The 101,495-nt window shown below is 44.2% G+C and overlaps 4 protein-coding genes and 1 long non-coding RNA gene across 8 annotated transcripts; 4 read left to right on the top strand and 1 right to left on the bottom strand.

The window, feature by feature from the left end:
• Window positions 1-12,910: 12,910 nt before the first annotated feature.
• Window positions 12,911-14,908, bottom strand: LOC134495774 (uncharacterized). The gene is made up of 3 exons (XR_010067842.1): window positions 14,830-14,908; window positions 13,204-13,307; window positions 12,911-13,005 (listed from the first exon to the last, which is right to left on the bottom strand). It is a non-coding gene; the product is annotated as an uncharacterized LOC134495774 (long non-coding RNA).
• Window positions 14,909-23,110: 8,202 nt separating this feature from the next.
• VKORC1 (vitamin K epoxide reductase complex subunit 1) lies at window positions 23,111-30,100 on the top strand. The gene is made up of 3 exons (XM_063301422.1): window positions 23,111-23,316; window positions 27,891-28,000; window positions 28,698-30,100. Exons 1-3 carry the CDS (start codon window positions 23,147-23,149, stop codon window positions 28,922-28,924), a joined length of 507 nt encoding a protein of 168 aa, XP_063157492.1. The 5' UTR covers window positions 23,111-23,146; the 3' UTR covers window positions 28,925-30,100.
• An 856-nt stretch (window positions 30,101-30,956) lies between these two features.
• BCKDK (branched chain keto acid dehydrogenase kinase) lies at window positions 30,957-58,484 on the top strand. 2 transcript variants are annotated; one of them, XM_063301413.1, is made up of 13 exons: window positions 30,957-31,087; window positions 38,114-38,208; window positions 39,873-40,088; window positions 41,844-41,912; window positions 44,726-44,836; window positions 46,135-46,182; window positions 47,150-47,269; window positions 48,149-48,247; window positions 51,354-51,427; window positions 53,396-53,524; window positions 54,846-54,935; window positions 56,036-56,226; window positions 57,359-57,471. In XM_063301413.1, the coding sequence occupies exons 3-12, from the start codon at window positions 39,879-39,881 to the stop codon at window positions 56,199-56,201; spliced, it is 1,116 nt and encodes a 371-aa protein (XP_063157483.1). In that variant the 5' UTR covers window positions 30,957-31,087; window positions 38,114-38,208; window positions 39,873-39,878; the 3' UTR covers window positions 56,202-56,226; window positions 57,359-57,471. The 2 variants fall into 2 exon arrangements, with proteins under 2 accessions (XP_063157483.1, XP_063157482.1); XM_063301412.1 differs by having other exon boundaries at window positions 30,958-31,087; window positions 56,036-56,197; window positions 57,359-58,484.
• A 5,717-nt stretch (window positions 58,485-64,201) lies between these two features.
• LOC134495766 (sulfotransferase 1C2-like) lies at window positions 64,202-74,129 on the top strand. 2 transcript variants are annotated; one of them, XM_063301415.1, is made up of 8 exons: window positions 64,203-64,305; window positions 68,421-68,586; window positions 69,160-69,285; window positions 69,483-69,580; window positions 70,304-70,430; window positions 71,229-71,323; window positions 72,084-72,264; window positions 73,823-74,129. In XM_063301415.1, exons 2-8 carry the CDS (start codon window positions 68,430-68,432, stop codon window positions 73,933-73,935), a joined length of 897 nt encoding a protein of 298 aa, XP_063157485.1. In that variant the 5' UTR covers window positions 64,203-64,305; window positions 68,421-68,429; the 3' UTR covers window positions 73,936-74,129. The 2 variants fall into 2 exon arrangements, with proteins under 2 accessions (XP_063157486.1, XP_063157485.1); XM_063301416.1 differs by lacking the exon at window positions 69,160-69,285 and having other exon boundaries at window positions 64,202-64,305.
• Window positions 74,130-82,635: 8,506 nt separating this feature from the next.
• FUS (FUS RNA binding protein) lies at window positions 82,636-94,013 on the top strand. 2 transcript variants are annotated; one of them, XM_063301406.1, is made up of 15 exons: window positions 82,636-82,751; window positions 85,296-85,320; window positions 86,110-86,264; window positions 86,958-87,099; window positions 87,272-87,465; window positions 87,674-87,884; window positions 89,488-89,525; window positions 90,962-90,994; window positions 91,414-91,523; window positions 92,061-92,190; window positions 92,360-92,470; window positions 92,819-92,954; window positions 93,065-93,153; window positions 93,393-93,537; window positions 93,734-94,013. In XM_063301406.1, exons 1-15 carry the CDS (start codon window positions 82,739-82,741, stop codon window positions 93,771-93,773), a joined length of 1,572 nt encoding a protein of 523 aa, XP_063157476.1. In that variant the 5' UTR covers window positions 82,636-82,738; the 3' UTR covers window positions 93,774-94,013. The 2 variants fall into 2 exon arrangements, with proteins under 2 accessions (XP_063157476.1, XP_063157475.1); XM_063301405.1 differs by having other exon boundaries at window positions 87,272-87,468.
• The last annotated feature ends 7,482 nt before the right edge of the window (window positions 94,014-101,495 follow it).

Here is a 101,495-nt window from a genome sequence, read left to right as displayed (position 1 = left end):
AATCACCTTTTTAATAAGCAAACTGTAGATTGAATAATCATCTATGTAATACAGTATAAAACAAACTAGCATCTAATCATCTATATCCCATTCACAGACCCAGTCTCACTATCCCCTTATCCAAGCTTAGCAACTCACCCATAAAGACAAAGACCAGAATCAGCCCAAGGTTGGCAGATCTTATCAGTCCTGTCATCTTTGCCCGATTGCCTCTTTGCATCTGCTTGTTCTCTGCAGGTCTCCAGGTTTATATATATTCCAGGCCTGTTGCAGAAGAAGGCTCTGGGTTGCTCCACCCCACCACACCTCTTCAGTCTTGCACAATGTGGCATTTTTCGGCATGTATAAAGCAGAAGCCAAATTAGTCATCTCCCCCACCACCACCGCCCCCTGGACTTAATATGCTTTGGCAGAATATTGACAACAGGGGTCCTGATGACTTAGCAGGAGTGGAAAAAATGAATTTATGGCAGTTCTGTGGCTCCTCCCTTGCCTCTTGCATGGTGGATTCAGACAGCCTTTTCTGCCAGGTTTTCTTGCTTGCATCTCTTCTGGCCTTACACATGCAGGAGTTCTTTTTCAAGCAAACACAAATAGAAGCAAGCCAGGCCTCTCCACAAAGCTTTCAATGCCCATAATTCCCAGCTCCCCTGGAAAGCAGATCTGCTGTACGGCTCCAGGCTGCCCATTTTCCCTGAGTGGGGAGGAATTCCAGATCAATGCTAGGGAAAATCTAGGGCTCTTTCTGTAGTATTTGCTCAGTGGCGTTCATGGGAAGAGGTCAAAATGGGCAAGATGGTGGCCCCGGGGTCGTAATGCAAACCCCTGCCCTTTAGATACTGCATCATGATTCTTCATCTGCTGTCTTGCTCACATTGACCCCCTGTGGAAACCGCTATATTTATAAATATACAAATAAAACATAAATATTCAGATAGGCAACTTGCTACATACTGGCTAGGGAATTCTGGGAGTTGAAGTCCACCCATCTTAAAGTTGCTAAGGTTGAGAAAGCCTGCTCTAGATGCTTAGGTGATGACCCACCCACCAGATCCCAGCATCTTTCAGCCCCTCCTCCCCACAAGGGGCCTGGCTCCAAGCAGCACAGTGCTGGAAAAGCTGGGAAGCCAAGGAGGAGCTGAAAATCCAGGTGGACTGGCAAAAAAGCAGAATCCTGAGTTGGCTGGGCTGTTCTTTGGCCTCTTCCTAGCATCTCCCTCTTCCCTCCTGACTGAGAGTGAAGGGGCTGATGCTCTGGAATGTCTGGAAGGCTCCTGATGTCTTTGCCCACAACCTTGTCCTTGCCTGGCATTCCTTTGATCCCAATCACCTTAATTAAGGAGTTCTTGTTCCCCCTTCTCTTTCTTTCTCTATTACTAAGCATGCCTTGGTTGGAGATTCATACCATCAAGGCCTGAAGAACAAAGCCGTATTCCCAGATTCAATGCTCCCCTTCTTCCTTTGGCTACCTGAATCCTTTTGATCCTGGCATTTTCTCTTTCTGAGCCAATGGCCACTGCCTGGGGTGGCAATCCAACCCAATTCTACTTGATGCAGAGCCCTGAGCTCAGCCACAAAGACAAGGAGATGGGAGGGAAACACTTAAAGGGAGGAGAAAAGCTGGGATGGGGTGGGGGGAACTCTCTCCATATGAAGCTGCTTCTTCCCAGCACAGGAGAACCAACTGCTCCCTTGAAGGTAACCCATGTTATTTTCCATTCTCATCCCATAATAAAAGATACTGTAGGTGTGGAGCTTTGCTATCTGAAGTGACATCTTTCCCCTTCTATCTCAGGGACAGGAGGAAACATCTCAGCATGGATGTGTGGATGTGCCTGCAGGCAAGCACATGTGCTCTCTCCCCCTTCAGCTGGAAATGTGTGTGTCTTCCTGTTCTCCAAACTTCTCCCAGGGAGAGGGGTAAGTTAAGAAACTGTGTTTTAATGTCTACCTCCATAAAGCAGCATCCATGAGTCATTCTGGGTTCCTTAGCCAGGAATGATAAAGTTAGGCTGGCATTGAAGGCAAGACATTTTACAAGTGATTGTCTGTTTTCCTTATTAGTACAACAACAGCAACAACAAGTAAGATTCATTAAATAAATGTCAATTTGCCATCTTTTAATGAGAACCATATTCTGCTGGCTGAGACAACCAGGTCACTTCTTCTAAGTCATCAAGCCAGCATTCCCCCTGCCACCCACCTAATCTTTCTTCATAGTTGCTGTAGCCCCCTTCCAGGCTGGCTCACCAATCAATACATATATTTTGCTTTTGAAAAACTCTCCAAGGCACACCTCCAGAGAAAAATAAACTTCTAAGGGCATCATCTAATCAGTGCCTCATTCCAAGAGCCTCACCCTTGGAGGCTCTTCCTCTTCCTCTCCTCCCTTCCCCTCACCCTCTTCTTTCTTCTCTTCCTCCTCCTCCTCGGTCAAGGATAGTAGAAAAAGGCAAAGATGGACAGGTTAAGCAATAAGTGTTCAGATGCTATGTCAGGTGCTCAGACCTTTGTCAAGGAAGACAAGGAAGAGGGAGAATCAAAGAGATTAGCTTTGTGAGATGGAATTGTCCACCTGAATTAGGAGAGGAAAAGAACAGATGGAGGAGTCTGAGAATTGACCAAAACTGAATGAAAAGGAGTGGGCCAAGAGAGCATAATAAAAGATCCCAGGTGCAAAGATCAAAGACGTGACAGAGAGGCCTACCCAACTAATCAAGTCCACTGATTACTATCCCTTCCTCCTCTTTCATGTTGGGATGAACGCTACAACAAAGGAGAGCCTGAAAGAAGTATCAAGGGACTATGAGGAGCTAGGCAGGAAGGCAAAAGAGTTAGGAGCACAGGTGGGTGTTTTCATCCGTACAGCCAGTGGATGGTCAACATCCAATGAGGGAAAGGAGGATTTCAGAGGTAAACCACTGGCTCAAGAGATGGTGCCATCCAGAAAACCTTGGATTTCTGGACCATGGTCTACACTGCCTACCTGATGGGCTTCTGGCAAGAGACAGGCTGCACCTCACAAGAACTGGGAAGGAAGTGTTTGGAAGACATCTCACTCGGGTCATTCGAAGGGCTTTAAACTAAACCTGGAGGGGGAAGGAGGCCAATTTCTAGGACCAAACTCAAGGCCCCAAGACAACAAATTTAACAACGAATTTGACAACAAGGAAGGAAGTGTTGAGAAGGAAGGGGCACTCACGTTTAAAACAGGAGACGCAGCAAGCAGATGCAAGGTCAGCCATAAAGGGCTCAGATGCCTGTACACTAATGCTCAAAGTATGGGGAACAAACAAGAAGAACTTGAAGTCCTAGTATGTGAGGGCAGGTATGATATTGTTGGTATAACTGAAACTTGGTGGGATGGAACCCATGATTGGAATGTACTAGTAGAAGGATATAATTTGTTGAAAAGAAACAGACCCAACAAAAGAGGAGGAGGAAATGCTGTGGATATAGTATACTTAAAATTTCAGTAAGGCATTTGATAAAGTAGACCACAGCCTACTTCTTAGTAAGATAGAACAATGTAGGATAGACAGTACCACTTCCAGATGGATTCACAGTTGGCTGACCAACCGCACTCAGCATGTGGTCCTTAATGGAACTACATCTACGTGAAGGGAAGCATGCAGTGGGGTACCTAAGGGTTCTGTCTTGGGTCCAGTGCTCTTCAAAATCTTCATAAATACCCTAGAGGAGGGGATTGAAGGGGCACTCTTCAAATTTGTGGATGACACAAAGCTGGGGGGAATTGCTAACTCTTCAGAAGATAGACTCAAGATTCAGAAGGATCTTGACAGACTTGAGCATTGGACCCTATCCAACGGGGTGAAGTTCAGTGGTGAGAAATGTAAGGTCCTGCACTTAGGCAGGAAAAACCAGATGCACAAGATAGGCAGTACCTGGCTCAACAGTAGTGCCTATGAGAGGGATCTAGGTGTCCTGGTGGACCAGCGCTTAAGTATGAGTCAGCAGTGTGTGGCAGCTGCCAAAAAAAGCCAATGCAGTCCTGGGCTGCATCAACAGAGGGATAGTATCAAGATCACGGGAAGTGATAGTACTGCTCTATACTGCACTGGTGAGGCCACAATTGGAATACTGCACCCAGCTCTGGTCACCACAATACAAAAAAGATGCAGGGACCCTAGAAAGAGTGCAGAGAAGAGCAACAAAGATGATAAGGGGTCTGGAGGCTAAATCCTATGAAGAACGGCTAAAGGAACTAGATATGTGTGGTTAACAAAGAGAAGACCAAGGGGAGACATGATAGCAGTCTTCTAATGCTTGAACAGCTGCCACAGGGAAGAGGTGTCAGTTTATTCTCCATAGCGCTTGAGGGTAGGGCAAGAAGCAATGGGTGGAAGCTCATCAGAGGGAGATCCAGCCTGGAAATAAGGAGGAATTTCCTGACAGTGAAAACTATTAAGCAGTGGAACAGCTCGCCTCCTGGAGTTGTGGGTGCTCCATCGCTGGAGGTTTTCAAGACAAGACAAAATTGAACAACCATTTGTCTGAGACCGTATGAGGATTCCTGCCTTGAGCTTGGGCAGGGGGTTGGACTAGGAGACCTCCAAGGTCCCTTCCAGCCCTATGATTCTGTGAAAAGTGATGGCTGAAGGACCACAATGTGATTTCAAAAAATTAGCCATTTTTTTAGCACCCTAACTGATCTTGGATGATCTCAAACAGTGAAGCAGAATTGGGCTTGGCAAGCACATGGGTGGGCAACCTTTAGAAACAGCAGAGATGTACTAAGAAAAAAAGATCACAGCAAGCCACTTTCATAATGTATCATGAAACCACAGAGATGGGTCCATGAAATTACCAGATATTGAGTTGAACTCTCTTTTTCTTTCACTGTCAACTTTTGATCCTAGGAAAATAAGCACATACTAACCCACAGTTTGCTTTACATCATGGCTAGGTTTACAACATTGTGTAAGGTTTGGATTCAAGCAACAGTCAAAAGTAGGCAAAAGCCACAAGGGCTTAGGAAGGCCATGGAGGTCCTGAACGCCCGCAAGGAGTTTTCTGCAACCTAATGCCAATCACATGAGCTGACTACAACTCCCATTATGCCCAACGGCATAGTCAATTATTAGTCTGACTGGTTATGATGGGAGCTGTATGCCAAGGTGCTGCGGGGTGGGGGAAATGGCTCACTGGGATTTGGGAGACCCTGAGGAGGGCATCCCAGGTGTCCCAGAAGGTGAGTTTTGTTGCACATCCACTCCCATCAACCATGCCAAGGTTCAAATCAGGCCTCGGTGGATATTCGTCAGCTCTGAACGTGTAAGGCATGTAGCCACCGATCCCACGAGCGCAACCCTGACATCAAGGCTCGCTCCCTTGTGAGAGATCATGGATCTTTCTTGTTTTCTTCGTCATACATGCCAATTACATGCACGTTCAGGCTCCCCCTTCCCCTTGGGGCTCACAGGGAGGCTTGGCTCCTGCTCAATGTGTTTCTTGGTTGCCAGCTCTGATGGTATTGCCCAAGTATGGTTTGCCGGATAAGGAAGGAGAGTAGGTGTGGACAGGAAGGGAGAAGCCACATGTCAGGTGGGACAGGAGGGGAGGGGTTGTGTGAATCCTTCCTTAGGTGCAAAAGATCAAGAAATAGCGAGGTGCCTTGTCTTGCTAAATGGCTGGGAATTCCTCAGGCCTTCGTATGGCCTTGATAAGGTGGTGCAGTCAAATTCCTAAGGCCAAAATCACAGAGTGAGAAATGCTGGAGCAAGCATTTAGCATCCATGGAGTCACTCCGGATGATTACAAATCTTGTCTATTCCCAGTAGTACTGTTGGGGCAATCCTGGCATCAAAGAGAAAATGAGCAGATCATAGCCCAGGGTTCACATCTGGTGCGCAGCGAGGCCTAGTTTAACATGAAGCCGTAAATCATGATTCACAATGCCCCACAGCTGGCTTCAGTGTGGGTTCCAACGTGTCACAAGTGCCTCACGAGGACTAGATCATTACCCAAGAGCCACAACCCTGAAGCCTGTTCGCCCATTGATACAGAGTCTGAAGGGAGTAAAAATGAAGAAGTTTCACAGTATAATCTTTTAAACAGGGGCATCGGCACAGGGGTGTCCAAAAAGCCAAGGGGGTGGCTATGACTGAGGGATCAAAACCCAGCCTTTGTTTAATGTGCACTGCATATGCCACATCCCTCAACATGGGAGAAGCTTCTGTCACATGCTTGTGGCCACCATCTTGTCTTTTTTGACACCCCCCTTCCACCCCCCCCACAAAAGCTGCTCTTATCTCCATGTCCCCAACAGGATACCGGAGGCTGAGAAATGGTTGTTTAAGCAGACCAAGTTCAGAGACTTAGTATTAACCGGGTCTCAGCCCCCAAATCTCTCCAGGAAAAAAGTCCTAATTTGGGAGAAGTGAGTGAGAAGGAAGAGAATGAGTGAATATTGGGTAAATGCCAACCAGGAACTGCCAGAAGGGTTTATTGGAAGGAACTTCTGGGTCAGAGATAGGGTATGAGCCCCAGGGCCTGGCATCATTATGCCAGCCTTTTGGCCAGGAACAACAAATCCTAGTTGGGTAGATCAGTGGTCATTCTATCTGTAAAATGGGAATAAGGGTAGAAAGAGCACTCACAGGGAAAATCTACTCTCTCTCCCTTCCCCCCCCCACCAATGCTCCTGCATGGTGGTGTGAGGAATGGATGGATGGATGAGAGAGAGAGAGGTCAGTTCAGTTTTTGTTATGGTGGGAAAAAGGGTCTTTCACTGGATTTTTGGGGTGTTCTAAGAATTGGAAGCAGCCCCCCTAAATTTCACCCCCACCCTTTGAGCTAGCCAGGGGTAACTCCATGGGGTCTTTGAGTTTATGTTTCCTTCCGCTGGTTTAATTTCTAATTATCATGATTCAGCTCATCACCCAACTATGCACACAGAGAATTTCCTCATTTTTGCCCAGTAGAAAGGCCCCACTTCCTTCCTTTCTCATGGTTTAGCAACAACTTTTATTTCCCATTGCCATCACTTCCTGAACAATGATACAAAATTCACAGCGGGTTCATCTTCAAGCTTTCCTTCAAGCGAGATGAGTGGATGTTGCTGTAATAATTTCGACTCTTTGCACATCGTAAACGGAGGGACTGCCCCATCCCCCTTTCCCAGATGATGCAAACATTTTGGTCTGTTGTGCAGCTGCTCTGTATTGTTAATGGAACCAGAGTGTGGAGCTTCAGAAACTCAGAGATCCCCGCAGCACCTTTTCCAACTAATACATCTTATTAAAAGGCATAAGATTTCGTGAATTTGTTAGTTGGAAAAGGTGCAACCTTGGCAACTTTAAGATGGGTGGACTTCAACTCCCAGAATCCCCCAGCCTGGCTGGGGGATTCTGGGAGTTGAAGTCCACCCATCTTAAAGTTGCCAAGGTTGAAAAACACTGTCCTGTGATGTCAAAGAGCCTTGGTCTCCTTGGTAGATGATCTTCCAAACTTCCTTACTTAGAAAACCTGTCATGGCATCTTTAGACACCACCCATGTGCTCCCAAACATCTTCTTTACTGCCTACCAGACTCTCCGCTCCCCCTTGTTCAAGGTTCTTTTTTTTTTTTGCCCTGAATAAAATTAAATGCCACAAAAAGAAACAAAGCGAAGCGCAAAGCAAAACACCAGCTTTATTTATAGCAAATACACTCTTAGAAGATTTAAATGATTGTTACGTGCAAGACAGAGGCAGAGGGCTGGAGGGTGAGAAGCATCACACCCATTTGCCTCCCTGTGAATTGGAGTGTTGTGAAAAGGCTTCACCTTCCTTGCCAGCCATTTTGTAAATGCATAGATCACTAAAAAGGTATCCATCAATGCAGAATGTTTCCTTAACCTCTCACCTTGACCAAGAGAAGGCAATTAGCTTATGAAAAGACAATCAAATGAGCTGTTTGTACACATCATTACGGTTTGTCCCAGAAACTGGAATTTGATTTGGGAGTGGTGAAATATTCAAACAGCTTGACAAATGTAATGGACATTAATCAGAACAGTTTGCAGTCAGGGTAAATGGTGTGGGGCCACCATTTCTGTTTCATTAGATGTAAATAATTTTGCAACCTTTACGTTCACTGCAATTTGGCAGAATTCGGATTTCTTGAAGGTGGTGCATTCAGTTTTAGGTACAGCTTGTACGTTTATTAATTTCTGTCTTTTGGACCGTATGTGTCAGATTCCCTGATTAAAGGTTTCACAGAAACCCTTATCAGGACATCTCCCATGGTGTTCTTCTCACAGGTTGCTGGATGGGAAGGAGGTGGAAGGGGGTTTGCGAAGCTGGAATGTAAGATTGTTTTGGCTATCAGCACATCAAGGACGGGAGGTTGAGATACGGTAGAAATGCCATCTGGTTGGGAGGGGGAGTGACACGTTTCATGGGAAAGGGGACTAGCTAAGGGAATGTCGTTTAAAGTAGGCTTTGGCAGGAAGTCTTTATTCGCAGCTTGCCTTCTGTACCATTCATTACGCTTCAATAAACCAGTTCAGAGAACTCCGGTTTCTTGACTGTGTGTGTGAATGCCTGAATGAGCAGGTGCTGACAGTATGATTATTAATTTATTCACATAATCCGAGCAGGAGGCAGTTTCAGGAGATCCAATTATGCTGGGGGATGAGAAGAACACGGAAGCCATGTTTTGCCAGCTATGACCTTGTTTCTTTCATTCTAAAAAGCAGCACCGAAATGAAATGAAATGAGTATACATCAGATCAGAAAGGAGATATTATGTACATGTGTACATAGCAAATTCCATGTCAAAAGTCAAACTAGATTTGAATAGTATTTAGTAGAATAATAAACACTGAATCCCACCCTACAGCCAACGTAGAGTGATGATTGGAGTGTGAAGAAGTAAATGAATCACAACTACCAGATCTGCAAAGAAATATTAAAAAAAACCTCCCCAATCTTTGTGGCCATCATTATCTGGAATTTTGCAGATCTGCTGGCCTTAAAACAAATTATATTCTTAAATATGGTTGCTTTTTAAAATGTCTTTATATTGTAGAAATGAGAAGATGGAACAGTATGTTGTTATATGGTCTAGAACAGTGTTTTTCACTGGGAGTTGAAAAACATTTTGCCAAATCTTAAAAACACTGGTCTAGACTGAATAATTTAGATTTAACCTACATTTAATCTAGATTTCATAACATCTTAAAGGCTTGCACTAGTTTATGTTCATATTATTTTGAACTTTTTATTCTTCCTTTTTTTAAAGTTTCAGTTCAGTTTTATATTAATATGCCATATATATATTCTTTTTATTGTATCATCACTATTGTATTGTTTTATGAAAATCATTTCGTAAACAACACTCATAAAATCATTTTAAAACAACAGAATCAAATCTGTTGTACATGATGCTATATTCTCTGTTATAAACATGCCAGCAATCGTAAAAAGCTCAAACTGAAACACTGGCATAGAGAAAACAGAAAGTGGAGAATAAATGTAGGGAAGTATTAGCCAACTCGATTTCATAATTTAGTTAATCCTGAAGGGTATTTTTTGAATTTCTAGAAGTTAAGAGGATTTGACTTTTTCCGGATATACTGAGGAACCAACTCTTCCTTGTAAATTTGAGAGCTCTACTTCTATTTCTGGCTCCCTCTGAGGTGGAACTGGGGTCAAGGAAACAACAAGAATCGAAGCCCTTTCATCAGGCAATTATCTGTTGCAAGTAAACTATCTGTTGCAAGTGTGGTATGTGGGAAGAGGCCGGACAGGCAGATAAGAAACAGGAATGTATGTGTATTCTGTAGCAGCTAAATGAACCAAGATAAGGAACGGGAAGCCCACCAGACTCCCACCAGGCTTGTTTTTAAGCATGTATCATATATCTCTGGGATGACACCTATTCTATGCTGAATAATCACCCAGCGGGGGGGTTATAAAAGAGGTAGGACCCCAAACCTTCGGGGTTCAGAATTTGAAGCTTGAGCTTGTCTGAACCTGTGCGCACATTAAACTCTTTTCCTGGATGAAGACCCGAGTGTCCTAGTCTTCATTTCTACAACACCTCTGCTGAAATTTCAGGAGAAAAGCATCAGTGTTTCATAATTATGAACTATGGCCCCATTTTGTCACTCCTTTGCATAATGTTAGGCTGTTATCTAACATTTTCATTCTTTTCCTTTAATTTTCCACTTTACCACTTCTTGAACTTGGCCCGAAGTCAAACAACAAAACATGGAGCTTCCTCTATTGCAATTTTTTTTGCTGGTGTTCAGGTCAGTGATGGGACACCATGCCTGGCTGACTGAACCATAGGATCAATTCAAGAGTCTCCCTGACCAATTTCCTTTTAGGATAATTTCATTTATATCTCCCTGCTGTTCCCCCTTGTTTCACAAGCCCATCTTTCCATGGAATACTTCAGGGAGCTTCAGGGCCTCTTCAGAGACCCATCTGGGATTTCCAGCAGATCCGGAGATGAACATAACGTGGATGCCCAGAAGGAACCACAGTCTGCTTGGTTTGGAACAGTGTTCGACTTAAATGTCCCACTGGTGGAAATCGTAGCCTGACTTCTGGAGGGAGCCTATATGACAGTCACAATTGCTGGTCGATTCATTTGAGTGCCAAGTGTATGTTGAACCCTCCTGTCTTCTCTGCACTGAACTTGTATCTATCAGGTATTGGCAGGTGCTGAGACCTCTGAAAAACTTGGGGTGCAATCTCCTAACCCTCTCTCAAAGGCATTGACGAAATGTAATGTTTAATGTGGCAGAAAAAGAATGTGATTATATACATGGGAAGTAATCATATTCCATTTAATGCAGTGTTTCTCAAACTTGGTCACTAAGACGTGTGGCCTTCAACTCTCAGAATTCCCCACCCAGCAAGGCTGGCTGAGGAATTCTGGGAGTTGAAGTCCACACATCTTAAGATGGCCAAGTTTGAAAAACACTGATCTAATGAAATTAAAAGTAAATTAAATCTATTTTAGTTTTTATCCTGGTCGCAGCTACTTTTTTACCTGGCCCTGCCACCTTTTTGCAGTGCTACCTGCAACATCCTATACAAAGACCTAGTGCATCTCTCCAACTTCCTCCCACCCCAAATATGCATCCCTTCCTTGCCATACTTAAAAGATTACTTCTTTAATATTAGCCTCTGCAGTACTTCAAACCTTTCCAGTGAAGCAGAAAGAGCATTTGCTGCTGGGGGCCAGCACGCAGCTGGCTTGTGTTTTGAATGGCCAGCACAGTTTTTCTTGAGATTATTACAGGATGTAGAAGTTGTAGAGCTTATCCTTAATTTAGAGCATTGTTTCTCACCCTCAGCAACTTTAAGAAGCATGGACTTCAACTCCCAGAATTAATGCTGGCTGAGGAATTCTGGGAGTTGAAGTCCACACCTCTTAAAGTTGCTGAGGTTGAGAAACACCAATTTAGAGTATTGTTTTTAGTACACACATGACTAATTCTCTTGAGGCTTTGAGTAAAGACAGGATGTTTTCCCTTCATGGCGGAATAATTTCAATCCCCACCGTAGATTTGATATGCCAGAGAAGGAGCCCCAGTTGACAAGGCTTTGAGCTCTGCCAAGCCTCAGGCTCCTCTTCTCTTTCCATCCCATCAGTTCCATCTCATCAAGAACAAGATAAAGCTTTCTTCCTTGCAAGCTCTTTACAGTGGTTCACTGTGGAGAGGGACAAAATTAAGTTATTTTTTTAAAGGAAATCTAGGGGGTCGTTCCCATCAACCTCATTCCTGAGGTTTCCATGGTGTCTTCCTGTCATACTTTCACACCAGATTGTAGATATTGGAAAGAGAATCCAGTTGCACACTGTCCTTTCAAATGCAGAGTGACACAGCACTGTGGAGGTTTTGGCAAGTTCTCAATGACTCATCCAGGGATGTCACCATCCTTCTTGGTCACTGTATGTTTGCTCGTGAGAAGAAGAATCAGATGACCATATCAGGCCAGTAGAACTTTTTATCCTAAGTGAAGCCCAACATAATACAGAGAAATTTTGATTGAGAAAATAATGCAAGGAGGAATGGGTAGCCATCCACCCATCCATCCAATTTTAAGTCAGACATTCCTGTTAAAGCAAATGACTCATTGGTTAAATTATATTGCCCAAGGAATTGAACAGAGAGAGCACAGTCTTACTTCCACATGGCTAAGAGTGCTGGTGGGAGACTATCAGGAGGAGGACCTTCAGTCCTTTGAAAGTTTTCCTACCAGCATAAGTAGTTCACTCCTACGGCAAAAAGTCATGGCTATACTTGGTGAGAGATCCATGCAGGTCAACACTGTCTTTTAGTTCTGATAGTAACTGGTTTGACACATTATCCTAAGCCATGGTTTGTCTTATTTCTTGTTTGTTTGTTTGTTTGCAACATTTCTAACCTGCTCCAATCCCAACTCTGGGCAGTGAACAGCAAAAATAAAATGATGATAAAATGTAACCCACTATCCTTTCATGTCTCCCTCAATTAGCTTGGGCCAAGAGCATAATGAAATAGAATTCCTTTTGCCTGCTTTTGAAATGCCAAGAGAGTTGGGGGATGCACATATCTCCTGGGGAGAGAGTTGCATAAAGTGGGGCTACTATTGAGACCCCACCCCCAGCCTTGCCCACCACTCAAAACCTCACAAGGTGGACTGCAGTGATGTGAAACATAAGCAGTATAGCACAATATTGGAAAAATTCAAAGGCTCCACCATTAGATCTCTGGTATGAGAAATTATGGAAAATTGTTGTTATGGAAAAATGGACATATGAAAGATGGAAGGTCTTGGGATATACCAGAAAACTTAGCTTAGATCAGTTTTTCTCAACCTTGGCAGCTTGAAGATGCGTGAACTTCAACTCCCGGAATTCCCCTGCCAGCATGCTGGCTGGGGACTTCTGGGAGTTAAAGTCCACACATCTTCAAGCTGCCAAAGTTGAGAAACACTGCCTTAGGTTCAGTTGGGGAAAAGTTATCCTTGTTGCAAAACATAATAGGCCAAGTTCTTCTTTCTATTTACCCCAGTATATACAAAAGTTGTTGGAATCTTGATTTATTCTTAAATCATTTTAATATGTTTGCTTTTAAATAAATAAAGTAAAACAAATATGCAGTAAAGGTAAGATTGGCAAGGAGGAGAGTGTATCTCACGCCTGCGTATTTTTCTGCCAACTCAAGGATGGTAGAGTTTGGGTAAGTTTTATAGGTACCTTATGAGGAAATAGCCAGTTAATTCTTTATCTGCTTTCCAACAGAACAACCAACAGGCGTTTCGCCACAGTTTGCTTTTGTTTTCAGACCCGCATCCAAGTATCTGATCAGGTAGCAGAAAATGTTGGGTAATAAATATTTAAAGGATTAAATATTTAAAGGATTTTGAGAAAAACCTTGCAGCGCTGTTGATATTTAAACACATTTTTTTAAATGGATACTTTAAGGAAATCAACCAAAGTGCTTGAGGAGTAGGGTCAGTTCTAGACAATTAGGAAATAATTTCCTCGTGTTTGTATGTATTCAATAACTTATTTCCTATGCAGTTAGGAAATAAGTTATTGAATATATACAAACACAAGGAAAGTATTATTAGAATAATAATAATATCCTAATAATGGAGAAAAGTGGAGAATAACTTACTTCCTGCAAAGAAAATAGCGTCAAATTAATATTAGTGATCCCTTATTGAAAAGAAATATGGCTTCTGCTAGATTTCCTGTCCTGGAAATTCTGAGATCTGTAATAAGCAGAAGCTGAAAAGAAAGTGGCCCTCTGCATACACTCAGAAGTAACCAAATGATAGTATATGTTCCCAGACTGGTATTTTAAACACTAATCTATGGACAGGAAGTTGTATGGTGAATCACTACAGAGCAATGTCATTATTTAACACAACTTTATTGTATTAAAAAAAAAAACAGCATTTAAAAATAATTGGTCCCTTTCCCCTCCCTGGCCACAATCATGAAGAGCAGTGGTAAATTTTTTACTTAAGGAGTTATATCAGGCGAAGAAACTCTGCTCTTTCCTATCAGACAGGAGTGTCTTCAAGTTATGGTCAAAAAAGTCAAGCTGTCAGCCAGGACAGTGCAAGTGAAGCTCCACCCATTTGTTATGTGCATCACAATGGACATAAAAAACAGGCAGAGCTCCAACTGCATTGTTGGGGCCACCATTTTTATTTTTTTGTCCATATCCTGTAGGCATTCTGGTATCAGAATTCTCCACCCTGATGTGCTGGACTCTGGATTCCCATCATCCTCCATCAACCTAGTATACTGTCATGACCTCATTGCAAGGCACAAAGAACCTCATGACGTAGATCATGATCATCAAGGAATAGAGGAAGAAGATAATTAAACCAGGGATTAAAACAAGCACCCAAAGCACCCACGCCCATGGACCCATAGACAGCTGAAAAGAAGGACATCGGATGAGCAGAGATAAGCCGCACCTGGTGCCCTGGAGGACACACCCGAACCGAGGGGACAGACACCGGGAAAACGCCCATGCAACCATCAAGGATCCCATCAAGAGGGATTGGGGGCAATAAAGGGTGGAGGAGCCCGGGGCCCTACTAGAGGGTATAAAAGGGGCACCTCCACACCACACCCCCGTTCCCGTTTTTCGTTCTGTCAGCCACCATTCCAATAAACCAGAAATCCTTAATACCCATTAAGTGAGTCTGTGTCTTATTGCGAAATGAGACTGACCCTGACATATACTCTGCGTCTCTTTGGGTTGGGACAAAATCTCCCTTCTGTAAAAGTTACAGGTGGAAGCTGGTTATGTTCCCAACCAGTTGGCCTTCAAGGATCCGAACTGGTAAAACAAGTGCCTACATTCCTTCTTAGCTTCTGACATTATTTGGGGTGAATGTTTTATTAAGGTGGACACAGGTGAAGAATGGCATTTGGGCAAAATCTTCTAAGTGCAGAAACCAGCAAGAAAAGAAGAACAAAGAACCAAATGGAGTTGACTTCCATCTTAAAGGAACAGATGTATTGTAGCATAAGCTTCCATTGCCCACAACCCTTATTCTCCTAGAGGCAGAATATGATTTTTATTTATTTCTGTGGTTTTTATGCTGCTCAGTTCCAAAATTGGAATCTATTTTGACTAATAGGTTCAATCTGATCTCATCTTCACCATCTCCATGACAGACTTGACTTTACCATCTCAATTACAGACTTTACTTCCATCATCAACAATAACAACAAAATCTCCAATTTCCAGTTAATGGATGTTCACAGGATCCACCAGTTCTTTACTCCTGAGATGGGCAAACCATTGGTTCACGCCCTAATCATGTTGAATCTGGCTGACAGTAGCAGCCTGTTATTTGGATTACCCAAACCCTCATTCTGCCCCTGGACTTGTGTCCAGAATGTTGCTTTTCATATCATTACTGACCCATTGATTGACTGATTTGGTTTATATGGCCTCCCTTCTCACACAAGCAACTCTGGGCAGCAAACAGAGTTCGAAACATCATTACATCAATGCAGAACAATAAAGAAAATGAAAATAGGTACACAACAGGAATAAACTAACACAATGGCAGCTGAGGATAACCATCAGTAGTCAACCAATGGTATCTCACAGGCTCATCTAATCTCCCAACTGCATGCCTGGGAGAACAGCAAGGTCTTACAAGCCCTCCAAACAGGGTCAGGGCCAACCTAAACATGGGTGAGATGGACAGTCAGCCTCAGCAAAAACAAATGCTCACCTCCTGGGTCCTAATAGATGACACCCTTTAAGAGATGGAGCATGGCTCTCCTGCTGGACCCGCTGGGGCCTCTCAGAGAAATGGGGACCCTCAAATTTCCCAGCTCCATACCTTGAAGGCTTCTATAGCTGACAACCAGCACCTTAAATTGCACCTGGATGTTGCTTATTTTTGCCTCCTTTTTATTACCACTCATCACACTGGTTGGGAATGCCAGCATAAAGTCCAGTAAATACTGTAAACTGCAGTGCAGATGATTGCAATTGAATGGACACACCCAGCTATTGAAAAGACTGGCTGACCGTTTGCGTACCTGCACATCTGATCTGCTGGTCGGCCCGAGGTCAATAGTTTCTCCCATGTACCAGTAAAGCCACATCATGGTTGAGAGTTTTCCTCACTGTCTTGTCATGTTCACCATTTCAATGTTCTGTTAACATCGTAACGTTTCACATGTCAAACCTTTCATCCGTGTATACTAGGCTTGCACGTTTGCTGGTATTTTCCATTCTTGCTCTGTTCTTTGTTTTGTTCCTTTGGAATGTAGGTTTGGGTTTGCAATCCTGTTCAAGGTTGCTTTCCCAGGCACATGTAACGGTTGCTAGCACCTGGGAGGGGGTGGTTGCTAATGAGCGCTCGGGGCGGGACTGGGCTGGTAGCAAGGCTTTTAAGTTTGTATTTGGCGCGCTTTTGCTCATTCTCAGCTTTCTCTGTATTTGCATACTATTCCTTTAATAAATCAGTTATCTTTAAGCTCGGGCTTGTGAGACTGAGTATGTGGGATTAGGCAACCATTACATAAAGCTGAGAATCATTTATATCATCTTCCGCTAGCCCCCTCCAAGTTTTGGGAAAAGGGGAGCGCTAGCGATGACAGAACCTCAACTACGCGAGAGTGAGGGGAGCGAAGAAGAGCCGGACTCGACAAAGACCCTGGTAGCTCCGAGTTCGCGAGCCCAAAGGGCAGCACGTCAAGACAAGCGGGATGCTCAATTGGATGATCTATTGTTGGCGGTGCAGGGTGCTACAAGGGGTGAACTCCAACCCGAGGTGGAAGCAAGACCGGGGAAGGAATCACCACAGCCATCCTGGGAACATGAAATCCCCTTATCACCGAGGGTGGTGGTGACCACTAGACCCTTGGAAGAGCCTGTCACCCCTGCCCGCATGAAAGCAATAGAGGATAAAATGGACATGATAGTAGCCCTCCTGAAGGATATCCCCAGAGGGTTGGGGTCCCTACAGGAAGATTGGGAAGAAGACCCCACCCAGCTGGCTTACCCGAGAGAGAGGCCCCCGTCACTCAGGGGAAGAAGTAGGACTCGGGCTTCCCGACAATTGAGGGGAAGGGAGTCGAGAGTAACCAGGGATCGGCCACCACTGGGGGCTCAATGTGCGTTGGCGTTTGCGGAGCCACCACAGCCGGCAGAGCCGATAAGAATCTTTCCACCGTTTGGGGTAAAGTTTGATGGCGACCCTACCACGCTCTCTTTTTTCATTACCAATGCTAGACATTATATGGATGATTGGGGGCAAAGTTTTCGTTCGGAACAAGGCAAAATTAACTTTATTGCCAACAAGCTGAAGGGGAGGGCAGCGGATTGGTATGTGCAGTTATGCCAAACAGAAGCCACGGAGTTAGAGGACTTTGATGAGTTTCTGTGGTCACTAAAACAGCACTTTGAAGACCCCTTGGCTCAAGAGAGAGCGAAAAGCGCCCTGAGAAAACTTCATCAAGGAACCCTCTCCGTCGCAGACTACGCTTTGGAATTTAAAGCCCTGGCGGGAAAGGTGGAGGATTGGTCCCAGTCAACTTTAGTAGAAATGTTTAAACAAGGGCTGGAGACGGAAGTCCTCCGGTGGGCTTTGTGTCGCGACGATCCCAAAACGTTGTATGGGTGGATTCAGTTGGCGGGCAGCGCGGAAAACGCTCTACAAACGTTCGCCCATAGCAAGGAACTGAGGCAAACCAGAGTTAGTAAGGGGGCTTGTGCCATTGGATTTCCAAGCCGCCCTAAAACGAAAAGTTGGGAGGAAGAAAAGGAACGACGATTTGCAAAAGGTCAGTGCCTGAGATGCGGGAAGGAAGGGCATCGTGCCACTTCGTGCCCGAGACGCAGACCGGAGGAAAGGCCAGGGAAAGCGTCACCCCAACCCTTGAAAAAACTTGGTCCTAAGTTTGTGGGTCCTTTCCCCATTATTGCACAAATTAACCCTGTTACTTTTAAACTTGAGTTACCCCATAATCTTAAACGTTTGCATCCTGTTTTCCATTGCAGCCTACTCAAACCGTACCTGCAGTCGGACCGCTGGCTTCCCCAGCCGACCCCACCACCTCCCATCATGATCGATAATCAACAACACTTTGAGGTTAAGGAAATCCTTGACTCACGCCGCCAGCGCTCCACTTTACAGTATCTCATCCGTTGGAAACATTTTCCTCATCCTGAATGGGTTTCTGCTCACGATGTTCGCTCTCCCCACCTTGTTGCTCGTTTTCACTCTGCCTGCCCGGACAAGCCGGCTCCTTAGCATTTTTTGGGGGGGGGCGATATGTCATGTTCACCATTTCAATGTTCTGTTAACATCGTAACATTTCACATGTCAAACCTTTCATCCGTGTATACTAGGCTTGCACGTTTGCTGGTATTTTCCATTCTTGCTCTGTTCTTTGTTTTGTTCCTTTGGAATGTAGGTTTGGGTTTGCAATCCTGTTCAAGGTTGCTTTCCCAGGCACATGTAACGGTTGCTAGCACCTGGGAGGGGGTGGTTGCTAACGAGCGCTCGGGGCGGGACTGGGCTGGTAGCAAGGCTTTTAAGTTTGTATTTGGCGTGCTTTTGCTCATTCTCAGCTTTCTCTGTATTTGCATACTATTCCTTTAATAAATCAGTTATCTTTAAGCTCGAGCTTGTGAGACTGAGTATTTGGGATTAGGCAACCATTACATGTCTGCCTTTGGAACTGCCCCGCACCAGAATGACATTTGCAATGGGACTGCTTACAGCTTCAAAAAGCACTAAAGCGTCTTTTTTTTCCATGGGACCTGTGAAGCTGCTCTGAAAAAAACCTTAACCTATTAATTTGAATGGATAGGTATTATTGTTGTACGTCCTGGGCTTTTCAGTTTAGAGGGTCCTTATTTTATATTATACAGTAATGTTATAATTGATTATAGTATGTTAACTTTGTTTTATTCTGTGTCTCTATTGTGCATAACTGTGCATGATAAATAACATTACTATTAGTAGTATTTATTTATTTTATTTATTTTCTATCCTGCCTTTATTAATTTTATAACTAACTCAAGGCGGGGAACATACCTAATGCTCCTTCCTCCTTCTATTTTCCCCACAACCACCACCTTGTGAGGCAAGTTGGGCTGAGAGGGAGTGACTGGCCCAAGGTCACCTAGCAGGCTTTCAGGCCTAAGGCAGGACTAGAACTCACAGCCTCCTGGTTTCTAGCCCGTTGCCTTAACCACTAGACCAGTTTTTGTTCAGGAGCTCAAGGTGTCATAGCGTTCCCTCCTGCCATTTTTTCGTACTCCAACAACCCTGCAAGGTAGGTTGTGGCACAAAGTTGTCCCATGAGTTTTGTGGGGGGGGGGGCTGTCATAGAGAGGATGACTGTTGATCCACTGTTGAATTCTGCATCATGGATATTGTATATAGCAGTCTATATCCTTGTTCCTTTTATGAACAGGCAGAGCTATTAAATGCTCCCATACAACTAATGTGTCAATTTACTCAGAATCTGGGTACAGTATATAGTACCAATGCTACAGTACAGGGAGTCCTCGCTTAATAACCATTATTTTCATGATGGTTCAGATTTACGACGGTGTTGAAAAAACAACTTACGATCGGTCCTCACACTTACAACCGTCACAGCATCCCCGCAGTCATGTGATTGCAATTTGGGTGCTTGGCAACTGTTTCACATTTATGACCATCGCAGTGTCCTGTGGTCACATAATCGCCATTTTCGAACTTCCTGCCTAGCTGGCTTCTGGCAAGCAAAATCAATGGGGAACCCCATGATTTGCTTAACGACCACATGATTCACTTAATGGCCATGGTGATTCGCTTAACGGCTGCTGCAAAAAAGGTTGTAAAATCAGGTTGGATTCACTTAATGACCACTTCGCTTAGCAATCAAAATTCCGGTTCCACTTGTGGCAGTTAAACAAGGACTTACCTGTAATCATTTTTGCACGTTCTGCCTTTGGAAACTTCAGAAACAGTATTTTCTGACGGGATCTGGTAGATTGGGCATGCTACGGATCCCGTGAGCCAAAGAATGTCAGTTGGCGGGGACTAGAAGGTGCACCTTTTCAGCCATAGCGCCTGCCCTCTGGAATATTCTCCCCTCAGAGATCAGGATGTCCCCGACCCTGTTGGCCTTTCGTAAGGCCATGAAGACCTGGTTATGTGCCCAGGCCTGGGGCTCCGAGCGCAGTAACGGTCCCATTTCTTGGCTATATTAACATCTTACATTGCTTACTTGGCAGCCATGTATATTTAGTTTGTCCTTTAACTGTTTTAATTATAATTGTTTAATTGTTTTATAGTTTTTTTATTGTTGCAAGCTGCCCAGAGTCACTTGTTGAGATGGGCAGCTATAGAAATTGAATAAATAAATAAATAAATAAATAAATAAAACATTTTTATTTTTATTTTTAACTGTACATACAGTAGACTTTAAATCTGTCTGAAGGTGCCATTCCTCCTTTTACCTTTCCATTTGCAGCGGCAAAATTTGAACACTAGATAAATAAATAAATATAAGAGTTAGTAGCATGCTTTGGTAGAAAAAGAAGTTATCTATTCATGGTGGTACTATGGGTATATTTAAAACAAGCAGTTAGCTAAGAATTGTTGAAAAAGGATCTAAGGATTCAGAGAGGGAGAGATGCAAAAGTGCAACGAAAGAACAAGAGAACCTAGGCAGTATGGTGTTTAAAGTTAAATATTAATAAAATACAATGTAATCTTCTAATTAATAAAACACAATGTAATCTTCTAACATTTGGCTATAAAGATCAAATGTTATTTTGCTGATGGAGCATTCGAACACCCATTTCAGCTTACACTTACAAAATGGGATCTGGGGCAAAAAAATGGCAGAGTTAAATGCCCTTTTTAAGGGTGCCAACCAACCAGATATCCCGGTTCTCTTAAAATAAGCTCATACCTGGAGTGTCCCATAACCATCAACAAAGCCCATTCCTTTTAGGATAGCTTTCGATTGCTTTAAGCTCTATTCCACCCTATCCTCCTACCCCATCCCATGCCATTTAACGTTTTTTCCTCCCTTCTTTTAAAATAACAAGTGATTGGCTGGGGATCTTAGCTAGCAGGGAGGTAATTGGGACAAAATCTCCCAAGTCTGGATCCTAGTCAGACACAGATTTATTGTCCTGTTGATTTAAAAATAAAGGAATGCAATGCATTAAATGAAATGTGTGTGTACACACACACACAGAGTATATTTAATCATCAAGGCCTTGGGAATTTCCCAGCTGCATTACTTTGGTGCGTGTTCCATGGGAGTTATCGTCGTAGATTTTTTTGGACATTCCTGTTTATTTAAATCAAAGCTGCAAGGTTAAGCTTTGAGGCTCAGCAAATACCAGCATGTCACTTTGAAATGGCCAGAAACAGACTAGAATTTAGCTGGTCAGGATCACCTTTTCAACCCAGGCTCAATCTGAAGTTCTGCTATGGAGCCTTAAAATCTTTCCCAACTTGCTGTCCAATGCCTCTAAATCAGTGTTTCTCAACCCTGGCAACTTTAAGACGTGTGGACTTCAACTGGGAGTTGAAGTCTACACATCTTAAAATTGCCAAGGTTGAGAATCACTGCTCTAAATAATTTGGCCCAGATTTTAAGATCTTCAGAAGTCCATTTCTGGGTTCCTCCACTGGGCAAAAAGCTGTGAATACCCTCCCTGAGAACTATGCCTGAAATTACTTTCATGCCATTTTGCAGCAAGGCAGAAATCAGTTTATTCTCAGAGGCCTTTAATTTGGCCTAAATTCAGTTTATCTAGGCTATTTTTAATGCTGTTTTTACCAATTTAACCAATTATGTTAGTTTTGATTTGCATTTATCTTTGCTGTCAGTTGCCCTGAGAACAGATAAATGTTTTAAATCAATAAACATTTGAGTGGCCATCAGTTCTAAGACAATTTATAACAGGGTTTCTCAACCAGGGTTCAGAAAGGGTTCCCTGGGAGACCACAATTTATTTTAAACATGATTTCAAATTTGGGCAACTTCACATTAAAGAGGTAAGTTTCATTCTTTATTTTAGTTTAAGAACACTGTTAGTGCATATATACAGGCCTACACATGAAATGAATAATTTTGTAACTTCTGGCCTATATTTGAGCCTGAAGGTGCAGGGGTTCCCCAAGGCCTGAAAAATATTTCAAGGGTTCCTCCAGGGTCAAAAAGTTGAGAAAGGTGGATTTATAAGCTTCAGAGTAAACAACAGAGCTGCTAATAGTCTGCCTCTCCTTCCTCTCTTCCCCGCCCCCACCGTCAGTGTACCTAAGTTTTGCCATGGGGGGTAGGGGGGTTGATGGGTTTTTTTATATTGTGGATTTTAATTTTGTAAGCTGTCCAGAGTCACTGTGTGTGAGTTGGGCAGCCATATAAATTTATTAAATAACTAATCTGTTTGGGCACCTAACTGCTAGTCCCTCTTTCTGGTAGCCAAAATGCAGCAACATTCACACAAAGTTAAACAGCTAATAACCATTAGTTTTTTTCTTTCTGGCCATACCACTCTGCAGCCCAACGGCAGCACCAGGCAGGGTTAGGGCTCTCTGATCTGGGCTACAAAAAATCTGGGTGACCACCAGCCAGCAGCAGAGAGAGAGAGAAACATTTTTGCAGCCATCTGCAAATCTGTGGGAAGAGTTACCCTAATCCTCTTAGAAATGCTATGCAAGGTGGCACCTGGTTAATAACAGGAGTTGGATGGAAATCCCAGTCCAGCACTGTAGTCTAATCTGGGGGGAAAAATTCCCAGAAGGGCAATTTCAACCCATTTCTGTACTGTTGCCATAGGCAAGGCACGTCTACGGGATTACCGAGTTCCACTGGACTCGAGGGAGCTCATACCTTTTAAGAGCTCAGGTAGCAGATTTTCTTCCAACCTCGTTAGTCTATTATGATCTCCCTGTTTCTCAGCCAGCCTGAGACGCACAGGGGGAAGGCGCCCGATGGGGAAGGCTACACTACAACCCCCAGCGTGCCTTGTTCCTTCCCCCCTTCCCTCCTTTGCTCTCTGACTGGCTGGGATGCCTGGTCGAACGCGCGCAGGCGGCCAATGGGAAATGGCCTAGTGTCCCTGGGCCAGGCTGGCAGAGGCGGCATTGGCTTAAGCAGCCAGTCTCTCCCCGCGGCGGGCGGCAGGATGACGGTGCCCAGGTGGGAGCGCGCGGCCCGGCTGCTGCTCTGCGCGGCGGGGCTGGCGCTCTCTGTTTACGCCTTGCACGTGGAGACTTCCAAGGAGCGGGACGCCTCCTACCGGGCCATGTGCGACATCAGCGCCGAGATCAGCTGCTCCCGCGTCTTCACCTCCAGGTCGGTGGTGCCCCGGCTCCGATCTGGCAGTTTCCGGAGCCTCGCCCACCCTCTAGGTTTGCCTAGGAGAGCCGGGTTTCCTTAGGGAGGGGAGTCTGGCTCCGCGGGGTTTTCTCTTGAGGAAGCGCGGAGAATCGCAGCTCAGGCAGGGAGAGGGCCTGGAAAGGCAAACCCGACCGACTTCCACGAGGCTCCCCACGTTCCGGCTTTAAACGTGTAATCCTTTCAGGAATTAAGAGTTGGAAGCTGCAGTGTTCCCCACTCTGGCCTTGCGCGCCTCGGCGGAGTTTTAGGGCAAGGACGCCTTCAAGTCGAGTTCGGTTTATGGACGCTCTGTCAATTTTCTGGCTAGAATCCGGAAGTGGCTCGTCTTTTGCCTTCCTGGCCTCCCAATCGAGCCTGAAGCCCTGGGATTTCCTGGTGGTCTTTAACCTGTCCTATTAACCTGTCCTCACCTTGCGTAGCTTCCAAGCCCAGGAGAAGCCACTTGGGTTCTCCCATTGATGAGATCTTGGCAGCTTTTCCTTTTTGTTAACACAGACTTGCCAAACCTCGTGTGTTGGGGAGGGCTGAGGCCAGGGGTGACCCTTTCATCAAAATAACCAAAGCACGGTTGGCACTGTTGCAATTCATGCTGGATGTGTGCGCAGCACCATGGTGCATGTTCAAAAGGGGTAGGGTTGGCCTCCCCTAAGAGCAATGCTGGTTTTGTCATTTGCTACCCCTGCCTGCTGTGGCTTGCTCTGGCTGAGGCATTTGAGGAATGGGTCTCCCATTGCATGGGGGGGGCGTGTTGAGGCACCAATCCCCCTATTGTCTATAGTATTTTGCATGGGAAACTGAATTGAGAAAGGTGATAGCAGCTAAATTGCAAAAGGCTGAACCGAACTGAAGGGTGAGAACAGCTGGGGGGGCTCTTAACTGTGATTGTTGAGGGGGACCACCCTTTGGAGAAGCCATGGTTGGGGAAGGAGATGAAATTGTCTTTTCAGACACCCGCCACCCCCACCCCCCATTCTACATTTCCCAGGAAAATCTGTCAGTTTCCAGTGTGGAAGAGAGACCTAGAAGGCCAGGCCTTAGCCTGATCTACCTAGAAGCCCTCTGTGGCTATATAGAATGCATTTCAACTCACCCCTACGTGACCACACTGCCACCCAGCACACCTGATATTAGGGAGCTCAGTACTGTGTCTTGTGATCTGGCCTTTCAATCTTCTGGATCTGTTCTCTCACTACAGAGAAAAGGTTCAGAATTACACAGAGTTTAGGCTTAATTCACCCTGTTCCCCACAGTACTGGGTTCAGTTGCCCAGGAGAGTTTGCATGTTTTAACCATTCTCCATGCAGATGAAAAGGACGGCCTCTTTGCATAGAGAAAGTTAGTTTGTTAGGGAGAAAGCTAGCTTCATCTCAGGCTGGAGCAGAGCCAAACTCTTGCAGGATTTGATAATGGGGTTCCCATCTCCCCTGCTCTGTCCATTCATCCCCGTGGTGTTTCCAAATGAATCCTTGGCTCCTGGCCCAGAACTCTCCACTCTTCAATTTAGTTGAAGGCATTTCCCATTGGGGTCTCCCAAGAATCTGGTTCAGCTACAATATAATTCCCAGTGAACTGGGGGGCGGGGGAGGGAGTCTTCCCATCACAGCCAGCATTTTTTCCATGGTGCAAACTCCTGGCCGACCTCCAAAGAGATGGGAAGATCCAATAGTCAAGGACTTTGGCCGAACCTGGAGAAGAAAAGCCAGGATTTGAGACATATGGAAAGCGAGTTGCGACCAGCAGGACTCTGTCCAGTGACAGTCTGGTCAATCGAGGTGATCAAGGTGAGCTCCCTCTCCCTTCTAGCCCCACTGAAAAAGCCTGGATTGACTTTCCGATGGTTTTGCCTCTCAGCCCCAGTGTGAAACGAGTGTCTTACGAAGGGCAATAGAGAAAAGAGCAGAAAAGGATTTCAGCGTTTCCCATGATCCGCAAACATTGTGTTAGTGCTTTGTGAGCTGCACTGGTTGCCAGTTGGTTAAAGCGCTGCATGGCATGGGGCCTGGTTCTTTAAGGGACTGCTTCTATTTCGTTGCCCGTGCCCATCTGGTTGAGTCCAGCAGGGTGGGTGAACTCTGGGCCCTGCCAGTTAAAGAATGTCATCTTGGGGGACCCAGGAAGTCCACCTACTCTGTTGCAGTTCTTGCCCTCTGGAATGATCTCTCCGCCCCGAGATTCACGTGGCTCCCACCCTGATGGCATTCCGGGAATTGTAGAAGACCTGGTTGTTCTCCCAGGCCTTGGGGTCGGGGGGAGGGTGCTGTGAAGCCACCTTTTTACTTTTCCTGTGTTTTTGGTTTTTGTACTTTGCTCTCCTGGTCTGCTGTATTTTTCCTTTAATAAGTTAGCTTTTAGTTGTAAGCTGCCCAGAATCATGTGGGGGTTGGGTGACCTGTAAATTAAAATAAAATATGAGGAAAGGGCAGAGCTGGAGTGATGCCTTCTCTCCAGCCCCATTCTTTGGACAAGGAAAGCCGGGGGGGAAGGATCCTTTGAACTTCCTTAACACTTGAAGTGGCATGAAATATGGAATAATCCTTTCCCACCTGTCAAAAGATTCAGAACTGATATTACGGTGTCCTATACACAATTTGAACTAAGCGATGGTTTATTGAATAAACCATAGTATTGACCCAGCACGCGCAGCTCAAAACAGGCAGCCACATTTAATACAGTGCATGAGGCCAGGTGATGTTTTTTGGTCTGATCTTTAAGTGAGACTGTTGCTTTATTGCTGAGCAGGAATCCCTGTGTGGGGCTCATGGAAGCAAAGAGAACAAACTGATTGAAATCTGATCTTAGGTGAATCTGGTCTATTTAACCAGAATTAGAATGCTTAGCCTATGGCCACTGTCTGCTAGGCTCTCTCTGACCTTTCTAACCTCCCTGGCTGCAGGGAAAAAAAGTTTTTAACAAAGTTAATGAAAATCAAATTTTCAGTCTTCAGCAATGGATTTATTTATTACATTTATATCCCACCTTTTATATACAGGTAGTCCTTGATTTACAACCACAATTGGGACCAGAACTTACATCACTAAGCAAAGCGGTTGTTAAGAGAATCATGTGGTCGTTAAGCGAATCTGGCTTCCCCCATTGGCTTTGCTTCTTGGACGCTGGCTGGGAAGGTCACAAATGGTGATCATGTGACCCTCGGACACTGCAACCATTGTAAATACATGCCGGTTGCCAAGTGCCTGAATTTTGATCATGTGACTGCAGGGATGCTGTGACAGTCATAAGTTCGAGGACTGGTTGCAAGTCACTTTTCCAGCACCGTCATAACTTCAAACAGTCACTAAACAAATGATCATAAGTCAAGGACTACCTGTAGGAACATACATAGCACTCCCGCCTCTTGTTTTTCCCCACAACAACCCTGTGAGGTAGGTTGAGCTGAAAGAGAAGGATTGCTCAGGAGTCACCCACTCAGCTGTCAAGTCGAAGAGCAGATTAGAGGAGCAGGTCTCCTGCTCCTAGTCCACCACCTTCACCCCTACCAGCCTTTATTTCCAGCAATGCTCCTGGTCCTGGGCATTGTTGGAAAATATGTCTTTTCTGGGTGCCTGGGAAAAGAGGAGCAAAGGTTAATTGGAGGGTCAGACAGCAGTCCGAAGGACTAGACAAGGTGACTCCTCACTACTGCCCCCCATAATAACAGCCATTTGGTGAGTCCGCCAGGGCAAAGTTTCAACATTTGAAATGTGCCCACGGACCCACAAGGCTTGGCTATCTCTGACTCAGCTGCTTTGCTAATGTCAAGATTGTCATCCCTGTGAACTCCTTGGAGCATTTTGCAGAAGAGTCCTACAGAATAAGAAAGTAAAGGTAAAATTTCTTTTGAGTCAAACTCTGCTCTTGCTGACTTCACAGAAACATCCCTTGGTTTCTTGGCAGCAGCATGGGAATGTTTGCTGTTGCCATCTTCCAGGATGATTGATCGATTGATTATGCACCTTAAAGTCACTGTTGACTCTTAACAACCATATAGATGATCATCATCATGATCTGTCTCCAACCCGGTCCTTCAGGTCTTCCAGCTGTGCACGCATTGCCACTATAACTGAGTCCATCCCCCTTGCTGCTGGTTGTCCTCTTCTTCACTTTCCTTCCAGTTGTCCCAGCAGCAGAGCCTTCTCCAGATAACTGTATATTTGTATAATGTGTCCAAAGTAGGCTAGTTTGAGCCTGGACATTTGTGCCCTGAGCGAGAACTCTGCGTTGGCTTGTTCAAGGCTCGCTCGGTTTGTTTTCTTGGCTGTCCACGGTATTCTCAGGAGTCTTCTCCAACACCAAAGCTGAAAAGCATCAATACTCTTTTTATCCTGCTTCTTCGAAGTCCAACTTTTACTTTTATGAAGTGTCACAGGGAAAACCATTGCCTGCATATCTTCCAGAATAGTGTGTTGTTTTTCAATTTCCCCATCTAGCTTCAAGGCCTGAGATTCCCTGGTGGACTCCCATCCAAGTCCCAACCAGTTTTGATTCTGCTTATTGTCACTGTAGTCATTACCCAGCGTTGCTTCTTCCAGGTGGGGTCGTGGTTTTGGCTTGGTGGCAGATCTTCTGGGACCTCACAGCCTCTTCAACCAACCGAACAGTGTTTTTGGGATCACTTTCTACATCCTGCAGGTGCTTCTGGGTGAGTAAAAGGCACAATACTGAACACCAGTAGAAAGGGTTTTGAAGCAGGAGTGCTGAGAAACAAATGGGAGATGGTAAATGCTGGGTGAAGTTCAAAGTCTGCAGAAATGCAAAAAGGAAAATCTTAGAAAGTTTTTTGCAGGACAGAAAGTGCTCAGTAGCTAAGGGATGCGATTCCACAGTTGCACAAGAGATGCAGAATGGGGACACCAAAGGGAAAGAACAGGAAGTGGTCTTTGGAGGGAGTGACTTTATGGGGATACTCCCTCAGACAGTTTATAGGTGGGGATTGGCAACCTGTCGTTTACATAGGAAATGACAAGTGAGAAATAGAAGTAAGCTGGGTTCACACATTATGATAAACCATGGCTTGCACACATTATGATAAACCATGGCTTGCTTTGATTAAACCACCATAAAATAAGTTCACACAACCATGCTAAGCCCTGAACCATGATTCATGCAGACCTCTGAGCCAAACCACCTTTAAGTCTGCCTCTAGTGCAGTGTTTCTCAACCTCAGCAACTGGGGAATTCTGGGAGTAAAGTCCACACATCTTAAAGTTGCTGAGATTGAGAAACTCTGCTCTAGTGTGAGTCCAGTGATTAATCCTGCTTTTGCCTTCAACTCCTGGTTGACAGAATCATTTCTGTCAAGTTGCTGAAAAGAAGTTAACTCTGGTCCTTCCCTGTAGGTTTCTCTAACCACAGCCTGGCAGCCATCGCTCTGTTGGGCTCTTCGTTTGTCTCCATTGCTGGGTCTCTCTACTTGGCCTACATCCTCTTTTATGTGCTCCACGACTTCTGTGTGATTTGCATCAGCACCTACATCCTCAACTTTGCTCTCCTGTTTATCAACTACAAGCGCCTCGGCTACCTCAACCGTCCACAGCAGCCGAAGATGAAGGCCAAGAGGCACTGAATACCATGTCGTCTTGGCCTGGACAGTCCATGGACCTTGTTTTTCAAGGTGACCAAGTAGGCTTACACGGTTTGGAAACCATCTCCATCTTCTTTAATCAGATAGTCACATTCTTCAGCATGGCTCCCACCATCCTTCGGACTCAAAACACTCAAGTACCTGATCTCCACCTCCAGGATGGCCTTGCTTAATACAACTTTTGAAGATTTTGGACCATGATATAAATGTGTCTTCCGAAGGAACAGGGGCTGCTTAAACAACCACCATTTCACACTGATAATCAGGCCTGGTTTACTCTTCCCATAATTAATTTCTTTTCCCTGGTTCCTACCCTGACCCTATTATTTGGCAGACAGAAACAGGGTACTCCCAAGTAGCAGATAGCGTTAGTGCATCATTACAGAAACATAGCAAGTTGCAATAATTATTTTCATTACAATTAAAGCAGTACACATTGTAGATAAATTAAAACTGACACTGGTCTAGGTTCATAGTCCAAATTACTATGTTTAATTGCATTGTAAAATGAAGATTATAAATAGGGATACAAACCCACCTATAAAGTATCTATTTCCCCTGGAAAGAAGCAAACTCCAAAACATTTCTTTCACTCTGTATACAGATGTTCTTGCAAATCAAAAATCCAGAGTTCTCAAAGATAAGTCCAAGGGCATTTTTCTTCAGTTGTGAATTTGCAGAAATTGAACGGTGACATATTCAACCATTTAAAACATAAAGCTAACATGTTAGACTTAAATTTGACAAAGATTGTTTAGATTACTATTATTTTAAACACTAGGACTGATTTTGATTTTCTCTGTTGGGCACCCAAAGTTTCATCTCTGTGGATAACAAAACATATTTGGCAGCCACTGGACTCATTTTTCATTTTGTTTTATTAGAACCACTTTCTAGCTGACTATTCCTGTTGCAGAGAAAATTAGGCAGAAAGCAGATCTGGGATCTCTTTTGTAGATTGTAATTATAACAAGCAACATCTATCCCCATTCATTTTTAGGTGGAATAATGAGTAGAGAGATTTGAAAAAATGGAGAACAATTCCTGTTCTCTCAGCCAGCAGCAGGGGACACTGTCTGTCCATTAATGCAATCAGCTCTGAAAGCTGTAGAAGTAATGTTTTATCCAGCCAAGAAATAAAGGCATCAAAGGCAAAAATCCAGACTGGTTTTCCATCTAATTGACTCAGTTAAGACTTGTATGATCACAACATTGTTATGCTTATGTAAAACCAAACCCCATTTTCGAGTTGCATCAGTGTCCTTTTGAACATTTCCTCCCATGTAAAGAAGGAAAAAGAATACCTTCTAAAATTGTGCTTTTCATCTTTTTTTTGTAAATATTTTTTGCCTTTCATCTGTTTTTGTAAATACTGATCATTTTTTTTAAAATTTCCCCCAGGATCTTCTTGATTTATAAATAGTGCTTTTTGAGAATGAAGAATAGTTGCATAAACTGATCGATTATCTTAAAAATAGCCGTTCAAGCAAAAAAAGATGCTGGAAGACAATGAAAGGGGCAGGGTGGGAAACATCAAAGCTGGGGGAAAAGAAAGGAAAAAGCACTCGGTGATGTTCCTAATTTCAGTGGTGGAGTACACATTCAGAAACATGAAAGAGAATTGCACCCTCAGCGCCTTGTTTGTGCCAGCGTTGCATTATAAAATAAATGTGTAGATTAGTTATGTGCTTCCTTGTCTGCAATGCACTTTTTCAGGGAGCTAGATACCCTTGTGTCACCCCGCTTTCGAGATTTTGTTTTTCCCGCTTTTGAAGGTTGATGCATTTCAGGACTCTTCGGAGTCACTGAAACGCTTGCTTCAGTATTCCCACGATCGTCGTTTACGCTGCCATCTTTACAAAGAGTTCTCTGAATCTCTTGCTTCCAATACTAGGTTTCCCGTGAAGCACGCCAGGCTCCTCCCATGTCGCGCGGGGCTTTCTGGGACTCGTATTTCTAGGAGCGGCTTCCCAGCTTCACGGAAGAGCACTTGCCAGACTGCATTTCCCATGCGGCATTGCTTCGTTTCTGTATCTCGGTCAAAAACCGCCTGCCATCAGTTTCCTCTTTTTCTGCTAAGAAAAAGGCAACTTGGTTTAGTCCGGTCCTAAAGTGTTGAAACTGCGGCGGCATTTGGACTTGGCGGTAAGATGCCTTTTAAGGGACATACCATTGTGTGCTTGCGCCGGGGGGGGGTGCTCTAGATCCTGCCTTCTTGTTTCCCCGGCGCGGAAGGTAGGATGCAGCTTCCTGTTTTTTATTAGGAGGGATGCAAGCGCTGGAACACAACCAGGGGTTCGCTTTTCGGCCCAGGGAGCCGCCTGATGGATTTGGCAGGGTGGGTGGGGGACGGGCTCCAAGGCTCCAGGTGCCCCTGGGAGGATAGGCTGAGTGGGTGCGTTGCAGCATTAGAGAAAAGAGAGGAGGGTCTCCTTTAAGAATAATCGTGGGTTATGAAAAGTAGGGGGTGGGAAAGGAATTGGGGCACAATTTTTGTGACTGGGGGGTTGGTAACAGCAAAAAACTGCTAGGAACCACTGCAGGGCCCAAAGTGAAACATCTGGAGCAGAGGAGAGAAGGGCGGATCTCCTTGGCTTGATTTTCTTTCCACTTCCTTAGTTACTGCCTTATCAATAGCATTCAAACGGTGGGCTCCTTGGGGCAGAGACTGGGGGGTGGGGGAGAAGGCAAGGAAGCCTGGGCCTCACTCACATTGATGCCACCAGATCAGCAGCAGTTTTCCAGTATCTAGGAGTCCGGAGGTGTGTTAGGACAACTCTGGAATTAAAGTGTTTGGCTCCCAGACAAAATCCAGTTGGTTAAACCGGGACCAGAACAGGGCTGGTGACTTGCAGAAGTTACCTGGTCCCCCCTGGTGTTAGATCTGTTTGGGCTGCCCTCCAAGGCATCCTACTTTGTTCTTTGTCCCTTAACTTGCCTTAACCTGGAAATGTAAACAGCTAGACTTGGCAAGGAATGGGTGATTGTTCCCAAATTCCTGGTATGTGGCAGCTGTTCCTATAAATGCAAACATATAATGTTGAACAGAGTCACGACTGGAACAAAAATGTTAGCTCTATTTGTTTTTCCTCCATGCTAATGCTGTTCATAATAATTATATGTAATACAGTATAATACGTTATATTACATACCGAATAATTACATATTCTTTCTTACATATAGAAAGACAGGCTGAAAAGCAAAACTAAACATGATTAACGTCAACTATTGGAAGACCCATTGCATTTGAGATCTGTGGGCTGGCGCTGGCAACTCGAAATTGTGTTTTCAAAACAAAATGTGTTGCTTGCTGCCTTAAATCTCTTCCTAAAGGCAAGATATAAATATTTGAATATGTGAGCCACATTTTCAAGTTAGTCGGCTTGGCATTCAAACTAGCTGAAGAGCCAAATGAGATGACATTGCAATAGGTTTCAGACTAAAAGCAAGCCCTGGAGCTTGATTAGCAGGTATTCCTGTGATGAGTAATGGCAGCTAAATTATTCTGAAAAACACGTTGCCCAGCGCTGCCAAATCTTTTATGTAATGTGCGCCATAAGATGCTCTCAGCTCAAGGAGACAGTGAGGCCTAAAAGATTTGATCCTTGCATTTTATAATGTGCTTCTGGAAATGGTTTGTTAATGCTAAGGTTTAGCAAGTTGTGCTGAAATCCTGTGATCAATTGATGTGGAAAGGCGCCTTTGATTGCTGTCATATTAGCACATGGTTTTGGCCAGGGGAAGGACAGTGCTGGGTCTAAGCTCTTAGCACTAACATCTTGTCCTTGCTTCAGTCAATTTTAAAATGAAAAAATCAACAAAAGAAATAATAGTTTAATATCGTAGACTAAGGGACGCGGTGGCGCTGCGGGTTAAACCGCTGAGCTGCCGATCGGAAGGTCGGCGGTTCGAAACCGCGCGGCGGGGTGAGCTCCCGTTGCTCGTCCCAGCTCCTGCACACCAAGCAGTTCGAAAACATGCAAATGTGAGTAGATTAATTGGTACCGCTTCGGCGGGCAGGTAACAGCGTTCCGTGAGTCATGCCGGCCACATGACCACGGACGGGTCCTTAGGGACAACGCCGGCTCCAAGGCTTAGAAACGGAGATGAGCACCGCCCCCTAGAGTCGGACACGACTGGACTTTACATCAAGGGAAACCTTTACCTTTACCTATCGTAGACTAAAACTTTCTGCTGGTCTCAAAGTAATTTCTAGTTAGATATTAACTATCATGGAAACAGATGACGTCTTGAACTGTTCTTGCAAGCAGGGGCCTTTTAACCTTTTTGCTACAGCAAAAATCTCAACTCCTGAATTCTTTGGAATTTTGCACACTTCCTCCAGAGGTTGTTTCAAGGAAACTTGGCCAAGTTTGAGGACACAGGGTGGGGAGGAAAAGCACCTTCTTTTTCTGATAACCAGAAACCTCTTGTTGCCCTTTATTGGAACCAGGAAGCTGGACCAGGGAAATGCTTGGACGGATCTTACAGAAACCTAAAAAAGTAAATTATAAATGTAAGACAGAAGACTGTCTTGAGAAGTTTGGGGCAAATATAAGGAGAAGGAGCACCATGTTATTTAGGAAAGCTACTGTAAATGACTTTTTCTCAGTAAAGCAAAGAATGAGTTCAGATATCATGCTACATCATGGCTTGTTTTTCCCCCGGTTTGTTGAAGAAGCTGTAATTGCTGGATTTACACATAATCTTCTTCCTAGAATTTTCCCGCTATCACAGGGTCTGCTATTCAGATCCTGAAATGCCACTTTGCCCAATCATCTGCATCCTCAGGGCACAGCTCCTCAATTTGCATGTCCTTATTGATGGTGTCTTGCCATCTCTGTTTTGGTTGCCCACCTGGCTGCCGGCCATCAATTTTAAGATGGTAAACTATTTTGGTGACAGTGGAAGGTTCCACTCTAAGGACATGTCCATATCAACGAAGCCAGCTTTCTCTCATCTTCTCTGTAATTAATGACACGCCTAGTTGTCGGATGGCATCATTTGTGACATGATCGAGCAGGGAGATGCCCAATACCCAACGGAGCATACACATTCTCATAACATGGAGGCGGCTCTCTATACCCTTTGTTGCTGCCCAACGCTCGGTTCCATACAGTGCCACAGGGCAAACAATCGTCTTACAGATCTTAGATTTGAGACGGGTTGGTATTTGTCACAAAGCACACCGGTGAGTTCTCGCCAGCGCAACCAGGCCGCGTTCACCCTCGCTCGCACATCACCGCTGATGCCACCGTCACCTTGGAGATGGGAGCCAAGGTATCGAAATATATCCACCTTCTTTAAGTTTTCTCCATTTATTTGGAGCGTCCCATGGGTGGTTACAGTCTCTAGGTACTCAGTTTTCTTTATGTTCAGGTGGAGTCCAAAATGGCTGAGGCGGTCATTCCATTCCTGTACTTGCCACTGCAGGTACTTGCCCTTGTCCACTTCTGGCATTGGTTGGGTGGGGCCAGCGCACGTCGCCTGCGGGGAACGCCCTAGTAGTTGTTTCGGTCTGTTTGTTGCGACTAAAATACCGACCGATGTCGGGATCCATGTTTAGCTCGGCCCCACCCCAAATGGGGGGCAGTTTCCAGTGGCACCATGTGGAGGAATGGACCATCACTGCCTGTTGGATTTACACGTAATGCTAAATCCAAACCCAATAAATCACATTCTGGCTTAGTCAGCACTGCTGTGTGAATCCAGCCAGTACGAGAGGAAGAGAAATGATGACAGAGTGAAAAAAGAGATCCAGAGTGGTTAACAGCCTGGCTTTATGCCAGGTTTACCCAGAAACAAGTCCTACTGATTTCCCTGGAATTTATTTGTAAGAAACCATGCTTAGGGTCATAGGCCTCCTTGTAAGAGCCCTTGCTGTGCTTAAATTTGCCATTGAAAAGGAGCTGACAGACTCCTGAGTAATACCTTCTGTGTTGTTTTGCCCGGTTTTGCTGCCCGGACCACATTTTAACTGCTTGCTGCTGATTGGCGGCAGTCCCTAACAAGCTTGCAACCGGCTTGGGATTCTGGGTGCATCAGCCAACGGGACAGCTGCCGCCATAATCTTTTCCAAATTCCAAAAGCTTTCACGGCGCTCCGGGGTTTCACAAGCCTGTTCTCCAGGCGCCTTTCTGGTCCTGTTGCCTTGCCCCTCCCTGCGGGTTTTTCAGCTGCTTGGGGTGAAACGAGGCCACAGTCACAGGCAGAGCTCAGCCGCCTTGTGCACACAGGCCTTGCCGAGAGCGAGAAGATTGTGGATGGGCCAGGCAGGGTGGGTGCACGTTTGCTTTTCAGCGTCTCCTGGGGGGACTTAGGGGATCTGTGTGGAAAGAGCTCTGCCAGATCTGCAGAGGAGGTGGATTCCTTGCCACCCCAGAGAGCTTTCCCTTTGAGTTGTGGCTCTCAGCTGTCACCAAGACACAAGACCTTCTTCTGCAGCCCAAACTGGAAGATGAACCCAGGTGCCCTGGCTTCACTTCTCTCTTGCTTTAAGTTCTCAGCCCTTTGGCCTGTTTGGGATAGAGCTGTGGATCACTGCTTAATTGCCTGTCATTAACCGTGGGTGTCCTGTACTTTGTCCTGTGAGTGTTCTTTGTATTTCCTGCCCTCAAGCCTGTAAGGTTGGAGAGAACCTAAAGTCCTGATTCTCTTTCCACCCCTTTGCTTGCCCTCTTCTAAGGCCCAGTTGGGCCCTGTGGCCTTCCAAGCCTCTTTAGGCACCAGCTCCCATTCTCCCTGTTTGATTACTGAGCGTGAGGGGTGCTGTAGTCCAAGAACATCTGATATGCCACCAGTTCTCCATCCCTGGTTGTCAGACCTTCAAAGTAGACCAGACTAGGAAACCAAAGTTATGAATGCTTATATTGTACTACTACTATTACAAGGTTACAGTAACAGAATCTTGCAAGTCTGAATACGCCTCCCCCCTCCCTCCCTTTATCTTGATGAGAACTAGGGGAGGTCTTGCCTGAGATGCTTTCTCATGTTACAGTTCTGGCCCGGACTCAAATTTCTCTTATCTGGCTGTTGTCTTGGTTGTGGCTCTTCTTCCTGCTCCTTAAGGTTATTTCTTCTGCCCATTACCCTGGTCCAGATTCTCACCAGGGGATTGTACCACTCTGGACACTCAAATGGGGACTTCTGTGGTGGAAACATCCCCAAATTGCAAGAGGAGAATATTTTGGGGTCAATCTCTCTCTCTCAGCCCATCCCACCTTGCAGGTTTATTGGAAGGGTGGAAGAAAGTTATTAGTATGCTCTGGATAGGGAGAATGACACCAGGGCTATCAGTGATATTACTATCGCAATATTATTATTTCGTTATATAATGGTACTAAGAAGTCATTTTGAGTGTAGGAGTGTAGAAGTCACAGCGAAGAATGAATATGTGTGGGCATGCATGCGCAACCTTTTTTGCTCTGGAGGAAAGGCAAGATATAGATCAAATAAAATAAGTACTAAACAAAGGGCATGTGAGTAATTAAAGGTTTACTCTGCAATATTTCACAGTGTTAAGATGGAAGCCCATGGGGACATGGTAGAGTTGATTAATTTGTTCTTTGCCGGGTACAAAACATTTCAGTCTGTACCAGTACAAAATAGCCATAACTTTTGCTCAGGTTTTGAAGAGTAGCTGCTGAAACTCTAGCACTGATCAGAGCACAAAGATCTGCTTTGGAGAACGAAAGAAAAGAGAATATATACTTGTTTTAGGTGGCTGATTAGTGAACGAACAAGTAGTTGAAGTCCATGAAGTAATGTGCCCAACTGAAAAAGGAATACAAATGCCTTTTCTTCCCAGCAGGCACTGAATCCTGTGATCGGGATTCAATAAATCTAGGAAACCAGGAAAAGGTTTCCAGAATTTCTCCTGGTGCTGAGAAGAGAGTGGAACAGAGGGTAGGAAATTGTGGAAATATTTGGAATTTCCTATTTGTGAATACAAATTGAGTAGAAAATGGGTACTAATGTTCCATAGCCCATCCTATACTTTATGATGGGGAGGGGGGAGAGAATGTGATTTAGTAATTAGAAAGAGGGAGGATTCTTGGGTTTTGTCCCTAGATCAGTGTTTCTCAACCTTGAAGATGTGTGGACTTCAACTCCCAGAATTCCCTAGCCAGCAAGCAAGCTGGCTGCAGAATTCTGGGAGTTGAAGTCCACACATCTTAAAGTTGCCAAGCTTGAGAAACACTGCTGTAGATTGAAGAAGGGAGGGTCCAGAAAGAGAGAGATGAGAGGAGATAGACCCAAGTACAGAAAAAAGAAAGGGGTGTGCATCTTTCTAGAACAGATGTTACAAACAATGCCAGCTGTAGTAATAGCAGTTTTTCTCAAGTGAATTTATTTCTACAGGCCTCTTAAATATTTCTTGGTTATTGATGCTATATTTAAGACTGGCTTATTGTACAAACAAATCTAGAAGAACATATAAAATTTGAATCAGTAACTGGATTTTCCTTTTCTTTCTATCCCTTCCTGATAGAAACAGAGCCAAGTTGGCAGGCAATAATTAAGGTTATTTGAGGGATTTATCTTCAGTTTCTGTTGGATTTGGATAGGGAATTGCTTTCATTTTCCTTCCATGTTCTGTTAAGTAAATTCAGTCTTCAACTCCGAGTTGGTAAAATTATCCATTTACCTGGATTGCAGGACTGCATCGTTTGAAGGGAGGGAGATTGTGCTGAGAAATCTATGTATGTTTTGGGGGGAAATTTGCAAATTTAGCCTTTGAATGTCAGGCTGGTTTTGGCCAATGTAAGAGCTGTGCCAGGTCCCTACTCATAATGCCTTGGAGAATTCTGGTTTTCTACGTGGCTTTTGCTATGAGGCAATTGGACAAGATCCAGTGCACTGAGAAGATGTAATGTCTTTTTTTTTAAATTAGAGGAAGGAAAAAAGGTAAAGAGATTCTAGACACAGGAAGAGGTTTTTACTTCTTTTTCTTGCTTTTTTTTTAAGATGTTACATCTTTTCAGTGTGCTGGATCTCCTCTTGAATGCTCACAGTTTGTACGTATACATTGGCCACCCCACAAAGGAACGTTATGTAGAGTGTTTTTCAGTGGCATTAATCCACACTTCGCTGATTGCTGATTCAGCTCTCGAGGAATAAAGCAGTCATACTTTAGATGAGTGAATCGGATCCATTTCTTGTCACTTTTAGGGAATGCACAAAGGTCCTGCCAAAGGGGACAGTGACCAGACGTGGGGAAAGCGGAATCATCCACGGAAACGTCCGTGTGACTTGTCAGCTTAAGAGTAAGTATGGCAGATGCCAAGGAAGGTTTGGGTGGGTTTTTACACTGTTGGGAAGACAAGCTAGCAATTAAGGCAGGATTTCCTGAACATGGCATTTTCCAGGCCTGTGGACTTCAACTTCCAGAATTCCACAGCCAGCACAGTCACTGTTAAGAATTCTGGGAGTTGAAGTCCACACACCTAGAAGTTGCCACGGTTGGCAAGTACTTGGTTAAGGCCTAGTGCTGGTGAATTCCAGCTTTGAGTCCCACCCTCAACTGTGGAAGATCCCTGGGTGATTTTGGGCCAGTCCCTCTCTCAGCCCAGGAGCCTGAGTGGTGGAGTGGTGAAAGGGCTGCCTAGGAGTGGGGAGATCCAGGTTGTAGCGTCCCCTCGGCCACACACGCTCCCTGGGTGACCTTGGGCCGGTCCCTTTCCTTCAGCCAACCAACCTCACGGGGTTGTGGGGATGAAATGAAAATTCCCATAGAAGTAGCCCTGAGCTCCTGGAGGAATGATGGAATATAAACTTAATAAATAAAGGTATGAATCCAGACATTCTGCCTGAATCCATCCTCTGACCCAATTCAGCATCTGTCTGAGTTTCCTTCCCTGTTTAAGGAGGCTACCTAATTTTTATTGAACTACTCACGAGATGTGTACCACACGGTTATTATCCAGCTACTCAGAAGCTGTTCCTAACTTAAGGCTCTGAACGGGAAATTTATGCTTACATTTCAAGGGAACCACTGTTTCAAAAAAATGGACGACAAGCTGCTCTCTCTTTTTCCCACAACCATGGATGCTCTTTGGTACTTCATTAAGTTTGATGGTTGTTTATTAAGCTGTGTTTGCTTATGCTGCCCTATATAGATTTTTCTGTTTGTGCTGCACTTAACCATGCCTTAAATTTGCCCTCTGCGACCCCTTGTGTTCAGATGACAATTTTTTGGTCAGGCGAAAGATTCAATAAGGGAAGGCAAATGATATGAACGGCATAGAAATAGACAATTGGCCATGGCCGCCTCTCCTTTTCGATTTTGTCTTCTGATCTTATTTGTTATTTTTCACCATTCCCGTGCCACATCAGTTAAAAAATTCTGGGCAGCTTGCATATGTAAAACAATCCTAAAACCATTAAAACAATAAGCATAATCACAACAAAACCAGCCAGTAACGCAGGGCAATGCAATTCCCAATAAATGGAGATCTGAAACCCAGGTGAAAGAGGATTGTTTTTATTTCTCTCCTTAGTGTTAAGAAGGAGGGAGCCATCTTTATATTGGGGGGCAACGTATTCCATAAGGCTGGGCAGTAACATGGGGGGGGAGGGTCAAAACAGGCAAGTCAGCAGTCCTGGCATAATGATACAAGCCCTCTCATTTTTCCATGTGCACCATCACATGTACAAAGGGGCGGGGCTTCAGTCATGATGCCGTGGCTGCCATGTTGCCTGCTTTGACCTCCTGTGTGAAAAAGGCTGAGAAAGCTGCAAAGATGGTGAGTTTCATGGTCCTGCCCCCTTAGCTTTGCAGGGGAGAAGGGGGGACGTGCAGCATGGCTTCATAGCTCAAACCGGTAGGATAGGCAGATTGTCCTGGAGCAGGTGATCCTGAAGATAGCCAGGACTCAGGATCTTGGTTAAGAACTTCCTAAGTGAGGTAGCACAATTTTTCTCTCTTCAGGTGTCTATGGTAAAGAGAATTATGTGGAAAACACTGCTGAGGGTAGAGCTGGGGGCAGCAGGGAACCAGGTCCCTTGTATGTTTCCCTTCCTGCTCCCTGGACTCCGATACGGGTCCTCTTCGGCCATTGATCAGCACCATGAGCTGGCCAGGGAGCGATCCAAGACGGTTACCTCCTTCTACAACCAATCTACCATTGATGCCGCTGCTGAAAAGGTGAGTGAGAACAGTTCCCCATTCGTAGCTCAGATATAACCCACGGAAGCATAGGCAGCGGGGCGGCTATTCCCGTTTTTCCACCAGCCTCTAAGCAGGCTTTCGTCCCTCTAATGAACCATCGGCCTTGAGGCGGGACCAGATCTGGCTCTGGCTCCCTGAAAGGAAGAGCATGTTTCTCCCAGGACTGAAAGAAGGACAGGTTTGAGCACGCATGTTGCATTCTTGGAGGGCGGCTGGCCTAGTGGGCCAACAGATCTGTTGGTTTTGGCATGACTAATGCCCTTCGGTGTCCATAGGAAGGACATTGGGTGGAGTTAGACTTAGCAGAGGCTCCTCCGTGATTTGATTTCCTTGGAAGACATCCCGTATTGTTTGGAATGCCGCAATGCAAAGTCCTTGGGTCCTGTTTTGCTCGTTCCCAGTTTAAATGAGTCCACCTAGCAACTTGGTGCTGGCTCTGGGGAGGCTGTCTGTGGCATCAGCTAAGGCGACTACAGAGGCTTAATGTTGTTCCGCCAATCTGGGGCCTGGTCTGGGGACAGTGCTGGTTAATTAAAAAAAACTGTCCAGCTATCTGTATGCAGAGACCTTATAAGAAAGAGCTGCTGTTGTCCTTTAGCCTATTAAAATGTTGTATGCTCACTTTTGGATAGAAATACCAAAATAGATCACATTTAAACTGTGGTGCGGACACAGGGTGGCAGTGTCCTTGTGGCAGCCATGGAGTGGACAACTTGTGGACCATGTTAGAGAAAGCCCTCGTTGCAAGCAAATTTGTCCTGTTTTCTCCCTCATGGGCTCCTGTGCGTTTCTGTCTGGCTGGAAGTTAACTGATGCTGTTTTTTCTATCTTCGCATTGCTCTGCTGGACTAAAAGGAACAGCCATTGCATTCCACTCTGGCATTGGCTTTGAAGACACGTGTGTCAAGTCAAGGAAAGGGAAAATGGCAGCCTTATTTTGCTGGAGAGCAAATGGCTTTTTTAACAAAGAAATTTACACATTTCGTGTTGTTCTTTTTAGTTTACTTCTGGCTAAAATCTGTAGGTATCAGCCCTTTGAGGTAGGCCAGGTCAGGAAACAGATTCCACCAGTTTGACTGGAATTCTACCATATTGATATTGGCCACAGTAACAGAATATGGAAAGCCTGGCTGAGTTTCCCCCTTCCTCCCTCTTATACTCTAGTGCACTTTTTTCCAACCTTGGTAACTTTAAGATGTATGGACTTCAACTCCCAGAATTCCCCAGCCAGCTTTGCTGGCTGGGCAATTCTGGGAGTTGAAGTCCACACATCTTAAAGTTGCCCAGGTTGAGAAACATGGATCTAGTTAATTAGAATTGAGTTTCTCACATTTTCCCTGTTTCCTGGGCTTAAAGCATGTTTTTGGAACCATCATCTCTGCCTAGTTTCTCCAAAGTCATCTCCATGGCTCTCTACACCAGGTGCTGGGGCAATTTATGGATGGGTGGTGAAAATGGCTTGTAGAAGACAGGAGAGGGGAGCTGCTGGCCATTATAACCAGCATCTGGTTTAGTTTTTGGCTGGAAATGGAATGAACTTGATTTCTAATCCTGCATGTTCAGAAGAGGGTCACTATCGGGCCTTTTGAGGGCATCATGAATTTGAGAAAAAGCTTTGTACTACACGGCAGTGAATAATGAATTACGTTGTGGGACGCTTGATGCTGTGCTTATTGCCTTCCCAGGGGCCCTCTGGAGGTTTTGTGAACAAGCCTTCTGTTCTTTTTGCAGCCCTCTGTGAGGTTGACACCCACCACCATGTTGTATTCTGGACGTTCTCAGGATGGGAGCCACCTCTTGGTAGGTGTGAGATTGCCTCCATGTTGTTATTTCCCAAGTCTCTAGGTCTTCTTCTCATCCTTTCCCTTCCCTGCTTGGAATTATGGAGTTTACTGCTGCTTCAAGTGCTGTTCTGCATGTTGAAAAGTCTTGGTTTGTTTTGGTTTTGTATGTGCAGGAAGTGTATTTCAGGAGGCTGCATCCAAGAGTGTAACTCAAGAGTGTAACTCAAATCGGTGTGACCTAGAAAGGTTGCACCACACGATTCTGGAATGTATCTGGAATACAGATGTACTTTTTTCAGGTGGCACATTCCTCTTTCAGCACATGGAGAACCTGCTGATGAAGAAGTACCTCCTGCTTCAAAATCCCCTGCCAATGGCAAGCTTAATCTGTCATTCTATTTCTTAGCTTTCAGCTTAACACGTAGAGGTATTTTGCCCATCAAGCATAAATAACTCCCCCCCCACACACAAGTAACCTGAGATGGTTTAAACCAATGGAAGGATAATACTGCATGTCCAGCTGAATGTCCCTTCTTTCTTCTTAAATACGCATTTCACTTTGTTAATGTGAGAACTTCTCTCTCTCTCTCTCTCTCCTATTGTGTGTCTTCTGTGGCATTAAGCGAAAGAAAAGCCCCCCAAAACTCCACTGCCCCCCCAAATCTCTAGAATCTGGGCTCCATCAGGGAACGTGCAAACCGATCTTTGGTTTAAGGCAGAGGCTGCTTGGAATTAAAACATGTAGCTACACAGGGAGCCAGGCACTGTGCTGGTGCGAAGGCCCTTAGGGGAAAAGCGGAATTAAGCCTGTGCTTGTAAGCGTCGCCGCCTTCTGCTCTTTAAGGAGGGAGCGAATCTCTTTCTGGATGACTCTATGGTGTCTCTGGCGTGAATGAAGGAAGAGCTGTATGACTTTACCCAGTGCTATCTGAATTAAAAATCAGACACAAACATTTGGAGGATCACTTCTCTGCACACAAGTACCCGTGGCTGCCAGATTTAAAAAAAAAAATCTAAAAATGTTGTTCTTCAAGGAGCTTTGGATTACCTATGTGGTTCTTCACCCGACTGAGAGAGCCACTTCTCAGACTGATAAGTCTGGTAGGTACACAAAGAGTCAACAGTGCATATAACCTTGCAGGAATTAAGGTGCTTGCTGGAATTCCTGTGTTATAACCCTAACTTTCCTTCTACTGAATATTACTAATTGTGGCTCTTTAAAATTTCTTCCTTGGGTTTCTAGTCTAGATTAATAAGAGAGAATTCTAACACCCATTTTATCCTCACAACAACTGTTGAATGCTCTTCTCCTATCGTTTTCCTCTGTTGTCCCCCTCACCTTTTAATGGATATGTTTGACTGATTATTGTTTTATAGTGTTTTATTATGTAATTTGTTTCTCCCTCCTGTGAAAACCGCTTCAAGATGCTCTGGCATAGGTTGCTGTATACGTTAAGTAAATAAATTATAAATAAGTTCCGATACCTCTGTTGAAGCTATACTGGACTCCCTTCCAACTTATAAATGCTGGCGATCTAGAGGCTGATTCTTATGTAGCATGTAGGCTGTCATGTGAATGGTGTTATATGACACACACACACAGTACCACCTCCGTTGTGGCATAGTGGTCACAAAGTATAAATCATGAGCAGAGACCCTGGTCTATTCCAGATGTGTTCTCCTCTAAGCAAGCCTCTGTCATAAGATGTGGTTTGGTAGATTGAGTTGCCAGGCAAACCTCCATCCAGTCTGTAGTTCTGGCTTAGCTCTGTCCAGGTTCAACAAGATTGTTGTGCTTTAGATCAGTCTTTATGACACTCTGGGGTGTTCCAGCTGAGTTGGGTTACACCTTTGGCCAAGCTGACTGGGAATAATAAGCGATGTAGTCCAGCTTGTGTGAAAGTGTCCTGCACTGGAGAACATTGCCATCAAGCCCCTTAAGTGGAGGGCATAATCTAGGATGAAAGAATCAGGGGCTAGAGTACAAAATCGTGAGAACTGAGATAGGAACTTTCTGGCCGTCCTTTATTAGTGAGTTCATTAAGGTGGGGTCTCTGAAGCTTCTGAATCTCGTTTTTCCAGGTTTGTATGATGGACTCTGTCCATTTATTTGATAACTCTCTGATGGGATCCCCTGTCTGCAGATTGTTTGTGTCAGAGATACTATTTCTTTTTCTCTCAGCCTTAGCACAATCTCTTACATCTGCTTTAAACTTGCAGGGAATGTTGTAGAGTCATAGGATTGGAGAGGGGCTGAGGGCATCTTTCACAGAGGACCATCCAGCCTCTGCTGGAAGTCCTCCAGTGAAGGAGAACTCATCACTTGATGAGGCAGCCTGTTCCAGTAGCTGTCAGGAGATTTCTCCCGATGTATAGCCTGAACCTCCTTCCTTTTAGTTTTAACCCACTGATTCTGCCCTTTGGGGCCAGAGAGAGAAGTCCACTCCCTCTTAAGGTATGCCATCATACCTTGTAGGCTGATTGTGAGGGAAGAAGCTCCAGGTAAAAGATGGAGAGTCAGAAGGAAGTGGAGGAAATACTTCAAGCAGTTCATTGGCTGTGCCGATCTTGGGGTGGAGAAAAGGCATGCCTTCTTGAATCCAAAGATGGCCATCGGTCTAGCCTCCCTTGTCTCCTGTGCAAGATACTTAATGTGACCCCGTTTCTCTCTATAGACTTGGGTACAGGTCTGAGCAGGGCCATCTCCGCTACAGTCAAGATCTCTGCATGCCCTGTCAGACTGGGTGGGGGAAGCCACTTTTCCCTCTGCCAACGCATACATATAGAGGCTGTAGAATCAAATGGCCCCCCCTTTGTGTTTTGCTGCAGAAGAGTGCCCGTTACCTGCACCATGAGCTGCCCGTCCGCATCGCTCATCGCATCAAAGGCTTTCGAAGCCTCCCCTTCATCATTGGCTGCAACCCCACCATCCTCCATGTGGTAGGCGCACCAAGGTCTGATGGGAAGCATAATAAAGAGATGACCGATAACTGGAGTTGGACCTAAAGCAGGGAACCGGGCGAGGCCCTTAAGGCGGTTGATGTTCTGATAAGCCGACCATAAAGCGGCATCATAATTGCTTCCTTCGTGTCGTACCAAGGATCTCATTGCCTGCTTTTCAAGCCGTTATTTCTCAAGGCAGCAGTAATGCAGAACCACAGAGAATTTGTCTTTTGCGCATGCAAAATTACAAGGGCAAGTCAGCGGGTCTTTGACCTCTCCCTGAGTGATGGGGCCTCGATCTGCTTGTCTTTCATTCACAGGTCTCAGCTGAGATGAGAGTTGGGACTGAGGTTTATGTCAGACAGGGAAGATGTTCCCTGGGCGTTGCTTTTCTGGCAAGGGCTGATGTTTGGGGAAGCAGAATGTATGTTCTCATTGCCTTTGCAGCGAAGACAGACTGGACTTCTAGCTAAAAGGGAGAATGGGTCCTAGTCATCTACCAGGTTACCAGGGACCTTAAGAAATCAATGGTTCACAGTCTTCAGTGTTTCTCAACCTTGACGACTTTAAGGTGTGTGGACTTCAACTCCCAGAATTCCCCAGCTAGCTTTGCTGGCTGGGGAATTCTGGGAGTTGAAGTCCACACACCTTAAAGTCATCAAGGTTGAGAAACACTGGTCTAATCTATCTTGGAGGGTTGTTACGAAGATGAAAATGAGGGAGAAGAGTCATTGGTATCATTCTGAGGGTTTTGGAGAAATAGAAACATATAATAAGTGGTAGTAATAATAGTAAAAATGATGGGAATGCTGATCAAATAACTGGTTCTACTGCTTCCCTCCAAAGGGAATTAGATTGCAAGAGTCTTGACTTGAGTTCCATTTTCCTTTAATATACTGGATTCTGCTTCCATTAAACGGGGGCTAAAAAAGTAAACTGTTCACATGGCCACTTGTGCGTTTTTAACTAACTTGCTGGTTGAAATCTTGACTTGGCCTCAAGATTTCATTTTCTCTATGGGGCAGCTTTAAAATGGCGGGACTACTGTTTTACAGCAGTCCTGCAGTGTAGCCAAGAGATGTCCTTGACCATCATTTTGTGAGCTACTCTGAGCTCTCAGGAAAAAAAAGAACCCATATGTCCCATTATGACCCCTTCCCCTTGTGTTTAGCTGGCTTCAATTATACTTTTCTCTAAATCGAGTGGGAGGCTCCAGGAATTTGGTGAGTCCGTACTGCATGGTTTTGTTAGTGGTCCTTCTGCTTTATTCATTCTTGCCCTCTTTGCTTTTTCAGCATGAGCTTTACATTCGAGCGTTCCAGAAACTGAGTGAATTTCCCCCAGTAAGTATCGTTGGAAACAAAACTGTCTGTTTTTGCCATTGTGAGGCCCGTACTGAGGAATAAACTGCTCTGAGCTCCAATCGGTTGATTTTATTTCAACCAGTGCTGAGCAGATTACATAAAAACATAATTAAAAAGGGAAAACAAGGGTGTTCAGACCTGCAACCGCTGTTGTCTCTTTCTCGTTGCCCACACAAAAGTTAATCTAGCATACAGGTGGTGGTTTCATAGAGTTCCATCCCTGAGAGAAGAAAGTTCACATAATCATAGTCTCTTCTTCCTGGGAATTAATGGAGCTCTGGTGAGATGGAAGTATTCCGAATATTCCTATAGAAGTCACAATACAGTAGCACTTGGTAGATTGTTTTTGTCTCCCTGGATCCACACTGGCTGGTGCGCTCATTTGCTGTTAGAGTTCAGGCAGGCTGCCTCATTATTAACCCAGTCACTGCAGAGTTTTAGTGTTTCTTAGCTTTTAGTTTTAATGTTAGTCTGATTATTTTTAAAGGGGTTTAGAACGTTACATTGTATATATTATATACATATCTTTACCTACATAACCCCCTAGGGCAGGGGTCCCCAAACTCTTCAGCTCATTGAGCTCTTCATGATGTTTTAAGATCATTCATCCACCCCCAAACATTTATTATATGAAAATAATTTAATAAGTACCACTTCAATTAATAGTACTACGAATAACAACATCAATCCCTTGGATAGTCCCATCAACCCTTGGGGGTCAATATTGTCCACTTTGGAGAGCCTTGCCCTAGAGCCATGAGAAGAGATGGCATATACATTTCAAAATAGATAAAAATGACACTGGTTAAAATGAATTGTACTGTCGGGTTAAGACCTTGACAGGTTAAAAAAGGGGCCACTGTTTTAGACTGCCTCGTTCAGCAGCCCCTCTTCCAGTTCAATCTCTTTTAATACCCTCCCTCCATCTCTTCTCCTGCATTTAAAGATCAAAGACCAAGAATCAGAGGCCCAGTACTGCAAACTGGTCCGACAGCTCCTAGATGACCACAAGGACATTGTCACACTGCTGGCCGAGGGCTTGCGGGAATGTCGCAAACACATCCAGGTAACTGGGAGGCTGGCTTTCCAAGGCTGTTGTGTGACAGCCAAGGAAGTCGGTGGCTGAAGGCCTGTGGCGTATTTTGAGAGGGACAGGGATAAAGTGGATGTAATCGCTGTCACGGTTTCAGGAGACAGGCAGCTTCTCCATTATCAGTGAAAAGACCTACCTCCTTCTCAGATCACAGGAAGGCTGTTTGAAAGAAAATCTAAAATCTTCTCCCTTGTGCACCCTTGTGGGGTGTATTGGTCCCAAATGGGAAATAGTTTGGTTGCTGCAATTCTTGGAACCCCATCCCTTTCTTCTCAATGAAACTTCAAAAGAGATTCCATGAGAATTGGGCTTGGAAACACTTTCAGATTTAGAAGATGCCAAGGTGGTCAGAGAAGTTGGAGATTGACAGTAGATTGGAGGAGCTGGGGCAGTGTTTCTCCACCTCAGCAGCTTTAAGATGCATGGACTTCAGCTCCCAGAATTCCCCAGCTAGCATGGCTGGCTGGGGAATTCTGGGAGTTGCAGTCCACCCATCTTAAAATTGCTGAGATTGAGAAACACTGAGTTAGAGAGTAAGTTCAGGTGGAGAGACTATCCAGGCCTGCTCCATGCTCTGAGTTCTTCCTTTATTTTTTTTTTCCCCTCTCACTCCTGTCAGTACAATCATCTGCACCCCGCAGTTAATTTGGGGGAAATGGATAATATGGTGAAGGCAGCTCCTTCTCCGATCTGGCTTGGCGGGATAACCTTTCAATCCTATCTACGCCTGTTTAAAAGCAAATATCCCTCAGATTCCAGGGAGAAGGACATTTGAGGAAGGTCAGCTCTGGGTGGGAAGACGGGTTTTTCAGTTGCTCTGAAGTCTCAGTAGCTTTCCTGTTTCCTTCCCAGGACGAGAAGCTGATCCGTTCTTTTCTGGATAAGACCCTCACTTCGCGCCTAGGGATCCGGATGTTGGCTACGCACCACCTTGCCCTGCATGAGGACAAAGTACAGTCTTTCTTGAACTGAGCTGAGATTTCTTGATCAGAAAAATTAGGTCTGAGTTGCAGGAGTCAGAACATCTCTGATAGTAAGCTAGGCTCAGATTTGATTCACATTTTTGAGGGGTCTGAAAAAATGAAACACGGAGGCAGGCCGTTGCCTCATCCAAGCAAGCATTGTGGCTCTGCCCCACAATGGGTTTTCGAAAGGTCTTTCTCAGCCCCGGATCAGAAAAACCTTTCGTCTAGGACTGCCTGCAGACTTCGGGCTTTCCTATTGAACCAGAGTCCCTCCAAGGTAAAAAAAAAATGAAGGCTTGTGACTGCTGATATCGTGGCAGCTTGGACTATGTTGATAGTGCAGTGTGTGTGTGTGTGTGTGTGTGTCTGTTGGCCTTTGGTAGCAAAGAAACCTACCAATCCCAAGCCAGCCCAAAGTCAGTGAGACAAAAAATGCAGGGATTTCAAAAACAGAAAGCAAAGCAAAAAGTAACATTTAAAATACCCAAGCTGTCCTTGTACAAGTTTTGCAAAAGCTACATACAGAAGTAAAACATTCATATCATCAGAGAACGCTGGAGGAAGTCGCTGAGTCTAAACCCCAATCCATGCAGCAATTGGGATTAAAACATTCCTGAAAGATGGCTGTCCCACCTGAGCTTGAACACATCCAGGGAAAAGGTAGCCCACAGCCTCTCTGGGATGTCAGTTCCACGGTTGAATTGTCCTTCCTCTGTAGTTTTTCCCAACTCAGTCAGAATCTTGCCTCTTTCTGACAAGAACATATTCTATATCTTGTTCTCCAGAACAGTGTTTCTCAACCGTGGCAACTTCAAGATATGTGGACTTCAATTCCCAGAGTTCCCCAGTCAACTTGCTGGGTGGTGCCCCAACCAGCACAAATTAAATTAGAAATACTACTTTTCGTGATTCAGAAATTCTGTTTCTCTGGACTTCTTCCAAAGCATTGTCAATAATGAAAGGATTGGGGTGGGGACAGGAATTGGCGGTTGGTGGTGGTTGGCATGGCCTCTCGGCAACGAACAGTTCAGAACAGGTGTAGACTTTGGGAAGGACAGAAAACAAAACACATGGGTGGACTCTAAGGCCAGTTTCAGAGCAGGGAGAGAAAACTGGATGGCAAAGAGAAACGCCAAGGAGAGGTTCATAAGAAAGCATAAAAAAATCAGTGAACTGAGTAAGGAAGAAAAGCAGAATTACTAAGAAAAATTGCCGGGTTTTTTTTCCCAATGTTCCGAGCAATTTCTACAACTTCCTTCATTAGGCCCACTTTCCATTCTTTCTGTTGGAAAATTAATCTGTCTCATAAAACTTTCTCATAAGGACTCATATTTCCAGCTCCTGCAGTTCTACTTTCATTATTTATTTCTTTTACCGCTTTCCATTTTTTCCCCAAGATCTGCTCTTGACAATACCATAATGATCTGTCCTACATTCAGAATCTTTCATCACTCTTGCTAATTCTCTCAGTCTTGAACAATCAAATCAATTATGCCTCTGGAGTTATATCATTCTTTTGCCTCTTCTTGGGTAGAGTAGTGCTTAAACTGGGTAGTCATATTTCATATAAGCAGATACTCACCAAATAGTCACCACTTTATTCATTCACATAACTTCAAATGGCCCAGTCGCTGTTTCTGTAGTCTTTGTTCTTCTCTCTATCCATTGATCCACATCTAACAGAATAATTTTCCCCAAGATCTTTACTCATTAAGAATATTACACAATTTTCCCACAACTCAGCTGTAGTTGTTCCGTTATCACCATTCTCTGGAGTATACCATGCACCTCTTACCAACCTAAATGCCTGTTTTCATGCCAGCCACAACAACATAGATAACATCAATTGGTATGTTCTGGCATGTATTTTAGCCTTTTTGTTTATAATTACACCTACATATTCATGTCCTTTCAAGTATTTCTCAACTTCACTCTACAAAATCAGATCACCTTCATCCAGGTCTATTGCTTCCTTCCCTATTTTTTGGTTTCACGGACCCACAGCTCGCTCGCTCCCTCCCTCCCTCCCTCCCTCCCTTCCTTCCTTCCTTCCTTCCTTCCTTCCTTCCTTCCTTCCTTCCTTCCACAATCATTCATATGCTGTGGACATCATCAGACTGGCCCCTAGACCTTGACCATGTTCCATTTAAATTCAATCTTATATAAAATGTCAGGTTCACATATTGTTTCCTATTATGGCTCATTTTACCATTGCTTACGAAACAATCCATAGTCCCTGGTATCATAACCTGCTAAACCAGAATCAAAACGTATTTTGGCTTATTGTGAACACCGAACCCAGCCTAGCCTGGGCTGATTTATGGGGGTTTTTTTATTATTTAAAAGGAAGTTTTTAAAGTGTCTTATTTAGTCTGGAACTGAAGCAAAGAATAGCATGTATAAAATAATTTGTTTTCGCAAGCAGCTAAACTGCTTGGTAGACTGATGGATTATATGTGTATTCCTTAGGAATGTCCTTAAGTGACATCTCGTGCCTGGGATTGCCACTGAATGGATGCATAGCCGGGGTGGGTGGGTTTTAGAGTCCTCCACCTGAAGTCCAAGAAAACAGTGATGCTGGAAACTGGCTGCCTCCCAACACCCCCATACCCACCCCCATTTCCCACAAACATCCACAACCAAGTATTTCTAACACCAAACACCCAAGATGAGAAGCACCGTAGGAGGCATACCAGGAGAGGGGCTAGCAATGCGGTGCTCTGGTAAACCCTCCTGCGTGCCCCAGATTCAGCCAGGATTCCATGCTAGCCCAGACACCAAACATTCTTTTCTCCAGCAATATGAATAGAGAAAGTCTCTCTCCTTTGGCTGGTACAGCTTTAGATTCCTGAGTGACTGAGCAAGAACAAATTGCCTGGAGAAATTAGTAATCAAGGTTTTGCTGACATCTTTGCTTTTGACTCATCAGCCTGTAGAAATTGCAGGCACAACCAGAGGTTTTTAATAATTAGCTTTAGATTTTGGCCTCGGGGTTGAGGGAAGAAGGCTTTTAGGTTGAATGTCTTGTTGGGACAAGTGGTGTTGATCCAATGCTGAAGCAGCATTATTTTGTTTTGCATCTTTTCTTGCAGCCAGACTTCGTTGGAATCATCTGTACCCGCTTGTCTCCGAAGAAAATAATTGAAAAATGGGTGGATTTTGCCAGGTAATTAATGCTGCTGATCTGGTTTCACACTGGTTGTGATATGTTGCGATCAATAGCTCCATCTAGTGCCCATTTTGTTGTTTATTCGTTTAGTCGCTTCCGACTCTTCGTGACTTCGTGGACCAGCCCATGCCAGAGCCTCCTGTCGGTCGTCAACACCCCCAGCTCCCCCAGGGACGAGTCCGTCACCTCTAGAATGTCATCCATCCACCTTGCCCTTGGTCGGCCCCTCTTCCTTTTGCCCTCCACTCTCCCTAGCATCAGCATCTTCTCCAGGGTGTCCTGTCTTCTCATTATGTGGCCAAAGGATTTCAGTTTTGCCTTTAATATCATTCCCTCAAGCGAGCAGTCTGGCTTTATTTCCTGGAGGATGGACCAGTTTGATCTTCTTGCAGTCCAAGGCACTCTCAGGATTTTCCTCCAACACCACAGTTCCAAAGCATCGATCTTCCTTCTCTCAGCCTTCCTTATGGTCCAGCTCTCGCAGCCATATGTCACTACAGGGAACACCATTGCTTTAACAATGCGGGCCTTTGTTGTCAGTGTGATATCTCTGCTCTTGACTATTTTATCGAGATTTGTCATTGCTCTTCTCCCAAGGATTAAGCGTCTTCTGATTTCCTGACTGCAGTCAGCATCTGCAGTAATCTTCGCACCTAGAAATACAAAGTCTTTCACTGCTTCTACATTTTCTCCCTCTATTTGCCAGTTATCAATCAAGCTGGTTGCCATAATCTTGGTTTTTTTTTTTTTGAGGTTTAGCTGCAAGCCAGTTTTCGCACTTTCTTCTTTCACCTTCATCACAAGGCTCCTCAGTTCCTCTTCACTTTCAGCCATCAAAGTGGTATCATCTGCATATCTATTCCTTCTCTTAGCTTGCTTGCTTGCTTGCTTTTCTATCCTGCCCTTATTATTTTTATAAATAACTCAAGGCGGCGAACATACCTAATACACCTTCCTCCTCCTATTTTCCCCCCAACAACCACCCTGTGAGATGAGCTGGGCTGAGAGAGAGGGACTGGCCCAAGGTCACCCAGCCGGCTTTCCTGCCTCAGGTGGGACTAGAACTCTCAGTCTCCTGGTTTCTAGCCCATTGCCTTAACCACTAGACCAAACTGACTCTAAATGTTGGCTTTCCCCACCCTGTTGTCCTTCTGCTAATTGCAGATCAAGCAGAATCATGCAATAGCACAATGTGTTAAATTAAAAGGCATTTACTTTATACTAAATAAAGGCATAAAATAATCCAATAAAAGGCATCGAACTGAATAAATAAATACATTTAAAATCTGAAAATGTAGATGGTATAACTGGAAACATGTTAAAATATGGGTGTGACTTGTTTAAGACTGTAACTTCTTCAGTGTATGTGTGAGGACTGCATTTGTGCCTGATGATTGGAAGAATGCTGTTACTGTTCCACTATTCAAAGAGAAAGGTAGCAAGAATGAGTGCAAAAACTACAAGGGGATTTATTTGGTAAGCATGCCTAGAAAGATGCAAACTAATCAAGCTCTTTCTACAGGTAGTCCTCATTTAATGACCACAATTGGGACCGGAATTTTGGCTGCTAAGCAAAGTGGTCATTAAGTGAATCTGACCCGATTTTATGCCCTTTTTTTGCGGTGGTTGTTAAGCAAACCGCGGTTGTTAAGTGAATTGTGCGGTTCCCCATTGATTTTGCTTGCTGGAAGGTAAAAAAATGGCAATCACGTGACCATGGGACGCTGCAACGGTCGTAAATGTGAACTGGTCACCAAGCACCCGAATCATGATCACGTGACTGCAGGGATGCTGCGACTGTTGTAAGCGCAAGGATCAGTCGTAAGTTGGTTTTTTCAGCACCGTCATAAGTCTGAACCATCGCTAAACGAATGGTTGTTAAGCGAGGACTATCTGTAATGCAGGTTGTCCCCAAAAGCATCACTTTATCCTCTTTTCCCTTTCCCATTTCCAATTTTTATACAGGCGCCTATGTGAACACAAGTATGGGAATGCTCCTCAGGTGCGGATCAATGGGCATGTGGCTGCCCGCTTCCCTTTCATTCCGATGCCTCTTGATTACATCCTTCCAGAATTGCTCAAGAATGCTATGCGGTGAGTGCCAGAGTTCTGTTAGTGGTAGGAAGATTTCAACCTAATTTGATGGATTTATTTGAATGAGAGGGCAGGAATGTCAAGAATGTAAACAGGCATCTGTCACTGATGGATATATGGGGGAGCGCAAAAAAGGAAATCCAGACTTCCTCTTTTAAGAAGGTGGTGCTCAAAGAGAGTGCAAAGTATTTGAGATCAAACCAGGTATGAATTCTGATCCATCCTTCCTGCTTGCTTAGTAGTTGTCAACTATATGATGACTCCCAGATCCTGGAATACTGTAAAGATACAGTTCCAGGACATGTTTATCCTTATCTTTGAGGGAATGAGTTGATTATTTTTCCTTTCCCTATAGAAAAGCGGAAATCATCATTAGGTATTTAAAGAAAATGAGATTTTGTGGCCCTAAATGCATGCATGCGTGCGTGTGTGTGTGTGTGTGTGTAGTTTTCCTAAAGGGTCATTTGGATATGAACTCTTTCTACTTTGTTGAGATGCCTTGGAAGAAATAGTTATACAATAAGAAGGAGGGAGTCAGTTCACTTAAAGGAAAGCATGAAGTTAGGGGCTGTATCTTGACTGCAGAATTTTCATTGTGGAATTTGAAAAGAGCAATAGAAGTGCCAGCATTCAGTACAGAACAGAACAGAACGGTAAAGCATCAACAGTAAAGCATCAACAGAACAGTAAAGCATCTACAGAACAGTAAAGCATCAACAGAACAGTAAAGCATCAACAGAACAGTAAAGCATCAACAGAACAGTAAAGCATCAACAGTAAAGCATCAACAGAACAGTAAAGCATCTACAGAACAGTAAAGCATCAACAGAACAGTAAAGCATCAACAGAACAGTAAAGCATCTACAGAACAGTAAAGCATCAACAGAACAGTAAAGCATCAACAGAACAGTAAAGCATCAACAGTAAAGCATCAAAGAAAATGTTTAGTTTCTTGCCTGTCTCAGAAAATCTGAGCAACTGAAAGAGCCTCTTGTTTCTGTTGACTTGATCTGTGTATTTTTCTGGATGGGGATAAGGCATCCTAGGAGCTCATGACTGAAAGAGGTGGCTTCCCAAGAGGGGGAAGGGAAGGAAAAGACCAGTAGTAGGAGAAAAAGTAGGGAGAAGAAAAAGGGGCATGTTAGCATACTGCTTTGAAATAATCTATGAAATCTTGAGCCTTTCATTTCTCAAAGAATAAATTGCCAGATTTTTTTTTTAAAGGAAAAGCATTAACATAACTCCACTATGTTCAGATTCTTGCAATCAGCTAGAATGCTGCCTTGGTCGGATAATAGCCTTATCCCTTTGATTCTTTCAGAGCTACTATGGAATCTCACCTGGATACCCCATACAACGTGCCAGACATTGTCATCACTATAGCCAACAATGACATTGACCTCATCATAAGGTACATGGCCCTTTCCATGCCATCTGCATATCTCTGCTAAAGGCTTAAGGTGGCTACTGATTGCTGCAGTCTTGATGGGAACTTTGCCTTAGAGGCCAGGTATAATGACACTTGTGAACACTTTGAGTCCTTCTCTGGAGGTTGACTGGATGGATATCCCCATGGTAGGGAGGAATAGGGCAAGGATTTTTCATTGGTTAGTGAGTTTTTACCCCATCTTTCTGTTTGTTCCAATGCTCAGAGTGGCTTCTTAGAACAAAAATTGCAGAACATTTTTTTACTTGAATTAAATAAATTAAATGGAACAAAGAGAGCAGGAACTAGATGTACCTTCTTAGGAAGGGCATTCCATAGCTTAGAAGCCACAGAACAGAAGGCCTTGTGCTTCTGGCTAAGGGGCATCTTCAGAATGCCAAGACAGGTTGCAACCAAGGGATGGATAACTGTTGCTAAGCCCCCCCTCCCAGCTTCAGAGCCATCACTGGGGAAAGTGACAACTGGGGATGAAGGAGCCTTCCCACATTGCCCTTTCTGTGGGAATGCAACCCAAAACAGACCTCACCCCAATTCCATAACCCAGCTTTCTGTTTACCAACAGTGCTTCCATTTTGTCTGGATTTCATTTCAGCTTGTTTTCTCTCATCCAGCCCATTATTGAGCTAGGCAGCTGAAGGTACAGATGGCTTCCTTGGAGTTAGAAGGTAGGGAGCAGCAGAGCTGGGTGTCACTAGCATCCTGATAACATTCCACTCCAGAGATCTGAATGACCTCCCACACACTTGTAGATGTGAGCTTAGAAGACAAATAGAACCCCATGGGACATTATAAAACAATGACTTATATGTCAAAAAAATCACCTTCTGAGCATGTCCTAACAGGAGGGACCAGAACTGCTGCAAACTCCTCCCTAGGCTGAACCTTGTCAGATGACCCAGAAGATACCATGGTGCAAGCCCCTGAGAAATCCAAGATGACTAGTACAGTTGCACTCCCTCCATCTAGTTTCCTGCACAGGTCTTCTTCCAAGGCAACCCAAACAGCCTCATAAGCTTGCACTGTCAAGCTTGGCTTCTTCTGCATGTCTCTCTTCCTGTCGGCAGGATTTCAGACCGAGGTGCAGGAATCCCTCACGACCATGTTGAGAAGGTCACTGATTACCACTTTACCACAGCTGAAGCAAGCACTCAGGATCCCCGCATGAACAGCATCTTCGGGAACATGGTGGAAATGGGGAACAGTGCCCAGTCAGGCCCCATGCACGGGTGAGCACAAAGCATAGATGGGAAGGAAGGTACTTGGGATAATTCAGACATGGTATGGGTTATGTATTTCTGTGAAGGTAATAAAGCTTATAGTTCTGCAGAGGTCAGGAACAATAAATAGGGGGGGAAATTATGTATTTCTTTATTCAATTTATATGGCCATCCATCTCACAATAGCCACTCTGGGCAGCTAACATAGAAAAACTCAAAATACAGAATGAACAAAAATACAAAAAGACTATCATGGCAACTGAGGATAACATCAGTCTGCATTAAATTAGCAACGATTCTTGGGCTCAACTAACTTCCCGACCTCCATACTTAGGGGAAGCATCCAGGTCTTTTAAGCTTTCCAAAAGACCAGCAGAGTCAGGGCCAACCTAATCTTGAGGGGGATGGTTTTCCAAAGGGCAGGAGCTGCGACAGAAAAAGTGTCAGCTTTACCTGGTGGACCAGACAGGAAACACGGCAAGATGAGCTAATTCTGCTTTATTGTAAAGCTACATTAACAGAACCTTGCAATTCTCCTGCCATCTACTTTACAGCCCGAGAAACTCGGGAGCGTCCCTTCTGAGCCTCTTGCCCCGCCCACTATCTAGCTGTGGGCTATGCTCCCTCTTACCTGCCTGTTCTCTAGGCAAGATCTCTTTGCCCCATCTCCCAAGGCCTTTCCCACAGACCATTACAAAAGGGCCACTTCCTGGGTCACTCCAGGTGACACTCTTTAACAGATGGGACCCAGCGCATGCCCCTCCTATCAGTCCTAACAGGATGAGTAGAAACAATTGGAGAAAGGCAGTCCCACAAATAGCCCAGCCCCATGCCATGAAATGCAGGAGATCTGGAAAAAAAATGTTAAGCGTTTGTAAAGGTGCTGCTTGATATACTCATCCCTCAGTAGCTTGGTTGAACTTTAGGGGAGGCTTATCTTTCCTCTAGCAGTGACACCCTGTGGAGGTTCCCCATCCCACAGTAAGAGTGCGTGCAAGACAACCTGATGTATAATGATGTTAGTTCTGCTATGACTTGGCCATGTAGAGTTTCTCGCAGGCTTCAATCTCCTTCAAAAATTGGCCCTAGAAAAGAGGACTGCTGCTGATGGCTCTTGCATCTGCTGGGAGTTCACAGCCCTCCATCCCTTTCTGACTCTCTCTTCCATAGGTTTGGATTCGGCTTGCCAACTTCCCGTGCTTACGCCGAGTACCTAGGTGGCTCCTTGACCCTCCAGTCCCTGCAGGGCATTGGCACAGATGTCTACCTCCGTCTCAAACACATTGATGGCAAAGAGGAGAGCTTTCGCATTTAGAAAGGCCCCTGCTGTGAGACTGACCCCTTCCTTGCTTCTGGAGAAAGCTTTTAATACCTACACCAAACACAATTTGGCATGGATACCACCATTCTTGTCATATGGATTCCTAAGCGTCTGCTGTGCTCCCCTCATGAAACACGTTGCTCCTTTTGGACATGTAGATGCGGTGAGAAAGGAGCGGAGGGCTTTCTCTCCTGTGTGTTTGCTGTTCAAAACATTGTTTCCTGATGCTTCCTCCAGTCCTGTTTTGGTGCATATTCGGTGGTCATTGAGTGGCCTCTTGAACCCAAGTTACTGAAAGCATAGCCTGCGGGCAAAATCTCTCCCATCCCCACGTGGAAATGCTCAAGGCCACCAAGAACATTCAAGCAAAGTGGTGTTGTTTCTTTGTCATCTTCTTGCACACTGCCAACCCCATCTACGGCCTTGTTCCAGCCTCATTCGGTTTGCTTCTGATGGATTTGGAGATGATGCACGATGAAAGGAGGTTTTCTCTGTCACGTGTCACGTACTGATCCCACTACGTTGCCCACTCAGCACTTCTTCATCTGTATGGATCAACTGTGATGATAGGATGTGGCATTTAAAAAGTTCTCCCTTGCTACCATCTAATGGGTTTCCTTATTGGGAATTAGAATCTACCTGTCAGTCTGCAAAGAGACTTTTGGTGCACAACAGATCATGCCTAGGGGGGGAAAAAATCCTGCAACACTGTGTGTCCCTCTTTGCAGCCCAAGCTATAGATTCCACAATGTTTTTCCTCTTCCCTGGGTAACGTATTTTATTTGCACCCTTCTTCTCTGCCCTTGACCTTTCAGTTGCCCCTTAAATGACCTAAAAAAAAAAATCCAGGGAGCAAAATAAGGGTTTGCTGTCTGCAGTTCCCCTTTTCCTTTCCTGATTAGAGGGCAGAGATTCGAAATGAAAAACCATTATTTCCTGTTACGATACTTAAATAAAAAAGTGCACATTCAAAAATCTAGCATGTTCATCTTTCCTTGAGGAATATGTGTATGTATCATGGTGTATGTTTCAAAGATGGAAATCTCTACGGTTGGATTTGTTGCTCATTAAAACCAGTGTTTTACTGGGGGTGACAAATGAAACGGAGGCTTGCCCAGAGGACATGGCTGATCTGAAGGACCCAGACACAGGTATGATCTGTACTTCTGTAGGTACTGCTTATGACAGAACTAACCATGTTACTTGTTAAGCTGGGGATACCAGGAGTCAACACTGATTTGATGGCACATAATCCACCAGCCATGGGGGAAGAGAGCTGGTTTGGTGTAATGGTTAAAGGCACCAGGCTAGAAACCAGGAAACTGTGAGGTCTAGTCCTTTTTTAGGAACAAAACCAGCTGGGGGACTTTGGGCCAGTCACTCTCTCTCAGCCCTGGGAAGAAGGTGGTTGCGGCAAACCACTTCTTTCTTCACAAGAAAACTAGGGACTTTCCAAGCAGTTGCCAGAAATAACTTGAACACACACACACACACACACACACACACACACGGAGGGCGGGCAGTGGAAACAAAGTATTTCTCTGAAATTATATATAATCTCAGTGCAGATGTTAAGAAACAGAGCTTGCATTTTTAAACTTCGTATTCTCTGAAATTAGACCTCGCTTCCAGGGAAGAATACGTTCTAGTATTTTTTTAAAAAGAGAGCAGGCAATTGGCTGCTTGCAGCCGGAGCGAGTGAACAGGAGAGCAAGCAGGAACAAGAGAGGTGTTTTTTGTTTTCATTTTTCTTTTAGGGGAGGGAGTTTGAGGTGGGGAGGTACACGCAAATCTCAGACCCTGCCGGAAGGATGGACCCGGAAGGGACTTGCCTGGGGAACCTGGGTTACATCTGTGGCAAATGCCAGCTTCTCTTCTCGCTGAAGAAAAAGGCGAAAGAAGCAGAGGTTGGCCTTGCTTCTTAGAGGAGGTGAAGAATGTTCCATTTGTTCTTCAGACAAATATTTAACAAGGGGACATCCAAGGGTGAGTATTGCTAGAATTTTTTATATTTCCTTACCAGGTTCGTTTCTGAGCCGGGACCAAAGAAACAGGCAGTTGCATGAAATTAAGTTCTTTATTCTTCACCCAGGAGCAAAAGCAATGACATCAAGCTGTTAGGTGGGCGGCCATGCAGGACCCCCTCCTTCCAGCACATTATATACATCCCATTCGACTCCTCCTCCAGAAGACCACCCCTTGCTCAGTTACCCAGACTCCACCTTAGCCTCATTCCATATAAGGGACTTCCTTCCTTCCCTCGATCATCATTCCATATAAGGGACTTCCTTCCATCCTTGCTAGGTTATTAAACGATGCCTTTCCTCTGGAGAATCTATCCTTGGAATGTACACCTTACCTTGTTTCTACGGGCACAGCTACCTATCAAGGCCTGTAGGCCTCTGAGAAAGGAACAGGAAGAACGTAAACAGTTCGAGGAAATACAACATGGTTTCAGGGCCATGACACAAGTGCAACTGTTTCTTAACATACTTATGCTACATATATATGAAAACGAAATATATTCATATTTAAGTTCTATATCTGTACAATCTACCAATAGTAATAGCTTTAGCTGGCAATGCAAACCTCTCTGTTAATAAGAACAGCTGTCTCCTTGCGATGCCGTTGGTAACCCGTCAAGTTCCTACGCTAACATGGGCACTTCACACAAATCTGTATGACTCAAAACTAACCTGATCGTTGCAAAGAGTACCAGATACTGTGCAGAGAGCTCGCCACGCCTGCCAGCAGAATGAGATCCCTGAGGAGGGCTGGGCACAGGAAGCTGCCCAGGGGCAGAGCAGAAGGGAGGAGGACCCCAGTAAGGCATCCCATTGGGAGTAGAAGATAAAACAGGAGGTGGACAGTTCCCCTGACCAACCCATTGAAAATTCTAGGCAGGGAAGGTGAACCCTAATCTGAGTTAGTTTCTATCATCCCAACCTAGAACAAGGGAAAGGAGACTCAGATCTGCAGAGATCACAGAATTTAAGCTCTTCTCTGAGGAGAAAACAAAGGCTGGTGGTGGTGGTAATAGGCTAACTGTGCTGTCGTTGTGGTACACGTATCCAGGGTGTGGTGGAAAACTGATAATCATTCCTGATTCTCCATGTAGGGAACAAATAATGCTACTTATAAGAGGACAAATTCTAGAAACTGAAGTCCTGGGTAGGAAAGATAAAGGAGCTGGATTCATGAGTAGTGCTTTCATCCATCCTTTCCATTGATGGTCAAGTCAAGATGAAAAGCAGGATCCTGTAAGTGAGCAACCAGCTAATTCAGTGTATTATGCATGTCAAGAGAATGAATTTATCCAACCCCTTTTAAAACCAGCCTAGTAACCCAGGAGTCCTGAATGAGGATCTTTGATGAAGGCTTTGGAATCCAAGTATACAATTTTGACAGGGTCACCTCCATACCCCTGCCTATATACACTCCTAAAAAAACCCTCTAGACATTTGCTGAGGCAGAGTTCACCTTTCATATGTATATATGGTAAAGATAACCTGCAGCTGAAATGAGGGGCTCCATTTCAGCTTGGCTCCTGCAAGCATTCCCAGCCTCTGTGAACTCCCTTAATGCTTTCTAGCCTCTGAGGGACACGGAAGATAAAAAATCACAAAACGGAAGATGCTGCTTAAAGGACAGGAAAAAGAAGGACGGAGTTGCAAGTGCCTAGCAGGATTAAACAGAGGTACACGACATTTTCTTTTTATTAAGTAGAAGTATTTTTCTTTAAAAGCAAGAACTTGTTTGTCATTCCTATTGCGAACTATATAACAGCTGTCCCCGGTTCCAGCCACCTCATTCAGCCATACCTTGACTTTACAAAACTAAGCCGAAGTTCCGCTTTACCAAAATTCCCTCTGCTTTACACATCAACTAATGCTGTCAGTGTTTTACAGGCTCAAGTGGGGCTCGTTTGATAATACTGATAATATTTAATTGTTTACTTACAGGGTTATTTCCCCATGTGAGATCCCTTATATTGGGGGTGGAATAAATGCCACAAAAGCTTAAGCCAGAATCCATAACATCACCTGAAAAGGTAGGGGTTCGTTTGCATTGTATTTAAAGCTCAGAGTCAAGTGAAGTGCCAGTGCCTTCCAAAGGTTGTGGTCATTTGTCAATATGACCACTTAGCCCTCTCTCCTTTATTTAATATATATGTGAATAATAATAATTATAATTTATTAAATGTGTATGCCGCCTGATTCTCAATGACTCTGGACGGCTCACAACAATCAACGTAGAGTCGGAAGCAACTAAACAAATAAACAACAACATTAGTAATCTATTATTTATATACACACACACACAGTATACGTGTGTGTTTGTGTGTATCCCTATACCAGTGTTTCTCAACCTTGCTGACTGGGGAATTCTTCACCACAAACCACTTGGTGGCATTCATTCCTGACTGCCATAGATTCTAATTGGTTGATTATGTGCCATCAAGTTGTTTTCGATCCTAGCAACCACACAGATTTTCTCCATAACAATCTGTTCCTAACCTGGTGGTTCAGATCTTCCAATGGTGTACTCATCTCCACTGTAACAGTCCATGCATCTTGCTGCTAGTCTTCCTCTTCTTCTTTTTCCTTCCACCTTTCCCAGCATTAGACCCTTTTCCAGGGAGCTAGGTCTTCCAATAATGTGTCTGAAGTAGAATAATTTGAGCCTGGTCATTTGTGCCTTGAGTGAGAACTCGGGGTTGATTTGTTCTATGATCCATCAATTTATTTTCTTGGCTGTCCACTGTATTCTCAATAGTCTTCTCCAACACCAAAGTTCAAAGGAGTCAATACTGTTCCTATTCTACTTCTTCATGGTCCATCTTTTGCTTCCACAGAGTTCACAGGGAATATCGTGGCTTGCATGATTCTGAACATTGTAGGTATAGACACATCATGGCATTTGAATATCTTTTCTAAGACCTTCATGAGTTCTCTACCAACTGCTAGTCTTCTAAAGGTACAACATTATCCTAGAAAGTGATGAATGCCAGTTTGGGCAAAGATAAGGACATCCTAGAGGTTAGAGTGTCCAAAGAAGAATGGGAGAACCATTACACTAGATTGTTTGCTCCGTATCCCACTCCTGCTAATTCTCCAATTAATCTAAATCTTAACGATGTTGCACCCTGGCCTCCTATCACTCTAAAAGAAATTAAATCTCTGATCTTGGTTTTGCCCTTTGGCAAAGCCCCAGGAGAAGATTATATCCCTGGAGATTTCTAAAAACAAATTTCATCCCAGCTTTGCAGTTGCAGCTGACCTGCTCCAGATTGGGCCCAGCTAGAGATATGCCAGGCACAATCGCAGAACCTCCTGTGAATGAAGGAGCCACACCACAGCCCTGTTCTGTACTAAGAAGAGGATCCCAGCAGGCCGGTCTTCCTCCTCCTTCCAAAGGGAAAAAAAAAACTCCAAAAGAAGTTTAATATCTGTTGAGTTTGGGGCTGCACAATGTCTATGATCATTAACTTTATGACAATTTTAAGGTAGACTAACCCATGGTAGAATTCTTTGTGTCATTTAGGGAGTGTAAAGATACTAATAAAGAACATAAATAAATGAAATAAATAAATGAAAACCAGAGGGGTGTGGTGATTAAAGCACCAGGCTAGAAACCAGGAGACCGTGACTTCTAGTTCTGCCTTAGGCACAAAGCCAGCTGGGTGGCCATGGACCTGTCCCTCTCTCTGAGCCCTAGGAAGGAGGCAATGGCAAGCCATTTCCGAAATCTTGCCAAGAAAACTGCAGGGACTTGTCCAGGCAGTCTCCAGGAATCAACACTGACTGGAAGGCTCGAAAGGAAGGAAGGAAGGAAGGAAGGAAGGACGGAGGGAAGGAAGGAAGGAAGGAAGGAAGGAAGGAAGGAAGAAATGGCAGAGTTTAATTGCACAGTTGTTGCTGTCATTTTGATATTTACATCCTGTTACATCCATCCCATCAGGTCTGGCAGGAGGAGGATGTTATGGGTCCATCTGGGGCCCAGGAGGAGGGCCTTTTCTGCCATAGCACCTGTGCAAGGTGAGATTGGCCCTGACCCTATTGACTGTCTGGAAGGTCCTGAAAACTTGGTTTTGTTGTCAGGCCTGGGGATCGCATGGAACCATGGAGCCAATTAAATGGCTGTATTGTACATAAGATTTTTCATGTGCTGTCCCATGTTTTCTGTTTCCTATTTATAGTTTTTAATTGCTTTAATTGTTTTTAATGGTTTTTTAATGGTTTTGTTTTTGGCTTCTGTCATTTTAACTGTGTGTGCCACCCAGAATCATGTATGTGAAATGGACAGCTATATAAATCCAACAAACAAACAAACAACATATGACCGCAGCCCTGCCAGATGGCCATTTTTTCAAATAGCCTAAGGATATTCAAAATGAGCAATTACCTTGAGAAGGGGGCAGATTCATCAGGATACCATATCTACCAGATTTGTAGTTACTTGTATGAGATGTACAATATTTAGAAATACTAAGCCATGGACATTTCAAAATTCAGCAATCTCAGTTTGCCACAAAAACTTGGCCCGACTCCATTTGTTAGAAAGTGTGTTGAGGTAATTCATTACCACTTCACCAAACAGTTTAAACAAATGGACTTTGGAACCAGATACCGGGTCCTTCAAGAAGTTTCTTGGATGCTGAAAATATGATTGGCTTATGCTGACAACAACCTAATTACCTACACCAAGTTGCGTGGCATTATATTGGTGAAAGCAACACCTGTGCAGGTTCCCATTTCAAGTGATCCTGAAGTGCTTGATTGTCAGAGAAGGCCAGGTAAGTGCACATCTGCAGGCTTTATTTTAACTGATAGAATCCAGAAAGCATGCTTGCACTCCACAGGAAACTGAATGGAGAAGAGATTGTAGAGTTTTTCTGTGTTGCTTAATATTGGGTTGGGACAATGGTTGACAAAAGATGAAGGGGGTAAAAGACAAAGAAATCTACTCAGAGGCAGCTTCACAATACCATAAGGGGCTAATTTAGTCAACTATAATTTACAGCCACCATGGCCAAAGGAATACCAGGTTGATAAAATTGAGGAAACATACAGTACTTGGTGCTGGCAGGGAAGGTCAGCTGCAGAAGTATAATTTTTTTATACCTTCATCTAGGAGTCAAGTCTCTGAGATAAGTGTGACTGCTGGTAACTTCATGGATTCCACCATGTAGTTATTACCACATCTCTACCTCTTCTACAGCTGTTAAAACTCTACCACCAACCCAAACTGGGAATGAAAACTTAAGGAGAAATTATGGGAAATCCAAACAAAAGATGGGTGACAAAACTGTTATGATACTGTGCAGGAAAGGAGCAAAATGTATGTGGAAATATCATTGATTGCTAGTTAGGCTTTTCATAAGTCAGAGGTGAGCAAGCTTCTGCTGGTTGAAGGACACAGTAGCATGACAAATCAGTGCCTAGGGCTTGATCTTCCTTTCCTCCTCTTCTGGGACAATGGGATTTGTTTTCCCCTAAATTGTTTTTTTTTTAAATTGTTAAACTAGTCAAGCTTACATTACAGTTTCCATATACTCCCCAACTCTAAATGATGCAATAATATACTGCTGATTCTGTGGAATGTGATTTTATTTGATCAAAGAGATTCCATGGGACTTCAAAAACAGGAGGGATGATCTTAGATCCAAAATTTGACCACTCTTGGCATAACCTCTGTTGAATGATGTTTTGGAATTCCAGGATAACAAGGGGTAAGTTTAGGCATCCTGTCACTATTCGTACGGCTTCATTTACGGTGAGGCGAAACAAGTTGACATTGCCGTAAATGAAGCCATATGAAAAGTGACAGGATGTCTTAAACCTACCCCAATTGAGAAAATGTACCCCCTTGCTGGTATTGCACCACCCAAGATCAGGAGAGAAGTAGCAGCAGATGTTGAGAGAACAAAACAAGAGAATGATCCCCGGCACCCTCTGGATGGCTATGAGCCTCAAACTCATCAACTAAAATCTAGGAAGAGTTTCATGGCAAGAACAAACACTCTTGAGGGCATGCAAGAGCAGAACCAAATTATAGACTTGGCTCAAATGGCTAAACTAACAGCTTTAATAAGAGATCATTCTATTTCTGCATTTATATTAACTTGGCAACCATTTTTGGACTACTTGCTTGTAATAGAAAAAAATGAAGTTTTGATTTTGGGTTTTAGAGATTAAATGGTTTGTCCTAACAGAAATAATGTTAAGATAGGTTAATTAATTGTAAGAGACTAGATTTGTAAACTATCTGGAAGTTTACAAAAGGAAGTCACTTTTCTTTTTTGTTTTCTTTCTACTGACACTTTTATAGTTTGTTCTTTTTTTCTTTAGTCCTGTTTTCTATCTGTTCCATATTTTTTCTGTTTGTATCTTAACTATATCTTGAAAAATAATAAAGTTCTAAAAAAAAAAGGAGCAGAACCGAATTGGAGGATGGAGGAGAGAAATCCCTGACCAAGGAATAGTCCCAGAGGAGAACATGGCTGAGGGATTCAACCTCCCTTATGTCATTTGGAGGACTCTGAATAGGTTGAGGGTTGGAGTGCCTAAGTGTAAGATTAATACGCTCAAGTGGGGGTTGCTGATGGATAATAACATGTGTGAATGTGGAGAGAGACAGAATTCGTCCCACCTGCTGAACTGCTGATTATTCCCAATAGTATGCCTGAAAATGACTTGTTTTTGGCCAATGACAGAGCCAAGAAAGTGGCATCATATTGGCAACTTAAGGTTTGATCTGGGTACAGAAGAAGAAGAAGAAATAGGAGTTCTGGGGTGCAGATTTTTAAAAGTTGTCCATTGAAGTCCAGAAGGAATTTGGTAGCATCTTTTCTAACTAACAAGCTCACAAAACCTTATGCCTTTTAATTTAAAAAAAATGTTAGCTGGAAAAGGGGCTGCCAAGTTTCTTCTGACTTTTTTATTTTGCCACAGTGGACTAGCACAGCTCTCCTACAATGTCATTGAAGACTGGACTGTGCTTTTTAGCCAGCACTTGCACTAAAAACATACCCAACCAAACTGAAATTATCAGCAAATTAAGTATGACTTGGAGGTGAGCAACTTTCTAGACGTCTAGAACAATAAGGATTCGTACACAAAGGAGAAAGAGTCAATAACAGGGTGTGTTTGAAACAGAGCAGCAAAAGGACCAAAGGTAGAAATATGCATGAGATTAAAAAGTACATGGGCATCTTGGCAGTTGTTGACCCCAGCAGACTGAACACTCTTAAATGGGGTGGGAAAGAATCTTAAGAGTACTTAGATCCAGACTTTTGCTCAATGTCTTGAGACACTTTCAAGGCATTATGGAGATTTTTTTTCCATGTTAGACACTAGGTGAGTCACAACCTATGCTGTGTAGCTGGTGTGTGTAAGAGGGAGAAAGAAAAGATACAAGCAAGTTTATCACTGCATTATTTGCAAATAACCTTTTTGTATGTGCGCCTAAAACATTTTGAAATGAAGCCGAGGGCACTTCCATCCCCCTATCGTTTCAACCCCCTAAAAGCAGCCTGAAAATGGCATATTATCACCTTCATTTTGACAATCTCAGAAGGTAGAGAAGGTCCTCGCTGAACAACTGCCATGTTTAGTGATTGTTCAAAGTTACGACAGCACGAAAAAGTAACTTTACCATCAATCCTTGCACTTATGACCATTGCAGCATCCTGCAGTCACATGTTCACCATTTGTGCACTTCACAGTCAGCTTTCAACAAGCAGAGTCAATGGAGAAGCTGACAGTAAAGTCATGGTCGTGGTCATGTGATGTCTTGCTTAGCAATGGAGTTGCCAGTCCCAATTGCGGTCATTAAGTGAGGACCACCTGTATGAGAATCCAAAGAGAATTCAGCATCCCGTCTTGGAGCTACCACTGGTTGTGAAGATGGAGGTCTTAGGGCTTGGAATCCAAGCTTCCTTCAGACCTCCTTCCACCCTCACCTCCCAAATCCCTCTCCCCTCAGTTCCCCACTCCTTCCAGAATATAAACTGGGAGGAGGTGCTTGTGTACTATGCTGTGATTGACAGTTCTAACAGCCAATCATCTTAAGCTTAAAAGCAAATGAAAGAGTAGAAGAAGAGATTAGGTAAGATACCACATTCATCTGAAAGATAGACCACCTTGAATTTAAGACAATTTCCCCCCAAAGGGATGGGTAGTCAGAAAAAACTCGTCTAACACAATCAAAACACCTGAGTGATAGCTTTGAAACCTTGGCTAGCATCGTAGCTTTGAACTGGATGAAGCTACCCATCCTGAAATTTTCCAAGTCAGGAAGCTGCCAAAATCAAAGGTTTTTCTGCCTGGAAGGAAAAAAGTCACAAACTGATCTGAACACACACACTTCCTTCTACTATGGCTTGAGGAAAATACAGTAGAATGATTGAATGATGCATTTAGGGAAAATGTGGTGTCTGTTAAATCCAAATGTATGTAGTTTGCTTAAATTTATTTATTTATTTATTTATTTATTTATTTATTATTATTAAATCTATGCACCACCTATCTCACTATAAAAGTGACTCTGGGCAGCATAATTATACTGCATAGTTACATAAATGATGTTAACTATCTGGACTGAATTGGATTTAGTGGACTTTGTTCACTAAATGGGGATGATTGTCTGCTAAATGGAAAGGAAGTCTGTATTCCTTTCCCCTTAAATCTGAAGTCCATTAAACTGAAGTCTGTTAAATCAAGATTTTTACCAGTAATATAGCTTTCCTCCCCCAAACATAGAATCATAGAGTTGGAAGGAATCTTGGAGGTGATCTAGTCCAACACCCTACTTATGCAGGATCTACTAGAGAATCTGTGTTTGAAGATCTCCAGGAAAGGAGAACTTTTTTCCCCAGATTTTTTGCTTCTCTTGTCCATCACATTATAGTTAACATCCATGGAGCAAGGGAAAGATTCCAAGTCAGAGACACGCCCCGGACTAGGCGAAGTGGAAGGGATTCCCTTACCAAAAACCACTTGTAATGAATGGGACCGGATCCAGCGCTTCCAAGCCAAGCCAGATGATTTACTTCTTTGTACTTACCCCAAATCTGGTAAGAATCTAGGGGCAAAGTCGTGTCTGTTTGGGAATATACTCTGCCCCAAAGTGCTTACAGAGGAACGTAACTCTTCAGGACTTTGGACAGGTCCCATTATTGAGCCAATGTAGCTATGCTGAGTTTTCCAAGAGAGCCTGTTCAGCTGTCTGGGATGGTCATTAGATTGTGTAAGAATGTTTGTTCTTGTATGGTCAGAAAGAATTTGATCTGATTTGCTGATCCTTTGCAAAATCCAATTCCAACCTTTCTTAGCTACAAGCTGAAATTGTTCTTGTGTTGCTTTGCCTGATCTATCAGAGGATGATCAAAGAGAAGGTTTCTGGGGTGGCATGATTCCTTTCCCCATCTCAGGGCTAGCAGAAAACCTGCAGATTCATGTGCATTGGTGAAATGTGTGTGATGGCAGATTTCAGCTTATTTTGACGAACTTCGGGCCTAGATTGCTTATGCATAGCACAGAATATACGAATGTTTGTTTGTTTGTTTGTTTACTTATTTATTATTCAAATTTCTATCACCGCCCATCTCCCCCCAGATGCTGATCGCTCTCTCTCCCTCTCTCCTCAGGTACCACTTGGATACAAGAGATAGTGGACATGATCCAACAGGAAGGCGACCTGGAGAAATGTCAGAGAGCCCCTATGCATCACCGACACCCATTCATTGAATGGGCAAGGCCATTTCAGACCTTGGGTAGATTTGAGTAGCCTGGCTTTTCTACACGGAAATCTGGGAGCAGTTGTTTAGCAGGGCAAGGGGAGCAGCTAAACATGTCTAACCACAGATCCTCAGCAGATCTCTAAAAGTATAGTTCCCAGACACATCCTGGCCATCAATTCAGGTTCAAATATGGATTCTCATCCCTGTTATCTTCTGTGTCCTTTAAGCAGGAGTGGACCAAGCCGAAATGATGCCCCCTCCGAGAACCCTCAAGACTCACCTTCCTGTCCAGCTGTTGCCTCGGTCATTCTGGACAGAGAACTGCAAGGTATTTCTTGCCAATGCCCAAACGTTCTCCAGAAGATCTCAAGATCAAACTGAATATGAGCTGAGTCATTGGCTACATTATTATTATTTGTTAGATTTGTCTCCCACCTCAAGACAGCATATCTCATGGTTGTGCCTCCTTTTGTCCCCTCCCACAACAATCCTGTGAAGTAGGTTGGCTTGCAAGGGGAGCAGTTCCTTCACGTTCCCATTTGTTTGTCTGAATGGAGCGACAGTCTTCTTACCCAGATTGCACAGATGGCCAATTGTATACCTTTGGGGACCCATCTCTTATCTGCTATCACATGGAAATATGTTTCTTCTCAGGGCAGGATTTCCGCCAACTGATGCTCTAAGCAGAGCTCAACAATGGTGCCCCTTGGCCCTTCCATTGCTTAACTGACTAGACATTAAAACTCAATAAGTGCTGAAAACTAGAGTTGAGTGTGGCAGTGAAAGAGTTACGGTCATGACAGTTACGGGGGAAAACACTGGTGCCCCCCTTCCCTTGATGCCCCAAGCCAGTGTTTCTCAACCTTGGCAACTTTAAGAGGTGTGGACCTCAACTCCCAGAATTCCCCAGCCAGCATGGCTGGCTGGGGAATTCTGGGAGTTGAGGTCCACACCTCTTAAAGTTGCCAAGGTTGAGAAACACTGCCCTAAGCACATGCTTCCTTTGCTTAATGGCTAATCCAAGGCTGTTTCTTCTGCTGTATCCCCTCAGTTCATTTATATGGCAAGAAATCCCAAAGACTGCCTGGTATCCTATTTCCACTTCCAAAGAATGACCAAAGTGATGCCTCACCCTGGAACATGGGAAGAATATTTGGAGGCTTTCATGGCAGGCAAAGGTAAGCAAAGCACCTCCTTTCTCATTTTTTTTTAAAGTAACAGGTAATTTGGGAGGTGGGGAATTTCAGTAAGGTAAAGACAGGTTCCGTATGTGAAATGTTTATTAGGCATATTTGGTAGTAAGCCCTACATCACAAGAAAGTAAATCACAGTTGAACGCTAGAGGGAAAATCTGCAGGGAAAGCAGCTTGATAGCAGAAGCAATTGTCTAGGTTTGCTCAGCTCCATGGATACGTTCAGGTGGAGGCTAAACAGACAGACATATATCTGGGATGCTTTAACGTGGATTCCTGCAATAAGCAGCGTGTTGGCTTTGTACGTGTGTGCCTTAAAGTCAATTTTTTGACTCCTGGTGACTGCCTGGACAAGTCCCTGCAGTTTTCTTGGCAAGATTTTGGAAGTGGTTGGCCCTTGCCTCCCTCCTAGGGCTCAGGGAGGAGGACTGGTCCACAGTCTCCCAGCTGGCTTCGTGCCTAAAGCAGGACCAGAACTCACGGTCTCCCGGTTTCTAGCCTGGTGCCTTAATCACTACACCAAACTGGCTCTCAAGGGGCCTAAAGAGCTCCTTCCAACTCTAAGTCTGTGACAATGAGACATGCAATGGACAACGAGGGTAGAATTCCCACCTTTCTCATGGTGGACTCCAGCAGGATTGGGGGCCATTCTGCAATGTTTTCAGGGTATGAGTGGAAACGAGCAGGAGGCCCCAAATATTTGAGAATAATGTTGTGTCTCTTGCTGGGAACTTCACTGTAAAATTGATGGTTTCCTACCTTTCTCTGTTCTATATCTTCCAGTGGCCTGGGGCTCGTGGTACAATCATGTAAAGGATTGGTGGAAAGCAAAAGATACTCATCGGATTCTTTACCTCTTTTATGAAGACATTAAAAAAGTGAGTTCTGGAAAGAAAGTCTGAATGGAAATAGGCTGGAAAATCATCTTGTCTCTCTCTAGCTCCTTTCTGCTGCAGGGATGAGGTGAGATGAGTACATTGTCTTCACGTTTTTCTGCAAAAAGGGAATCCAATGGAAAATGGGGATCTTGAAATTAAAAGTTCCTTTCTTCTTTATGGGATCCTTAGAATTTTCTTATATTTTTTAAAGCCCAACCATTTTGGGAAAAGCACCCATGTGCTTGGAATTTTATGAAAATAAACTGGGTGCTAGAGAGCATCTCATGACTCAGAAAATGTAGAAGAAGGGGCAACCTCAACGGTTTGATTTCTAGTAAGTCAGCGTCCTCTCTGGCTATATTCACCAAGGCAACTCTTTGGGGAATGCCTAAGTGTTCCCAATTAACCATTATGTGAAAGCAGCGTCTTTTAGTCATCTTTTTAAAGTAAGTGGGATTGTGGCTTTGCACATTTGCTCATTGTGGCTGGCCTTTTTTGTTAGCATGAGGATAGGTTGCTAGCAGGCTGCTGACTTGCGTGTTTCTTCTGGACAGCCAGGAGGGAACATTTAGCATATGAGCATAGTTGCAAACTGGTGGTGGTAAGGTAATCATGGCACACCGTGAATCACTTTGGAGGGCTCGGGGGCTGGTGGAAGTGCCCTAAGCCATGTTTTCTCGAGTCCTTTCCAAGAAAGTTCTGTGATCCATTCTTTTCTGCCTCCCTTTTACCCATCTCTGCTATGCTCCATCTCCTACAGGACCCAAAGTGTGAAATCCAGAAGGTGATGCAGTTTATTGGGAAGCAATTAGACATGGCAACGCTGGACAAGATTGTCCACCATACCTCGTTTGAAGTCATGAAACACAACCCCATGGTCAACCGGACTGGTGTGCCCCTCTCTGTCATGGACCAGTCTATTTCTCCATTCATGCGAAAAGGTACACCGATTCTCACTCCAAATCAGGTCACCAGGAGTGAACCATCTCTAAGTATCCTGCATCGCAAGAAATGGAGAGGAATGCTAAAGAAGTACAGGTCCTTTCTCTGTATTTCCAGATATCTATATAAGGAACTGTGGCACCCTCCATGCCAGTTTATCATGGACCAGACATTATAGGTTATTAAACAGGCTTAGGCATCAGGAAATCCAAAAATGAAGCTATTATTAATAGCCAATCAATACAATGTATTTAAAAATATTTGAGGCTAATGGCGCACTGGGCAATCAAATTGCTTGATATTGAATAGTTACAGTCTACACTCTGCAGACTAACACAGAGATCTTAAGCAGTTAATAGTCAATGGGGAGTTCAATATAGGCAGTAGAATCAGATGAAGGGGGCTTGCTAGGGGTCCCCCCATCCCGCCTGCCAACTTTATCACAATGGGGTTGTGCAGTGGAGGAAGTCTCTTTAGGCTCCAGCAAAGGAGTGTGTTCCACCAGAAGGGATCAGAGGCTTTTCTACTTTGGCTACGGTATGATGGATTGGCCTAACAGTATTGCAGAGAGGAAAGAGAATTGAAAGGATAGGGAAAAGCAAGAAAAAAATACCACATACTTAATTCAGCAGGGAATGCATTTGAGTGAATGCAGGAAGAGGGGAAAGATAAGCAGAAAGGATCAGAGGAAGGAGGGGCCTAGCAGGATGGAACTAAAATTACAAGAATTGTTAAAGACATGAGCACAGTAAAGTGGACATGGCCTGAGTGATTGCCTTGCTCAGCTAATTGCCTTCCTGTTTGCAGAAACAAAGATATTGCTAGGGAATGTGGGTATTTTTCTTACTTCCTTAGCTGTCAAAAAGATCTGCCAGACATGCAAATACCTTTCTGCTAAATTTGCCACTGTTTTACCAAGATCTGACAGTCAGCAGCGCAAAAGAGAAGGATGAGAAGATGTTTGCAGATCCTTAATTGGGCATAGAGCAGTGTTTCTCGACTTTAAGATGCGCGGACTTCAACTCCCAGAATTCCCCAGCCAGCATGCTGGCTGGGGAATTCTGGGAGTTAAAGTCCACGCATCTTAAAGTTGCCAAGGTTGAAAAACACCATCATAGAGCTTCAGCCTTGGGACGGTTTAATATCATTTTATTTCCTGATACTTTCAGAATTTGCTGAGCAAAAGGATCGTGAAGGGTTCTGAGAGCACCCCACTTTTCTGCCTGGCCAGACTCTCTTTGCGGGCCAACCTGGCCTGCCTGCTCATCTTTTAACACCCAGGGTGCTACCTTTCATACACACATAAGCCAATTAGGGTACCCTTTAGGAAGAGGGTGGCTAATTAGGTAATGCATGACAATTTAGTATCTTTGAAAGGCCAGACTTGCAAAGGTTTCCCACCAGGAGATTCTTATTACAGCTACTTCTTGTTGATAGCTGCAGCACTTAAGTTCAGAAGAAATTAATGCCAAGTGTGCTTTTTGACCATCTCTAAGGCTGCTGTAAAAAGCGTCTCTTAAAATTCCAAGCAAACGGTATGGTGTCGTTGCCTTACAGGGACGGTTGGTGACTGGAAGAACCACTTCACAGTGGCTCAGAATGAGCGGTTCAATGAAGACTTCCAAAGAAAAATGTCAGACACTGACTTGACTTTCACTATGGAGTTCTAGGGTCCCTTCTGGTTATCACTTCACTTTATTTCACTTCTGTTTTTCTGCTACCACATTATTCTCCTCCTACAGATGTCTACAGTGCTGGAAGTCTGGAAGAAGATTAATCTTAGTCCATGTTTTCAGGAGCCTTACTTGTTCTAGCTCTGTAGACCATTATCTCATTAAATAATTTTAAAAAACCAATTAAATTAGCATTTCTGATTATTCTGGGACTTAAAAAAAATACACTGACTGCTTCAACTGACGGGGTGAAACGATTGCTTATGCAGAATCCTAAATCCCAAATTTTGATCAGCCTCATTCTAGATGATGGGCAAGCGTCTCATGGAGACCCCTGCCCCATTTTGGTGGGTCTAGGGACCACCTCAGACCCTGCTAGTGAAATCTGTCTGCAATGATGTAAAGTTTCAGTTTTTATTTTTAACGAGACTGGAAATTCCAGAATCACCCATTTCAGTGATAGCACAGCTTAACTATCATGCTTCCTAGGACTCTTCATGGTTGAAAAATTTAGAGTAGCACTCAAGTCACAAACAGGCTGCCCATTTCTGTTCCAGCTGATGAGACATCACCAAGACTGTTTTTATTTTTATTACAAAAGCATAAAGGCTAAAAACACATTGAAAACAAGTGTCCCTTCCCCCAAAAATACTGTTCAAGGGATATCAGCTTTTGATAAAGTTGAACACAACCTGCAGGTAGGTCCGAGAACTGTGGGTCTGAATTGAGCCAATCCTATAAAGTCTGAACTACATTCTCACAGCAAGGGCCAATATAATTCCATGTTCTTTAATCATCTGAGCATTGAGGTTGCGATGCCATTTCAGTGCTCTCCTGGAGGTCTCCTTTCCTAGCTTCTGGTTCTCTATTCCTAAAGGGTTGTCCTTGGCTGAAGACCAGGCTAAGGTTCTTCTCCCAGCTTGCGTTCTCGGTGGCCCACCTTTGAAGCACCGCTTGCGGCCAGTTGATTTGCCAATAGCGCTGCTCAACTTCGGGGGCATATGGAGGCTCTTTCCCCAGATGAACATCAGTCATTATCTTAGGCTGAAACACCAAAAGACAATGGTGACTCTTCAGATGGGGTGCTTCTTGGCCATATTCCTCTGGTCCTTTGGCAAGGTTCTCGCCTGCCTCTTTTGAGGGAATTAGAGGCAGCTTGTGGGCATCTACGCCTGTGGAGAGGTGAAAATCGGGAGAACACAACAATTTCTTAGACTGCACGGAGGAAACCTTTATAATATAGCCCACAATGGGAGCACCTAACCAATCTTGGCTGATCTTGAAAAGCTAAGCAGAGATGAACCTGGTTAGTTCTTTGATGGGAGACCACCAGGAAATATCAGGTTTGTAGAGAGGCAACAGCAAACCACTTCCGTCTTGTTGAGTAACCATGTGTTGAGTTCAACTCAAACAAGTTTTTACCTTTTTAGCGGCAGAAGGGAATGGTTTTAGTAGTAAAAATGTGGTTTTCAATGGTCCTTTTAATTTGATATTTAGGGATACCAGAAAAACTGAGGCCCTTCTTTTGGTGATTTTTGTCTAAAAACAAAAAAACCAGCTGAGGGAAATGTCTGAAATAAAATTTGGAAGGAAACAAAGTCCTGTCTGGAAACAAACAATGATAGATTCAGGCCACGTTTCCACAAAGATGACTACAATTTTAAATACCCAACAGAATAATCCCCATGGAATAGAACGACTTCCTTCTGGGCAGGCGTTTGCTGGATTGTACTGTTTATGTAATGGCTTTTCTCAGAGAAGCTCAGGAAGACAAAATTTGGTGACAATGTAGGAGAAGGAAAGATCTGACCGTCCTCCCAGAATGGAACAGGAGGCAATGGAGCTCCTCGGGATTATTACACGGAGAACAACTGCCAGTGTCTTGGGGGGAAAAACGAAGCAATTTAGCACAGAGACTAATATCCGTTTTTTGCCAAGAGGAAATGTTGACTACCCAATTAGGAGATTCTAATTAATTAATGACACCTCCATCTCACCGCAAAGTTAAGAATATCCACAGTCTTATAAAGCAGGCAGGGAACAAACACGTCAGCAGTGATCGCATGTAACTTCTGTGCAATATTTAAAAACAAAACAAAACCAATTTTGTTGAAGGAACCAGATTTGCTTGTTCACAGGCACAAAGCCATCCTGGATAGATCTGCAAATTAGGCTAAGCAGAACAAATACAGAAAGGAACAAAACAAAAACATTCCCGGGACTTCAGGTTTTAATGTTCTGCATGAAGGCGGCCACTCTGTCTGTGTAACGGGAAGCAATATAATTTATAAGCTAGTGAATAACTCATGTCAGATCCGTGGAACACACAAACAGTGGTTTACTCCTCTGCTATGTCCTCCCTTCCACAACAGGGAAACACCCAATAATTTCCCGCTAATCTCCCTGCCTTTGGTTCACGGCTTTAATTCTAAATTGGTTCCTAACCAAAGAGACATACCTACGTTAAATGATTTGCAAGAGCCATTTCTAGCACTCCAAAAGCCATCCATTTGCCTCCAGAGCCAGAAAACGGGGCAAAGGTTTTTTTTTGAAAGCCTTGGGGGAAGGCGAGTGGGTGGCTAAGAATACTTTGTTGCCAAGACAACTAGACGTTCTCCTCCCACCTGTTGCCTAGGCAACTTGAATTCACCTGGGGATGAAGATTCCACACTCGGTTCAAACCAGATCTCTTTGTTTAAGGAAAAGTGAAGCCCTTGCCTAAGAATGTTCAGTTTATGAGCACATTTTCGTGTGTGTATCTATATATTATATGATCTATAGATATAGATATATAGATATAGGTATAGGTATACAGTAGGTATTGTGTGTGTGTGTGTGTGTATTTACATGCATACTGCACATACTAGAGGAAGTGCCATGGCAAGACAAGACCCTGCACGGATGTACCACTGACAGGTAGCTGAGGTGGCTGACCTTGGGAAATCCTACCAATGGCTGGAAAGGGCGGGACTAAAGGGCAGCACTGAGGCCCTGATTGTAGCAGCACAAGAACAGGCACTAAGCCCCAGATCCACAGAAGCAGGGGTCTACCACACTAGGCAGGACCCGAGGGGAAGACTGTGCAGAGAGGCCTCAGAGAGAGTCCAACACAGAGTGGCAGGTGTAAGATGCAGGCAGGAACAGCCTGCACTGAATGGTACAACCAAGCAGCTGGCATTGTGTACAGGAACATCTGCACAGTGTATGGGTTAGACCTTCCCAAGTCCAGATGGGAGATTCCACAGAAGGTTGTGGAGAATGACAGGGCTAAGATCCTGTGGGACTTCCAGATCCAGGCAGGTCAATCAACCAAACATCCAAGGACCAGAAGACAGCGGTGGTGATAGATGTAGTGGTGCCAAGTGACGGCAACATCAGGAAGGAATATGAGAAGCTGGAGAAGTACCAGGGTGTCATGTTCACTGTTTCAACGTAGAGTATACATCGCAACGTTTCACATGCCATGGCACTGACACGCGTTTCTGTTTGGGAGGGAGCTGCTGTGAGACCTTGTACCAAGCTCTGCATCTGTGTTCATTACAATGGAATGTGTTTGGGTTATGTGCTCTGTTCAAGGACTTTTCCCGCAGACCATCAGAAACCGTTAGGAGCACCTGGGATTGTGAACTTGGGAAGATTCTACGGGGGAGGGATCTCATTTGCACCGAGTGTTTTTAGGTTGCATTTGGCGCGCTTTTATCATTCTCAGCTTTCTTTGTGATCCTGCACACTATTCTTTAATAAATCAGATATCTTTGAATTCCTGCTCATGAGTCTGATAGTGTTTTAGAATAGACAACCATTACACAGGGCCTGAAGGAGGAACAAGAGAGGATGTGGCAAGTGAAGGCCAAAGTGGTCCCAGTGGTGGTAGGGGCACTCAGGGCTGTGACCCCCAAGCTGGGAGAGGGACTCCAACAGATCCCAGGAGCCACATCAGAGCTCTCTGTCCAGAAGAGAGCAGTGCTAGGAACAGCTAAGATCCTGTGCAGAACCCTCAAACTCCCAGGCCTCTGGTAGGGGACCCGAGGTGGAGGAAGACACACACCACCCATAGGGGTGAGAAGGGAATTCTTTTTGGAATTTATTATATTGGCTGTTCTGTGTTACCTTAGATTATTGTTTGAAATCCTTTAATGCTTTATTTCTATACTGTACATTGCCTAAAGCAAATTGGATGACTACCAATAAATTAGGCCTGAATAAATTAGCTTCAATAAAGGCTAATAAATTAGCCTCAATAAATTAGGAAGGAAAAATGAGGGAAACCTGGCTGCTGTTAAAATGGAGAAATCACTTTTTTAGCTTTAGTGAGATGGACAAATCAGGGATATCTGCAGGGTATGTTAAAAAGAAAGTCAAGATGGGGGCATGACATTGTGATCTAAACTTTGTATGTGCAAGAAGACCTTCAGTTGCAGCACCATCTTGACTTTTAAAATTTGATTGTTTAACAAAGGGATGGATCCCTCTGTTTCAACTTCCTTTCTCTCAGTGAGATTATACAAGGAGAGAACAACAAGGGCTAAAGTTTATTTATTTATTTCTCACATTTCTTCACCGCCCATCTCGCCAAGCGACGCTATAAATCAATACCACTGGAATAAAAAAAAACTTATTGGAAAGCAATTGGAAAGGTTTACCAAACGCAGAAAAAAATTGTATGAGCTTTGAAAGTTGATATTAATGGTTAAACATAGTTAATGATTAGGTTTTATTGAGTTTAGTTCAAAATCTGAAAGGGTAAACGCTCACAGTCTCAACGTCTCCCTGGTAGCAATTTGTAAAGCTTCCAGGGCATTCCTGAAACCAATTTAACCTATCTATATACTACTAAAACTCTTGTATCTGTAACCTTTAACTGGGCGAAACAGTGGGTCATAGGGCAACACTTTTTCAACCAGGGTACCTCTAATGGGCTAACTTACAGAATGCGTCCAAAATCCAGGATGCATGACTCCCATGGAACAGAAATCTGGCAAATTTTATAAAACATTTATGACATAAAAATTATCATAAAACATTTTATGACATAATACAAAATGTCATAAAACATTTCCTGTAGTCAACTCCTGATGTTTGACTGGGCTATACAATTCAACATGGGCTACTTTCCAGGCAGTTACATCTCTGAATGTCTCCCTGAATTTTTAAGAACGTTTCCAGTATATTGGAAGCTTTACCATTGTTGAAAGCATTGAGGAATCTGGTAAGGAAATCTCATGACCCAACAGGTCACAGGTTGTCTAGTGCCGTCTACTGTATCTGCCTATCTGTTTTCTTCCCCTTCATCTTCTTTTAACCTTGCCAAGCACAAACATTTTTTTCTAGTCCATCATCCACTTGAATCAAATAACCAATGTATGTGAGTTTCCGCTTGCTGATCATGGCCACAAGGGGTCAGCCAGCCTTAATTAAAGTCCAGCACTAATTGATTGCAATTCATGAAACTCTATTGATTGATTACGTACCATGGTGTCAGTGTTGACTCTTAGTGACTGTCTCCAAATCCATAATTCAGAAGCCTACCTATTTTCTCTGATGAGAAAAAAGCTGACAGAAATTTAAGCTAACAGGAATTGCAGTCTAGTTTTTCAAGCTTGGCAATTTTAAGATGAGTGGACTTCAACTCCCAGAATTCTCCAGTCGGCATGGGAGTTGAAGTCCATTCATCTTAAAGTTGACAGGTTTGAAAAAAATTGGTCTAGAGCCCACAAAATCAAGGACTGGATCTAATCTTCAACATAGCATGAACTGGGAAAATTATTTCGTTGGCTCTAGGAAACTGTCTTTGAGGCTGGAGCTGCTGGCCTGCCCAGGAAATCACCACTGGAAAATGCCTATGGTGAAGGAGGACTATGGAAAGAAGAATGCTGGATAATCATGTCTTCCAGCTCAGAACCAGCACACCAAATTGTTGCAACCTTGCAAAAATGCACGACTATGTTTATAGTGGAGACAAGATATTTTACTTGGCCAATCAGAAACCCCTTTCTGCAACATTTGATGCATTGCAGCGTACTGGGGGACTACCATATTTAGGCTTCAGTGCAATGGAGAAGGAACAGCAGTGAAGAATTAGTATGCCAGATTATAAACATCTATTCAGAAAGTTTGCAAATTGCACTGATAATCCACAATAATTCAGTTGTTTTTTGTACTTCTTATATTCTCTGATTTAGCCATGGGAATTGCTTAATTCAGATTTCTCATACAGGCATTTCTGTTGCAATGGGGACTGAGTAGCTTGCCTTTTAACTAGATGCAATGAAGAATTCTGATTTTTTTTTAACAAAGTTGGTTCTGTTCATACCTTGCTGCACTTCTTAGAGATCACTGCCTGATGCTGTATGGATGGGGACGTTAACCATGTTGGATCTAATTAATACTTGGATGGGAGACCACCAGGAATTCCCTGTGCTGAAGGCTAGAGACAGACATCAAAAACCTGTCCTGGAGGAAGGCAGTGGCAAAGCACTTCTGTATTGCTGCTAGTGAATTTTAAAAAATTACTTTTCAAAAAACAGATTGTTTTTGTGGATTCACTATTATCTGCCTGGCATATCAGCTTGTCAGTCGCTCTATTTGTTTCCATTAGGAAGAGGCCGGAAGCTTAATCAAACTCTTCTTTTTTCTCACAGAGAAACAGCCACATCTGCCCCTTTCACCCTTGACATCCACAGCTTAGACGTGCAACAACAATTCAAAAATAGGGATCAGAAACTCCAGATCTCGATCAGTTGAACAGCAGGCCACTATTCACAGGTAGAGCTTTCTCCCAGGCTGCATTTCCATGCCTGGAGACCCTTGGCCTGTGGGTTTCTGCCGCAGGGAGAATGGCCACGTGCGGTGGCAGAGTCAGCAAGGGCGATCCTGCCCAGGGCCTGCAGACATTCCGCTTGACTCGCTTCCCAATAAGGCAAAGCCCTTCCCCCCCCCCCGGGCTGTTGGCCTAATTTCCAGGGTTACCATGCCAACGCTCCAGGCCATTCATAAATTGGCAGGGCGGGCCTCAAAACTGGCTTGATCTGGTTTTCGGGACAGAGACAGGGAAAGTCTTGTTCCTGGGAGAAACCATTCCAGCGAAGCGGGGAGAGAAGCCTGCAGTTCCTGATTCTGAGTCTTTGGAAAATCATGGGAGAAATACGAGGGAGCAAAACTGGAGAATTGCGACTGCCAGAGAGAATTACATCCACTCATTTTTGACGGAGGAGGGTTACAATCAATCAGAATATTAAACATCCACACTAACATTGATGCAATGAAAACATGCAGATTTTCTTTAGGCTAGGTGAATTCTTCAAGTGTCCAATAAGACCAGCTGCCCAAAATGACAAAAGATGAAAAACTTCCTTTCCTTCGCTGCATCCCTCCCTTTTCCTTTTGTTTTACTGAATGCCCCAGCCTGCAGGCTTCTGTGAAGGTTGGGAGTCAATTGGGGATTTTGAACAAAAGGCAGGATAGGGATGTATAATCTGTCAACAAAAGGGGCTGTTTTATATTAGCTTATTTCACAGCAGCCTTAACAGTTGTGGAAGTCCACCCATTTCATTGGTTCAAATGTGGGATCTAATGAAAAAATAGTAATAATGCATATATCTCTGAATCACACTCTCAGTAAAACAGGCCGCTACACTAACATGCGATACAAATACTGCTTGAATGTCATCATCAAAATGAAATACAATCCTAGGATTATAGTTACAGAATGAGAAAAAGAGGGTGAAAAGCCAAAATGCGTAAAATAGCATTTGTTGCCCATGTGCAATAAATTGCCTAATAAATCACCTTCCTTGAGGAGCTGCACAACCAGGGGCCACCACCAGAAGGCCCTGCCTGCTCCAAGGACTCACAAACCTCCAGCGCTGATCACACATTGTGGTCACGCTTATATGGAAGACAATCTGATCTCAACCGGATTAATGGCTTTCTAGCCCAAAGCAGCCACTTTCAGGAGATGGGAGACCAACTGGGAGCCCCTGAAGTGATGTATCCTGGCCTCCCAGGGACAGGCTTAGCAAGATCGGGGGCTGAGCTGACAGGTTTTGCCCTAGCGCCAGCTGCAGTTTCGGAGCCCATCTCAGAAGCCGAGGGTGCAAAACTGCCCCAGGCAGGAGGCGAGCAAGGGTGGCCCACTCGGCCAGAACTCCTTTCCCCCGAAGGCGACGGGGCTGAAGCGCAGCAGTGCCTTTCATCGGCGCCCCTGCTCTCCTCGAAGGGACCGATGCTGGATCCCCGGCACAGCTCAGGGCTCGTCCCCAAGTGTGCTACCCCCTGCAGGCCAGTAAATCGGCTAGGCTTTAAATGACTCCAGATTCCTCTGACATTCAATCCAGAGGAAACTCTCTTTGCGCCTTGCAAAAGAGACGCCACCCCCGCTCCCCCAACAGAGGCCCAGAAGAAAGGCTCCGCTCCCTGATTTCTCCTCACCCCCCCCGCTTCCTCCTATGGTTGCGCCCAGGCTGCCGCCGTGATCTCATCCCACCCAGCAGGTTGGACTGACCCCATTTCAATTGTGCGGGGGAGCAGTGTGGCTTTCTAAATCTCTTCCGCGGAGTAAAGCTAATTTCCAAATAGAGAAACGTCGGTTGGAGGATTGCACACATCGTTAGCGAACGAGAGAGTGCCTTTCTAGAACGAAGGGCAATCGGCCTCATTCGGAAGACTCCTCCGGTCACCCCTGCCATCTGAGATGGTGTAGCCCGAAGGAAAGGGGAGGGGGAGGTATATTTGCCGCGAAGGGAGCGGGCAGGACAGGCGGTGAAGGCAGCGCGAAGAAGGTTGCCGGGACGTTGCAGCGATGGCATCCAACGGTGAGAAGGGCAGGGAAGATTCGGTCAGCTTCCCGGAAAGACTACGAAGGGGATGCCGGGCCCTCGAACCGCTGCACGAGGGGCGCGGGGGCTTAGCTTAATTTCAGCAGGAGTTGCTAGTCCTCGTGGTCACAGGGAATGAGCGACGGGGGAATTGGGGCAGGTTGGCTTCCGTGGATGGGGTTTACCGCAGGGTGCCAAACCAGGGGGATCCATTGCGGGAGGGAGGAACTCACGCTGGAGGGATCAGGAAAGAGGAAGGCGGACGTGGCTTGACGAGGACCCGGGAGGAGACAGGGCGCTTCGCCCTTCCGTCCCCGCTGCTTTTGGGGGCTGCCAGAGAAATCTGCGGGGAAGATTTCAGGGCCTCCGTTGAGGCGGGGCTCGGCGAGCGCGCAGGGCGGTCCAGAGACGAGGCGTCGGCCAGGCGGGGAGTCGGAGTCGCGGCTCGGTCCCGTCGAATTTGGGGAGCGGGCGCGGAAGGAGAGCGACAAGCCGCCCCCCTTTACAAATGGATGGGGCGGTCAGAGCTTTTGATTGGAGGCTTTGGGTCTGTTCCTGAATCATGGAGGTTAATGGAGCAAGAGAGAAGATGCGGGTGCTCCTGCCGGGGAGGGGAGGTTGGGCGAATCGCGCCTCCCTGGCAGCGCAGGGAGGGCTCGCCGCTCGCGTATCCCTATCAGCCTTAACTGCGCAATTCGCTGCGGCCATTTTATGAAAGCGTGAGACCCAGGAACGGGGAGGGGGGGCGGAGAGAGAGAGACGGGGTTTCCGAGGGACAGGGACAATCACGCATGCGCAAGACGGAACTTTGAAAAACCGGGGGGAAGATCATCTGAACCCAGCGACTGCGAGCACGCATGCGCTTTTGCATCTGGACGAGCCGCGAGGCTGCGTGGGCCGTCGGCGCGTGCGCGTTGAGGCCAATTTTTGTCGCAGTGTAACATCCGGGTTCTTCCTCTGCGGTTGCGTCTCCTGCCCTGCCTCTTCGTCTATGCCTGGTCGCCCACGCGCGCCCAACGGCTGCTGGTTCGCGGAGAGCGCGCGCGCTCCTCCCCGCTTCTCTTCGCTGCTGGGCCTTAAAGGAGCAGCTGGGCTCGGTCTTAGTTCCTCACGCTCCCCTCCGGGCACATTTAAGTGTAATTAAACGCGTAATTTGAGCCTTAACTAGTTCTTCATGGGTAGGTGGACGACGACTACATCTCTGGAGCTGTCACTCATTCTGACAGCACAGCCTTTTTTTCGTTGTATTTACTATTGGCTTGTTTATTATTGCCATGGGCTGTTGGATGGTTTAAAAAAAAGGGGCCTTTGCACAGGGAGAACTACAGCTTCAAAATTGCCTGCTGTCCCAGGATAGTTGTTCCTTCCCTCAAACTTCTTAACTGTCAGCTGCTTCTCTTCCGGGGCTGAAAGGATTCTTCAACTTTGCCAAGAAAGAATTTTGTAAATCTGATTCAACCAAGCACCAGAAGCATCCCCAGCCACATCAGAGTGAAATGTGGTCTTACAGTGCAAGCTCTGCTCTTTCACATTTGTGTTGTACATAAGGGGTAGCATTTGATGTGTGACACATACAGGTAGTCCTTGCTTAACAACCACAATTGAGACCAGAATTTTGGTTGCTAAGCGAAGCGTTATTAAGCAAATCAGACCCAATTTTATGACCTTTTTGAGGCAGTCATTAAGCAAATCACACAGTTCTCCGTTGATTTTGCTTGCCAGAAGCCATTCAGAAAGTAGTGGTTAAGGTGCTGGGCTAGAAACAAGGAGACTGAGAGTTCTAGCCCCACCTTAGGCATGAAGCCGGTTGGGTGCCCTTGGGCCAGTCCCTCTCTCTCAGCCCAACTTGCCTCACAGGGTTGCTGTTGTGGGGAAAATAGGTGGGGGAAGGAGCATTAGGCATGTTCGCCGCCTTGAGTTAGTTATAAAAAAAAATAAAGGCGGGATTTAAAAAAAAAAAGTCAAAAATGCCAATCGTGTGACCACAGGATGTTGCAACAGTCATAAATGAGAACCTGTTGCCAAGTGCCCAGATTGTGATCATGTGACCGCAGGGATGCTGCGACGGTCGTAAGTATGAGCACCGGTTGTAGGTTGGGTTTTTCAGCACTATTGTAAATCTGAACTGTCACTAAATGAATGGTCATTAAGTGAGGACTACCTGTATTTTATTGTCACGTTCTGCAGATCTCTTGCCAAGTTGGCACACAGATGTTCATCTGAGTAACATCTGTGTGCCAGAACTGGGGTACAGGTTTTGGGCAAATGAACGTATCTACTCTGAGGAGCGCATGGCAGCCACAGTCTGCAAAACATTTCCAGTTTTTTGTACAGAGCTATGGCCAAGGCTGTGCAACTTGGGGCATCCCAGAAATTGAAGTAAAACTCCTAGCATCTGTTGGCCTTGATTCTTTGGGATTCTGGGAGATATAGTCAGGCAGAATCTGGGAAGCCATAGGTTGTCTTCCCTTGTGTTAGATTCTCAAAAGTTGTTCAGTGGATCCTTTTTAAAGTGGCTTTTTTTTCCCAATTCTCTTGCAGATTATAGCCAGTCAGCAACACAGAGGTAAATGACACTGGAATTCTTCTTCTGTGCATGAGTAACGTGTTTGCGTATATCATGTGTTCATTGTTTCTGTAATTTTGAAATAAGGCAATGTTAGTTTTTTCTGTAAAAATGCAAAGACGTTGAGGCACTGATTTGTCCAGAGAACTGATCCACAAAATCAGACTTGGGTCTTGGCTTGCCCTTAAATTGTACTAATAACCATAATTCCATAGAAATAATATGTCTAGAACTGTTACCTTTCCTGTTATGGGTTAAAGTACAGAAAGTTGCTTAAATGAACAATCTTAACTGTAAACTGGAATGCAATTCAAGATGTATCAAGAGCATTAGAATAGTGTGTATCGTTGTAAAAAATTCTTATTTGTCCCCAGAGAATATTGATTAGAATTTCATTTATTCTGGAATGTTCATTCAGTTTCCAAATGCAAATGGACAACGGGATTATCCCTGTAAAGCTCAAATTTCCAAGGCCTGTTGGAAAGTTATAAAAGTATTCCTTGACCTATAATTTGTTCCAACAATAGAGAACTTAATGTTAAAGCTGTCTTTTAAAGTGGAAGGGGTTTAATATATTGCTTATTTCCAAGTATTTCCAGTAAGTTTTCAGTGTTTACTATTCCCACATTTTGGGGTTATCAGCCATCTTGGAAACAGACACCTGCCACTCCTGTAATTTAATTGGAATACACTAGACATACAGTGAAAGGCAAAAATACAGTCTGGGAGTTCATTGTGGAAATAAGGTCCTTTCTTGGCTGATTTTTATTCCTCCTCCTTTCTCATTAGTTATGGGGCCTACCCAGCTCCACCCACGCAGGGTTATTCTCAACAAACCAGCCAGCCGTATGGGCAGCAGAGTTACGGTGGTTATGGGCAATCGGCGGATACTTCTGGATATGGCCAAAGTAGTTACAGCTCGTCTTATGGCCAGACGCAGGGCTGTGAGTGCCGTTTCATATCTTGTTTCTGAACTTCATAACTACATAGGAAAACATGAGAGATCAGCTGAGCTGGGGAATGGGTTATTCTGGCTTTTCCAAGTGAGTTCTGTGACATTGGTCAGCGGCAAGATACAGATGTGCTTTGTAGAGGCAAAAGTATGAAAGTGGTGCTCTTGTGTATCATCCTGATAGTGTTTGATAATACTATTGGAATTTCTTTGATCATTAACTAAAATTATAGAGCTTGATGATTTGGGATTAGAAAAATGACTGTTTGTAAGACTGTGAAACCTTTTGTATTTCCTAACTTGCCAGTAGTATCTGTTCATAAAAACATCAGTGTTGGGGCTTTGCAATGCTTTAGAAGCAAATGCAGCACCCATCTGATTTGTTAAAGCAACCATATCGTTCTCCAGGATGGTACGGCTACTGTTGGGAGGCTGCTGTAGCCGTGTGGTCTTGGAAACAGATACCTCTGCTTTAATGGGGCTCAGACAGGAGGCATGTTGCATGCTCCTGCATGTTCCAAACATGCCTTCTGAACCAAATACAAAGTATTGCAGAGCTTTAATTCAAAGCTATAAGTAATGGTGGGAACTCTGATTCCTTGCAGCCGTTGGTGTGACATCTGTTAGATTTGATGCTGATTTATTGCTGCTCCCTCACCCCCCCCTTTTTTTTTTAACCTAACAGCTGGGTACGGCACTCAGTCGACACCACAAGCTTATGGCTCATCGACAGGATACGGCAGCAGTCAAACTTCGCAGTCATCCTACGGACAGCAATCCTCTTATCCCAGCTATTCTCAGCAGCCAGCCAGCTCCAGCACCGGAAGGTAAAGGCCAGCGCAGGGGCCGACTCCTGATCTCTTCTGTCCAGTGTTGCGGGATGGGCTTGGAGATGCGAGCCCCAAAGAATCCTAACAGAATAGGACCGTTTTAATGGGAATACTTTCGGATGAAGCTAGAATGGTATTGTTTACGCTTACTCTTTCGTGAAATCTGCAGTTACGGCACCAGTTCCCAAACGTCCAGTTACGGGCAGCCCCAGAGCGGAGGCTATGGCCAGCAGTCGAGCTACGGCAGCCAGCAGCAGAGCTCTTACGGGCAGCAGCCTTCCTACAACCCACCTCAGAGCTACGGCCAGCAGAGCCAGTACGGCAGCGGCAGCAGCAGCGGAGGAGGAGGAGGTGGCGGCGGCGGTGGTGAGTATTGTGTCCTTTTCAGCCCATTGTCCTCGGGCCCGCGATCTCGGTCTGCGTTTGGCAAAGGGGAGTCTACAGAATGTGGTGTCTGGTCCCCGGGTGGGCAAGGTTTTTACCCTTCCTATCCCCGTTTTCTTATTGCCAGAAGCCAAAGCTCATGTTTTGTAACCTAGGGTTCCTTTTTCTTTTTTTAAAAATCCTCCAGCTGGTGGCTATGGCCAGGATCAGTCCTCCATGAGTGGGAGTGGCAGTGGAGGCGGCTATGGCAGCCAGGATCAAGGCGGATATGGCGGTCAGCAGGACCGCAGCCGTGGCAGAGGCAGTGGAGGCGGCGGCAGCGGTGGATACGGTAGAGGTGGCTTTGACCGGAGTGGCGGTAGAGGTGGCAGCAGAGGTGGCCGTGGAGGCGGCATGGGGTAGGTGTCTCCTCAGTTGTTGTGGGAGAGGGAGTGGGTTTTTTTAAATTTATTTTTTCTTAGTACTTGAAAAAGCTAACCGTTTCTGGGAGGGTGCAAAGTGTGAAAAACTAAAACTCAAGTTTTGGTGAATAAGGCTGGGAGAACCACCTTGTATACAACTGATACGTTCTCTGTATGGGGCAAATTCTTAATGGCTGTCAACAGGTATTCTGTTACCTGCATGTGAAGGAGTTAAAATACTTTCTGACACATAAGTCATTGCAGTAACAAGTTTGTGCATGGGGTGAAATACGGCATTTTCATCTTGTAATCCTACTTGGATTTGTTTACAACCTCAAGGTGCACTTGATACGAGTATCAGTCCTGTTCCTCAAAGGTGAATTGTGGTCCTCTATGACCCATGTTACAGATCTGTACAAGTATGTAGAAGATTCTCATACTACAAAATACAATACTACAATTTTGCAGAAAGGAGATTGATGATAGGATTATCTTTCAACTCCACCCCAGTGTAAACCTAATGAGGGACACGGAAGGGGCATGGTTTATATGCTGACAGCAAATTGAGGCTCCTATGATTGTCTTCAGCAACATGCTTCTGTGCAAATTGTAAGCCAGCTTTCCTTGGGGTTAATGCTATGGTTTAGCCATATAATGGATGTCAAATTAGGTTTAAACGGATGCGTTCATGTTTACTCGCATAACTGCTGGATTTCTTGTACTTCTGGTTTACGTGCAACCATGCAGTATCCTCCAACTGCTCCTGGGTACTTGTACTGCCTCCTTTTTTATGGAGGGGTGACTAAAGTCGGTATTTGAAAAACAATGATTGCTAAGCAACATTGACCACATGGGCTTCTGACTGGGGGAGACAAGACAGTAGAGAGGTGAGTATAGATGTGGGTAGCTGAAGGGTTGTTTGCTTATGAAAAGTTGTTGCTCTGTTAACAATACCTGCTCTGTTAACAAATTCTGCATTTTGTGTGCCACAGGTGTGAAAGTCAATGAACTTTAATCAAATCTCCACCTTCCACATGTTAGTTAAGGGTCTGAGGAAGGGAGAGAGATCTTAATGGCAGGCAGATAATGCAGTTTTTAGAGCTGAGTAATTTAATATTATGAGTATTCTGATGAGAGAATGGGTTTTACATGCTTTCAAAGCAGATTTCTGCATGTAGGATTGTATACAACAAAAAGCTTTGCAAAAACAATAATTTGAGAAAAGTGAACTAGAAATACAGTGTGCACGGTATACAATATTTTAAAAACGAGCTTGGTTCACCAGTCATGCCAAGACTAGAACAGCTACAAGGAAAACATCTTGGTCTCAAAAGCTGCATCACGACGCCACATGTAACGGTTCAAGACCGGAAGCAAGATTTGACTAAACGTTAGCAATTGCAAACCTTCTCAAGGGTGTCATGCTTGACTATTTAAAAAATGCTGAGGCAAGGAAAAGGTGGAGCAGGTTGTCTTTAGATCTTCAGGAAGAATCAAACATAAGTGTTGGCCAGCATCTTAATGGATATGGTGTAGTGTCTAGCAACAAACCTTTTTAGCCATGGAAAAAGCATCATTATCTTCTAACTTATCTCCTCAGCGGTGGTGAGCGAGGTGGTGGCTTCAATAAATTTGGTGGTAAGTCCAAAGAGTTCAAAAACTTGAACTGCAAAAGTGTATTTCTATTATATTATTTTTCGGAGACTCTGTTTGTATGCCAAAGAAATGAAAAGCCACCGTTTATCAGATAAAAACCTATGGGAGCACTCCCTGTTGTGGCACATAGGCCAAAATGGTCGGTTGCATCTGTGGTGTTGATTTCCACGTTCTGGGTTTTCTACTCGGCCAAGTTCTTCGGGCCAATACAGTACATTTTGGTTGTATGTTATGCAACAAGACTGGAAAAAAATGAAACCTAGACTTGTGTTTTGTGGGAGAACACGTGGAAAAATTCACTTCATAAATGTTGGACTTGTGTGTTGTCCCTTGTTAAAAACACACAGGCAAATGTTGGGTTAAAAAGCGTTAATGGAAGTGCATGCAGTCCTGAAGAAACATGGAAAAATGAAGGTTTATGTTACCTTGTTTAAAAAACTACGGTACAGGAAAGAATATGCGAGGGACCGCTCCCTTCAAACTGGAATGTATAATTTTGTCTGTATGAAACTCTTAAGAGCTCTTTGACAAATAAATGTTTTCATGGGCTTTTATTTTAAGAGAGTTTGGTTTTAATATCATGAAGTTTCATAAAAGGTGGTCTTTTTTTTTTTTTTTTCAAACTTGAATGTACCAAACTAAAATAATTGGTTTTAAGGAACGTTCCCATAGGGTTTGCTGAAAAAGGCTTGGCACAAAAATTTTAAAATGGTCTGCATAGGATTGTTTAATGCATTTGAGACCAGTGTTGGGCATACGCTTTCAAAAATAATTTAAGATTGGATGTGCTGAAAGGTGTCAAAACGTTTTTTTTTAATCTGTGTATAGAATGTTAATAGAACGGTTGATGCAAGTAAAGAACCTGATGGGTTATCAAAACTAAAGATCTAATCTTGTAAAAGGGCTTATTCAAAATGTGTACTGTGGTATAAGGTGGTGTATACTTAACACATAGATCTTGTGTTCAAGCAAATGAAATGGAATAGGTTGCAGTATTCTGCTACAGGCCTCGTGGTGCTGGAGATTTTAAAAAACTGATCAAGGGTCAATAAAAGACTCTGGGTAGCAGTGACTAATATATGCTATGAAGTGGAAAAATAGATTCCTCAGGGTGGCTGTCCCATGCTGTTTTGAGTGTGTGTCTGGAGGCCATGCTCCTCCCTCCAAAGCTGCAAAAATTAGGTTCAGTATGACCCGGCGGAAAGAGTGTTTAAACTGGTTATGCAATAAATAATCTTGTCATTAAGACACGGAGCGCTTCTGACTGGGCGGGTATGTTTTCTTACATTCTAATTGTGAGGCTGCATATGTTCAACACTGGCCTGTTTCTAATGTGGTCATGATGGTGATGTGAAAAAAAGTGGAAGTCCACCCTCTCTCTAACTGAATCTTTCCTTCCTTGTTTTCATGTGAAAAAGGACCACGGGACCAAGGATCACGTCATGATTCTGGTAAGTGGTTGCTTGACTGGTTTTATATCCATTCCACTTCATAATCAAGGCAAAGCTTTGAATTCAGCAGGACCGTTCTGTCTTAAGGAAGAGTAGCTCAAGATCAGTGAACAGGATAGCTTGAGACATTGATGGCATTCTCAAATCTGCCTTTTGACCTCTCCTGGATTCTTGTGAACAGGAAACCGCTGCTAAACTAGCTAACTTCAGTTGTGTTAAAAACGCAGACTTGAGTTGTACAAGAAATGAACTCTTTAAGATGATAATGCAGGATTGAAGGTTTGTAATATTTAACTGAAGAGAAATGTCTGCTCACATTGACAAAATGGAATACAGAGTCTAAAACTTGTACAGCCCAGAATTGTATGGTACTAACGTCTGGGGCTTTTTGTTTAAAAGTCTTAATTCTTGTTTTGCAGCTGGCGAGCAGGATAATTCTGACAATAACACCATCTTTGTCCAAGGACTTGGTGAAAATGTAACCATTGAGTCGGTTTCAGAATACTTCAAGCAGATAGGCCTCATCAAGGTAAACGGCTACTGAGGATCCATTTAGCAAAATGTGGTAGTGGGCAATTCAGAGGACCACCTAGTTTGTGAATTGCATATAATGGCAAAATTTGTGTTGCCCTTGAAGCAAGAAATGGGTAGGCTCCCACACCTTTTCAGATGCTTTTAATTGTCCTGCCACGTGTCTTCCATCTAAAAGCTAGTTAACGTTTTTATACTTCAGAGGCAAAGTTCACGTAGCAACAAGCAGACAAAAAAAAGTCCCTGAAGATGTGGCTCTGCTCAGGCCTGGGGCCCCAGATGCCCGAGGGAGCCCATCTCCTGGTCGCCTTGATTGCTGTTTGTTGTTTATACAGTAATTGTCAACTGCTGTGGGTTTTAAGGTTTTATTGTTTTAATGTTGTAAGCTGCCCGGAATCTTACGTTTGAGATGGGTGACAGTCTCTCTGAAATGAGCAGCAAACAAACACTGTCCCTAAATAATTGTATAAGTAGATAATACGAAAGTACATAAACTTGATTTGGTCAGAATGTCATTTGATGTGCGTCTTTTTAGATGAACAAGAAAACAGGACAGCCTATGATTAATCTGTACACAGACCGTGAGACGGGAAAACTGAAAGGAGAAGCCACGGTTTCTTTTGATGATCCCCCATCTGCAAAGGCTGCCATTGATTGGTTTGATGGTGGGTCTCTGGTTTGGAGCATTTTTATTGCTGGGAATTTGTGTGGCTGGGTTCAGAGTGGCGGGTAGGAACTGTCTCTTTGCCGTTGGAATTTAAATTTTAAGTGGAATAAAAAGTGGCGGCAATGAAAACAGCAATGGACAAAAATGTTTTTTTTCCAATTCTGTAGGGAAAGAGTTCTCTGGCAACCCGATCAAAGTTTCATTTGCCACCCGGAGAGCAGACTTCAACCGAGGAGGGGGGAACGGCCGTGGAGGAAGAGGCCGTGGCGGGAGAGGAGGTGGGTGGCATCATCTTTGCTGTGGTTGAAAAGGAACGGCTCATCTGCTTATCCATCCTCCTGCCGTGCTATGTGTTATCGCCCTATTTTAGCAGAAGAGCAGGAATTGGCTCTTCGGCACAGCACAGTGACTGAAAGCGAAAGAGCCAAATTCTGTTGTAGAACACGGGGATAAAACAGATGGAAAAACCTTACGGTGCCATGTTTCTCAACCCCAGCAAGTTGAAGATGCGTGAAGTCCACACATCTTCACGTTGCTGAGGTTGAAAAACACCGTCCTAGCGGGTGAGACAGTAAATATTGGCAAGAAAACATTCGTTCTTAGTCGCTGCCTTGAATTTCCTTCAGGACCAATGGGCCGCGGTGGATTTGGTGGCGGTGGCGGAGGCGGCAGCAACAGTGGTTCCGGTGGAGGCAACCGGGGCGGTTTCCCCAGTGGTGGAGGTGGCCAGCAGCGTGCTGGAGACTGGAAGTGCCCCAACCCGTAAGGAGCGTTTCTAACAATTCGGGTGGCAGGGAAGCAGCACGCGGCAGTGAGCTGTGAATGTATTTGATTTGCGATGGCTTTCCTTCTCCCCATTACACCTACCGTAGGACGTGCGAGAACATGAATTTTTCATGGCGCAATGAATGCAATCAGTGCAAAGCTCCCAAACCAGACGGACCTGGGGGACCACACATGGGTGAGTATTGGAGAATTCATCAACGGCACTCGTGTTCTTACTCCGAGAGAAGCATCGTTTGCGGGAGCGAGACTCCCTGCTTGCTTTGGACTGAGGAAGGACAGACGCGGAGCCGTCTTCTGCTGAGATTGTTTCGTTTTCAGAGTGAAACACAGAGCTTGCCCTTTTCATGTAAAGGCCTGAACGTGGGAGGAAAATGCGAGTTGTGTTTTTAGATTAGTAATGTATTCTTTTCTCAGGAGGTGGATTCGGTGAAGAACGACGGGGACGGGGAGGCTTCGACAGAGGCGGTTTCCGTGGAGGCAGGGGTGGGGACCGAGGCGGATTCCGGGGTGGAAGAGGTGGAGACAGAGGCAACTTTGGACCAGGAAAAATGGACTCTAGGTAAAAAATTATTTTTACAACTGAGATGGGTAGATGATCCCATATTCCTGCCCCTGAGTAAAGAATCTGCATCTTGCGCTTTTCACTCCTACCAGTGTCACCCATAGTAGCTTACCTTTAGAGTATTGCTAACTATTGCTAGTAATTACTACTTTAAACTATAAGTTTTAAATTTAAACTTTTCTTCTCTTTCCAGAGGGGACCACAGACAAGACCGTCGTGAGAGACCTTATTAAGCCTGTATAAGATCCCAGACCATGTGAATTTATAAACTTTTTTTATCTTGTATGATGTCCAACTTCATTGCAAATTGTGCACCCCATGTTGAGTTCGTGTACAGACTTTGTATGCCTGTCTATTTTTTGTTGGCTGTACTTTGAGTAATCCCAGATTACAAAAATATATTTTAGTTGTGTGGTTGTAATGGCAAGGTGGGGGCGGGCATAGAGTTGAATAATAAAGATGTTTTCAGTCAATTCTGAAAATAATTGTATTGGTCTTAACTCATTCAGGAAATACTACGCCAATGAGATGGTTTTAAATTTAGAACCAGGAGACTCCCAGGCTTATAGTTAGTTATTCTCAGTATACATTTTTCCTGTAAAACATTTTAATAAATGTTTTGAGTAAAAACTAATGTAGAAATGCTGACGGTTATCGGTGAGGTTTCAAAAAATCTCATGTATGTATAAGGATACAAGGAACATACTAGGATTCTGATGTTGCTGTTCTACTTGCATCACTGAAAGTTCTATGAAGTACAGGTAGTCCTTGTTCAGCAACCACAATTGGGATGAGCAACTTGGTCATTAAGTGAAACGGTCACTAAGTGAAAACCACAACCGCTTATGATCTTACTTAGTTTTCCTTTGCTTTGAGTCCTGTGAAGGTCGTAAATGTGAGGATTTGTCACAAAGTTATTTTTTCACTGTCTTAACTGAATGGTTGCTGTACGAGGGAGTTGCTTAAACGAGGACTACCTGTATTGAATGCAAAAGCCGGCCTCACGGGCCTTTTTTATGTGTTGCAATGCAAACACAGACGGTAACCTGTGCAGACATTTTCTGCATGCAGATAAAAACAGGTGGTGGGGTGGGTGTACAAATAATCCCCCATCTTTGTGCTGATGGTGTAAAAATACAGGCAGCTAGGGAATGAGGTGTGTGCACATCTATATTTGTATATAAACAAATGCCTGTACAAGGATGCAAGCGTTTTACGGTAAGTCTGGAGGCAAAAGACAATAGCGGGCTCTAAAAACTAAGAGGGAAAAAGAATCCAGATTTTCTTCTGAGTCAAGTTATCAGTGAAAAAAACAGAATAGGTATTGCTGGTAGTTTCCCAGCTTCCAGACGTCTCAATTTCAATTCCAAAATTCTCAGCAAGAATCAAGCTTGCTGGGATATTAACCTCTACAGGATTACTGTGTATGTATGCACTTTGTTTTCTGCTCTATCCTAGATGCTCTGGGCAGATAAATCTCATTGTGAGATTTAAAAAATCAATTAAAAAAGACACAGAAAATAGATAAAAAAACCAATGAAATTAAAAATAAACTGTTTACTTAAAGATAACTCCGATTGCCTAGGTTCTCTAGCACTGCCTGATTTTATAAGGAAATACTTCTTTATGTTAACTCTACTAAGCATCACTATCCCTAATTTCATTAATACGAAGGCCTGGCCTCTTAGATTTTCCGTAATAGGGAGCAGCAACAACAAATGCAGTGACTTAAATCCAGTGTCTTAAGATTTCTATGTCATTTTTTGCCTGCATGGCTGAGCAACCTGACTTTTGTGTCCTTTTGAGATAAAACAACAGCAAGGAACCAACGCAAATAGTAGTAGCTGATACCTGAAGGTAACTAGTTGAAGCCCTCTTGTTTCTCATAATTATTCTGCGATCAGTAAGTTTTTGAGTTGTACAGCAGCATCAATCAGTGGTGCCCATTCTACACCTGCACCAGTGGGAAGATGATGGCTTTAGATTGCCGGTATAATTATAGGTGGTGCAGTTGAGTATTCTAGACCAAATAATCCCTTCGCTTAGTAGTACTTGCCCTTGCAGTGCTAGTTTTCTATTACCTTTATCCCTGATACACTAGATTTCTATATGCATATGTTAGCTTGAGACAACGCTTGTAATCATCTTGAGAATTTCGTTTCATCCTGTTTCTGATCACTAAGACCTTCAGTAATCCTTTTCAGTCTTGCAGCCCTGTTGGATCAACTAGCCCCATATTAAAATCCTTCCCAAGGATCCCTCTGAATCATCTTTACACTAGGTCAAGAACCAACTTACATCCAGCTGGTCCAAGTCAAGCCTGCCTGCCTGCCTGAAATTTACACATCGCCCATCTCACTGAATAAGTGACTCTAGGCTGCTTACAAGTAAAAAAAAATTACAAAAACTTTAAGAAGAGCATATTCAAGCCACCAACCAGCCCCAGGGCTGCATACATCTATCAGATCCCCATGCTAGGTGGCGGAACCAGGTCTTAAAGTCATTTCCCTGTTACTTAGAGTAAAATGCCTTTATACCAAGTATTTGGGTGTGTGTCAGATAAATAGTGGGGCCCTTTCAGGCACAGTCTAACCTACCAAGGACTTCAGATTGTGGCTCATTTCCAAATTACCAGATAACCTGTTTCACCCCTTCCTTACTGCGCAAATTTGTTAAGCTAAAATACAGCTTGGAAGGAGTTGGAGGTTAAACTGGGCCGTACAGGTGGGATAGGAAAGATGAGTGGACGTAAAATTTGGCACAAATGGCAAATAAGAGACGGTGTAACTTATTTGGGGTTGGACCAGCCCCTTCCCCCAAGGTGTAATTCTTGTTTGAGGCAACATCCTATCCCCTGGTATGCACATGCACACACACCCTCTTGTAAGTCTGCCTGCTCTTGCCCTGAAGATAACTGCATTTGAGGGCTGAGAACAGATATTCTCATATAAGTACTGGTTTCCATCCTTCAAGCTTAATAAAATGCCATATAATTCATCAATTACTCAATTAAAGGCCACAGTGTTCTGTAATGGTGGATTTCCGGCTGTCGGGGAACTCAAAACTAATTAGGATTATGTAACAACACCAAGGATGTCACCGCATTAACCTCGTGCATTCCATCAATTCCCTTTGTGACTAAGGGCTGAGTAAGGGGGATCGTGGCAAAGCAGGTGCGCTCTCGGGTTACACAAGGGTGAGGTGGAGGTTCAAAATGACATCGACAAGCAGAAGTGTGGCAGCAGAAAAAAAAATCAACTAAGCCCAGCCATCCAGATTTAAATTCTTCACCGTGATCACTTTTAAGTCAGCTTGGAGTAGTCATTTATCTCTGCCCAGAATGCTCCATAAGCCTGCTGTAAAGAAAAAAAATACACGCCCTGAGCAGCTCGAAGGAAACCCAGGATATAAATATAATAACTCGGGTTTCTTCATTTTGATTTATCCATCTCTTACAAGGAAGTTGTCTGAATATTAGAGTCAATCTAGGGGGATCCAGGTTGGATCTTTCAGCCTTAACCTACCTTGGAAAATTATACTGCTTGGAAAAGGGTGACTGACTGACTACAAGACAGCCAAAGAATTGGGGGGGGGGAATAAATGGGAGGGGGGAACCATGCAGATACCCTTTCATTTAATCCTCTACTTGTTACAAATCAGCTCTCTGCAAGGTCCTTTGTTTTTTGAAAGCCACTGAGACGGAAATTCCAGTGTTTTGTATTTTCTACTTGATCTTTCACATACCATAGGCAGGTATATAACATTTAGTGAGCAAAACAGCCAGAGAAACTACCAGCTGTAGTAATTAATATCCCAAATTATTCTCCCTCAAAGGTATATTCCTTGGGCAAGAAACTCAGTTCTGCTTCTGATCTTGCAAAACCAGTTTTCAGTGACCCCTTAGGGGGAAAAAATGTTACTCTTGGTCAAGATCAAGACCTGAGATAAATGCATTGATCTCAAGTCAAAAGAGTTACGTTTGCATTAGAAAACTGGATTTGCATGGGCTTTGGCTTTAATCTGGAAAAGGTTGTATGGCAGTGACCCCTTTATGTCAAGAAGTGGAGAGCGGACAAGCAGTTTTCTGCAAGAGTCAGCAGGTAAATACTGGATTCACCCAAAAAGTAGGAAGATAAATTTATTCACACCTCATTTAAAACAGAGACTCCTTTGAAGCTTCAGTCTGACAAACAATTGAATCAAATTGTACCGTCCGACTAAGAAGATAATGGAAGTTTTATGTTCTTTGGCCTTTTCCTCCCAGATAGGCAAGTCTGAAATGTCAGCCTTGCTTGAGAAAATTTAGGCAGTCCCTTTCCAGTAGCTCTGCCTCCCAGCTGGCATTCCGAATTGAGGGAATGGCTCAGTTCTCCATCATGAAACTCCATCATGTATCAAGGGCAGCCTCTGAAGGGCTGGTGGAATTTTACAGACCTCAACAGAGAAGTCCAACATTTTGCTTTCTGTTCTCAGCTTGTGTTATATCTGTCTGTCTGTCTGTCTGTCGGCAATTACGATATCAAAGTGGTGGATAGCTTCTGCCTATTAGGGTCAACTATCAACAGTAAAGGAACAAGTGGTTGAGAAATATGCAGCAGACTAGAGCAGCTATGAAGGCCTTGGAAAAGATATTTAAATATGATGTGACTATCCCTACAAGATCAGGATTGTGCGAGCCATGGTCTTCCCTTTGACACTCTATGGAAGCAAAAGTAGGACTTTAGGGAAGCAAGACAGGAAGAGTATTGATGCTTTTGAACTTTGATGTTGGAGGAGACTCCTCAGAATACCATGGACAGCCAAGAAAACAAACAAATGGCTCATTGGACAAATCAACCCAGAGTTCTCACTCAAGGCACAAATGGCCAGGCTCAAATTGTCCTACTTTGGACACATTATGCAAAGATCCATCTCTCTGGAGAAGGCTCTAATTCTGGGAAACATAGAAGGAAAGAGAAGAAGAGGACGACCAGCAGCAAGGTGGGCGGACTCAGAGTGGCACCTGAAAGACCAGGTTAGGGACAGATCATCATGGAGAAAACTCTATGTGTTCGCTAAGAGTTGACAATGACTTGATGGCACATCATCTCTCTCTCTCTCTCTCTCTCTCTCCCTCTCTCCCTCTCTCTCCCTCCCTCCCTCCCTCCCTCCCTTTCACATGGTTTAATAGCTTAAGTGAGGGCAGACAGATTTCTGGCCTCTGTTTAAATGCTTCCAGAAAAAAAAGGAAATCTATTATAATGTTGAACAACTCTTAACCATTAAGATGTTTAAAGAGAATGCTTTTGTAAATATCCCATCCCATTCACTATTCATAGCAAGGCCCCCACAACAAAGATGGTGTGACTTCCAGAAATGTATGACCTCCAACATCTACTTTCTAAAAGATAAATCTTTGCTTCCAATAGGATGTCATCTACATCAGCGGTTCTCAGCTAGGGACCATATGGTCCCTGGGGATCCTAGGATATTTCAAGGAGGCCACAGGTGAAAAACATGTAACCTGGTCCACAGCATGTGCCGAGGGGGCCACAGAAAAGCAAAGTGTATTATACTGCAAATACTATCTTGTTGATGCCAGAAAACACACCAGTTACTGTCCCAAGTCCATATCCAGTAATGGGACCTGTATAGGGAGGCCATAGGAAAAAAACAAAGGTAGAAGGGGGATACAGGGGAAAAAAAAGTTGAGAAACAAGGATCTAAATCTCTCCAATTTTATTATATTTCTATCCCACTCTTCCTAGCAAGAGCTCAGAGTGATATACACAGAACTTCCCCTTCCTACTTTATCTTCCCAATAATCCTATGAGAAAGATTTGATGCAACGGACTGACAGCCAAAGATCACCCCAATATTTTCACAGCTAAGCAGGGATCTGAATCCTCACTGTTGCTGGTTAGAAAATTCAGAAAACATTATGAATCTGCAAACTTTTCATTATGGCCTCTCTGTAACCCCAAATGTGGGTCGAACCAAAAGACAGAACTGTCACACTCCATCCGTTCATGGAGAATGGACTTTAAAATAATTTGGGGCAAGCAGTCTTATTTTCTCCGCATCAAAGCAACTGATGTAGACCATAGAATAGCCTTCAAAGGGGAAGGTCTCCTCCCAAATGATAGGAGACTTTGAGAAATGGCATCAGAAGCAGGGAAGAGGGCTCACCATCATGGAAATGGCCATCAGAACAACCTTGTATGGAAGTTTGGGCCGACAGTGGATTCTCCAAGACCTACTTTCTGATTTGGTTATGGGCTTTCTCCAGAAGGCAACACACCTGAGCCACCCACATTTCCCAGCTCTTAAACACAAATCTCCTTTGCACCTGTATAGCGAAACATAGCACACACTTTCTGAAGGCCATAGTCTCACCCAGATGGGCTGGTAAGCTTGCCTGAGAACATTAGTGGCTAGGATTGCTGGAAGAGACACCCTTTGCTTCTTGTTCCCTGAGGCTTAATAGCTGCCGCCAACAAATCCAACTCACGTGCAGTGGGACAGGAAAACTTTAATTTTCCTCTTGCTTCCTGACAGACGTTGAGTCAGTCCTCTGTGTGTGTCATTTGACAGGCAACACAAAGCTTGGGAACTCCTGGAATGTTCAAGAACTGAAACGGCCTCCTTGGGATGGGAACAGGTGACACCAGCAGCTCTTTGGGCCAAGATACAGAAGAGGAGAGAGGGGTCAGTTAGGAGAAATGGGATCTGAGGCCCCAAAATACCTACTTCAATCGAAGCGAATATTTGTAGCTGAGGGTTGAACTGTGGAGTCCATGGTGCTCTCTGAGCCTTGTTGTTTTCTTGCAGATGTTTCATTGCCAGGCTAGGCAACATCTTCAGTGCGAAGAGGGAGAGGGCCTTGCTTCACTTGGAGAGCAAGGCCCACTCCCTCTTCGCACTGGAGATGTTGCCTAGCCTGGCAATGAAACGTCTGCAAGAAAACAACAAGGCTCAGAGAGCACCACGGACTCCATACCTACTTCATTCAACTCAGTCTGTGTCCCAGTCTTTCTTCTTGTTTGCCTCATTTTCCCTCTTGTTGCTTTCATCAAAGGGATGCGGTGGCGCTGCGAGTTAAACCGCTGAGCTGTTGAGCTTGCCGATTGGAAGGTCGGCGGTTCGAATCCGCGTGACAGGGTGAGCTTCCGTTGCTAGTCCCAGCTCCTGCCAACCTAGCAGTTCGAAAACATGCAAATGTGAGTAGATTAATAGGTACCGCTTCGGCGGGCAGGTAACGGTGTTCCGTGTAGTCATGCTGGCCACATGACTGCGGAAGTGTCTATGGACAAACGCCAGCTCTTCGGCTTTGAAACGGAGATGAGCACCGCCCCCTAGAGTTGGACATGACTGGACTTCATGTCAAGGGAAACTTTACCTTTACCTGCTTTCATCAGTGGTTGCTCAGCCTGCCAAGTGTTGTCCCCTTTCATCCACAGACTCTCAATGCGGATTCCACTACCCTGGAATTTTTGCACCCGTGGCTTCCTCTATCCCTCTTCTCCAGGATTTCATCTCTTGCACTCATTTCTTCCTCAGACTCTTGATCCTCCACCCAAATGCCGATAACTGTCCCTTCCTTATCTCTGAACCCAACAATAATCTTTCCTCCCTTAGTTTTCTACTGTCAACTTTTGATACAATTTGCATGGTACACCCAAGGTAAATTTACCACAGTTCATTTGGTTTTCTCAGTTTTCAGGGTTTGTGTGAAAGACAGATCCATAAACTAACCACGAAGGCTGGACTGGCCCACCACATTACCAAAGCCAACCAACCAACCAAGGTTAAAGCAATCCATGCTTAGTACTTTATGCAAACACCACTTCTGTGCTGCCCCTTCCTGTCCAAGGCTACCATTTGATCCCTCGATTTTACATAGAATTTTTATTTTCAGTGGAGCTTTCCGCTTCCTCCTTGGGAACTGCCCATTTGGTCAATATTTATATTGTGGT

Source organism: Candoia aspera, chromosome 4 (genome assembly GCF_035149785.1).
Source record: "Candoia aspera isolate rCanAsp1 chromosome 4, rCanAsp1.hap2, whole genome shotgun sequence".
NCBI lineage: Eukaryota > Metazoa > Chordata > Lepidosauria > Squamata > Boidae > Candoia > Candoia aspera.
The sequence above is the reverse complement of the archived record's forward strand: the minus strand, read 5'-3'. Positions and strand labels throughout refer to the sequence as shown.

What these genes read in the sequence shown, in the direction of transcription:
- BCKDK (XM_063301412.1), top strand. Translation starts at nt 39,879, where the DNA reads ATGGTAAAGAGAATTATGTGGAAAACACTGCTGAGGGTAGAGCTGGGG. An exon ending in AATGTCGCAAACACATCCAG is followed by an intron (nt 47,270 to 48,148) that starts GTAACTGGGAGG and finishes TTTCCTTCCCAG; the next exon opens with GACGAGAAGCTGATCCGTTC. An exon ending in GACATTGACCTCATCATAAG is followed by an intron (nt 54,936 to 56,035) that starts GTACATGGCCCT and finishes TCCTGTCGGCAG; the next exon opens with GATTTCAGACCGAGGTGCAG.
- VKORC1 (XM_063301422.1), top strand. Translation starts at nt 23,147, where the DNA reads ATGACGGTGCCCAGGTGGGAGCGCGCGGCCCGGCTGCTGCTCTGCGCG. An exon ending in TCCCGCGTCTTCACCTCCAG is followed by an intron (nt 23,317 to 27,890) that starts GTCGGTGGTGCC and finishes TGCTTCTTCCAG; the next exon opens with GTGGGGTCGTGGTTTTGGCT. An exon ending in CATCCTGCAGGTGCTTCTGG is followed by an intron (nt 28,001 to 28,697) that starts GTGAGTAAAAGG and finishes CCTTCCCTGTAG; the next exon opens with GTTTCTCTAACCACAGCCTG.
- LOC134495766 (XM_063301415.1), top strand. Translation starts at nt 68,430, where the DNA reads ATGGAGCAAGGGAAAGATTCCAAGTCAGAGACACGCCCCGGACTAGGC. An exon ending in TTGTACTTACCCCAAATCTG is followed by an intron (nt 68,587 to 69,159) that starts GTAAGAATCTAG and finishes CTCTCTCCTCAG; the next exon opens with GTACCACTTGGATACAAGAG. An exon ending in TTCTCCATTCATGCGAAAAG is followed by an intron (nt 72,265 to 73,822) that starts GTACACCGATTC and finishes GTTGCCTTACAG; the next exon opens with GGACGGTTGGTGACTGGAAG.
- FUS (XM_063301405.1), top strand. An exon ending in AGCAGATAGGCCTCATCAAG is followed by an intron (nt 91,524 to 92,060) that starts GTAAACGGCTAC and finishes GCGTCTTTTTAG; the next exon opens with ATGAACAAGAAAACAGGACA. An exon ending in CCAGGAAAAATGGACTCTAG is followed by an intron (nt 93,538 to 93,733) that starts GTAAAAAATTAT and finishes TTCTCTTTCCAG; the next exon opens with AGGGGACCACAGACAAGACC.